General features: G+C 37.6%; 15 protein-coding genes and 1 pseudogene across 22 annotated transcripts; 6 read left to right on the top strand and 10 right to left on the bottom strand.

The window, feature by feature from the left end:
• Nucleotides 1-3,996, top strand: part of LOC109709816 — a 6,892-nt pseudogene extending 2,896 nt beyond the window's left edge.
• On the top strand, nt 21,645-26,900 carry LOC109710437 (YTH domain-containing family protein 1-like). Of its 2 annotated transcripts, none has more exons than XM_020232991.1 (9): nt 21,645-21,990; nt 22,567-22,631; nt 22,766-22,925; nt 23,032-23,108; nt 23,935-24,345; nt 24,435-24,965; nt 25,119-25,331; nt 25,631-25,786; nt 26,072-26,900. In XM_020232991.1, exons 1-9 carry the CDS (start codon nt 21,963-21,965, stop codon nt 26,204-26,206), a joined length of 1,776 nt encoding a protein of 591 aa, XP_020088580.1. In that variant the 5' UTR covers nt 21,645-21,962; the 3' UTR covers nt 26,207-26,900. The 2 variants fall into 2 exon arrangements, with proteins under 2 accessions (XP_020088580.1, XP_020088579.1); XM_020232990.1 differs by having other exon boundaries at nt 21,646-21,990; nt 23,935-24,354.
• LOC109710090 (serine/threonine-protein kinase RHS3-like) lies at nt 29,004-33,449 on the bottom strand. 2 transcript variants are annotated; one of them, XM_020232520.1, is made up of 3 exons: nt 33,361-33,449; nt 31,441-32,315; nt 29,004-30,227 (listed from the first exon to the last, which is right to left on the bottom strand). In XM_020232520.1, exons 2-3 carry the CDS (start codon nt 32,268-32,270, stop codon nt 29,363-29,365), a joined length of 1,695 nt encoding a protein of 564 aa, XP_020088109.1. In that variant the 5' UTR covers nt 32,271-32,315; nt 33,361-33,449; the 3' UTR covers nt 29,004-29,362. The 2 variants fall into 2 exon arrangements, with proteins under 2 accessions (XP_020088109.1, XP_020088108.1); XM_020232519.1 differs by lacking the exon at nt 33,361-33,449 and adding an exon at nt 33,015-33,351.
• On the top strand, nt 36,964-40,098 carry LOC109710091 (GDSL esterase/lipase At4g10955-like; the record flags this gene model as incomplete). Of its 2 annotated transcripts, none has more annotated exon segments than XM_020232522.1 (3): nt 36,964-37,291; nt 38,340-38,451; nt 39,159-40,098. In XM_020232522.1, coding segments are annotated over 2 exon segments (1,002 nt in total), but the record flags the coding sequence as incomplete, so codon positions are not given.
• On the top strand, nt 43,569-46,422 carry LOC109710799 (pectinesterase-like). The gene is made up of 2 exons (XM_020233561.1): nt 43,569-45,242; nt 45,582-46,422. The coding sequence occupies exons 1-2, from the start codon at nt 44,270-44,272 to the stop codon at nt 46,277-46,279; spliced, it is 1,671 nt and encodes a 556-aa protein (XP_020089150.1). The 5' UTR covers nt 43,569-44,269; the 3' UTR covers nt 46,280-46,422.
• LOC109710800 (translation initiation factor eIF-2B subunit gamma) lies at nt 47,100-51,926 on the bottom strand. Its single transcript, XM_020233562.1, has 13 exons — nt 51,696-51,926; nt 51,493-51,588; nt 51,332-51,409; nt 51,003-51,083; nt 50,690-50,909; nt 50,546-50,604; nt 49,686-49,735; nt 49,482-49,569; nt 49,150-49,404; nt 48,971-49,063; nt 48,286-48,390; nt 47,977-48,093; nt 47,100-47,388 (listed from the first exon to the last, which is right to left on the bottom strand). The coding sequence occupies exons 1-13, from the start codon at nt 51,759-51,761 to the stop codon at nt 47,323-47,325; spliced, it is 1,374 nt and encodes a 457-aa protein (XP_020089151.1). The 5' UTR covers nt 51,762-51,926; the 3' UTR covers nt 47,100-47,322.
• LOC109710282 (GDSL esterase/lipase 7-like) lies at nt 52,320-55,428 on the top strand. The gene is made up of 5 exons (XM_020232790.1): nt 52,320-52,680; nt 52,780-52,907; nt 53,371-53,610; nt 54,288-54,543; nt 54,821-55,428. The coding sequence occupies exons 1-5, from the start codon at nt 52,320-52,322 to the stop codon at nt 55,048-55,050; spliced, it is 1,215 nt and encodes a 404-aa protein (XP_020088379.1). The 3' UTR covers nt 55,051-55,428.
• On the bottom strand, nt 55,632-58,924 carry LOC109710657 (calcineurin B-like protein 7). Its single transcript, XM_020233380.1, has 9 exons — nt 58,910-58,924; nt 58,484-58,638; nt 57,983-58,065; nt 57,811-57,870; nt 57,467-57,575; nt 57,153-57,205; nt 56,827-56,907; nt 56,593-56,705; nt 55,632-56,170 (listed from the first exon to the last, which is right to left on the bottom strand). The coding sequence occupies exons 2-9, from the start codon at nt 58,560-58,562 to the stop codon at nt 56,107-56,109; spliced, it is 642 nt and encodes a 213-aa protein (XP_020088969.1). The 5' UTR covers nt 58,563-58,638; nt 58,910-58,924; the 3' UTR covers nt 55,632-56,106.
• Nucleotides 61,092-64,776, bottom strand: LOC109709875 (uncharacterized protein At4g37920, chloroplastic). 2 transcript variants are annotated; one of them, XM_020232241.1, is made up of 6 exons: nt 64,456-64,776; nt 63,614-63,975; nt 63,300-63,468; nt 62,691-62,935; nt 62,047-62,234; nt 61,092-61,926 (listed from the first exon to the last, which is right to left on the bottom strand). In XM_020232241.1, the coding sequence occupies exons 1-6, from the start codon at nt 64,637-64,639 to the stop codon at nt 61,767-61,769; spliced, it is 1,308 nt and encodes a 435-aa protein (XP_020087830.1). In that variant the 5' UTR covers nt 64,640-64,776; the 3' UTR covers nt 61,092-61,766. The 2 variants fall into 2 exon arrangements, with proteins under 2 accessions (XP_020087830.1, XP_020087829.1); XM_020232240.1 differs by having other exon boundaries at nt 63,614-64,023.
• On the bottom strand, nt 65,005-70,417 carry LOC109709874. Of its 3 annotated transcripts, none has more exons than XM_020232238.1 (5): nt 67,415-70,416; nt 66,602-67,200; nt 66,024-66,233; nt 65,588-65,802; nt 65,005-65,443 (listed from the first exon to the last, which is right to left on the bottom strand). In XM_020232238.1, exons 1-5 carry the CDS (start codon nt 70,272-70,274, stop codon nt 65,404-65,406), a joined length of 3,924 nt encoding a protein of 1,307 aa, XP_020087827.1. In that variant the 5' UTR covers nt 70,275-70,416; the 3' UTR covers nt 65,005-65,403. The 3 variants fall into 3 exon arrangements, with proteins under 3 accessions (XP_020087827.1, XP_020087826.1, XP_020087828.1); XM_020232237.1 differs by having other exon boundaries at nt 65,588-65,856; XM_020232239.1 differs by lacking the exon at nt 65,005-65,443 and adding an exon at nt 65,895-65,940 and having other exon boundaries at nt 65,641-65,802; nt 67,415-70,417.
• Nucleotides 75,152-78,478, bottom strand: LOC109710879 (E3 ubiquitin-protein ligase SINAT5-like). Its single transcript, XM_020233668.1, has 3 exons — nt 78,199-78,478; nt 76,301-76,687; nt 75,152-75,685 (listed from the first exon to the last, which is right to left on the bottom strand). Exons 1-3 carry the CDS (start codon nt 78,439-78,441, stop codon nt 75,323-75,325), a joined length of 993 nt encoding a protein of 330 aa, XP_020089257.1. The 5' UTR covers nt 78,442-78,478; the 3' UTR covers nt 75,152-75,322.
• LOC109710662 (CLP protease regulatory subunit CLPX1, mitochondrial) lies at nt 80,586-87,276 on the bottom strand. Its single transcript, XM_020233386.1, has 15 exons — nt 86,641-87,276; nt 86,433-86,491; nt 86,202-86,302; nt 85,864-85,943; nt 85,690-85,740; nt 83,964-84,038; nt 83,794-83,871; nt 83,163-83,219; nt 82,953-83,023; nt 82,767-82,866; nt 82,543-82,647; nt 82,154-82,216; nt 81,887-82,009; nt 81,248-81,406; nt 80,586-81,002 (listed from the first exon to the last, which is right to left on the bottom strand). Exons 1-15 carry the CDS (start codon nt 87,175-87,177, stop codon nt 80,931-80,933), a joined length of 1,731 nt encoding a protein of 576 aa, XP_020088975.1. The 5' UTR covers nt 87,178-87,276; the 3' UTR covers nt 80,586-80,930.
• Nucleotides 88,241-91,284, bottom strand: LOC109710635 (UV-stimulated scaffold protein A homolog). The gene is made up of 2 exons (XM_020233356.1): nt 90,968-91,284; nt 88,241-90,549 (listed from the first exon to the last, which is right to left on the bottom strand). The coding sequence occupies exons 1-2, from the start codon at nt 91,205-91,207 to the stop codon at nt 88,783-88,785; spliced, it is 2,007 nt and encodes a 668-aa protein (XP_020088945.1). The 5' UTR covers nt 91,208-91,284; the 3' UTR covers nt 88,241-88,782.
• LOC109710014 lies at nt 92,032-106,988 on the bottom strand. 2 transcript variants are annotated; one of them, XR_002216265.1, is made up of 14 exons: nt 106,631-106,988; nt 105,207-105,547; nt 104,711-105,083; nt 104,172-104,276; nt 102,619-102,817; nt 100,346-102,075; nt 99,644-99,856; nt 97,108-99,366; nt 96,792-96,901; nt 95,474-95,873; nt 94,647-94,964; nt 94,309-94,566; nt 92,477-93,602; nt 92,032-92,349 (listed from the first exon to the last, which is right to left on the bottom strand). XR_002216265.1 is itself a non-coding variant. In XM_020232427.1 (13 exons), the coding sequence occupies exons 1-13, from the start codon at nt 106,937-106,939 to the stop codon at nt 92,601-92,603; spliced, it is 7,617 nt and encodes a 2,538-aa protein (XP_020088016.1). In that variant the 5' UTR covers nt 106,940-106,988; the 3' UTR covers nt 92,032-92,600. The 2 variants fall into 2 exon arrangements, 1 of the variants encoding a protein (XP_020088016.1); XM_020232427.1 differs by having other exon boundaries at nt 92,032-93,602.
• On the top strand, nt 110,914-111,972 carry LOC109710283 (protein ELC-like). The gene has a single exon (XM_020232791.1). It carries the CDS (start codon nt 110,914-110,916, stop codon nt 111,898-111,900), a length of 987 nt encoding a protein of 328 aa, XP_020088380.1. The 3' UTR covers nt 111,901-111,972.
• On the bottom strand, nt 112,266-118,759 carry LOC109710405 (exportin-2). The gene is given in 3 exon segments (XM_020232945.1): nt 112,266-112,969; nt 115,588-118,350; nt 118,353-118,759. Coding segments are annotated over 2 exon segments (2,922 nt in total). The 5' UTR covers nt 118,513-118,759; the 3' UTR covers nt 112,266-112,969; nt 115,588.

Raw genomic sequence — 121,454 nt, forward strand, 5'->3', positions numbered from 1 at the left:
ATGAAGTGTTCTATCCTTTTGCAAATGCTGTCAAGCACATTATTCTCATCTTGGTTCTGATTATTGTTTATCAGATACGAAGCTGGCCTTGTTCCACGGTCTGTTTATACGTCAGGAAAATCCTCATCGGCTGCTGGTTTGACAGCAACAGTTGCTAAAGAGCCAGAAACAGGGGAGTTTTGTATTGAGGTAGTATTGTTTGCTATTGATTTCTTCGTCTTCTTTTCTTTTGGCACCTCTCTCTCCTAAACTCCAACATAGCAGTAGAAAACTGAAGTCATGTGTAGTGTTCAATTTTACATGGTTAAGGATGTGGTTTATACATTTTGACTATACCTGAATAATGGAGGAGTTAAATGGATTTTTTCAGTTTTATGTCCAATCAACATATACCTTAACACTTCTTGTGAAACTTATTTGGTTGGGTTTTTGTGTTTAGTGTTTGCTGTGAATACTGGTTCTTGATAATCATACTAATCATATTTGGCTTATAATTTATTCAACAAAATCCAACTTCTAATTTCTATCTAAATGGAAAGGAAAGCTTAAAATGTGATAGCTGTTGAACCAGTGCAGAGATCATTGCATTACATTGTCTTTTATTTCAAGCTTTTCCTTTTTAAATGATTGATTATTATGCCACTGATATACTTTTGCTTCATGCAGGCTGGCGCACTTATGCTGGCTGATAATGGTATATGTTGCATTGACGAATTTGATAAGATGGACATTAGGGATCAGGTATATCTTTTGTTATTTTACCAGTGTTTGGAAACTTAACATAGGATTTATTTTTCTTTCAAGATGACCTGTGGATTTCTTACTTGATCTGTCGATGTTAAGGTTGCCATACATGAAGCAATGGAACAACAGACCATTAGCATAACAAAAGCTAGCATACAAGCAACTCTAAATGCTAGAACTGCTATCTTAGCTGCAGCAAATCCAACATGAGGACTCTATGACAAGACCAAACCCCTCAAAGTAAGCCTCAATAAACTGCAATCGTCAGCTTCTGCTTCCGTGGTAAAAAACTTTAATATTTAACTTTTTCACGAGCTATTTGTGTAAAGCTTTGTTGACCGAGATAATGCTTGATTTGTGATGTTCATCTGTTTCTTCTGTACCAGTACAATGTGGCCCTTCCTCCTATTCTTTCAAGGTTTGATCTGGTGTACATCATGATCGATGAACCCGATGATAACACCGATTATCATATTGCTCACCACATTGTGAGGGTTCATCAGAAGCGCGAAGATGCACTTGCCCCTCCATTTACCACAGCAGAGTTGAAGCGATATTTTGCTTATGCCAAGTCTCTTAAGCCTCAGGTTTTCTTACTTCTTTAAGACCTTTTTCCTTAATTTTCCAAAATGATTGTTGTCTTGTCTTAACTTGTATGTTATTTCTAATGCAGCTGAGCTCTGAAGCTCGAAAAGTGTTGGTTGAATCATACGTGGCACTTCGCAGAGGTGACACTACTCCTGGCACTAGAGTTGCTTATAGAATGACAGTCAGGCAGCTAGAAGCATTAATCAGGCTGTCTGAAGCCATTGTAAGGAGTCATTTGGATAAAGTTGTAAGTGCCACTCCAATTACTTCTTCATTATTCATATTTTTACTTGTCTTTAGTAAATCAGGTTTACCATATTTGGTCATGTCATGAATTTTTTGCAGAAATTAAGTTTACTGTATGTTCTTAAATTTTTTGCAGGTGCTTCCGGCACATGTTCGAATGGCTGTAAGGCTGCTAAAGACATCTATAATCAGGCAAGAACCTTTACTATTTATCTAATGACTCTGTGCATGTCTTGGACAAAAGATTTTATGTATTTATTGCATGTGTAGTGTTGAGTCGAGCGAGATAGACCTCTCTGACTTTCAAGATAATGAAGATGCTGACGGGAATAGAGTTGCTGACCAAGAAACTGCAACTCCAACTGAAAATGCTCATCCAGCACCAGAAAATGAAGGTGGCTGTGTTTGCTGTAGTTAAAAACTGCCATCTTGTTATCCTCTTTGTTCAATTGCCCGAAACATCTTATTTCCCCCCCCTCTTTTGAAATGTCGGGCCACGGTTTTTTATCTCGAGGGACTTGAAAGAGCGTATGTATAATCTTTTACAGTTGATGCTCAAGGGAGTGAGGGCCAGCAGAAGAAAAAAATGGTTATAACTGAAGAGCATTTCCAGAGAGTTACTCAAGCATTGGTCATGCGCCTGCGGCAGCATGAAGAGACTGTCATGCGAGATGGTATTAGACTCTGATTTTTGCAGTATATATTTTTCATACTTCTAGCAAATCTTACATTTAGTTCTGCATCTGTAATAGCTCCTGTATCTCACATTGAATAAATGCATTTGTAATAATCACTTTAGGATGCTAGTCCTACATATGTGTGGACTATGATAGGCCTGTAATCACCTCATTAATTATGAAAAGTTCTGCATGGACTATGATCGGCCTAGTTGTCATTACCTCATTTAGTATGCCTATCCTATATCACCTTTTCATTATAATTGGTTCCCTTTCCGACCTAGAAGTAGTACTAGATCTAATGTCTCATACTAACTGCATTCAGCTGCTTTTGTCCTCCAGAAAACTGGCTCTAGCATTAGGGCACAAATTACCATCTGTACCTACTACAATGGGGCAAGCTATTTCATGTTATATGAATCTTTCTGTAACTAGTACTTGAAATAGTATACCTAATAAGCTATTTCAGATTTTTAAGATGAGTCTTATAGAAATTACGCTAGGACAGGGAAATCCTGCCTGAATTTTCACTGATATAAGCTTTGGGAATTCTAATCATTTAGGAATCCTACCAAGATATCCTAATACTTCAATATGAGATTATGCAGGATTTAGGATAAGTACAAGGCAGATTCAGTTCTGAATGTCTTAATCATTCCTAAGTTACTTTTGTTCTGGAAATTTCGCATGTTGTGCTAATTTATTGCTTTTTTTTTGGGTATTTGCGTTGTCAGAATTAGTAAACACCATTTTATAGATCGTGTCATGTTCATCCCTTCTTATGCATCTTCGCTGAATTCCCTTAGTTCGTAACGTTATTATGCAATTTATGTAGGAAGTGGATTGGCTGGCATGAAGCAAGGGGACTTGATTGTTTGGTATGTTGAGAAACAGAATGCTGAAGGTGCATACAGTTCCACTGATGAGGTGCGAGAAGAAGTTAAATGCATCAAGGCTATCATAGAGGTAAACATACTAGTGCATATAGTAGACAGTAATTTGTCTTAACAACGATGCCATTAAAAAAGACCTTGTTAAAGCTCACTGAGATAACATCAATGCAGAGGTTGATACAGAGGGAAGGTCATCTGATAGTGATAGACGACGGCTCAAGCTCAGCGGCACCTTCGGCAGATGGAGGGGAAACGAGAAGATCCACGGAGAATAGAATCTTAGCAGTGGCTCCAAATTATGTTATCGATTAACACATCAAGTTAACATAGAACTAACCTATTCAATTGACATGGAGAAACTATCAGATTGTGCCACCAATTGTTCCGTACATCAGGTTTCGTTGAACTGTAACGATACATACGGACTCTATGAAAGGTTTCGCAGTTCAGCGGTCCTGCTCAGAAGAAGAGGATTAACGAAGGCTTTAGTTTGGGACTTGCGAAGAGGAGTTTCATTTCCTAATGTTATTTGCTATCCTCAGTTGCAATACATTCTTCAGGATATAAGCTATGCTCGTGCTTCCGCATGACGAATCTATCACTCGCCCTGTTAAAGTTTGATATAAGCTGGCAACAACATTTTCCTTTCTTAGATTTTGCCCATTTGATTCTGTATGAAATGTCCTATTAAGAGGGTTGTACCGTGGTTAAAGGTTGTGACTACTTGGTAACTGATTTCCTTTTAAGGTTGTATTACAATTTGTTGCTGTAAAATCGCAACAGTTTTCAGCTGCCAGCAGGAAGCGGCCTTCTCTTTAAGTCGTCTAACACAGATCAGTCGGTCAGCACTTTTTCCCCAATTGCAGAGCTATTATTTTCATTCGCAAGACAGGAAGATAATGAATGGATCATGTACTTGTACTTTTGCAGCACAATGGCCTGGGTTCTTCTTTGGCTTAGCCTTTGAAGTGACTTTTTTACCTTTTTCAGATTCGGAGATCTAAAAAGAATTAGGGTGCAATACATTCTAGATGTAAATCCTAATATATCTTTAATTGTAATCAATCACCCAAACAAAACCTACGAGACTTCACTTCCCTCACGTTACAATTGGGTCCCACCCCAGCCGCATCACAAATTCACAATAACGCAACTCAGATGGAAAGTCTAAATTTAATTTGCAGGCGAAGAACATGGCCACCACATTTGTCTAAATCGGGAAAACGCCCATGGCATGTGAGCTGTTTCGAGCAATGGAACAGGTCATCCGCAAACACAATTAATATCCTGCACTTCTTCTTCTTCTTCTTCTTCTTCTTACATTATTATTTGATAATTTCTCAACGAGCAATCATCTCCCATCATTCATTTGGTTTGCTCGTGATTGATTGCCGCCGCAACTCTCGGGGCTACGAGGCCCATTTTGTCCTTTCAATCACCCTCCTCCAGTTAACCTGTACTCGTCCAACCACAAAACGGGAAAAAAAAAACCAACAAAAATCATATATATATATAGTCCAACCTCAAAACGGGAAAAAAAAAACCAACAAAAATCATATATATATATTGTCCAACCTCAAAACGGGAAAAAAAAAACCAACAAAAATCATATATATATATTGTCCAACCTCAAAACGGGAAAAAAAAAACCAACAAAAATCATATATATATATTGTCCAACCTCAAAACGGGAAAAAAAAAACCAACAAAAATCATATATATATATTGTCCAACCTCAAAACGGGAAAAAAAAAACCAACAAAAATCATATATATATATTGTCCAACCTCAAAACGGGAAAAAAAAAACCAACAAAAATCATATATATATATTGNTTGATTCATATTTTCAGTTAAATTTATTTCTAAATGAAATAAATGAAGCGGGTAGCGTGCTATCTATCTCTCTCAAAAAAAAAAAAAGTCTTCTGTACTTTTGAAAGTACGAAGACCTGCTTGTATGTTGTTTTCGATGATAGGAAATTCGATTCGACGATCGGCTCCGTTAAGTATAACCTACCTTATTGGAATTCTTTAGAAACCAAATTTTATAATTTTTTTACATCATTTACCAAACGATCAAAAGGTCTCAAAAATGACTATTTTAATAGCCGATGTGGCACGTTTTTAAGTTCAACGGTGTAGAAGTATCCAAATTAAATAAAAATTTAATAAAAAATTCTACTTAACATCAATAGTAAGACCAATACTTCCGATTTGAAATTTGAGTCATTTATCACTGTTTTTTATGATATTTTCATTTTCAGCCGTTCATTTTGAGGCTACTCGTTCACTAGACAAATGAAATCAAAAAATTATGAAATTTGGTTTCTAGATAGTTCCAACAGCGTAGATCATGTCTAACGGAACTGATCGCCGAATCGGATGTCCCATTATTGAAAACAACTTACAAGTACGGAGGCTCCTGTACTTTCGAAAGCATAGGAGCCTAGCTATCTCTCTCTCTCTCTCTCTCTCTCTCTCTCTCTCTCTCTATATATATATATATATATAGTGCATCTGGTATGCTTCTGGAAGAACGGAGCGCTCCGTGCTTCCAAGTTGTTTTAGATGTTCGGACTTTCGAATCGACGATCGGCTCCGTTAGACTTGATCTAGAGTATTTGAAATATCTAGAAAATAAATTTTGCGATTTTTCGATATCATTTGCCAAGTGATTGAAGTGGCTCAAAATCAACAGCTGAAAATAAAAATCTTACAAAATATGATGTTATGACATTAAAATTTTAAATCAAAGTTATTGATCTTGTTTTATATGGTATAAAAAATTTTCTATCAAAATTTTATATGATTTGAATATTTCTATCCCTTTAAACTTGCAAATGGCCCACTATGGCCATTAAAATTATTGATTTTGAGCCCCTTCGATTACTATGCAAATGATATCGAAAAATTACAAATTTATTTTCTAGGTACTTCAAATACTCTAAATCAACTCTAACGGAGCCGATCGTCGATTTGAAAGTCCGAATATCGAAAACAACTTGGAAGCACAGAGAGCTCCGTGCTTCCAGAAGCATACCAGCCCACTTTATATATATATATATATATATAGAGTGTGTGTGCGCGCGCGCGTGTGTGAAAAAATTAATACAACTCTTACGGTATAAATCTAGCTTTATATTATGATTTTGAAGCCTGTAGGTTTTGTTAAGGAGATCCACCATGCTGCATGTAATAATTTGTCATTAGATTGTTCCCCATCACTCTTGGTAGGCAAATTGTGCTATTTAGTATTTATGTATAGGCAGAGATTTTTTATTTATTTTTAACAAGACAGAGAGAGAGACATTGGGCAAAGAAGTCCAATTGTGGAAGTGGACTGTTCATTTCTACTCTCTCTCTCTCTCTCTCTCTCTCTCTCTCTCTCTCTATATATATATATAGTGCGTCTGGTATGCTTCTAGAAGAACGGAGCGCTCCGTGCTTCCAAGTTGTTTTCGATGTTCAGACTTTCGAATCGACGATCGGCTCCGTTAGACTTGATCTAGAGTATTTGAAATATCTAGAAAATAAATTTTGCGATTTTTCGATATCATTTGTCAAGTGATTGAAGTGGCTCAAAATCAACAGCTGAAAATAAAAATCTTACAAAATATGATGTTATGACATTACAATTTTAAATCAAAGTTATTGATCTTGTTTTATATGGTATAAAAAATTTTCTATCAATATTTCATATGATTTGAATATTTTTACCCCTTTAAACTTGCAAACGGCTCACTACGGCCATTAAAATTATTGATTTTGAGCCCCTTTGATTACTAGGCAAATGATATTGACAAATCACAAATTTATTTTCTAGGTACTTCAAATACTCTAAATCAACTCTAACGGAACCGATCGTCGATTCGAAAGTCCGAATATCGAAAACAACTTGGAAGCACAGAGAGCTCCGTGCTTCCAGAAGCATACCAGCCCACTTTATATATATATATATATATATATATATATATATATAGAGTGTGTGCGCGCGCGCGTGTGTGAAAAAATTAATACAACTCTTAGGATATAAATCTAGCTTTATATTATGATTTTGAAGCCTGTAGGTTTTGTTAAGGAGATCCACCATGCTGCATGTAATAATTTGTCATTAGATTGTTCCCCATCACTCTTGGTAGGCAAATTGTGCTATTTAGTATTTATGTATAGCCAGAGATTTTTTATTTATTTTTTACAAGACAGAGAGAGAGACATAGGGCAAAGAAGTCCAATTGTGGAAGTGGACTGTTCATTTCTACTCTCTCTCTCTCTCTCTCTCTCTCTCTCTCTATATATATATATTATATAATTGAATCCAATATCATTGAATCAAGCATCTGAGGATTAATTCCTTCTTTGGTGTATCCCTACTGAATTGATTTTTTTTTTAATGCGTTGCAAAGGTTATTATTACATGCGACATGTTAAATATAGCCTCTTTCTATATACCTGGAAGTGTAGTTTGTTGGCATGCATGTAGCATTTATAGCGAGGCCATAATATCAAATGGATTCACTTACAAACTTGCCCATTTTGAGAGTACCTCTACTCGAGGTGGAGTACCTCTACTCGAGGTGTAGAACAAGAACAAAATTGAGATGTAAACCATTTTAGATCAATTGCCACATGCATTTAGAAAGACTATATATAGGAGTAAGCCATGAACTTTGTAAACCAATTGGTTATTATACGCATTAATCGTAACCTTAAAACTTATGTACTGCTTATTTTGATACCACTCTGATCGAAAAGCTGCACCCAAGTACTGTTCATCAGTATAACAATCTTGTACTAAAGAACACTTTAAACAATAACTAGTGACGCTTTAAAGCACCTGCAAGAATAATCCGACACCTGTAAAAACGTAGAGCAAAGAGTTGTTAGGTAAACATGTTGGGATAAATATACCGATGCTTTTTAATATACCGTCAGAAAATTTTTATCAGTATTTGATAAAAATATATTTATTGGCGACGCTTAATTATGGTATCGATATATGCCAAATATTAAAAATGTTAGAATAGAGCGTCGTCTAAAAAACGTCGTCTAAAATATATTTACTATAGTGGATCCTGAATGCTTTTAAATTCTATAAAAATTATAAATAAATTTAACGCTTTAAAGTTTTTACTCATAGGCAACTATTGTATATCATCACTAGTTGGAACTACAACCAAAGTATAACTTGGTCACTAATTTGACTCCCAAGTTACAACTAATTAAATTGCATTTCAATCGTTAAGTCGAGTGTAGCTAAGTTGGAGAGCGCAATAAGAAAATAAAGATATATTAATGTGGCTCGATCTTAGCAAATAGCAATTCATTACTTATTTCATTTGCATTGTAATTGCGAAACTCTCCAATCATTCATTACCAAGGGTTTGCTATTTTTATTTTTCCTTTTAAAAAGTTATAAATTGCATAGATTGATCCATCATCAGATTTTATTTAATCCATTTTATCAGTGCGTGAATCTTTGACCATACAACCATATTTACTAAAACAAATGAGTAGCATGTTATCCGATTCGTTCATACTTTTTTTTAAAAAAAAAACCCAGGTAGTAATGTAGAGCAACTGACTTTAGAATTCAGAGCGTTTTTTCTATTTTTTGCTTAAAAATAGAAAAGAAGTTAGGATAAGGTGTAGTAAATGTTACAATTCCTTTTGGTCTTAGACTTATCATTTCTCAAAATAAATTCAATAGATGGTGACACCATGACCATAATTAAGATTGATCAGTACTACAGCCCTTCAGTACTACATCAAGATGTTGGTATCTCAACCAGCACACACAAATTTATCCCTATCCACCATACAAAACACCCAAACCTACCCAAAAAAAGAGAAATAAAAACATTTTTTTTTAAAAAAAAGAGAGATGTTGATCTCCCTCAGCTTGATTGGATCCACTCACCTTCCTCTCCCCATCATGGGCCCCACCACATTCAATTGCCACTTACATGTTCCCCTTCCTAACCCTAATAGTTTTTATTAATTAAAAATATCATTAATTACTCACAAATTAAGACTCTATATATATATATCACTACAAAACATGACTATCAAAGTCTCTCTTAGTGTTGCGTGTGGGAGTGTACCCAGCTCACTGATGATGAAGTTGATGCATGGAGCCCCCTCTTGACCCACACACACGCGCACCATGAGGTCTCATCACCTCCCCCCCGGTTATTGTACTCCTCCCCCTCACCAAGCTAAGCAACTTGTATGTGCACGAATATTAAAGCAAGGACAGCTGTATTAAAATAAGGGGCTATTATTATTTATATAGATATATATGGGCCTAAAATAACAATTATGACAACGAAAACATGGTAGACGCAATCAAATGATAGAGGACCCATTTGTGTAGACTTATCATTTCTCTTTACATTTATTATACATAATCTTAGTTTTTTTTTTAAAAAAAAAAAAAAGAGAAAAAAAAATTTACTAGGCATTAAAGAGTATAATTCGCAAGCATTAGTAATAACAACGTGAATAGTACAATGGAAAAGTAACATTGTCGGATGCAATTTTAAATGAAACTGATATTATTATAGGCGAAAAGATGACAAATTAAATAATAATAATAATAATAATAAGGTAGAAATGGAACAGTAACAACACCTCCCAAAACTGAGATAGATCAAATTACATACACCACACTGCACATGTCCTTAATAGCAAATAATAACGATAATAATAATACTAATTACACATCCTCCTCCTCCTCCTCCTCCTTCACAACGAAAACAAAAACAAAAACAAAAACAAAACCCAACATAGATACAGAATTAAAAATGACATACAATAAGAGAAGAAAAAGAAAGAATAACCAAATAATGCAAACGGTCGATGATCATGCATGGATACGTACGTACGTAGCACCAGTTGTACAAAGAGACCGCGAGAATTACATAACATATATATATATATATATATTATATATAGCATATGTATATATATTAGGCCTTGGCCGGTTCGGTCTCAGCCGGTTCGGCTGGGGCCGGTTCTCGATCTCCTCCTTCTTCTCCTCCGTTGTGGATTCCGCCACGGCGGCGGCCGAGGCCTCCGCGACTTCGGGCTCTGCTGCAGGGGCCTCCCGTGGGGCCTCGTCGGGGACGAAGGTCCCCACCTTCTCGAGGAGGAAGACGATCGGGCCGGCGACGAGTCCCGGGCCTGACTTTTCCACCACCTCGCTTACGGCCTTCGAGCCCGGAAAATCTGCATCACAATTCGCACGTAAAATTATTCTGATATCATGTGAAATAACCGTTTTTTTTTTCTTCTCTAAATCTTAAGCTACTAAAAACTATATTTCATGTAATATAAGGTGTGCATACATATATATATATATATATATATATATATATATATGTGTGTGTGTGTGTGTGTGTGTGTATTACCGATTTTAACTATTCATCGAGGAACTTAGTCATGCGGCGGCGTTTTTCTTAACTCACTCTCTTTGGGCGCTTTCACCAAAGCCTGTGAAAATCATATATAGCAAACATTTAATCTAGCATGTAATTAATTTGTAATTAATAGGAAAAAATATTTTTGGGGGCGGTAAAAAATAAGAGAAATATAAACCTGATCTCAGCAGGAGCAGCTTCATAGATCTCAAAACTTTGGGCCCGAGCTCACTCTTCTTCTCCCAACTCCTTGTTAACCTCCTCCTACATAAATATATGTACATATTTCATACACAATATTTATATCAAAATAACTAGAACATATAAAAATATAAAAATATATATGCATGCGTTAGAGAAATTAACCTACCTTATCGAAAGATTTGACGAACTCAGAAGCCGCGGCTTTTTTGCGCTCTTGTCGAAAACCTTCCTGAGCTGTGGAAGGACCTTAGTTTGCCAATAACCATCTTTCTCTGTCTCTCTCTCTCTTCTTTATATATCTATATATCTCTCCTCTCCACCTTAAATCACCTCTATATGTAGAGAGAGAGATCTCTCTCTCTTTAATATATTTATACAATCTCCCTCTTCTTAATCGTATGTATTAACACAAAACCTGGTTATGCATCAACAACAATCATCAATAATAATCATGAAAAAGTAAATCACAAAAATTAAAGGAGCAAAAAAGAGGGGAAAAAAAAAAAAAAAAAAGAGGAGAGAGATACGTACGAGAGGTTTAGTTTCTTTTTCGCTAATATGCGTTGTTCGTATATGTACAGAAACCGGAAGGTTTAGGGGCCGAGCGATGAGGCGCCTTTGGGGGATATAGAAGAGCGCGCCACGAAAAGGCCCTCGAGTTGCGGCGAAATTACGGGAATACCAGGGGTTTAATATAGAAAGGGGCGCGTACGTGGCGCGACTCTCGACGAACGCGTGGACGCGGACGATGCGAGCTGGAACGGGGCCGTATCAGCCGCGTGATGGGGGAGCGGACGGTGGGGATCGGATTGGTGTTGTGGGGCCCAATAAGGGGGGGGGTGTTCGGGAACGTAAAGGGTGTTTCGGTCATTTGGGGCGGGTGGGTGGCATGGGTTGTAATTTTGGGGAAGTTTTGGGGTGGAGATTGGGGGCGACAGCTGGCGATGGGCGCGCATGTTTGGGTGGCGATCTCGAGCGAGTGGGACCCACCCCGGCGAGGAATTTGTCTCGGTGCATTGGGGGGTTATTTGGTGAACCCGGTGCAGAATTTGAACGGTGGATCGCGAGAGGTTGTTGAGAATCGGACGGAAATAGGTTGCAAGTCCACGGTTGTAGCTGTGCACAGGGTTCACGAAATGTTATCAGCGGGCCAGGAGAGATACGGTGTGCGCCACCGGCCCAGGCCCGTTGGAGTGGAAGGGAAACGTGAAGCGATTAATATTGGATTTGCTACTTTTTTTTTATTTTTTTTCTTGGTAAAAATGCACGGAGGCCCCTCAACCTATAAGAAATACTTAAAAAGATCCCTCAAATATTGTTGTTCTTTTGGCTTTTTATTTGAGTTGTTTTGTTTTTAAATTAAGTTTCGACAATAATTTGAAATTATGGTACCTAAAAGTACATATTTTTATATTCTGAATGGTCTAAAAATATATAGTTTTTTTTTTAATTTTAGTATTTTTTTAATACTAGTAAATTATGATAAGAATTTCTACCTAAGAAATAAACAGCCATAGTTTGTCCCTTTCCTATAGCAATTTCTATCATAATTTTATAATATTAAAAATATACATTAATTTTTTATTTTTCAGTCTGTGAGAATATAAAAGTATATTTTTTGTTGCGCAATTTTAAAATATTTTGAAAGAAGTTTGAGGAGTCGATCCCAAAATAGATGATAGTTGAGGGGTTTCTTTTTTTTTCGTTCGAAATTTCGAACTTTTTTTTTTTAAAAAAAAATTTGGTGTGTTTCGGAGGGAACGAGTTGAGTGATTTAGTAAAACGGTCCGAGTTGGGGCCCAGTGAGGACCGAGTTGGTGTTGGACCGGACCACGTGGCTTCGCTGGCGCGGGGGGCGGTGGGACCCAAACGGCGCGGTGGCTCACTCCGTTTTGTTTTGTTCCCAATTTTGTCCCTCCCCCGTATCATCGCTACTTATTCTCTCCTCTCAACTAACGGCTCTATTTGTCATTTGCTGCTACCCAAAAATAATAAAATAAAATAAAATAAAATGAAAGAGAAATAGTTGGAATACTATTTGGCAATAAATAAGACCAAACGACAAAAAAAAAGAAAAGAAAAGCGAGTTTAGTCACAATTTTATAACTATTATTACTCCTAGCAGTAAAAATTACGTTAATTTTAATTCTATATGATTATGAAATGATTGTGAATTATCGGTTCAGACATAATACAGAGAAGTTGGTGGATGATATTGGTTACATTTTTGGAGCAGAATCATAGGAATTAGATAAATTATCTAACACTCCCTTAATTTTGGTTACTATGTTAATTATGATTTAACAATTATGTTAAGCTCTTAAAAAGATTGATAATGCTGGTAAAACTATATAGGGATGGAAATAGAAGTGAATTTTCTATATTATCCTGAGACATAACGTAAAGAGTAGGACGATTTTTAGCACTATAACTTAGAAATTTCAATTGGCAGTTAACACCGAATTCAACACATCTTTGTCATTTACACAAGAAGTTTATGATCAAATATCTAAAAAACCATATCATATCTGGCTTTGAAAAATAGTCCATATATATGTGACGTATGACCAACCTAGGGCCATTTTTTAACTTAATTTTTACCTATTTTGGGCTGCTTTTAGAGCAAGCTCTTCAAAAATATGGGGACCCTGGGGTTTAATAGTCCCACATCGCATAAGACCTAGTCTGAGATCGCAGTGTCTAAAAGCCAAGTCAGTGACAAATGAGCTTCGTGTTGGCTATGCCAAAAATGAAAACTAATTAAGGGTGTTTGCGCCTTCAAAGTATAAGTTTGATATGGAGCATCTCCACAATTTAAATCTAGTCAAATAATATTATAAAATAACTGGATTTTTTTTTTTTTTGAAAGAAAAGTATAATAGCAAAATATCCGCTTCGTTCATTTTTCATTAATGAGCGCAACTAAAAAATACAAAATAATTAAATTTAAATTTGAAATATCAGATATCAACCATCAAATTTTTAGGCACGCACGACTAAAACAACTACTGAAATAAGCACGAACAGATAATAACTCAATTAACAGACACAATTTGCTCCTACGCAAGTAAGTACAAACATAACAGCTAGCCCCCAAAATAAGGAGTAGGCCTAGTTGCAATATCTCGGCAAGAATAGGATTCATGGGCGCGCATTAGAAAGAGAAGTTGCGGTGTCAATCGCTTTTGGGAAAAGCCGAGAAAGGACAAGGCCGATTAATTTGAGTAGATTAAAAGCACTTGTGAAGAAGTGTGATTAGTACAAAAGGAGGCTGTCTTATTTGGTCTTCTCTTTCAAGTTTCAAGTATCCACCCCCCCTCACTTCAGATTCCTCCTCCTTGGATTCTCAAAATGTAGCTGCAGGTAAAATTTCTCCAGGGAAAGTGAGAGAGATAGACAGATAAAGAGAGCGACAGTGGCGTACACTGTTGTGGGTCTCACATTGTCTGATGAACAAAATAGTCCTACATCTATCTCTCTCTCTCTCTCTCTCTCTCTTTTCTAAGTAGAATTTCTATATATATTTATCCATGGTTAGTCGCAGCGCACGTAAGATGCACATCATATTAATGTTGTTGAACACATTTATTCCTGTATGTACTTTTATGTAATTTTGTTACTTGGTAGGATATTTATTTCTGATTAAGAAAGATAGAGGAAAAAAGAATAAATTTAGATTCGAATTGATATGTACAATAAAAATTGAGTTAATATTTAGAATTAAAATTAAGTTTTAATTTCGAACTAATGGTTCTTGGTGGCGTAGGTCTATTTTTTTTCAATTGATTTGTTCCCCAAAATGTTATCTCTTTCCGTTTTAGAAAAAAGAGAAATAGGGATGTAATTAAATTTGATTTTAAGTTTTAAATTTGGATTAGATTTGATCATACATTGATTGTCTTTTCTTTGAATTAAATTTTCGTGGATAACTTTTTAAATGTATAAAATTTAAATTAAATTTTGAAGAGAGAGGAGTAGGTATCTTTTTCTAATTAGTACCTTCCCATGTATGTTTAATTTCCTTTTTTAATGTAAAAGAAAAAAAATTTTAATTTCCTTTTAGCATTAATTTCCTCTATCAATCCTATTTAGATAGTACAAATATATATAAATATAGATTTTATACTGGGTGTAATTGCATGTGTATTCTTAGAAACTAATAGAATTTCGCATTTATCTCTACCAAATTTTAACTATAATATATATCCCTCCAAAATAGCATATTTTATAAGTACATTCCTCTCCATTAATTGATCGGTTAAAGTTATTTTTTTTTTGGTACAAATAACTATTCTATTTTTGGATAAATATCAATTTATATGTTTTTAAATTTTTTTATCAATTATAATGTTTTATTCCAACTTTTACGTAAACTATAAATAGTAAATTGTAAATAAACAAAAGTTATCCTTTTCCCAGGAATGGTCAAAATTTAATGGTCAATTAAAGACAACCAACCCATAGGAATATATTTGCATATTTCAAAACTTTTTTAAAAAATATGTATTTGGTAATTTAAAGACTCTGTAAATGCACATAAATTATCCCTAAATTTAGGTAAATTGTGTTTGCTCCTCAACTACGTTTTTGCCCGTGACAAACCACTCTCAAAGCCTCATAAAAAGACGCAAAAAAAATTTACGAAATAAGGAAAAAAGAATCCAATGCTTTTGCTCTTGGCCAATCACCTTTCATGCTTATATAAGAACATTCATGAAACCTCTGAAACATATCTAATACTTATCTTTAAGAATCTTTATTTATTCTCTAATGTTGATAAGGACAAAGTCCATCACGAATATACATGATGACATGTACCCAACATGTTTTTTCCTTCCAAGTAACCTCTTTGATTAATTGTGTGTGTGACATTTGATACACTGGAGGGGCTTTGTGGTCATGGTCAACTCGGCTCATCTATTGGAGGAGGTTAATTAAGTGCTGGTGACTTGTATTAGGGGGTTTCATGTTCAATATATTCACTTATAAATTGTATTATATTATTATATATGTCTCATGCAAGGTGAGATGTAATACAACAAGGCACAAATTTAAAGATGCTTACTGTATGCGGAATAGTGTTTTATTTATTGTTGGTGATTTTAAAAACAATCTTATGCACTTTCAAATTTGACATTTGAGTTTTCTAACTTTGATAAAATATTATAGTTCGTCTTATCGTATTATATATCTATCGGTATATTTGACTATCTAATCTGTATTCAGATTCATATGTTCCATTTCTAAAATATAACAAAGTATATAAGTATTAGTGTAATAGATTAAACTTATATAATATTATATATATATATATATATTATATATATATATATATTCTGTGGGTACGTACCCACGGGGATTCAGTGACTAAGAAGATGATTTTATTTATATGACCAAAAGAAGAGTTTTACAATTGCACGAAATAAATTTAGATATTCTAACCCGTGACTACATTGCAGAAGGAACCAGGGACAACTTAATAGGGGCAAAAAAAATAATAATAATAAAATAAAATAAAATCAGAGGAAATGAAAAGAAAAAAAAAACAAAAACAAAATCATCAGGTGTGTTGTTAGGTACATGTTTGGAGTTAACCAATAGAGGTTAATCACGTATTACTAGATTTTATAATTAGCATGTAGCTAATACTTTTTCATATGCTAAACATGTCCATGGATTGTTTTTAGCCCCTAATTAAGCATTTTGCTCTACACAGTTCTCGATTATATTATCTCAAATGTCACAATCATTAAAACCTTGCAATTAATGAACTATAATTTCTTCATACATCCAAACTGTTATCTAAAACATCCATCTAGAGTATATATTAACACAAATAAGTTCTTATGAAGAGATTTGACTATATATGAGTCCCCACCATTCCTTTTTGTAATGTGCAAAAAGGAAAAAAAAAAATGAAGGAAAAAAAGTAATTCTACCTAATTGAATAAATTAACTCTTGTGCATGTATATTTATTAAAACCTGTAGGGACAGGTATTTAAGAAACTAATTAATCCATCCAAATCTACCAAGTGCACCTCGCACCAATTCATGACCAAACGTGTTAACAATACTCAATTCTCTAATGATTAATTTGGTACATAGTGCTTAATTAACTAGTAATAATTGATTATTCCCATTAGTTTAATTAATATGTCCCTCTCTACTATGATTCCTTGCTATAAAAAACTTGTAAGCAATAATTACTTAGTACACTTCGTAGCTGGCTCCTTACATTTGCAATATTCCTCTTGTTGCTTGTTTAAGTGTTCCAGTTGTAATTTACTCTACAAGATGCTTACTTTTTTGAGTAATTGTAAGAAAATTTGGGCATTTTATTTGGTATTTTGAGGCGCGAAATGTCGCGAGGTTCAAATTTTTTGTGCGTGGAAAGTTTTGAACCTAATTGAAGTTGATCGGTGCAGCGCGGTTACGGACTAGTAATGGCTGGTAATTTCAAGCTTATTGTTCGGTTTCGACATTAACTTAAGAATTAGTGAGTCAAATTTAAACTTTTGCTTTATAAAAAAACTTTTGAAGTAGGAATCTCTTTTTAATAAAACCCCATAATATGCGACTGGTCGTAAATCCGAAATTTTGACTTGTACCAAATCATGCTTTTCTTGATTGTTGAATTATTATAAGTTTTTGGGGTTTCATATGTGAAATTTCTCTCTTAGATTTTTTTTAATTTTTTTTTTTAACATCTGTTTAATGCATAACCCCATATAATTAATTATATTAATTGGGAATTAAATGATGTGATTGTTAAGTCTCTTTTGGATCAGGTTGCGTTGGACCAATGGGCTTCATTAAAAGGCTTCATAATGGGCCTAAAAGCACAGCTTTTTCATGGGAATGGGCTTTAATGGGCCTAAAGAGTGACTTTGCAAACCTCGCGTAGCCCATAGCCCATAAAAGCCCACTGTTTTATCGAAAATAAAACTCAATTCAAGTTTATTGAATTTAATAAATTACGAACCACGCAATGATTTTTGAAGCTTCTTGGGAGATAAATGTGAATTCTAAACACAACACTTAAGGGGAAAAAAAAAAAGAAAAAAATAATTACATGTTTTGAGTATAACTCAAAAGGTAGTGAATTTTATGTTAATTAACACCTTTTTCAAGCGACTTGTTCAGCGTCCAAAGAATTAGATTCACTTGCAAAAGTAGCAAGTTGTTCTTTTGTGCTTTTGGATAAGATATTCAACAGTGTGCTTTTTTTATTCTATACGTATTTTGTTTCGCAGAAAACTAGCTTTCGATGGACATAAGTTAGATAACTCGAAACTTCGACACAAATCTCAAATTTTAATGCACGCAGACCCGAATTTACGACATTTTCGTCGTGTCCGTGTGTGCTCATGACCTAACTGCTAAGGTATTAGGTATTTTGTAAATTGATGATGTTGCTGTTACTAAGAATAACTTGATGGGATACAATATGGCCAAATTCATAGCATCAAGCATTACCCCTATTATTATATATTTTGTCTAAAGAAACAGGTTGTCTCCTGCTTGAGAATAATTTTTTTTTTTAATCTTTTTCTTTAAAAGAAAGAATATCTTTTATCTTAAGAACTAAAGTATTGCAGTTTATGAAGCACTATGATGGAATGAACGAAGGTGCACCGAAAAAGCATTTGAATTCCCCCAAAAGTTTTCCACTTAAAGATAAACTTCTTTATTAGTGACATATATATCCAATTGAATTTGGACATCAACTATAGTGACCTAATCTAACTCACCTACTTTTTTTTTGTTTTATTTTATTTCTTTTTTAATTCTGTCCATTGATTCCACATCCTAAAAATCTATCTAGAATCGACTGCCCTAGAGCAAGTGGCAAAGGGTTTGGTGGTTGGTATCCGAGACCCAAATTCGAATTCTAGTTGATTCACATTTTTAGCTAAGTTTATTTTTATATAAAATAAACGAAGCAGATAGCGTGCTACCTATCTCTAAAAAAGGAAAAAGAAAAAAGAACCTATCTAGAAACTTCGATATTTAACTTGCAATCAGAGACGAAGAGCAGCTAAAAAAATCACTATAATAAGGGCTCAGACGTAGGCCCACGCACATATATAAACAAAATCGAACTTGCGACCTGTCCCTCACATAAAAGGATGCCTCACTAACCCAACTATAAGTGGCTACATTTAATCAAACATAGATTGCTGGACCGCTCGAATCTCTTAAGTGGTTTAAAGAACTTATTGTAGATTCGTACAAGTTATATTTTTTGTGTAATTGATTATACAAACATTTAAGTGGTGGTCCTTTTATATCTCTCCAATCATCAACAACGATTTCTCAACATCTATCTTATTCTATCATTTTTGCATGAATACGATACGATACAGCTAAAGTTGTGAAAACTCTCTCACTTATGGTGTAAACAAAATAACTAAAATGAATAAAACTAATTTAGTTGCCTTGGAAAACAAAACTAAAAATGGTGCAACATCGATCGAACATGTGGTGTAAGTGGCGCCAGGAAATTCGGAGCATTCAAAGCGCAATTGGTCCCATCATGTTGCCACAAGGATAATGAGACTTTATTATTATTATTATACAACCATCCAATTTGCACCTGTAACGATTTTATTAATGAGTGATAGTGAAATATATTTATTTATCAATGAATTACACAATCACGAGTCTTTTATGATTCTGCAAGTACTATTATGTGCCTGTTTGGCTCAAAGTACTTTTATTAGAAGTTCTCTTTATATATAAAAAAAAAGTTGTTGTGAGAAAACGCCTCATCATTAAACTATGTTTAATATTTTCTCGTCAAATCTGGGAGTAGAAGTTTAAGTTTGAACTACTGCTGTTGAGAACCTTGGTTCGTTTTAGTTAAACACCTCAACCGACGTCTCAAAAAAATATATAGGGAGTTTGACTGCTATATATATTCATAAGAGTATGTTCGTTTTTATACTTATAAATAATTTTTAATAAGAAAAAATTTTGAATTAACAATTCATACCGTTAGACATAATTTAGAGCATTTGAAATTTTTAAAAATTAAATTTCATAATTTTTCAACATCATTCATCTTACGATCAAAATATCACAAAATTAATAATTTTTAACGGCCGGTATGGAATATTTGCTATTTTAACAGTGTAAAAGATTCGAAATAGATTGAATTTTTTTTAGATAATGATATTCACTATCTCGATGAAGATCAATAATTCCGATCTTAAATTGAAAAGTTCGATCATTCTTTTTTAGGACGTTGTTCGACTTTGACCGTTCATTTTGTGTCCGCTTGATGGACTTTATTATAATTTTAAAAAATTATAAATTTTATTTTCTACAAATTTCAAATGCTTTAGATTATGTTTAACGGCGTGAATCATCAATTTGAAAACTACGTCATCGAAAACAACTTATGAGTATAAAATACTCTATACTCATAAAAGCATAATAGCCCTACTATATACATATATGTATATATTTGAAGATGAAAGCCACCCACAGTATGTGACAAGCATGTTAAATTATTATATCTGGTTTTATATATAATAAGCTTATTTGGCATGGGAAAAGTGAATTAGATTCGAGAAACAAGTAAGCATTTCTTTTAAGAGAATTTTATTTTTTAAAAAATAAAAAAAGTTAAAAATGTGAATAAATTAGGATTCAAACTTGAAATCTTAGGTATCAATCATCAAGCTCTTTACTCAGGTCGGTGAAACAAATGTGTTGAGATGAGATTTAGCAACCCGAATGCGTCGGATGCTGCTTGAGGAACCTGATCTGATCAAATAGTTTAGCTTGAATACAAATCATGTGTCGAATTCCACTTAAGAGGTGAAACCTAAATGAGATTAGATTCAGAATAATATAAATCTCTACCAACACTTTTCTCTCGTCTTATACTATTCAATCCAAATTAAAAAAACAAAACCGAACTCACAATAAATATCTATGAAAAATTTTCACAACTTATATATAACCAATAATAGTAAGCCACGTAAGCTGGTCTAATACCAAAACCACTGTTGCAATCATGCCATATGTTTTGTCTTACTTTACACTCCAGTCCCTGCAGATTATTTTAATTATTTGAACTAATTCTAACAAGACAAAATTAATGATTTATCTTAGCCCTTAAGCCTCGCCTCTCTATGGAAAGCTTAATCGTGCTACGCTGTGCTTAAGGTACAGCACATATCTCCTCCATATCCTTCTAAAGAGAAATTATTGGGTGGACCATAGCTTACCGTGGACCGGTCTCTCATTATTATATGGGAAATGCTTGATTTACAATTGCTAACGAATATAAATAATAAATTTTAATGAAGTTTAATAAAATTTTGCTCATTTAAAAGATTATCACAGATGATTCAAATTTTACTGCATTGAAGGATTTAGAATTTGACTATAAAGTGTGAAACTCTGATTTCTAATTAAAAAATAAAATAAGGATACTCTTAGTATAATGTGATTTTTTCACAATAAATATTTAGAAACTGTTATATTTTAATTTTAGATTCTTTAGTGGTTGGTTCTATTATGCACTATTTAGAGTTGAATAAATATGAATATATTTAATTATATAAGAAAGTTAGGTAAAAGTATATTGTATAAATAAACACATGTATATCACCAACAAGTTGTTTCTGCACCGGGTCTAGGGATGTAGTGGACCCGGTCTAGGGAGTGGCTTCTCACGCTCTAGATTCTCGCAGCCGCGTTATTGGGCGCATCGGACGGCCCCGGAGCTTCCGCTTCTGCGGAGCGCGAAGCAGCGCACACCGTGGGATTCCCACCACGCAGGTGACGTGTCAGTCTCTCATCCGTCCAATTTGCCCCCCCACCTCTCCCCGCTCCCCTCTTTAGACCTTTCCCACCCCCTCTAACAATGCGAAAGGTTGTGTTGTGTTGCGTTGTGTTTTGTTTTGTTGTTATTCTCACCCACCACCTCCATTTCCCTCTCTCTCTCTCTCTCTCTCTCTCTCTCCGTCTCCTTTGAGCGATTTGCTTCGTATTTGAGCCTTTGGTGGCGATTTTTTTGAGGTTTTTGTGGGATTTTCTTTGATTTGGGGGATTGGGACGGGGAGGGGGTCGGGATTAGGGTTTTTGAAAAGAGAAGGGGGTTTATTCGGGAGGTGATCGAGCTGGAGGGAGGAGGGAAGCTAGGGTTTTTCTGCGGAGATTTGTGGTGCGATCTTATGGCGTCGGAGATCACGAAGGAGAAGGGTATCGTTTTCCGCTAAAATTTGATCTTATTTGGTTTATTTTTTGGGAGAGAAAGATCTTTTTTCCCCCTTTTTTATATGACAATTTCCTAATGAGGGATTTATAGTTGCTTCTTACGGAAAAAAGCTACTTTTTTTTCTCCGCACTTTTCGTGATGTCTGTGGGAGGATCCGTTTAATTTCGATTTCAAAAAGTAAACCGTGTCGGATTTGGGTTATTGGTTCACTTTGATCTTTGGTTATGTTTCTCCACTCATCTAGAGTGGATAAAAATTTGTAACAAATTTTTTTTTTTCCCCCCGGTCTAGTTGCGATCCGAGCTTATGTAGCTCTAATTTGCAAAAGAAGAAGGAAAAAGGAGAAATTTATGATTATAAGCTTGTTCGTGTTGTGTACGAATATGATGAGTTGGAGTTTTGACAAGTTGCTAAAATTATTGTAGAAAATAATTGCATGAGCTTTGAGAATATAGCATCTGATGCATGACTTAAGATGTATAAAGCATTTATTCTTTCTTAGGGTATGATATTTCATTGTTGGGTGCATTGACTTTTTCCCCCTTTTTTCTTTCATATAGATGTGCAAGATGTGGTGGAAAATTTGAAGTTGGATTCTAATTCTAAGACTGCGAGTGGTGAGATGGTATGATGATATTTAGTTTAGTTATGATTAAATCTTTTTTGATTGTACAGTATGTTGGATTAAATTATATTATAGTGCTTAAGTTTTGCCAAATTTGATTCATTGGCTCTATCTTTATCCATCTCTTTCTATAGGCTGGACAAAAAGATGGGAGCACATCGGATGCGATATCATGCATCTCTTCAGCTGATGCTAATAGTAGCATCAAAGAAAGTGAGGTCGAACAAGAGGCCTTGTTTTCTGAACCGAGCAGCTACTATACCGTGAACGGATTATCTGGTTATCCTTATTCAGGTAAATTCTATCATATGAACCATTTGGAAGTGAAATTATTATATGTCGACTCATCGTCGTGGTTTATTTTTGTCTGTTCTTATGGTGGTGATCTCTAATTGTATAGGCTTTGATGGTTCATTTGGGGGATGGGATAGCCAAACTTTTATTGGAGGAACTGAAGGCTTGGATGTTCAGCACTCTGTAAGTTCTTTCTTTTTCCTTTCCTTTTGATTTAATTACGGTGCTTTGTGAACCAAATATAGCTTTATTTCCCATCTTCCCCAATTTGGTATTGAGTCGGCAATTTCTTTTGCACCTTCGTTGAGATTTTCTTGTGATTATTCGATAGGATGGTTAAATGCTATAACATCCTTTTTGCTGGATGGCCATTTATGAAGAAAGGTGATAGCAACGTGATGACAACTTGTCGAATATGATGCTATGATTTCTTATTTCTCTAGTTAATGTCTTCCTGCATTTATCATTGTGGGCTCTACCTTTCTATTGGGAAATATTAAAGAGTTGAAGAGTAATTGCCATTAGCTGAGCTGTTCAGGTCAAGGACGTTGAGGGAGAAAACTGGGTTCTAAGTGCTGCCTGCTGCCTATTTGGGCTTATCCTTTTCTTCTACTTTCAGTTGTAGAATGTCCAATAGAAAAGTCTGGAGCTTTCTACTGTGGTGGGAAACAACAATGTAGTTTTGACTTGGGAGCAGAATCTCCAATTTGGATCTTCTAAATCTGCTTTAAAGAGAAGCTTTTGCTAGGGTTATCAATATAGTATTTTCTCTTAATACAATTAAAATACAACATCATTAAGCAACGCTACACCCTACGGCAAGAACAAACAGGCTCTAAGTAGTAAAGAAACATTGAAAAATCGGTTTGCTCTTATACTTTTGGAACTATACAATATTGAGCTGATCATTGATTATCTTATATAAACATGTCATTTGTTATGCTTTTCAGACGGCAGTTATTCTACCTATCAATTTGTTTTTAATTCTCTTTTTTAATTAATTTTTCAGGCTAATCAGGTGGACAATGGTTCTTTTGTTTACTACTTTCCTGGCTTTCATCCTGGATACTCTCCTTACAGTCCAGTTATTCATGGAGCTGTGACTAGTCCTGATGGACAGTATATGGGTCAGCAGCTCTTCTACCAAAGCCCAATCTATTCCCAACCACTTGCCTCTCCAGGGTTTGTTTCTCAGCCAGTTACTTATCCTCCGGAATTAATCCCTGCTTATTCTTGGGATTCATATGCTCTTTTTGTCGATGGGATCCATGGTAATGGATTTGGTGGAGATACAACATTTCCATTTTCAGGAAATAATTTGTCTCCCCAGGGTCATGCACGATCTCCTTCAAAACCTTCACCCCAATCAAAGTCGAACTCTCTTGAAAAGAAAGGAGCCTCAAATCAATATCTCAAGCCTGTGAGTAAGGTACTGCAATGTCTGCAATCTTTGTTTCCTTGTACATAACTAAATAATCCTTGTAATCTGTGTCTTTTCTTGGCTTTCAGCCCAATGGTTCTATCGCCAAAGATGTACCACCGACTAACAAGGTTTTGTCATATGCTGGCCAAGGGAAAATTCGGCTGCTGTATCCGAACAGCCCTAGCAATACCAAGGAAAGTGGAAGAAATGGTGCTGGGACTGAGAAGCTCAACGGAACTAATACTATAGCACCTGCAGATTTTGATTCATTGAATGATCAAAAAAGTGGCCCGAGAACCACTGTTAAAAACTCAGGGATACCCGAGGTTGGGTCGGGTCAACCAAAGGATCCCGCCAAGGAGAATGACAATAGCAGCACCATGAATTTAATAGTAAAGAAGGATGAATACAATCTGCCAGATTTTCCAACCAAGTATGATCATGCGTTGTTCTTCGTGATCAAATCATACAGTGAAGATGATATCCACAAAAGTATAAAATATAATGTTTGGTCGAGCACCCCAAATGGAAACAGGAGGCTTGACAATGCCTTTCAAGTCGGACAAGAGAAGTCCAGAGAGAAAGGCACCAAATGTCCTGTCTTTCTATTCTTTTCTGTAAGTCTGGGCTGACTATGTTAATTTGAATTTTGAAAACAGAGTACAAACAAAGAAAAGTTTTCACTATGTTGATCTAATGTTTTATCTCAACTATCTGTCCATTCTCCTCTGCTATAACATTCTAATTAGCTTCTGTTCTTTCTTTTACAGGTAAATGCAAGCGGACAGTTCTGTGGTCTAGCTGAGATGATTGGCCGAGTTGATTTCAGCAAGAACATGGACTTTTGGCAACAGGACAAGTGGAATGGTTATTTCCCTGTAAAGTGGCACATAATTAAAGACATCCCTAATCCACAGTTCCGTCATCTAATATTGGAGAACAATGACAACAAGCCTGTAACGAATAGCAGAGATACACAGGAGGTATGCTTCTTAAGCTTCTGCTTTGTCAGATAAATTCCAGTGCAAGTAATTATAAGCAGCGAATAATGGTTAAAACCATCTACGATTATCAAGCAAATTTAAGGGCTTTTAATAGATTTTCAGTTAGTTGTGCAAGTTATTTGTTTTCTGTCTCAAGCTTCTGCGTAGATTAAATCAGGTTGTTTGAAAACTTCCTCGAGTTATAACCTATTTTCAACTAGTATTTGTTTTCTCGGGAAGTAAATATCTATGCAGAACCTGTTCCTGTACTCAGCAGTATTTCTGTGTACATATCTCAGGTTAAATTTCCCCAAGGTACAGAGATGCTGAGCATTTTTAAGAGCTACTGTTCTAAAACTTCCATATTGGATGATTTTGCTTTTTATGAGAACCGGCAAAAGATACTCCAAGAGAAGAAGAACAAGACTTCTGCCTCAAAGTTGGAGCTTTTAGAGGTAATCTACATTCTTTTCAAATTTAATTGGCTTGAAATATCTCCTGTCATAGCTTTTTTGTTTCTTGTGTCGGCATCATGATAGAATAAAGGGATTGCTATTCTAGACACTTGAGTAATCTTTTTTATTATTGCTCACTTACTAGTTCAATCGCTGTGTACCAAAATTCAGTTTTCGTAGTTTCATCCATTGGTTTCCTTCGTTCCACAGTTTCATCTAAAGGGTTCTCTTCTTTGCCGTAGAAATGAATTTCTCTAATTTCTCTTCTTGGTTTGGTTTGGCCAGAAAAAAACTACTGAAGTAACTGAAGTTCCAAAGCCCGTTAGTGTCGACTACATAGTTTCAGGCGTACAAAAGATTGATTTAAATGCGACTAAGGCCAAGGAGGACCTCTCAGCTGTTGGTGTTGTTAAGAAATGATTATGACTTCTGAAACTCTCTGCGAAAGAACAGTAGTTTTTTGGGAACAACTTCAGAAAAGTAAATAAAATATTCTTCTTGAAGCCCGTTCAAGCAAAAGCGAAGATGGATGAAGCTTCATCGCAAGACCACCCATGAGCAGTGTCCCTTCGATGAATGGGTGGTCGGCCGTTCATCCGTCTGATGGGTCGAAGAAGAAAACTTAGGTGTACTGTCGAAGTTGATTGTGCAATTTTCTCTTTTCCTGTTCCTTTTTTTTAATTTGATGCCCCCTCTACTTGTTTTTGCCTTTGGGGGATCCTTTGTTTCTAATCTTTTGAGGGCATCTAATCTGGTGGGAGATCTTCTTTTTGGGTGGAGGGGAAGATGAGCTTTTGAAAGTGATGGTGCCCTTTTGATGCCTTTTTAATTTAATGACTGGTGGTTGGGTTAGGTTAGGTTCTCTTTTGTGGGTTGCGAAAGCCATTCCAGTGGCTTTCGCAAGATACAAGCTCTATAGCTTGTGGATTGTTGTGTTGTAAAGTATGACAAAGGGAGTTGGCAAAGAAAAAGCTCCCCAGAAAAACAAAAAAACAAAAAAAGGTGAAATGGATGTCTTCTTCTGCTTCATTCTTTTCCTGGGAAATTTGCTTTTGACCCCTGCTTGGTGCCAACACAGTTCTTGCACAAATATGATTTATGATTTCTTTGTTAATCTCTTTTTCAGTATAATTATGTGGGAAATTGCTCTGCAGGACAGGCTTAACAAACACTTATGTATTTTTGCTTCTTATTAGTATGTGATGCTTAAATGAAAGGTGGGTAATAAGATGATAGCTTTTTTTTTTTTTTTTTTTTTTTTTTTTTTTTTTTTTCTTTTTTAAACTATAATGTGTGTCTAAGAACCAGAGAATGCATCAATCATTGTGCAATTAGAATATCGTGAAGGGTTAGCTAATAATTCATGACTTGTATTATTATATGTTTCCACGCACTATCATGGGGAATCAGAGACTGTAAAGGAAATTTGTTCAATTAATATATATATATGCTGTACGAAGTGTAAATTGATATCTACATGTATTAGTCTCACCTTTTTAAAATTTTATCTCGGATTATGTTTGAACTTGCCCCATCTCTTAAAAGAGTGATTTTATGCATAGCTCAAATAAACTAGATGAGTAAGTTGTCTTTTATGTGCATTGGCAAAACCAGTTATTGAAATGGCCGAGCAATTATTATATAATAGAGAGCGATGTGTATATCATAAATAGAACTATAATCACAGTTGTCCTATTTAAATAAATGATAGATGCGTTACGATTTGATATATGTATTTTAGTCTTTTAGTCAATGAGAATAGAGTTTTCCTCAAAGCACAAATTAAGCCTACCTCTAGAGGTGAGCTTGAAGGATGTACTCTCTTTTCATTATTATATTACTATTATTTATTTTTTACGAACAAATTTTTTTTTCATTCGGAGTCTATGGCATTGAATTAGGAAAGGGGCTTCATGGAGCCCCTAATCAGGTACTCTAATTTTAAGTATTAACATATTAAGCATTGCTCCAAGTAATAGTACGGATAAAATTATTATCGACTAATTTAAGTACTCTAATTTAATGTACCTTCGAAAGTTTGTAATGGGCATAGCATATTACCCAGATTTTGAATACAAGTTTGCATGGCAAGCAATTGGCGACCTCCTATCATTTACAGCAAACTTGCTTCTTATTCTATCCCACTATTTTTATTCTTATTTATTTATTTATTTATTTATTTTTCTATGTGGAGCACAAGACAAAAACATGTCATTGTAACATCCACAGAGGTATCCCAAACTGCTGCTATTTAACGTGATCCTCAAACCACATACGTAATTACGTATACGAATTTGCTTTCGATTAAAAAGATTCCATTAAGATTCAGATATTTGGTACTTCTATATTGAAGCAAAAGGAAAATGAGTGGCTACTGCTTGTCTTTTGAATTATCTTGATGGCGATTTGCGAGAAACTGAGCTCATCACTCCCTGATTTGGCGTCGTTGCTTTGGCTTCTTTACTTTTTAAGCATTTTATTTGACTTCACTACGCGAGGTAACGAAAAGACAACAGATATGAATTTATGCAATTAACCACTTATTAGAAATTTACGATGTTATTACTGGAATAATTGCTCTCGCAAATAGTCTAAACATTAATTACTTAGATAGAGCACCATCAGCCTCTTCACTCGTGAGGTTTAAGTTATCCCTTTTGTTTACATTTCTCTCTATTTCCTAGTTTAAACTCTGTGAATTATGAATTGGATAAATAAAGCATGTGCAGGACCACTTTAGATCATAGAAGATGTTGAATCCTGTTATTACACACTATTCATCTTCTAAAATAAGTTTCGAATAATCAAAATTAGTTGCCGTACAACACGAAAAATAATGAGTCAGCAATGTTTTGTATTTATACTTCCGTTTACAACACTGATTCTGAGATTTAAGTACCACAAAATGGCTGTTTTAAATAGTAGGAGCAGGGCTTATTCTGATTTAGAAAATACCAACCAAATCAACAACATTGCTAAAAGTCGAATGAACATAAGCCCTGCTAGACACTCAGGTAAATTTTCTCAGTATGTGACCGAAAATACCATCTACTAACATGACATATTATTAGGATGTATTTCTCAAGTAATTCCACAAGTGAGCTTTACCTGTTATAAAAGATTCAGAAATTATTTTCTCCCTCCCTAGATGTTCAGTAGCATCAGAAAGAAACATTCATGAAATGTGCCCATACAAACTACATTAAGACAATATGAATTATAGAAAAAGAAAATTAACAAACAAAATTGTCATACAAGGTGGCGCACATCGCTTTGACATTTATCTTACCCCCCAAACAAAACACATATGATTCAAATAAGTGTTACACTTCTTACAAAATAAAAACATGACAGATGTGAAAAGGAGTGAGCAAATACAAACTTTGTTGCGTGCTAAGAGCAACAATCCGACAGTCCTGCGAGTACCCCGCACTTGAGAAGCAAAGTGTATGCATTTCACTTAATGATAATAACTCTATAATCGCAAAGATCAGAGCACTTATGACACTATTGCTCTCAAAGGGAAAATGGTAAAAGTTCCTGGCGCAGCTCTTCTTTAAATAAAACAGCGCCACTCTAAAAATACTCGAAATCAAGGTAAGAAGAACCACTAGAGTCGCACTTCCCTTCTGAGGTAGTAACCCCAGAGACGATAACAGCCTCTGCCGCCTTCTTCTCCTTACTAACAACAGCAAATTGTCCATAGTTCACGGGATCTGGAACATGTGGCGGGCTGGCGCTCCTCACCAACGCCCAATTCACGCCCTCAAAGAACGGATGCTGCTTAATCTCTGTCGCACCCTTCTGATATGCGAACCGTTTTCCCGGATCCTTCACAAGTAATCCGCGAATAAGATCCTGTGCAGCAGAGCTCACAGGTGGAGAATCCGGAAATCTTAGTGGCTGCCCTATAACATTGAAAAGCGTGGCGCGGTTACCCGACCCCTTGAAAGGGGTGTTCCCGTACAAGAGCTCATACAGGAAAATGCCGAACGTCCACCAATCAACTGCGCTGCCGTGCCCCTCTCCTTTGATGATTTCTGGTGCGAGGTACTCGTGGGTCCCGACAAATGACATTGACCGCGCGTTCGTGGGCTCTGCCATGAATTCCAAGGACGAGCGATGGCCCATCCCAAAGTTGGATCTTGATTTGCGGTGTTTCTTTGGGAAAATGCGGGGGAGGAATGCCGATGGTTGGATGCAGACCTGGATGATGCTCCCACCGTCAAGCATGCCTTTGCCACTGCTGTTGATGGCAGAGTGGACAGAAGAGGATTTGACAAGGGTCGGGCTAACGGAGCATTGCAGGGAGAGGTCAAAGTCAGAGAGCATGATGTGGCCCTCTTCCCGGACCAGCACGTTTTCCGGTTTCAGGTCACGATACACGACACCAAGCATGTGCAGGTACTCAAGCGCGAGCAGCACCTCGGATGCATAGAATCTACTTGGAACAAAGAATATGAAAGGAATAAGGATCTCCACAATTCGAGCTAACCATAAAGAATTTCTGAATAGAGGAGGATTGTAGTAAAGGGGTATCAACTATCAAGTTTGGATGGCCACCCAAATTAAAGTGGCAAAAGTTCACATATGAACACATTCTACATGTTTATATACATGCATGACATACTGAGTATTCCATAATAACAACTCCATGCGACAATTCTATCAGTTCATATATTGGATTTGGATCATATGAAATCAAATTGAGACATTGAATGCAACAAAGAAAATCATTTTCCTTCCATTCTTTTACTTCCAATCATGATTTACTATTAAATTTTTTTGATTAACTACAATATTAATACCTGATGTTCGACTTTGATTTCAATTTCATCCTCGTTTTTTCAATTGTAACAAATATAGTCCCTGAAATTTATTTTGCAGGAGAATTGTGTTGTTTGTTAGTCTGCCTTGTGGTAAAGGCACCACATCAGCAATATCTTTTTAGACTTGCTTTGCTAAAATCAGAACTGGAGAACCTAAAAGCTTATAATAAGTCCACTTCCTTTGCCCACAAGAACCTTCAATATAAACATCCATGCAACTATTCCTGTGTCTCTGTTATAGATATCCTAGCTCATTTATCTAGACCTATCAACAGTACTCTAGAAATAAACGTTTTATCAAGGCAACTGATAATTTCCCTTCTCATTACCTAGTTCAGAAAATGATTTCAAAACCACCACAAAGTTTTAGATCACAAAAGCAAGATTACCCAATCATTTTGCACTCAGAGAACGTGAAAGTTGTGACCTGAAGAATAAGTGTTAAAGAGAAGGCCAAAGTGCTGAAAAGATCAGAATTCCTTTTCCCAATTAAGATACATCGCAGCCTACAGACTCAGCAAGCTTGAAGTACACAAGATAATAGAGAAACATCTCTCTTACTCAATAAGCACCAAAATTCTAGCATTAGTATAGCACAAGAAAATTTAGCCATAATTAATCTGACAAAGTTGCTTATATATGCAGCAACAATTATATAGATATAGGAAAAGAAGATACAGAAAGAATAAGTACAATCACCAAACAAAAGGAAAAAAAGAAGTCTCAGCTTACCTTTCAAGAAAGAAAATAAAGGCTAACTCTCACAGAAGCAAACTATCTGCAGAGAAGATTATTTTTTAAAAAAGAAGAAGGAAAGAATCTCACCTAGCAGCTTGTTCAGTGAAATACTTATTAGGCTGCTTCTGTCGGAGAGAATGGAGGTTCCCACCATTGCAGTACTCCATGACCAAGCAATAAAACTTCTCCGACTCAAAGTGTGAGTATAACGTTGGCAAGAAGGGATGATCGAGAAGGCTCAGAATCTCTCTCTCTGTCTGTGCCCTAATAAGCTTATTTCTATTGACAAGGGATGCCTTATCCATCACTTTCATTGCAAAAAATGTACCGGTTCCCCTAAGTTCAACAAGATAGACACTACCAATATCCCCATATCCCAATCGCTTGAGGAGCCTAAAATGACCTAAACTAAGGGGTGGGTCTCTAGAATTAGCCAGTTGGACGGCCTCCCAACGGCAATCACCACCGGTGTGCCGTCTTATGTTTGGCATGGGAGTGTTACCATCTATGCTATCACTCCTATCGCTACTGACACTGGATCTGTTTAGTGTGGTGTTGGAATCAGTATAGTTTCCAGCGCTAGTCATTGTATATGCAGTAATTGTATGTACTTCTGTGGAGTTTGTGGTTGATAGTGAGGTAGAATTTGTTTCTGAGATTGTCAGCAATTTGGGACTTGGACATGCGGTTGGGTAGTGACTTGGCCCACTTGGGTATGTATCCAAATTCTTCAAATAAAAAGCACTGTCGTTGTCGATTGTTTCCAAATTTGTCTTGTTGCTTGATGGTCCCTCATATGTTGCTTCTGGGTTTGCAAATGATCGAGGGCTTGGGCACGGACTAGGGAAGACACGAGAGGTAATGTCATGTTGAGAGCATTTTGTAGATTCCAGGATGGTACTTGCAGTCATCTCCATTTAATTGTAATTTAATGATGTGTTGTTGCATGACATCAAATTCACCTGAAACATTGAGTGGACAAGTAATTAAATAGGCACACAGCATGTGCAGCTTGGTAAATAACTAAGACAAATTTAGGCTGAAAGGGTTTAATCGTTATATAAAGAGCGCAAAGAAGCGACCAACGAAGAGATGTTTGCTGCGCACAACACATCATATTGGAAGAGGAGAACCAAGTTGCACAGAGTACCATAAGAATATTAATAAGTTCTTGGCAATTAGATTATTAATTATTTCTCTTCAAAATTTGCTGTTAACCGACATCAAAACTATAGCATAAGGTCTGAAGATCAATTGAATATAGCATAGCAAGCCCCTATTAACTATAATTTTGGTGAAAATGATTGAAATCATTACGCGCCAACTACTGCCTACTAGAATAAAACTTCGAAAATGATAGATTATCATGAAATTGGGGTAAAAATGCATCCCAACAAACCATTTAATAGATAAAAGATGAAAGCACTGCACAATTTATTATGCTTAAAATCAACATTCATATTAAAACACGTCCGAATTAAAGGACATAAAAATGCTGAGCAAAACTAGAAGCAAGATATTGAAAGAAAATAGCAAATTTTGACAAAGTAGCATCCAAGCATACACACTTAACACCTCTGCAAATAGTATATGATCACGACGAACATACATAAAAAGCTAAGATCAAAAGTTACTACCAATCGCAATTCACAAAACATTACCGATTAAACAATATCTGCACAATCCGAAGCCTCACACTAACCCTAACCCTCCTCCACTAAAACCACAACGAGATCTCTCCGACGGAGAAGGTCGAATCGGAAACTCCCATAGCTCTCTCCCCGAATCCAAAAGGGGGGAAAGAGTGAAGACGAAGAGGAGAGAGACGCCCCGGATAAACCGATGTGCGTGATCGAATACATTGTTGCTAAATTTAAGGGGAGAAAAAAAAAATTAGATAGAGGAGAGACGTGGGAGGGTGAACGGAGAGATGAGGGAATTGGTCGTGGAAGAGCACAAAGAGAGAGAGAGAGAGAGAGAGAGAGAGACGAGGGGGAATGGGCGAACCAATTTTTGGTGGGGATGGTCCCCAACTCGAGACGATCAACTTCGCTTGCTTTCAGATTCGTGCCGGTTTTGTGATGGACGATGGATGTGGTGTCCGTGTCCCCCACGAATTAAGAGAGATTTGAACAAATAGGAATTTTAATAAGTGTAGTATATATAGATTGAGGAAGGATTAGAGAAAGAACCACGTGGAGGGCTAAATATTGGATGGTGCATGAGTGCGAGATGCACCGGGTTCTGAAAGAAAAAAAGGGCAAAAAGAAAAATAAAAAAAATTGATATAATGCAAGTGGGGATGTTAGTTGTAACCTCCTTGTATCTAATTAATTACTCGCAATAATCAGTGAACGAAAACGGATTCGGGCAAGAGGCGAGAAAAAAAAAAAAAATGATCTGCCCCACAAACGTTTTTTATCCGCTCCGAATCCGACTTTAATTTTCTCTATATATAACCTCTCAATAATGGCACATTTTTTTTTAAAAAAATTATATAATATAAATCTTAGGTATTTGTATATCCGAGATTCAAAATTTAAAATATAAATTATTTTATATTTTTAAATAAATATTTTTTTAAAATGAGGAAAATTAATAATTTACTTTTTTTTTTTTTTTTTTTTTTTTTTGAGAGATATCTGTTTTATTTATTTTATTTAAAAATAAGCTTAACTGAAAATATAAATCAACTAGAATTTAAATTTAAAATTTCGTCATCCAGCGATCCTTTTTGCCACTTGTTCGGTTCACATTAAAAAAAACACATTTATGACTCTATAAATAGAGGTCTAAAACCTAACCCTAAGTCAATCTGTTCCTCTCCGACTCCCACTCGGAGCCGACACATCTCTCCTCCCTCAAATCTCTTCCTCCTCTCCTCCGCCTTCTGCTGCAAGTCTCAAATCTGCTTTCTGCCCTCCCTCAACAAATTGATTTGCTTTCTGCTCTGAACAAATTGATTTGCTTTCTGCTCTGAACAAATTGATTTTGTTATTGAATGTAAAGGAAATGATGGCATGAAAGTAAAAGGTCTGAGTAGGAGAGCATTGCATTCTTAACCCAAGGTAGAGGGCCCTCGCCCTTGCTCGAGTCGTAGCACTGCGGCTCTCGCAACCTCTTCTACAACAACAACAAATATCTTCTTGTCTTTTCCATGCGTAAGCGTGGAATCGGGGTCGGAGTAAAAGGCGTGGGCCGCGTCCGGAGACGTGGACGCCGGCCTAGACCTCTCCCTACATTCCGATCAGAGTCCCTGCGATAATCCAATGACTATCAATGCTCTCCCTCGCTGATCAAATCCTTTAGTCTGATCCTTTCATCTGCATTCACTTATTATTGCCTAAATTGTTATATACTTATATTGGATTAGCCTATTTAGATTTCAAAGTTTTTCGCGTCAAATTGTCGACACCAAAAAGGAGAAAAGGTTTCTTTTGATAATCGAACACATAGAGCAGAGTCGCTGCCATTATGTGTTTGGTAGTACCCAGCTGATTTTGCTATTCTCTCTAAAATTTTTCTGAGAATACATAATCGCAGTAGTTACAATTACTGTAATTCATCTAAACACTGCTAGCTAGGGAATAAATTTCTCCCAGATGATTGAAACAAAATCCGAGTCAGGAATGGAAAACCTCCTTTATTATGCTTTCTCATGCAGGTGAAGTGCTTGACATTGAAGATGATTTCCCTTTCTCCGGGCTAGGAGTCCTCATCCTTTCTATGATGCAGTAGCGTTAATGCAGGTATGGTAAAGTTATTGGAACTGATACTGTCGGCCGAACAGATGCTGCTCGATGAAGTTGCCTTCCCCCAGCCCTGCTTTGCTGCACGTAGCGCAGCCGCTCTCCACCGCAAGGTCAAGGAGAGTCGCATTGCACTCCTCGCCCTACGAAACGCGACCAATAACCAGTATCCCCTTCTTGCTGCTGTGATCGCCAGCTGCTTCGTTTTCGGTATCAACGAACTTCACGGCGTTGGCTCCGTCATTTTGCTGTTCTTTTGTTTCAACTGATCAAGAAATTTGTATGATGGCTAGGAGTGTGCAATTGTGTGTATCATCTGTAGGCTAGTTTTGGTCTATTGCCGTGTACAAGACAAAGAATTAATCTGAAGTATTTAAATAGGAAAATAGATATATTTAAATGATGAAAGAGGTGTGTTATGTAATTGATAATTTTATGTTGTTGTATGTTTGAATTAAAGCTTCAAATAGATATGAATATTCAAGTTTGGTCACATAAAATAGTTTAGTGATATTTCCTGTAAAATGATTTAGTTATTGAGATAAAATTTTTGTTGGTTACTATGTCTGGAACATTATCTTAAGATAGTGTATATCCATGAAAACTTGTAGTGCAAAGACTGTGATAAAGGAACTTGTGAGTTTCATGAATTTGATTTCGACCCCCTCCAATCGACGTTGAAAAATCGATCTCCATGGAATTGTGAGTAAGATTTCAGGTAATCTTACGACTTCGGTGTCGAAATAAATGTCATCGACTATAGCTCTTACGACTTCGGTGTCGAAATAAATGTCAACGACTATAGCTTTTTCAAAGTTACCAGTTCAACCTCTGAGATCTATAAAAACAAATGCATTCTTACTTAACTAATGAACCTACTAATCATTTTTATGATTATATTTATACAAGAGTTTTGTCCTGTTTATGAATTTACGATAGAGGGATCGTGTACCACTTCAAAAGGGGTTTATTTTCGAAAATTCCCATGGATCCCAAAGGCTAGAGATGTCAATTGGCAGGGATGCCTGAGATTTTATCCGAACTTAAATTCGAATGGAGCGAATTTGTCTGATGCTAAACGGATATAGTTTTAGATATGAATATCAAAAAGAAAATCCGACGAATTTGGATTCGAGTACGGATTTTGAGTGTATCTTATCCGAATTCGAACTCAAATTGATTTTACATTTATATTATATTTCATATATATATATATATATAAGTGTTTGATGTTATATTTAAATTTTTATTATAAAATTTTAGTTTTAATGTAATATGTTTTGAAATATTGTAAAAAGAAATAATTGTTTGGGTTCGGATTTTTGGGTTTGGGTTCGGATTCGGATTCGGATTTGAGTTTCGAATTTTTAGTCGGGTTTGGATTTGGATATGAATTTTTAAAATTCATCAAATTTGAGTTTGAGTTTGAATTTTGAATTTGATAATTGAGTTCGGATTCGGACTTTTAAAAATTTGCTATCACTACCAAGGGCCAAGGGGAAGTTGGCCAGTAGGTTTCCAGCAATTATTGCACCAAACTTTTAAATGTTGTTAATTGGAACCAGGACTCCATATCATCTTTATGTGATTTAGCTATAGAGGACTTGACATCAAACAATAAATTATTAAATTTGATCTGTAACATTAAGTAGGCCAAACTTCTCAAAATCTACTGCCTTAGTATTCAATAATATGAAAACAATTGTTCTTTACAAAGGAACGAAAAAATTAAAATTGTTTCATATATTACTCTTTCGAGAATTGTATATTATTATTATTATATTATTATTATTTTTATATCTATTATAGTTCATATTTCGATTCCAAGGTTTTTACGACTACAATTAGAATAAGATTTTAGCTACACCACGTCCATGAGAGAAACTCTTATTCGAGGGTATATTTACCGAAATAGTAAATATCCGGTTCATCGCAGACCAGGTCCATGAAATATTTTCTCCACGGTTTTTTACTTTTTAACCCCTACGCCTCTTTTCTCTCTCTACGCTCAAACCTTTCGAAACGCTACTTTTTATTATTTGCTTTGCAAACGATTTATATTAATTTTTCGTACACAAATTTATGCTTAAATAAATCTCCTCCCAAAAAACCTTCTCGAAATCGAACCTACTTGTTCGACATTGTTTCGATCTAATCACATTCTCATGTTCCTTCGCTTGTGAACAAAGGTTAGTTCCCTTCTTTCTCAGATCTATTTTCACCCCATATTTCGTTGCCGAATCCTTCGTCTATATGTTTGAATTAACCAAAATTATTCCTATTTTTGGGGTTTAAAATGCTGCAATTTGATATTTTGGTGGGTCAGTTTTGATTTTTTCCCCCAATTTCTTTGCTTTTTTTGTTTCTTATTGATATTATTATTATTATCTTTGTAACATAATAATCCTTTTCTCTCTGAGATCTGTGATATCCATGAAGAACATGTAGGGTAACATGAATGCTGGGCTTTTATGTTATTTGGAAACTTTAGGTAATTACGAAGTATAATAATGAGAGAAAGATTTATAATTTTGGGGTTTACGAAGTATAATTTTAAGCAAAAGATGCTTTAGTGATGCTAGAGTTAGTGCATTGTATTTGACACATCATTATTCTATCTGTGTAATTTACAGTGTATTTTTCTCATATTTTAGCAGGCGAAATCAATAAAAGTAGACCCTATTAGACTTCAGGTAATGGAAACAGATCAAAATAGTTAACATTATTATACGGTCATTGGATTACATCGTGTTTCTTATATAGTATTGTAACTGAGGCTTAAGAAGAATTTGGCTAAAACTGAATGATCGGATTCTCTTCTACTGCAAAGTCATCTCGCATATTCCTTTCCGCATATTTGTTTCAAAAGTTGTCCTGCTACCCAACTCTACCTGTTACGAAGTTGGTTTCACGCGAAACTACTAAACATGGTTATAGAGTTGGGTATTCGAAGAATCGAGTAGTATAAACAATAAAGTAGTGTATTTCTCACCATCTAAAAAACCGGCTTTTTCACCTTTAAGTCTCCATTAATCCAAATTCTTTTACTTCTTAGACATTTGGTTTTTTTCTTATGTGAATATACGTTGATTTTGAAACCTGCATTTCTGAATATCTTCTGTTCAACATGGTTTAAGCAAAGTCGGGAATTGCTTCGAAAGATGTAGACGAGATCAATTCTGAAAATTTTGGGACGAGTTTACTTGCATTTTCTTTCTAGTTATATATTTGCTTTAGTTTCTTGCAGATCAACAATTTGGTACAAAATAAGGAGGTGATATGCTAAAATGGCCTCGGAAAAGGATATCTTTGACGTATCAGGACCGACACATCTTACGTCTGTTGATTGGTATGATGTTCTAACAAACTGCATGATGCCATTAGATTCCAATTCAGGATATCCAGTTTACTTTTAGCTTGATCTGAAAATAGTGTGGTTTCTGATTCTTTCAATGCTTCCTTACATACTGAATCGATGTAGTTTAATTTCTTCTGTATTTACCCTCAAATTTTTTGTGAACTTGCAAAGGATCAGGGTTAAATTTCATTTTTATAAACTTGCATACAAAGAAACTTTTTATCTATAACATCTTTGTTTCAATGTAAATTTATCACTTAGGATGTGCTTTATGACAGGCGTCAGAGTAATGGAACAGCTCAAAAGTCGTATTATTATGAAGGGGCTTTTTTTTTTTCTTCCATACGCATATGCTCTAGAAGGCAGAATATTTTGGGGTATAACACAGGAAAAAGTAGGGCCTAGGCGGCTTGCTAGTAGATTTGCTCAAGGAGATCGAGACCCAATTATAATGCTCATTGTTCTAACTAGGTTTATTATGCAATAATCAGTATATTCTTCTAGTAATGTGGTTTAAATTTGCTTAAGACTAAAACAGCTAGTCTTAGAATTACTTTGATATTAACAATGGCACACAGATTGCAAGAACAGAAAACAAACTATATTGTTACATTGTTTTGATAGCATTTGCTCTTTGCCTAACTTGCATTAGTTTGGTTGAAAATTCATCGTTTCTCTTGCTTCCGTATATTAAATAGGAATTGTCAACACCACCGTCGATCTGTCGCTGCGAGCCTAGTTCAAGGTGTGTACGTTCTAGAACGTGACAGGCAACTAAATCGGCAGGGTCCAGAAGTCCTTGCGCCTCCTTGGTGGGAATTCTTCCACTTCGAGCTAATCCGTAAGCTTGTCGATGATGCGGACTTCTCTATCTTTGGTGCTATTTTTGAATTAAAGCCATTGGCTTCGAACGCCCCAAGATTCGTCATTGCCTTTAGAGGCACGGTCACAACGAAAGAATCCGTTTCCCGCGACCTGACCCTCGACCTCCATCTTATTCAAAACGGCCTCCATCGCACTTCGCGGTCTGCTATCGCCATGCAAGCTGTTCAAAACATAGCCTCGGCTTTTCGTGATTCAGTCATCTGGCTAGCTGGCCATTCTTTGGGTTCGGCCATGGCGATGCTAGCAGGAAAGAACATGGTGAAAAATGGTATCTTCTTGGAAACCTTTCTCTTCAATCCGCCATACGTCTCTGCCCCGATCGAAAGGATCAAAGACAAGAACGTGAAGCGCGGGATCCGTTTTGCTACCAGCATAATCACCGCAGGATTAGCCATTGCATTAAAACCTCAGCAAGAGAGGCCTCACTCTGATGATCCCTTTGCCATTTTAGCAAATTGGATTCCCCATCTCTATGTGAATCCGGCCGATCATATCTGTTCGGAGTACATTGGGTATTTCGAGCATCGAGAGAATATGGAGGAGATGGGAGTTGGGAGTATTGAGAAGCTGGCAACCCAGAATTCGATCAGCGATATATTCTTAAGGGCAATGGGGAGGGAGTCAGAGCCGTTGCACCTTCTCCCATCGGCGAATTTGACTGTTAACTTGAGCCCTTCTCCGGACTTCAAATGGGCTCATGGGATACACCAGTGGTGGAAACCTGACTTGAACTTGCAATGTAAGCCATACATTTACACATAACAAGAGTATTGGATCATTGAAGGATTTGGGATTTGTGCGCAGAATGATGGAGGGGATGTTTCTTTATTTAAGTAGTTATTCTCGATGTAATTTTTTGCCTTTGTTTCGAACTCATAACTAAGAGAATCAGGATAAGTTCTTGGTTTACAGGTCATTCTCATGTGATTATTGTACAGTTTCAGTGAAAATGTTTATTTTTCCATTTTTGTCATCGGATTTTGTTTTTCAGTGATTGTCATTGACATATGTAAGGTTGGACTGGGCTGAGCTCAAGCCTGTTTTGGGTCTGCGATCAAGCCTCCGTTCTAGGTCGGCCTGGCCTGAGAAAAGCCCGTTCGAGATCGAGCCTCAGCCTATTACATCTTACATAGTGGTCTGGGCCAAAAATCTTTTGGAATAACTTACCTATTCGTAGATGCGGCGGCAAAGCAATTTACAAACAAAAAGCAAAAGCTATTGCCATTGCATGAAGCCAAAATAAGCTTCCAAACACCAAGAAGCCAAAAAAACCTCACATAGTGAAAGAATTGTTAGTATTTGAGCTCTGCTCGATCAGCACTTCAGCAGAAACACGAATCGAACCCCTGAAATGATCCAATAATGTATCTTTCGATGATGTTTCTTTGGGTACAAAACGATCAATGATTCTCCGAGTGGGGGCAATGATGGATAAGCACAAATAGGACTAAGAAATATGTACTACTACTACTACAACATACAACGAATACAAAGCACCAACGATGCATCTGAGGCCCCAACAAAAGAGCATCAGTGCTTCTGCTTTGGGTGTCATCGAAGGTACCAAGAGTAAACAGCTAAAAAAAAAAAAAAAAAATTTACTTTAAGTTAATTATACCAGATATTTTTATCCTTGTCTCTTTTCCAGAAGTAAAAGATACCAATCAACTGATTTAAGCATATATGTAAAAGTTTAAAGTATTGTTTAAACTAGGAGATGTACACCTAACTTTTAACCTTGGTTTTTGGCGTCTCCCCCGTTCACCTAATTCTTGTATGCTCATTCATATCATCCCTCTCACCACGTGTTATGTCTCTACTTATATTTCTGCTGTTTCCTTCATTTACTTTGTTTTCTCCTTAAATTCTCTCTCTCTCTCTCTCATATACTAGTTTTCTGTAAGTTGTGCCATCCACGGATTTGTATAACTAAAATTAACACATTTGCCATCCACCGACCGTCCCTAGAGCAAGTGGCAAAGGACTTGGTGATTGATACTCGAGATCCAAATTTGAATTTCAGTTGATTCACATTTCCAACTAAGTTTATTTCTAAATAAAATAAACGAAGCGGGTAGTGTGCTACTTATCTCTCTCAAAAAAAAATATTTCAATCGACTGTCTCAAACGCAAGTGGCGAAGAGTTTGATGATTGATACATGAGGTCTCAAATTCGAATCCTAGTTGATTCATATTTTCAGTTTAGTTTATTTCTAAAAAAAAAAATGAAGCATATAACATGCTACCTTTATCTTAAAAAAAAAACACATTTTCTCAAATTACAAAGAACTTTTGAGAGAATATTATTATAAAAAACTATGAAGCACACCATTTATACAGCCAATCACATTTTAGATTTTTTTTTTCCCAATTTTGTATAAAGAGACGTCACGGGACCTAAAAACAAATAACATTTTGGTCTAAATTTGGGTAGCAAGTGTACTCTTGAAGCATGTATTTTTCCCAGGTACTGCATCATAAAAAACAAAAAGAACATCTTATCAAAAAGTAGCAAGCCAAAATCATGTCCTAAATTCAGAAGGGACAATTTCTGGTATCGTATATAGTAAGCAACTCGCTATGTTTATTTTAAAAATGCATTCAGCCAAAATATGAAGCAACTAAATTTCGAACTAGATACCTCTAAGTACCAATCATCAAACCATCAACCGACTACACTAATGATTGTTTGGTAGAATGTAATTGTACATACAGTATTGTTGGTGTTGGAAGCGTGATTTTCTCTGATATCAATTATTGGAACCGGTATTTATACTGATACCGATTATATAAAACGGAATCTAAAATAGAACAAAATATAATATAGAGAAAAAATATTGAAGGGGGAAGAAGAAAATTAAACTAATACTTTATTAATAAAAAGCATTTAATTACATCCTGAGCGATAACCTCGGTCATTATACAGCCATGTCTAATGTGGCTTGTTCATCTATTTTATTTAGTTTATATAATAGAAAGCAATGCAAGCAAAAAGAATGGTTTAGTTTAGTGTAGTTAACAAGTGCATATATAAAATTTTATCACGATATATATATATANNNATATATATATATATATATATATAGAGTGCGTCTGGGGTGCTTTCGGAAGCACGGAGCGCTCCGTGCTTCCACTTTGTTTTCGATGTTGGGACTTTCAAATCGACGATCGGCTCCGTTAGACTTGATCTAGAGTATTTGAAGTATCTAGAAAATAAATTTTGCGATTTTTTGATATCATTTACCTAGTGATCGAAATGACTCAAAATCAACGGCTGAAAATAAAAATCTTATAAAATATGATGATATGACATTAAAATTTTAGATCAAAGTTATTAATCTTGTTTTTATATGGTATAAAAAATTTTCTATCAAAATTTAATGTGATTTGAATATTTCTACACCGTTAAACTTGCAACCGGCTCACCACGGCCGTTAAAATTATTGATTTTGAGCCCCTTCGATCACTAGGCAAATGATATCAAAAAATTGCAAAATTTATTTTCTAGGTATTTCAAATACTCTAGATCAAATCTAACGGAGCCGATCGTCGATTCGAAAGTCCGAACATCGAAAACGACTTGGAAGCACGGAGGCCTCCGTACTTCCATAAGCATACCAGCACAACTATATATATATATATATATAGATATATATATATAGTGAGATTACGCCAACATAGAATAAAAGTATTTTTTTGTTTAAAGGTAATTAACCATACCTTTTGTTTGAAATTGGTCTTTTCAACTATCGTAATTAAAACCACAACTAAGTTAGGGGAAATTTTCGCTACTGCAGTTAAGTCTTCTCGTGCCGATCCAATTTTAGCAAATGAATTCAAATGCATCGAATTAAAAATTCGATATGAATTGCACACATTTAAAATTACAGTACAATTATAATTAAATACAACCAAACCGCCCCCAAGTATATGGTTGGTAGCGCTATGTAAGTTAATGACCTGCAGTTGGGACATATACAAATATTTAAATGGAAGCTTTAAATAACTTCCCAATGTTTTAAAAACTTCCCTCAAAGAAAGGTCAGAAATAGCATGTAGCTAGGCTACATATTAACTGAAAATTTTTGCAGGTACGAAATAGAGTCATGATCTTACTGGTAATGAGCTAGATTCTTATGGCGTAATATAGTTGTAACCATCAAAGTGCAATAAATAAAACCATAAGATAATTAAGTATAGATACACAGTACCACACAAGGCTTATTGAAGTTCTTTTATTAGATATCAAGAAACACTTTCACATCATTTTTATGTTTGCTCATGCCGATAAGCAACCATCACGCACCCCAAATTAAAGCATAAGGTTCTAAACTCGACCTTACAGGAGAAGTGGCCATCCCAAACACGATCTGAAACACGTTAAAGAACTTTTAAGACAACACAACAAGAGTCGAAATTACGATGCGACCCCAGGCAACTAGCAAAGTTTTCGTAGAAGGTGATCCTGCTGACCATCTGCGGTAGAATGCGTTAGTTTACATAATTCGTTTTTGCTGTGTGCATGCATGCATTATGAGAATGCGGGGAATTAAACAGCGCCGGCGCGAAATGCCCTGTTTATCAACTTGAGCGGAATGCATTACTGTTGAAAAAATTTCTGCACAGTGAATTACATAGAAACCATATAAATCAGTGGCGAATTGGGAGGTGCTGCAGGACAAGCAGTGGGTGGAGGGCGAAGCAGTAGTTTCTGTCTTAATGGGCCTTGTCTGAGAGCGCGCAGATAAGACTGGCCGTGTCAGAACCAGCTCATCATCCAGTAACTCTTTTCGTATTTATTTCCCTCGACCACTGTACTACAACATTGCGTATATATGTATATTTGTCCTCCTCTTATAAACCAACATTCAAACACTTATTAAATTTATCTTCCCCTTCTGGTCCTCCCAAGTAACCCAAGACAATGGCCTGCTGCCGCTTCCTCGTCGTCGTCGTCGTCGTCGATGTCTTCGTCCTTCTCCTCCTCGCCCCAAACTCCTCCACCTCTCTCCCGTCGCCGCGCGCGGGGCCGGGCCTCGAGTGCCTCCCGGGCGCGCCCTCCTCCGGCGAGGGCGAGCTCGTCCGCGCGGCGCTCAACGCCACGGCGCGCCGCGTTGGCCACGCGCTGTACGGCGCCGCCTCCGCGCTCGTCGGCGGCGGAGCCGGGCCCGCCGACGCTCTCGCCCGCGCGGCCGCCGAGGACTGCGTGGAGCTCCTGGGCGACTCCCTCGCCCTCCTCTCCCGCTCCCTCCTCTCCCTCTCCCTCTCCCGCTCCCGCTCCCGCTCCCGCCCCGCCTCCGACGACGTCCGCACGTGGCTCAGCGCCGCGCTCACCAACCAGGACACGTGCGAGGAGGGCCTCGACGCGATCCGAGACCGCCGCACCAGGATCCAGCTCCAAGCCCACTTCATCGACCTCCGCACTCTGCTCAGCAGCGCGCTCGCCGTCTTCGCCGCCGCCGGCGACAGCGGCGAATTCTCGGGAATTCCCATCCAAGACAAGAAGAAGGCGAAGCGAGTGCTACTACGAGCAGCAAACACCGACGACGACGGTCGTAAATCCCGATTCCGATTCCCGGAGTGGGTGACAAGGAAGGACCGCCGGCTGCTCCAGTCGCCGGGGGCGGACATAAAGGCGGACATGGTGGTGGACAGCAGCGGCGGCGGGGGCGGGAACGGGACGTTCGCGAGGATCTCGGACGCGGTGGAGGCGGCGCCGGAGAACAGCGAGCAGCGAATCGTGATCTACGTGAAGGCCGGAACCTACTACGAGAACGTGAAGGTCGGGAGGAAGAAGACGAATCTCATGTTTGTCGGCGATGGCAAGGGCGAGACCATCGTCGCCGCCGGCCGCAGCTTCGCCGACAACTACACCACCTACCGCACCGCCACCTTTGGTACGTACGTAACGCTTCCATAATAAGATTAATTCATGCTATTTTTGTTGCGCTCCAACGAAACGTTAAATGTTTTAAAGATCGTCTCGAATCGGTTTTCTAATTAATAATTTAGTTAAAATTGTATTATCTGTCGTTTTATTATGGATAATAAACAAATCGGAACAAGCAAATGGTCCTGAACTAGTGAATAATGAATAATTTATTAAGCGTCGCTTTCTTTTCTCAGCCTTGTACACATAAGTAATATATATATATATATATATATATATATATATATATATATATACTTGCTTGCATGTATTCAATTAGTAGCAAAATCTTTGCTGAAATGTGCAGCTGCGACGGGAGCAGGGTTTATAATGAAGGACATGACGGTCGAGAACTGGGCGGGACCGGAGAAGCACCAGGCAGTGGCGCTCCGCGTCGGCGCCGACCAAGCGGTAGTATACCGCTGCAATATCATCGGGTACCAGGACACGCTATACGTCCACTCCCAGCGGCAGTTCTTTCGCGAGTGCGACATATACGGCACCGTCGACTTCATCTTCGGCAACGCCGCTGTAGTTCTTCAGAACTGTAGTATATGGGCTCGCAAACCCTTACCGATGCAGAAGAACACAGTCACGGCGCAAAACCGAAAGGACCCGAATCAGAACACCGGCATCTCAATCCACGCCTGCCGCGTCGAGGCCACGCCGGACCTCGAACCTGTGAAATCGTCTTATCCGACCTACTTGGGCCGGCCGTGGAAGCTGTATTCGAGGACGGTGTACATGCAGTCCTACATGGGGGATCACATCCACCCGGCCGGGTGGCTCGAATGGAACGCGACGTTCGCGCTGGATACGCTGTACTACGGCGAGTACATGAACTACGGGCCCGGCGCGGCGCTCGCGAACAGAGTGACATGGCCCGGGTACAGAGTGATCACGTCGCCGGAGGAAGCGAATAAGTTCACGGTGGCGCAGTTCATCTACGGCTCCTCTTGGTTGCCCTCCACAGGGGTGTCGTTCTTGGCTGGGCTGTCCGAGTGAAAGCACTATGTTGGATCTTTTGTAATTACTTTTACCTGTCTTTTGTAATTTGTACTCTTTCAATTTTTATTTATTTCATTTACTTTAGTTAACCTTATTAGTTATATAAATCAATACAACTTTGAATGATATATGGCATTTCTCACTTAATGTCCGGTATATACTACGTGCTAACTTTAACTTTGTTTTATGCAACTCTCTTCTTCTTTTTTCAAGAGAATATTCAACTTTCTTTCTAAATCCGAATCAATGACTAATATCATACGCCTTTATTCAGTTTCTGAGCCTACTACGGTCAACAAAGAGTCAACTCTGGTCAACAAAAAGGACAGAGGAATTTACCTTTCCCATTGAAGGCCAAAGAGAAGGGAAAGAGCAAACACCGCAAAAAGTGTAAAGTAGAGAGTGAACGAACTGTGGCAGTGGGGGGATGTGGGATCACGTGTGGTTGTTCTTTCTCTCATCCCGAGCTGCTCACATGTTTCAAGTCAATTTAGCTGGGCTTATTCACTTATTACTACCATTCAAGAGGATTTACGTGGACTTGAAAGTTGAAATACATGTGCGGTGTCGGTGGAAAATAAATGCCACGTGGCCACTTTGTGTGGTGGAATTAATGCAGTGCGCCCGTTTACTGAACTTTGCAGCTTAAAATTGGACGCTGTAAATTGATAATTGATAATATACCTCCTTTTTTTTTCGTCTTTTGTTATCTTCTTAACAGTTAATATCTGTTTCGATTCGCTTTATTATTTCAATTTGACTTATTTCTCATGAAATTTTTGACAAGCCAAAAGACAAAATCTAGCGAAAACAAAAAAAAAAAACTTACATAATCGAGATTAAATCGATCTCAATAAAAGAAGACCCAATAAAAATCCGCAAACACTCTTTTCTAATTCCAGTCCATTTGCGAAAGCAACCATACATTCAATATAGCGCATGGATAGATTTAAAGATCTATAAATGTGGCAGAAAAACTTACAAAACTCGGTTATTCTATTTTATATGAGAGCGAGAAAAACTCACAAAACTGGTTTACTCTACTTTTTAGAGAGAGCCTCTGATTTGTGCTCGCTCCCAGAAGTAACAACGTAGCCTGCTCCAACCTGGAAAGTACAATGACTAAATAGATAACGAACCAAAAGAAATAAGGTAAGCATCCATGCATGCACGACTAAGAATACTAACATTGTCGATGAAATCACTAACAGATCATTTTGAACCGTCGAGAATATACAAACCAAGATGTCACGAGAACGCTTTATGATGAGAACTTAATTGTGGGGGATTTGGTATCCGCATCCACAGTTTGTTGAAGTTGCAAAGGATAACATGGTTTCTCAAGCCGTCAAAGATATACTCAAGTGGATCAACTCATTCTTAAGAATCATGCCTATCTTTAGACCTGACATTTGCCTAAGCTCAAAATTTTTTTATTCTGACCAACTGTTAATGCCACATTCCAAGTTAAATATAGTCTATCATAGTCTGTCACACTGAAAGGTTTCTTAATCAAATATTTATGCTACCACATAGGCAGAAATGAACAATTTCGACAATATGGCTGAGAGCTTGGAGGAGCAATGCGCAAGTTTAACCACCCTTTATATAGTGTAGCGAAGAGAATGCCAAAAAGAGAAAAAAGATTAAAAAAAAAAGGCAAAAAAAAGGAGCACAGGGCAAAAAGTAATCACCTGACAATCTTTCAAAACAGCGCGCTCTTGAAGCTGCACGTTACTGCATATAACGGACCCTTGAATGAAACATCCATCTTCAATAGTCACATGATCCATCACAACAGAGTTCACAATCTGCAACATAGAAAGGAATAGACACGCTAGTACCTTTACTATCACATCAGTATGCCAATTTCCGAAAACTATTTATAATCTGATACAAATAGCTATTAATGGCTAACATTAGATTAACCATACTAAAATACAAAGCAGGTGATGAAGGCTTGATAAGAAAAACAATACAAAGGTAAAGGTTTCTCTCATTACCTTTACATTGGAACCGATTCTGCAGTGGCGACCAATTACAGATCGCTTCACACTACACTTGTCACCTAATTGTGAGCCTTCAGCTACCATGCATTGAGGACCAACCTAAACCATTTACTAAAAGGATTAATCACATGGAAGGTAAGGGCATGAAGGCCCAACAAATGAAAATTATATTTCTGGGAGACCAAGATCTGAAAAAGGAAAAAGTAACACCACAGTGGCAAAAATTACCAACTGGAACTTTAAAACTAACAAAAATCATAACTTACCAGAGTTTCATATCAATAAAAACTATGGATGTTAATAGATAATTAAAGATTGCACTATTCAAAACCATGGGAAAATTGAAATGATCTAGCCTAATGCATCAGACAGGAAAAAGGCACACTTTTAGAGGGAATACCAATAAGAACAATTAAAGCAATTTTGACATTTCATTCTTTTTTGTATTCTCCCTGAGGAAATCTATCTCAATAAACCGATAATTTCCAACAGTTATCTAGTTCATGGTGAACCCAGAATGTAGGAAAAAAAATCAGCACCACATTAATGAATTAATGTTCCAACCAGAAACAGAAGAGTTTCCCCTACTCATAACCAAAAGTAAACATGCAGCAGTGACACTTCTTTGTTTGTATGGGCTGCAAATCTGCAATGATTCAAAGGGAAGATATCAGCTTACCGTAGTTTTAGATCCAAGAACAGCAGATGGATGGATGATGTTGTTTTGTGCGGAGAAATAATAACCAGATAGGTGACTAGCCTCTCCTACCACCTATAAAGGAAATAAGTAACTTCAAATCCCAACCAAAACTTGAGCATAAGAAAATTATACACAATTATTATGCACAAGATTCTTACCTCTCGGTTTATGTCATTAAACGCCTGAACAGAGTTCAATCGGGCACAATACTTGCTTTTGCTAGATATGTAAGCACAACATTTATGTGATTTTGGAGATTCCAATTGAGCACTGGAAGGTGAAACATAGCATTCTTGGAAAGAAGAAGGAGCAATTTCTCGATGTTGAGAGAGCCAGTTCAAATTTTTATTGGAAGGAACTGCACCATTCCCAGTTTCATACTTAGATACTTCGTTTGTTGATATTTCTGACCTCTGATCAACAAAGTAGTAACAAGAATGAAGAATAAATCCAATAAAAGGGAAATGGAGGAAAATGTAGAAAAGCATACCAGTTGGGTTCTAATAAGATACGGTAGCACATCCTGCCTAATGCTGTGAAATGTTTCCTTGCGATCCAAAACATCCTGCAGAACAGTCCTGACGAACAATGTTTATGAAAGTAAAACAGCTTTACTATGACAGTCATGAAAAGGGAAAGAGAAATGAAAAATAAAATTACAAAAGAAAGAAGTCAAGATATGGAAAAGACAAACCTCTTAAATGCATACATATGAGCATCCATGAGATCAGCTCTGATTTCCATCTGTTGGCAAGAAAATATTTGGACATATTTACTCATTTTGCAACAAAACAGGGAAATGAACCCGCAATATTGAGAAATCAAGAGTTCATCAAAATCAGATGCAGCAGCTAGTATTTCTTTCTTAACGTCAAAGAGAAAAAAAAAAAAACTAAATAAATGGTGAAATTTCATATTAATCAGCATAAAGCTGATATATATGGAATGACAATCCTTATCAAACAGATGAGTTGATATGGGATAGCCTAGAATGTAGAAGAAACACTAGGATTTAGTAAAAACGCGATATCATTTCCAAGGCATAACTTCAATTAGGAAAAGTTCCCTTGGAATAAATTCATCATACCCCATTATAACCCCTAGATCTCTTTTCGCTCTGTGAGTTGATATGGGAAACCTTCAAACCAACCAAAAACCTACGCAGATGTGAAGCTCCCAACACTGTCAACAGATATTTCTTTTGACTCTTCCTTATGAGATAGCAAAAAAGTTCGACAAAATCTGTAAGTTTAGGACTACCGAAGGGGGTGAAAAAAGCTAACAAGTCCAATATAAAATATAATTAGCAAAGACTGAACTTCCAAAACAGCGATGCCCTTACCCCAAATTTAAGTCTAATGCAGTATTCTCTCGCCTAAACATTAATTACAGTTTTCTTCTGTGGCCTGAATATAGAATTTAAACCTATGCCCAGCTGATAAACACCGAGAGTGCAGTCTTGCTAAATGAAGCAAACGAGTAGAATAATGAAATCAGCTATTATCTTGATTCTTGTTTCATCAAATATGTATCAGAAAAATTTTGCAACCAGACCTGACCTACAGCACGAAGAATACTTTTCTGAACCCGAATATCTTTTTCAACCTCAGCCCCTGTAAAGATTTACCTAATAATTAGATGAGTCACAATGCAACAGCTCAAAATACAGACTTGACTTCTCATGACAAAGGAGCATGCCTGATGCAATATGTAACAAAAATTGCCTTGTAGAATCCAACCCGACAATGTTGCAGCGAATTGGTTTTTTAGCTTTATCTTTTCCTCCAGAAGATCCAGTATCTGAAGGTCCACTGACAGGAACTGGACACAGCAGTGCAGTTACTGCTGCACCATGTCTTCTGTGAGTAGCAGCCACAGCTCCAGGAGGTACATCGGAAACAAGGTCACCACTGACAACCTACAAAAAGAAATTTGATGAGAAAAAAGGGTTCAGACTTTAGAATACCCCAAACAACTTTCACTTGGAATCATTGAAATAGTGCAATTCTACCAGAACATCATTTGCGGTAAGATGGTGCGCAACAGCTCGTAATGCACCAGCAGTTCCAATATCTTCGGGGACTGCAGCTACCTACATGAGAGATAATATCCTTCTATCATTAGGAATTAAGAAATCCACAGGACTAAAACATGCCAAGTTATTGTTCAATAGTTGCTCTCACAAATTAAATTACAATAAATAACAACCAACTCCTCCGGCCCATTTATTCCATGAGTGATGCTAAGTGTTTTCTTAAACTAAAGCAGTAATGAAATGGATACTAAAAAGTAAGATTACTTAAATATCTATGTTTCAAACACTGTAATTCAAGAGCTCACCTCTACGTGAAGGCGATCTACATAAGCACTTGATATCCATCCGCCGACGCGAAGGGCGGCTTCTTCCCCCTCAACTACCTACACAACATTACTCTATCCATCAAAAATAGAAAAAAACCAATTTGTGATCAATAAGAGAGATACTGAATTCCAAAGCGCACCACAATGGCGTCCTTAAGATTGCTAGCCTCGAGGAGCTCGAGGACGTAGGAGAGCACGGGGCGATTGGCTACTGGGAGAAGCGCTTTTGGGGCCTCCTGAGTACGAGAAAGCACAAGATCGGAGCTATAACGAATCAAGAGAGAAAGAAGATGTAGAGATGTAGAGATGTAGGGAGGGAGTTGGAGAGGAGAAACCGGAGAACCTTGGAGACGAGGGGGGCGAGCTTCTCCGAAGCTCCCCCGGCGAGGACGACGACCTGGAAATCCATGGGACGGATTCACCGTCCGGTGAAGCTCCCGGCGCCGGAGACGGAGGAGATGGACGGAGTGGGAACGAGGGAATTGTTTACTAGGGTTTTATTTGAGAACAGGATCGGCGTTGGATTCGATCCAGGGGAAAGTTAAAAAAAACAAAAAAAAAAATAAAAATGCAACTCGTTAGTCTCTCACTCGGGAGTTGGGACTTAGGACTAGAGGTTCATGGGCCGTGGGGCCCAACTGGCTCTCGTTAGTCCGAAGCTGAATAATCGGGCTTGGACTCAAATTATGCAGTTACAAGGCCCAGCCCGGATCGCAAAGCCCAAGGCTCGGACATGCAGTGGACTCGTTGAAAATATTGTGTGCTCCTGGTGTACAGGAAGACTCCACGCATCACTCCTAACATTTGATGATCAATGTTTCGTGATACATCTAACATGGGATTTTAGGATTGTAGTTATTTGATAAATGTACTCATACACCCGGTGCAGGCAATTATTTCTTCGTGTATATGCATATAATATATAACCTCGCGCCATTTCCAAACAATTCAAACCAAAAGGCTAAAAATGGCGCCTTCCTCTTCCCTCCCTCCACTCTTCTCCCTCCTCTTCCTCTTCCTCTTCCTCTCGCCTCTCCCATCCCTCTCCCTTCCACAACCCCACCCCGGCTCCGCGTCTCACCTCCTCATCGACGCCGCCTTCTCCGCCGCCCCTCCACCGCCGCCGCCCCCTTTCCCCTCCCCGGCCGCCGCCGCCTCCCCCCTCGCCCCGGCCCTCTTCGTCCTCGGCGATTCCACCGTCGACTGCGGCACCAACAACTTCCTCGGCACCCTCGCCCGCGCCGACCGGGCCCCCTATGGCCGCGACTTCGACACTCACCGCCCCACCGGCCGCTTCTCCAACGGCCGCATCATCGTCGACTACCTCGGTCCAATAACCCCCCACTTCATATCTCCCCAATTTTCCTCCCAAAGAACCCTAATATTGCTCCCAATCTGATCTGATTATGTATGGTTTGTCGTAACAGCTCTGCGATTGGGGCTCCCGTTCGTGCCCCCCTACCTCGGCCAGAGTGGGAAGGTCGAGGACATGATCTACGGCGTGAACTATGCGTCAGCCGCCGCCGGGATCCTCTTTGCTAGTGGATCCGATCTGGTTTGTAACTACTAGTATACTGCCAATTTATTGAAAATGCATTGTTTCTTCGCACAAAAAGATGACATTTTGATGTGAAATGGGTAAATTGTTCGATCTCATGACTTTGACTGTAAGGTCGAACAGTTTCAATTTAGGCAGAAATTTGGAGATTTGGCAATACTTTATAATAAGATACAACACTAAAAGTATGTGGAAATGCAAAATTCTTTTCTAATCATCCTATCTTTCATTAACTGTAAGATAGCAAAAGTTAAAAAGGATAGCAAATTATTCATTTTACAATGAGTTATATATAAATCGTTGTATTAGTTGATTGACTGATGGTTTATCCATAGTTTTTTGGTATGATTTTTTTGGTTTATATTTGCAGTCAATAGTTTAATGAAATATTCAACCAACTGAAAATATGTGATCTGTTTGGGAAAAAAAATCTGAGAAAATTGACTTTGCTTGGTTGCAGGGTATGCATGTTTCGCTGACGCAGCAGATCCAGCAGGTCACCGACACGTCTGAGCAGCTCGCACTGAGCCTCGGGGAGGAGGCCGCTGCCGACCTTTTTAGGAGGTCGGTGTTCTACGTCTCGATCGGGAGCAACGATTTCATTCATTACTACCTCAGAAACACTTCCAGTGTACAGTCTTTGTACTTGCCGTGGGAGTTCAACCAGCTCCTGGTTAACACTGTGAAGCAGGAACTCAAGGTTTCCTTTAATCCCTCCCAATTAGATTACCGATTCTCGTTGTCGTATTTGAAGTTCACTAACCCTACTACTTAAATTTGAGGATGTGATTACCTTGTCAACATCTTTTTACTTTGTATTTAGATAATGGCATGTTGAGTCATCTTGATGTGGTAGAAACAATCAAGTGATATGGTTTTGCTGAATCCCATAACTTGTACTCGCCTGTTTATTTCCAAGAGAATGAATTGAAACACAGGCCTATGTTACTTAAAACACGAAGAAAAAAAAATGAAAAAATGGTACCCTCCTTTCATAATGGTGTGCTTATGGTCTTTTTGCCATCTCAGTGATCACTTTTCGTTCTCTCTCTCTCTCTCTCTCTCTCTCTCTCTCTCTCTCTCTGGTCTGACTGCTGATATTTCAGTAATCGTGTTAATTGCTTTACGAATCTTCGGTTTTGAGATGGAATATATGCTATCTAAGCTTTATGAATCTTCGGTTTTGAGCTGGAATATATGCTGCTACTCAGATATTTTTATGACTTGTGCATGTTATGTACTATGTTAATATTACTCAAATTGCTTTCCTGATCCTTTTTTAGTTTCTGTTTATGTGAATCAAGAAAGGTATTGCTTACTTAATATTGCACGTGTTAGCATCTCTTTCCTCCTCCTGATACACACATCTGAGTGCAGAACTTGTACAACACTAATGTCCGGAAGTTCATAGTCATGGGCCTAGCACCGATCGGCTGCACCCCTCACTACCTGTGGCAGTACGGAAGCATAAATGGCGAATGCATCAATGAGATAAACAATTTGGTGGTCGAGTTCAACTATGCCATGAGATACATGGTACAACAACTCAGCAGCGAGCTCCCGGATGCCATGGTCACCTTCTGCGATGCCTTCGAAGGGTCCATGGATATACTAAAGAACCGTGATCGCTATGGTAAGCACTGGTAATTGAATTAAGAACAACCGGGCAAATGCAATTCTTCTTTTTTGAAATCTTTGCCAAGACAAACTTTTATAGTGTTTTATAGTCAGGTGGATACTTCCATGAAAGCAGCATCACACTTATTTTGTACCTGAGGAATGCTTTAATCAAGGCCGAAGACTACAGCAGCTCTTCTTAGAGATTTTAAGGACTATAGGCGCAATTTACCTAGGAACAATTTGAAAATGCCCTGCCTTAAAGTAGGTCTTACATTGCTTAGTTTGTGCAGGTTTTCAAACGACAACAGATGCTTGCTGTGGGCTGGGCAAATACGGAGGATTGATCATGTGCCTGGTACCTGAAATGGCCTGCAGTAATGCATCAAATCATGTGTGGTGGGACGAATTCCACCCCACAGATGCAGTGAACCGGATCATAGCAGATAATGTGTGGTCAGGGGAACACGCCACCATGTGCTATCCCATGAATTTGCAGGAGATGACCAAACCCAAGCTCTAGTGTTTCTCTTGTGGTTAAGTTTTTGATGGACATTCATTCACCTGTACTGTTTTCAACTCTGATGCAGCCATGTAGGTTGCTATGGCAAAGGTGAAGTTCAAGAATACTTATTCTGAGAAAAGTTAAACAAAGTACATATATTGCAAAGAATAGTATACAAGCAAATTCCAGTTTACAATGTGCAATACAAGTAAATACCTTCTTTTCTTGTTCTTAGTAAACAGGATAAAAGGGGCATGCCAAACTTGCCTAGTTTTGTAATTAGAGACAATGCATATGTAATACATGAAAGGGAGACTTTATCACATCTTATGCAACATGTTGTTGTTGTTTTTTCTTTCTTCCTACCCTTTTCCTATTTGAAAGATGAATTTCTTGATTATTGTGGCGATTATAAATAATAATTATTTGTTCAGTGTTTGCTTTTATTGATCCATTCTTTTCTGTTTTGTTTTTTTTTTCCAAAAAAAAAAAATTCTGCTTACTAATTGCTATAGTATGGTACTAGCATGATAATATTTGTTAATACATTTATACACAAATTATTATGCAAAATACAAGTTACAATATTTGTACTCAAATGCCACAAATCAGATCAAAGCCTTTAAAGTAGCTCCAACTTTATCACAAAATATCACAACTCTAAAAGAATAGAAAAACAACTATCAGCAGATTCAGCACTTTTTAGGGAACCACTCCAAAGTAAGTCTTAATTTGTTTCCAACTGCTTTTTCCTTCGCAATACAAACTCACCGCAATCTTTCTAGTCTCTGTTCAGTGGTATCTAACAAGTCGCAGAATTGGTGTTCATCTCGTACTAGTTGATGAGCTCAATGCGTATCCTTGAAGTCGGCCTCCTTTGGATTGTACTGTTACTGAATGCATAGCATCACTGCCGTTATGAAGTTAATTTTGAGTACTGAGTTTACATGGAATTGCCAGTTCTCTGAGCTTAATAAAGTGAAAAGAATTTTTCTCTGTGCAAGAAGTAGAAATTCACCGTTCTTGCATAAGAAATGTAGAAAAAGTTCCATGACTTTTCAGTCAAGTAGGTAACTATAGATCTTCTTCATCAAGTTCAGAGTTCACAACAAAGCTGGGAAATACCATCGTCATATCCCTGAAATTTCATGTTGTTTGTGTCAGAAAAGAGTGAAACTTGGCAATTTGTGACGGCATTGAGTGTGGCGACAAATCAAGTATTATCAAGCATGAAGATGTACTCTGAATATAGTCGCAAATTTTTTTCCTTAAAATATCATACAAGTTGATCCAGAGATAATTAATGAGCTCCCAGTAAAATAACGGTGAGAACGATAGTCATTTAGGGTGTTATAGACAACAAAATTCTGTTTCTGATAATAAGAGATGCATCCACTTAGATATATTATTTTAAATTGCAGCTCTTTGTTCATGTTGCACTTTAATCTTCAAAAAGATTCAGTTACCATGAATTTCCGCCTTTAACGAACTTATCGGGGGCTACAAAGTAAGAGATAAAAGAAGTACAAAACATAAAAAGGAAAAAAATTTGAAACTTACTTTAGGTATGGAAGAGTCATATTCTTCAGCAAAGCCGGGTTTTGACTAACAAATTCTTTCCATTCGTCAGGATCGATCCTTCCATCACCTTTTGAATCAGCTTGGGAAAATGTCTATCACCATACAAATTAACATAAACGAATCAATCAACAAAAAAACTTAGAGATGCATACAAAAAATATCGTATGAGAGTTTGAAAAAAGATGTAGCAATTTGAAAGCAAGTATTGTTTACCTTCTCAACAATTACTTCAACGACGTCATCTGAAAGGTGTAAACCAGATTCATCTAGGAGAGCAAGAACCATCTCCTTCAACTGAAAAATAGTCAAATATCAACAAATCCACATCCAAATGGCTTCATAAATCTCCAACAATGTAAATAGTGTCAGAATTTAACTTAGAAAATGAATATTTTCATGACAGCTTTTGAGCTATGATCTAGATTGATGTTAACCATGGGGCAAGGTTAATCTGAATAATGGTACACCACTAATGCTATTATGCTCCTAAACAGTGTTAGAATGATCCAGAAGAAGAGTAAAAGAAAATATATACATACCTCATCGCGCTCAATGTAGCCAGTGTGTCTCAAATCATACAATTTAAATGCAACTGAAAAAAGGAACATCCACCTCCTATTAGGAGAGTTGTATGAGATAACAAGTCGAAATTCCGTAGCTACTAAATAAGATAGAGCTCATTTTATGAATTTAATATGTATAAAGATCCAATAAACAACCACAGGAAACTCGGTCCTTGAACTTCTAAAGGCGACAAACAGCAAATCAAGAACTCCAGATAAATTTTAAAACTTTGAGAAGCGTAGGTATAGCAAAAAATATTAGGAAAATGGAAGAGTGAGCAGTTTCTTACAAGCAATTTTCTCTTCCGTCGGTGTGTCTGGGTGGAAGACGTTGAGGGATCGAACAAATTCTCCAAATTCTATAACCCCATTTCTTTTGATATCAAACAAGTCAAATATCTGCAATCAAAGTATCAGCCATTAATTATTTCCTATAACCATACTTGTCAAAATTTTCACAGAAAGTTAAATTGATTTTGACAAAATGTAAATTTAAATGATATAAATAGATTGTGTTGCGCTTTAGAATTTGCGACTTTCGCACTGTAAATTTCAAGGTCTTTTTGAACATCCCAAGTTTACCGTCCATTAGCAAATGCACCAAACTCTAACCAAATGCGAAAAGATAACTGACCCTGTCTGCGAAGAGATTCTTTCTCTTGCTATTCTTGAAGAGAGCGAGTTGGAATTCTTCCTGACAAGGAATAAGTCGTTACAATTTACCTTTTATTAGCAATCGGAAACCATGAGCTAAAATTGAGCATGGCTTGTAACATTTAAATTTGACAGCAAAGCTGAGGATGTACCTTGTGAATCAGACCATCTTTAAATATTGAATGGCTTAGCTTTTTGAATAGCTCATACAAAGCTTCTACTTCGCACACAGAAACTGCAAAAGTTGCGAGCTTGTTTAGCGGTTATGCTGATGCTTGCTCAAGTGAAAGAGGTAGTAAAATATCCCTTATATTATACTCAAACAGTGACTACCATTTCAATTTACACACCATGTATTCAAGAAAATCTCTGCCAACCTAAATTCGTAAAGCTTCAGTCTCAACAGTTTCAGTTAAAATGATAGTTTCAGGTTTCGGTTTGAGATGCCGTTGATAAGTCATTGCATTTTAAAACATATCAAAAATAGATATAGAGTAATTGGACTATCAGAATAAAACTTGATTCATAATATTCTTCATGCCGAAGTGATACATTATGCCACTTTAATGATATATATCAAAGAGATCAAACTTGTCTCAAACCTAAGCTTTTCAACTTCAAAAGCCATGTTAGGAGGAAGCAGAGAGACTCACAAGAAGTTTCCGAAGCCAGAACAGTAGGATCCTCATATCCGGGTGTATGTTTCGCTAGTTTCGTAGGTATGCAGCCCATAAACTACTCAAAGATTTTACAAACTCAAAACATTGAAGAACTGTTAACGTAAAGGTTCAGATGCTAACTTTTCAACCTGCATAGCAGAAAAGGAATGGTGAAAGATATGTAAGCACGGAAAATATGTACTATTTATTGTATATGTGCTAAACTCTTGAACTACATCATCTGGAACCTGAGAAAGTGCGCAATGACAAATAATAATAGAAATGACACTACTCTAAAGAACAATTGCAAGCACAGAGCAGAAAACATTAAAAAGAAACAAAAAAAAGAAGGTATATATCTTACAACTAAAAAGGAAATCATAGCAAAGTAGATTTGGAAACCTAAGGGACTAAACCTACCTTAGATTTTGTACAAATGATATCCCTCTTCTCTCAAATTTTCTCAGACACAAACCCCTTTTCCTTTATATAAAGAGAGAAAGAAACAAGGAAGGAATCTCCTAAAACCTTTGACTATTATTTTATGTGGCAATGATTGTAGCAAAAACAATACACTATTGTTCTTTGAGGTATTTTAAATTAGTTAGAACATAGAGATAAACAAGTTGAATTATTTGACAAGTGATGTGGGTATGTATATTTTATGAGGGTAGGGCCTATAAAACCATGTAGTTTTGCTAATGATTTTTTATGCTTAAAATTTGAAACTGCTAAGTTGCTCTTGTGGCAGACCTTTCCAGAAGATGTAGTCTGTCTGATAAGCCCTCTCTGCTATTCTATTGAATACAAATTCCCAAGAAACCTTTTTCACTCAATCTGATATACAAAGCAAGTTACCATTTTGAGATATGTTATTGCTGTTATTACTATCATTTTAAAGGAACTTGCTTTTGATTGGTGTCGGAACCAATGCCGTAAAAACCGGTTCAAGTCAAGCCGCTTTGAATCGGTCGAACCGTGAACCAGTATCTGGAATGGTCTGACTGACATGTAAAACCTTAGAACTTAAGATATCTGCATTAACTGTTCGAATCGGTAATATAACCTGTAACCAGACTAACTCTTCAAGTTTTGATTAGACCAAACAGCTTTCTAACTTATGCTCAATACTAAATCAGAAGGTTGAAAAACACTAGAATGATAGATTAGGTTTTCAAGAGCAAAGGTCAAATATTTTGCTTAGTTTATAACCAAATAGAATTACATGTTTTACTACTTCACTAATAGACACTTCTACGTTGATAATTAAAACTAATAACATTATGCTAGTTTTATTGATTTAACTAGCGGTCGAATCACTGAAACTTGAACTAGTAACTTTATCCTCTTAATCCAAGAGTTACAAACCTACAAACACCAATGACTTTGTACTTTTAAAAGCACAAGAGCTTAATTCTTTATATATATATATATATATATATATATAATTTCAAAATGTTTGGTTTGAAGCATGAAAAATTGTTAATTCACCGAGAAATATGCAGTAGAAATTGAGAAATTCAAGGGGAAAAACCAAAACAGAGTATAAAAAATGGAGAATTTAAGAAGTTAAAACTTACATAAACCAAGTTGTTAGGAGGTGATATCAGCTTTGATCGTTTCAACAATTTGAATTTTGGAGCGTCGGCACGCCTCTTACGTTAATTTGACTTCATCTAATTATTTTAATTTATTTTACTGCAATAATTTCACTAACAAATTCTATACCCAATGAAATCTACGTAATATACTATAAGATTGTGTTTCTCAACATGCTGGCCATATGCATACTTGTACCACGTGAATAAATTTTAAAATGTTACGTGGGCAATTGTAACATTCTATATGCAATAATCTATATTATTATCACAAAGAGAAACCATGTAAATTATTTTATATCTTATTTTAAAACTTTACAAAACCCCCACCGTATAAATCAATTTCATCCCACCAACTCGTGGTACAAAATAAAACATTCTACTAGTGTATTCGGTGCTTCGGGTTTACAATAAAACGTTGTAATTAAAGATTTGAGCCTTAATAATGATTCAGGAGTCACGTGATTACTGCATGATTAGTCTAAATGACATTTGAGGACCATATCACTACTGCATACTAAAATAAAAGTAATACGCGAGAAAATATTATGATCTTAGTTGCAGAATGGTAAAGTGGGAACATTGCTTAGAAAATCTTATGACTATCTATCATAAAAATCTCATTAATAGGTTATATCTAACCCAACTACAAAAATGTACCACCCATGTCATATTTATGATTTTTCTGTGCATTATTCCCACCTGTCATCTTTGTCATAAAAATAATGTGTAGATTAATTAACGAGCAGCCTATATATAATGGCAATAATTGCACATAAGTCAACATTTAAATGCATATAAAGTACGCAAACCACGTCTAATCATCACAATATACTAGCCCAATCAGAGTCTACATGTTTTGATAATAACTTAGCATTTTGACCACATCTGAAATTTGATATGTATAAATCTATGTACAATCTTCTATGGAACAAAAGAAAAGAACATAATAAAAATGGGAGCACACTGTAGCCACCACTAGGAGCTTAATAGCATGTGGAATGGGAAATTAATGCTTGTTGTCTCAGGATGGTGCCCTGGTACTCTGATGGGTACCGTCGCCACCATGTTGGTAGGATTTATAACTCAATGCACAAAAAACTTCATATAATGACTCGAATACAGTCCAATACTGATGAACAATATGATAATACCATATGCAAAAAAAAAGCCCTAACTTAATCGTCTCCATAGTAGCTATAACTTGATGTGCACGATATTTGATGTGACGACTCAAATGCAGCTGGACACTAATGAGCCACATATTAATAATGCTCCAGGCATGGTCAGTGAATAGCCTTCCTCGGAATTGAACTGTCCCAAAATTGCACCATAGAACCCCATACTAGGACCTAGAAGATAATGGAAATTCTCAGGTACGTCATAAATGATCCCCTTTACGTACACTGAATTGCATATGTAAATTTCCCTCATCTGAAAATCTCATATAGGGCATACGAAGCACCAAAGGAATTATTCAACCGGAAAAGGAAAAAAAAACAGAGAAATATACATTTTACAACTGTGCTGTAAAAGCTGCAAATTCTCTATCTGAGCAATATCTAAGTTGCACTACTACATTTCAGGCAACTGGGAAGCAAAAGTTGGCGTTCGGTGGCTTGGATCTTTAATGAAACCACCAGAAGATTTAGCTACTGTGATTTTTATGGTATTGCAAACTAGAGAAAATTGTTTTGGATTAGTGTTTTCAACTCTTCCAGTTTCTTAATGATCTTTGGATTCATCAAATCCCGTGCTTCCTTTATAAGAGAGCCTTCTCTGCTGAAGTTGTATGCATCCACTACAGTTCTTATCCAAGTGTGCAATGCTTCTGGTGTTCTGCAAACCAGAGAAATATCTTCAGCTAACTGTTCTTTTTTATAAAAAAAATAAGAAGTCAAATTACAGAGGACTTCAGAGAGCATAAAAAATCTGCATATGAAATTCACCACAGCTTACGTGTATAAGTAGTCCACATTCTTTTCTTGTAATTCATCGCCAGGAATAAATGCATCTCTTAGCGCACTCAATCGTTCCTCAGGATCCTCAATTGTAAGGAGATACTTGAGTATTCTGATCTCTTTCGGCATAAGCCTTTGAAGGTTGCCAACTGCAGTCTTGTACAGATGATACAATACATCCTTTACCTGCAAAATTTTTGTATCGAATAAAGCCAAACAGGTTTATTTTCTCGTACCAGCGAACTGGAAGAAATGCTACTAAGTAGCAATGGATCAATCAAAATTCTCACAAATAATCTCCACATTTCACTATTCTCAAGTAGCCAGGTTATAGTTGATGTATCTGCACTCTGTCAAAAATGTTTTGCACACCAATGGTCCTTAACATTTTGACGTAAATTGCAGTTTAAAACCTAACCGTTCAATCATTACAATGAGATCCCTAACATCTGCATTTCATCGCAATCAAAGCTTTGTCTAACTGCCATGTAAGTGATTTTTGGACTACAAAGAAATGCAAAGATTAGGAACTCGCCTGCAATAAACAAATATTGGGTACCCAATAAGCCATGATGGGAATTTGCAGCTAACTATGCCATCAATACTCTCTAACAATTGAGTTGTCCCCGGTCATTATTTTACCTCATCTTTCATCATATTGGATTCTTTGGCAGCCGACCAAGCTTTAGTAAGCATCAACATTAGTGCAGAATCAAGTTCCTTCTTCTCGGCTAAATCGTCTATCTTTCTACAAGCAGCATCTAAAGAAGGTGAATTGACAATATCCTGGAGCTTCAACTCAGCAGCATTCAAGGCCTCAATGCTTTCTGATGCATTGTCGTATGCTTGTACAGCGGCTAGACAAACATTCCCGAGATTTGCCAACTCTGAGAGGAACGAATAAATAGTCGAGTATTAACTCCCATCAAACTAGAAAAAATAAAATATTGAAAATACCGAAGAGCTAAGAGGCATCTAAAAGACAAATTTATGGTTTATTGTCAATGTGAAATTTGATTTAGTAGTTGACACTCTATATTGGTTTGTAAAGAACTTTAGTGCCAAAAAACTTGATAATTCACAGTGTTCACATGTAGTAACAACAAGCTTACAATAATCTACAATCTGGATTTGCATGGTCATAAGACTCATAACTAGCGGTGTATTTTCCTCAGAATAGAGATAACTATATCACAAGAAGTCATAAATTGAAAGTTTCATGAACGAAGCATGAAGTTAAGCATCTCTTACCATTTTGCTTTTCTGGATTTTCATAATAAGATTCTGCAACAGTATGGAGATGCACAAAGAATTCCTTTGTGAAATCTTTACAGCGCTTAGCAACAATAGAATTAATTTCTGACGGTGCCCCCTTGACTACTGCAAGAAGTTCATTATGCCTTTGCACATCTTCATCTATCTGACATTAGTAAATAAAAATCAAATGACCTACCACTAATACACTACAAATATAAAAGTAAGGATGAATAAGAAAAACACTATTCATCCATTCACCAAAAATAAGTGAACTAGGCTTTACAAAATTCTTAGAAAAGAATGGATACCTCTTTGAGTTTCCTACCAAGTCGGAGAAGCTTATGCCTCATTTCTGGATCAACCTCAGCATCAGCTCTTTCCTGGCAGCGTTTAAAGAAGTGTGGTCTGATGTTGTCCCATTCTCTGCTGAAAGCCAATAATCTTCTCCAGTCAGTTGTTGTTGGCTTGTCAACCATGAATACTTCAATTAGTTTGTCGCAAATCCTTATCATTTTAGAGTCGTCCATATATCTTTCGTCAGCTTCCACATCTATTTTTTCCTGATTATCTTCAGATGAATTTTGATTTGGAGTCGCATTTCCAGAGAACATTGAGCTTGACAGCAAGTCTTCACCAATGTCACTAGGAACTGCCGTCGCATCACCAACCGCTGCAAGAGATGAGGAATTCGACCGGGAAAAACTAAGAGATGCATGACCTAACATCCAATATCAGTTACATCTATTATGTTACAAATGGATTGTTCTTAACTTCATAAATGGAAAAAAATAAATAAGTAAATAAATAAACAAGTAGTGCTGAAGCACTAATAACCAAGTTCATATACAAACTTTGATTTCCTCTTTTCAAATATTACCACACAAGTATTAAATTACTCGACCTCCATTTATAACTTCGAAGACCTTTCAAAACACTCTTATTCACGATCAATCTTGCTCCCAATAGATCAAAATTCATGTAGCAAAGAAAAGTTTCGCATCAAAATCACAATTACACATCAAACCCTCAAATTAAGAAGGAAGTAGCGAATCAAAGCAGCCATATATACAAAGCGAGTACGGAGCTAAAGATAACCACGCATCAATCATCTTCAACCATCAAATCAGAGGATGAAGAGTGTTGGTATTACCTCCAGGATCGAAGGAGGAAGAACAAGCTCCGCCGCAGCTGCGCAGAAGCACTTTTCGGGGGGAGCTTCTTGTAGAAGGGAATCGACACGAAAGGGTTCGCGAGAAAAGGGGGTTTCGGAGTGGAGGGGGGCAGAATCGTAGGGGAAGAGAGGGTCGGAGAGCGGAGGACGACGCCATTGCCATGGCCGACTCCGTTGGAGCTTCCTAGGGTTTTACGTACGGGCTCCTCTTCGGAGCTTCGAGAAAGTAAAATCCCGCCGCCATTGCGCTCTCACTATTTTCTTCTTTTTTTTTCTTTTTTGTGGGACTTTTTGCATGTTAGTCCCTCAATCTTTTACCATTAAGACTAAGTGACGATTTTTTCTTTCGGGCAATAAAAATTATAAAAAAAAATTACAAAATTTCGAGATATTTACATGCAACAAATAAAGATTCTTGTTGAGCACAATACGTACTACTTATTTAGCTGCAATTTTGGCTACCATTACTGTACAAATACCAATGCCCTTGAAAATTGCTCTGCGAGTCCCCTCAAATCCACAAAAATATGTGAAGCCACACGAAACCAATCCAAAATAATGCATGTTACATGTACATTCTCATCCAACATTACAGAACAACTACATGAATACATGACACAACTATTGAAATTGAAGTCCCCTATTTTCTCGTATTAAATTTCACAATGTTGAGGAACCTCAAATCATGTATCACTTCATCCTGTGCATAAGCAGTCTCCTTTTCCAACAGATATTGACCATTTCTTTGCTTATCTAATTGCTACTCATCAGCTTCCATAATCATTTGTAAGAAAAATAAATCAAAATCAAAATCAAAACAAAAAAACCATTCATTAAGTTGCAGCCTTGAAAGTGGAATAATTCCTTCCCGATAATCTTATGTAGCAACAAGTGCAGTTCGGGTTAGACGAAGAGCTCATAATGTACTCAGGATTTAGTTGACTTTATTAGTACTGCTCTTGATCTTCTGCAAAGTGTCAAACACAGTTCAGTACAGCTTCGAAGGATAAGCACGGCTATTGCCCACTTGAGCGAAAAAAAAAGGAGGAAAAAGGAGAAGGAAAAAGATTAACAAAAGATGCAGTACGAAAAACGAAAGCAAAAACATTACCCTTTGGCAGATCTGTCAGCAGTGATAACACCCTTCAGTAATGTACGTGCATCGACTGATCTCTCATGCATGATCTTGTCATGGTATATCTTGCTTCCGATTTCTGTTATTTCCTCCTCTACCTCTTCCAATGTTTGGTCCACATTGAGTGTTATCTCCCCTTTTCTTATCACCGTAACACTAAATCCGCCGGCTTTAGCATCCCTGAAAGCATCCTGCATGGCGCGCTCGTGACGGTTAGTCTCAGGTGTAAGCCATGTCAAAGTGTACTACATTGAAATTTACAATATATACAGTCAAAACTTACTGGCAAAAAAGCAGTTAAATTTGAGAAGTTTGAGAGGCCCTAAATTCTGAATTAAAAGGAATCAAACAAGCCATCAATATATCTCTAGTTAACTGCATCATTTGAAAACAACAGGTTATGAGTAATTACCTTTGGTGGTCTAGCAACTACGAAAGCTTTCCCACTTCCAAGCATATCCATATGCGCCTGAACAATGTAGCAGAAGTTCTTAGAATCTCCCGGATCTTCAAAAGCAATCACATGATACTGCTTTGGATCCAATTCAAGATCGGCAGCCATCTCTAGAGAATAAAACCCCACTCTCGGAACATCTTCCTCAACTGTGTACAGTTCTATACACTGTAGAATAACAAATTGTGAAATAATCATATCAAGAGTCCAAATGCCGAATAGCAAAAACAGAAAAAAGAGAGACGGAAAAAAAAATGTACATACACCTAAACTTAGTTTGATTTCACTGTATCTTCATCAGAACTCAATTTTGTTCATAAATAGTTTTGAGGAAATATTCTATAATCTAGTACTACTTGAAAGAACAGGATGAAGAGGTACTAAAGACAAAATTAAGAAAAGGATAGGTTCCGAAAAAGTTTAGGTCAGTTGTTCAGGTGCCGATTTCAATTTGATTTATACATTTTTAACCAAAACAAAGAAAAGCTAGAATGACAAAAAGAATACGATATTAAAGGATCAATTAAACCATTTACCAGTACAAATGGAAGATCTAACCACGATAGATAATCTTCTTCTTTCTCATCAGAATATTCTTTGTATTTGCTAACCACCGCTTGGGCACCATACTTTTCCACCTCTCTTTTTAGCTTGTTCATCTTTTTCTCTATATATCTCCGCTTCCTTTTGGGAATTTTTGTCAGTAAATCCGTGGCATCCTGTATTTCTTTCTCTGTGATCCATCTATCTAAATCCTTTCCCATATTTCTCATGATGGATTTGACCTCTGGATCAGTCTCAGCATTATAAACTTCTAAGAAACCTTGAGACCATTTCTTCGTATGTTCCCAATGCTCCTTTCCTCCTTTTTTACCTGGTCTAGTACTACCATCACTGCACTCTATAAGTGTCTTGGTTTTCTTCGAAGATTCGCCAACGGACTTCTTTAAACTATTATCAACTGAAGCATTAGGAGAAGGGATGCTAGATTTTGCTAAACCCTCCACTTTGGAAAGACTGCTTTCGGTTTCCTTTTGCTTAAGCTTTTTACTAAGAAATTCAGGATCCTTATCAAAAGATGGTCCTTTCCAATAGGGAATTATTTTTTCAGGTGGATCGTCCAAGCTAATGCCATCTGTTAAACAGAAAATAAAAAGAACGAGCCTTGTAATTCTACTAAATGATAATGATTTTTGTCAAAAACAGTGATGAAATGTTAGCTATTTGCTCTAAAATATATTAAACAGACCAATGAGACGAACAGCTAGAAGATAATGCTAGAAATATAATTATTAGGCCACTGTATGCAAGATAACAAATTATACAGCAAATCAGAATCAACAATATACCTGCTCCATAGTCAAGATTTTCGATCCTGGAATGGTAATACTCATGCAGTGGCAATAGCCTTTCATTGACCATCTCAACTTTTCTTTCTAAGCCTTCAAAGAAGGCACGCTTATCAGTAGCATCCATCATATGAAAAGGATCCCGCCCAGCCAATTCGTTCTCTCGAACTTGAAATACAATTTCTCGAAGACTCTCATCATTCATCCATTCAAGTTCCTCACTCTCCAAAGCTGATCCCATTTCATTTACAACAGCACTTAAAGATAACTCCTCTTGTGCCTTATCTTTTGCCAGCACGTAATTTTCCTTGAACCCAACGCGCATTTTTTGGATAATAGGGTTGAATTCCTGGAAATTCTTTTCAATCCAACTCTCTTCACTCATTAAACTTTTCCCTGTTTTAACATTAGGACCATTCAGTTCATGCTTGTCCTGAGAGCCATTTATCACAGTGCTAACAGAATCTGATTTTCCTGTTTCCCCAGATACATCAACCTCATCTGGGTGACTGTTATTTTCCTTCTTCTCCATGTTGCACACCCTTGAAGAATCAACAGATGATAAAGAAAAATCATTAGTCTTGTCAAACTCAAAGGATGGGCCCACTTCATTCTCTATACACGCTGCCCAGTCCTTTCTAGCAAATTTATTGCCATTGATTTCAAGTTCACGATAATCAACTGGATTTTGGAGGCTTTTCTCTTGTTTTTCCTGGTCAGATTGCCTTTCAACTATTAAATCATCCAAGTCTTGAGAACTACTAATAGATGAGGATTCATTGGTAGTGACATTATGAATGGAACTTCTGTGTTTACCATTCATAGTCTTTGTTGGTGAAGAGTTCGACATAGATTGAGGATCCCAAGATGAGGATGTACTATTTTCCTCGGTAAGAAAGGAATTAGTCGATTTCCGATCAGATGTATCATTTAGGAAGTCATATTTCTTCCTTTCGACTTGAGAAGAATCATTTGCAGTCGATAAATCATTGAAACAAGAACCTTCCCTTAACTTCGTTTCAGCAGTATAATCACAACTAGGCTTTTTTGGAAGAAAAGCAGCTTTATCATCAAATGAATCTGACCCGAGTGTTGTTTTCTTGGCCCCAAGTACATCGGTCGTAGACCCAATCATGTCAGCACTCTGTACAAGCTCATCACTTACCTGTGATTTATTCAATTTAGTCCTACGCTTCGTAGCTAGATATTCCCTCGCTTCCTTGACGGAGCTTATGATTCTCGGCTTAATTTTCACAGATTTTTTGCTAGAAGTACCAGATGAGCTTTTAGATTTTCTATTTTTTGATTTGGAACTTCTCATTTCATTCTTTCTAATTTTTTCTTCATTTGTTTGAACAATGAAAGACGAGGTGCCAGCATCCTTATAATCAGTGGAATGTTCTACATCAAACCCACTATTTGCTTTCTCTTTGGTATCAATCTCTTCATCCGTTTTTCGATCATCCACTTTTGTATCGATAATAACTCTCTTGTCACAAAATGTGTTCGATAGTTCTCCTTCAGGAATAATACTGCGGTTATTCAAAGATTCTTCTTCAAGCATTCCTTTGTTATTCATATCCACCGAAGACTTCATATCCTTCTCTATTCGGCCCTTGTGCAAAATGGTTCGAGACATGCTAACATCATCAGATGCTTCTTTAAGAGCTTCAACTTGATTATCATTTTGGTTTTGATTTTCTCTTTCTAATTCATGAACCTTTTTAACCATCTCTCTTATTTCCTTTATCTTATCATCATTCTGAAAACTCGCATTGGAATGACTAGGGATCAAATTCTCTCTTAATACCTCGGTTTGCTTAATGCTTTTTATTAGCTCACTCCTATCTAACTCTGGCCTTCTTAGGGAAGCCACTGCCAACTCCGGCACATCCTGGAGTACTTTGACACTTCCCTTCTCTAACTCCTCTCGTTTCATCCTTGACATTTTCTTTCTCCTCAGCATCTCAACCTCTTCTCTACTCAACTCCACCTTATCGTTCCCCACAATCAATTTTTTCATGACCCAGAACACGCAGCAACCACATAACAGAGCGAACCCAACTTGAGGGGTAATCTTCAAAATTGACTCGCCTTTTTTAGCGATAAATACCAACCCCTCTGCAAAAGACGAGTTTTTTCCCTCAACTACATACTTAAAAATTGAGCTACTTTTCGGGAGCATGTATTTCCCGCTCTCAATATCTTTCGCGATAACTTTTGCACAAGATAACTTAGAATTCACACCTGCGAACTCTTCCCCAGCTCGCTTCGATTCAAAAGACCATGCTCCGATTCGGCTCCTTTTAACGATTTCTTCCTCATTCACGACAACACGCGTAACATTCGCGTCCGAATCTTTATATACAGTAAAAATAGGACCAGTTCCAATTCCCCAGTACTCAGAATCGTCCTTATACTGATTGATCCAATTCTCCAATTTATCCCACAAAACTGAATCTTTATAACTATTTCCATTTCCCAACCTATCATTTTCCACAATGTCCTTCTCTGTACCCAAACCCAAAGTAGGCCCAACCTTTTCCGCTAACTTAAAATCAGGATTAAACAGTTCAGGAGCTCTACGAACCTGGTCCTCATTTGAAGGAACGATCTTCTCCCTCAACGTGTTCCGACGCCGAAGGGGCCTCCGGAATCGCGCCGAAACAGGTCCGATCCCTCGCCGAGAAGCGGCCAAAGGGGTCCAAGATCGGTTTTTTAAGAGGAAAATGGAGTCATTTGGGGATTTCCTTAGTGGGTTGTTCTTATGGAAGCTCGAGAAGGGGGAACTGATCGTTGGAGAGGAGATTTTGCAGAAAAAATTGGTGCTTTCGAGCACAGGCGAGGTGGAGATATCCATGGATTGGAGAAACAACAGAGAAAAGATATTGGGAGAGAGGATTTTATATAGGGATTTAGGGAACGAGAGGAGTGGGAATTGGATTAGGAGTCGCCATGGCGAAGGGGAGTAGAGGGGAAATGGGGAAAAGAACAAAACCTAAAGAGGCGCTTAAACCCCGGATAAATCCTCTTCGAGGACGAAGGAGATTGGACCGGACGAAGCACTGACGGAGATTCCGACCCGGGAAAGCCCGGTCTAGTTGAACCAGTCCCATCATTTTATTTTATTTTATTTTATTTTTTTTTGTTGGAAGAATCACCTTTCTCATTTATATAATCTTTTCACAAAGCTAAACTGTTTTTTTTTTTTAATACATAAATACGGAAATATTCTTGGACTTTCAGTTCCTCAGATTTTAATTTTTTAAACTAAACTTATCAAATTTATTTTTAAATTAAAATATCAAAATTTTAATTTAAATTATTTTAAAATTAAATTTAGTAAAACTACTATTATATGCAAATATTAAATTTTTTTTGTCAGACAAGCTTTACAAAATTACTTTAAAAAAATCGTCTTTATCTAAACTGAGCTAAACACTTTACAGTTTTTAACTAAAATCAATTCTCAGATCAAGTCTGATCAGGGCTGCTAAATTAGAGAGCTGTTTAGAAGATGAACCAGGAGAGTTAGTTGCGATGATATGTAGATCAGATAGAACTGACAAGCTGATTCTTGGAGATTTTTAGTTAAATGGATTTGGGCGCAACAAGTCAAACCACATTGGTCGAGTACAAAGCAGGAAAAAAGAATGCCCACAAGGCCCATCAAAGGCCCATCAACCCCGCCAAAAAGCCCAGAAGGCTCTCCCACGACAACCGTTTCTTCAAATCCGCGGGTAATTAGATTTTGGCGCGCTCTCCCTCTCTCTCTCTCTCTCTCTCTCTCTCTCTCTCTCTCTCTCTCTCTCTCGATTAACCATTACATCTTCTTGATGATGGCGCCAACGGTGAAGGAGAAGGAGATTAAGAACAAGAACAAAGAGAAAGAACAACGGGATTGAATAGATCATTTAATTCGAACAGTCAAAGATTTTAACGGTTGTCCAAATCCGGGCTAAAATTGATGTAAAAAAATTTATAATTATTTGTAAAAAAAAATCTATAACAATAAGATTTTTTATAGAGATTTCCTTAATCTATTACATTTAAATAATCGTAGAGATTAAGCTTCAAGATAATTAAGTATTGATATTTGATTATTACAACCTTAAGATTGTTATAAAGTTTTAAAGTTCAAATATATATATATATATGCTATACCATGATGGATTGGAAAATTAATTAATTTGGACGGCAAAAGATTTTAACGGTTGTCCAAATCCGGGCTAAAATTGATGTCAAACAAAGATAATTATTTGAAAGAAAACATCACAATAAAATTGTTATAGAGATTTGCTTAATCTATTACATTTAAATTATAGAGATAAAGTTTTCAGATAAGTATCGATATTTGACTATTACAACCATAAGATTCTAACAAAGTTGTAAAGATCAAATATATAAATAAACTTTATATACGTAATCTATATTTTAAATTCTAGAGTTTAATTTCGTAAACCATATATTATTATTATTATTAAATTTTTTTTGGATACCCGATAATATATTTTGCTCTCTTACTTGGACTCGGACAAGCTTTACAGCAATTCCATCCATCTCAATCTATAAATATATCCAGGAGTTATATTTAAATTTGATCCCATAGTTCTCGTAGTAGGGAACTAACTGCATGTAAATATCGCCTCAACGTACGTATATTTATTAGCACCTTCCTTCACGTTGTAGTGCAAAAATTTCGTCGTCGTCGTCGTCGTCTCAAATAATCATCATGCTACACCACATGCGCATGAGGTGGAGAGAGGAGGAGGCGAAGAAGATGGAGACGTCCACAGCCCTGTCAAGCTCTCATCAAGAAGAGCCCCTTCCTGCGGAGGAGCCGCCGGCGAGTGAAGTTGCGGGGGTCGACGAGACCGCGCCGCGTTCGGAAGCAGCGAGAGCAGAAAATCAAGAAACAACCCGCCGTCGCAAACGGAGTCGGAGGAGGAAGCGAAAGCAGAAGGCTCAGGAAGTAGAAGAACGCAACAAAAAGAAGGCGCCGAAAAGGAAGAAGGTGAAGCAAATGACACCCGAAGAAGAGGTAATTTTTTATTTTTTTTAGAAAAAGAATTGTATGCTACTACTTTATTCGTTTAGACCGTTTGATATGAGAACTAAACTTTGGTGCATAATTTTGGTTGTTCTAATTAATAGAGAATAGAAGATATTTTAGTATATATTAGAACAATGGTAAATTGTGTTGGATGTAGGGATGTTAACGGGTCAAGTTTGGATCGGATTTTCAAAAATTCGAATTCAAACCCGAAAATCAAATTAAAATTCGAATCCAGATCCGAATTCGGCGGATTTTAAAAATTCATACCGTTGAAAGAAGAATTAAGAAATAAAAATTATTAAATATTTTATATATTATATATTATATATTATATAAATAAATAAAAATAAATTATGTGTATATATAAGGGGCAATTGCTTATATAACTTTGAAAAGTTCCCGACTTTCCGATTTACCCCTCTTAGAAGGCTAATATTAAAAATATCCTTTATATGTTCCAACCTATTTCTAATGTACCCTTAGAGTTAAAATCTGTTATAAAATTACTATTTTGCCCTTTCAATTATATCTTTCCACTATCACTGACTTTCTTATTTGCCCTTAAAGTAAGAGGCACAAAAAGTATTTTTACTTTTGTCTTTTCCAATATAACTCTCTGCCGTCACCAACATTTCTTATTTGCTCTTAAGTTAAGGGCAAAATTGATATTTTATTTTTTTTTAACTGTGATAGATGTTTAACTCACATTTAACCCAAGTTAACTTAGCAGGAGATAACTGTGGGGTACTTTACAATAACGGTGGAACATATGAGGAGTATTTTAGAAATAAAAAAAAAGTATGAGTAAATCGGATATTTTCAAACATATGAGGGGTATATAGGCAATTATCCTTGTATAATTTATTCGGGTTCGAGTTCAAGCCAGGTAAATACAAAATCCATATCCATATACATATCCGTCGGGTTTTTATTTTCTATACCTATAACCGAACCCATATACGTTTAGCTCGGATAAATCCGAGCCATTCGGGTTCGGATTCGAATAATATTTCGGATATCCATACCCATTGACATCTCTAGCTGAAAGCATTTGGGCAAAAAGTTGAAAATAATATCTAAATATATTTTAAAATAAAATGATTTAGTTATAACAGTATTTTTATATTTTATATAGCATTCATAATATAATAATTTATGTTACAATTTATTTTACATTATCCATAATATATGTGTAACGAATAAAATATAATACTAATAATTTCCTTATGCTTTTAATTAATAATGCTGTAAATTTCAATACAAATTAAAATATATATATATATAATATATAAAAATATCTTATTCAGTAACTTGTAATTTTGCAATCCACCAAAAAATACTCTATCTTCTCGAGTTCCTCCGTATAGAAATCTCGCCAACCCCTTTTTAAGAAGGTTATTCACTGTTGTCACCTTTCTTTTCAAAACTAGTCACATAAAAATTTTAATTTTCGAGGAATTCTGACCTTTTACAGTTGAATAAAATTTCTGTCTTTGACTTTACTATCCTGTAGGAAGTTATACAGCTATTTGACCAAAAACTTTTCAAACTGAGGCCATCTACAAAGTCATTACTAAAGTTATGTGTTATGTGGGAAACAGTTGGTTATTTTACATTAGACAAGCTAAGATTTTGGAGTAATTGATTGTCTTGCATGCCGACGCAGCAAGCGCAGCAGCGCAGGCTGAAGGCACGGGAGATGATGGCATTGAAGATCGGCGTAGAGAATCCGGCCTGGGCAGTGCAGAAGACACTCTTTGTCAGCGACGTCAACGGGCACCAGCACCGCCTGCAGCTACCACGGTTGGAGGTGGAGGGGTCGCCGCTGCTGGAGGTGATGAGCCCCGCTGAGACGGAGGACATGTACGGAAAGGGCGCGAAGATCGTGGTTCTCGATGGGCTCCAGAATGAGTACAGCATGTTATTCAGGGATGTCGGCGACAACAACGGCTTTCGCATCCTGGGCGCGGATTGGATGAACTACGTGCGACGGAACAAGTTGATGACAGGAGATTCTCTCGATTTGTGGGCGTTCCGCCGCCCGTGTAAAGATGAAGAGAAGACTGAACTGGTGTTTGTGTTGTTGCACCATCAGAACCAGAATCAAAGGGAGTCAGAAAAGAAGGCAAAAATAGTAGAAGCAAAGAAAGTGTCTTCTTCTTCTTCTTCTTCCAGTTCTCCTCGTCCGGTCCAGAGTTCTTCGGGAATTACAGCACAAGATGAAGCAGACGCAGCTCTTGGGCTGCTGAAACTTGGTGAAGGGTACCAAGAAATTCAAGAACACAAATCGCAATCGACTGATCGAAAGTAAAGCGATTTAAGTTTGTCAAGCAACTCCGCCAGAAACTAGCGGAGTTTTACACATGAAAAATACGGCCATGTACAATTTCATTTACACAGATTCTTCGCCAGCTCTTTAAGCTTTTCATAATATATTTCTTTGAATCGTCCTAATTGCAAAAAAACCTCCAAATTCCTTGATAGTCTTCAGATTGATACTCCACAACTCAGATTTTTGGGTTGATTTGGCCACCGGTTTAATCATGTAAAATACCACTTTTCATGTCGAGTTTTTGCAATTTTGAACCATTTTGAAACATTTATAATTGGAATAAGAGAACTTGGATCATCACTTCTTACTATCAATGTCGCGGAGGCATCAATCAGTTTGCACAGAGAGAGAGAGAGAGTATATATTAGTTAATTTAATATGAGCTCGAATCCCAAATTCACAAGATGTAAGAATAATTTAGAATGTTACAATAGCATCAGCATCGGATGGTTTGGCATAAACAATGACAGAGACCCAACCCAAACAAACCCAGATTCCAAAGTTTTTAACTTCATGTGCTTCAGCTACAGAGATTGGGTATGCAGACTCCGTTGTCCGGGTTCGGCTGCTCCTTCCAGATCCGCCCCGTCACCCGGAGCTTCAGCTCCTTGCGGTCGCCGCCTGAGAAGAAGAGGGCCATGTTCCGCTGTATTATGAGGCCGTCGTGGCTGTCACGGACCTTGCGGTGGCTATCGCGGATGCTGCGGGGGGTCCCTTCCCATATCATCTTGCGGCCGTTGGCACCGACCTCGAGACTGTAGCTGTAGTTCCTCGCCTCCGCCTCATCGCCCATGAAGCGGAGGAACGCCATGTAGACTGGTGCCATCCCTAGCTGAAAGGCCTCAAAGTGCAGGCAGAAGTACTGCCCGAAGCAGTGGAAAACCTGAAGAAACGGGAGAGAGAAAGGAATCGATCAGTATTAGCACGCCGAGGAGAGATGAAACTAAACTTTACCGGAATATGGTGATTCATTGTATGCTTAATAAAGATGCTCCTAACAGCTAAAATCAGTATAAAGACTTAGATTGCAACCACATGGGTAAAAAGTTTTGAGTCTTAAACTAAGCAACTTCATGTGAAATTGCTGAAGGTTAGCAGTAATTTAAAACACCTAGGATCTCACTGCGGTGCAACCATCAATGGGTAATTACCGTTACCACACAAAATTCCGTCCATGTATCACATGTGCCCTCTGGCAAGAGCATTTATGACACTAAAAATGCAATTTTAAAGGAGTGTATGATTTTTTTTTTTTATGATTTCGAAGGATACACCGGAAATCAACCCTTTCATAACACGGTTCAAGGCATTGTAAAAGAGAGAAACTTAGCGTTCTAGGTACAAACGCTCCATAAAGACAATCTCAGAAATGTAGAATGCAAAACTAGAGTAGGTTTGACTCGAGCAAGATGTGTGTATAATTTAGTTTCTCACTAAAGTTACATCTAGTTGTAAATACAGTTGTGAATTGAGTTGAAACCGAAGTCTGGGTACTTACAGTCAGCATCCAAGTTGCATTTTCAACCTCTCGGGGGTTGGACTTCACGTACCGATGGTTAAACGTGCACCCTGTATGCATGTCGACCTTGTGGTCATCCCTTAAGTGAGTAACAAGGACAGGAATGTCCCCAACAGCAGAACATTCAGATCCTGCGTAAGGGCAGTTGTAGGGCCTGAAACTACATTGGGCTTCATGCTTGAGCTTGCTGTAATATGGGAAGATCTCAGGGCAACCGAGGGTGTAGTATTTGCAAGGGAGCTCAAGCGATTCAGCCACCTTTTCCAACGCTAAACACCGGATGTCTCCAAGCTCTTGTCGACAAGTGGGGCACCGGTTATTCACCCTCGACTTGCAGGTGGAACATAGAGTATGCCCATTTTGGCACTGCAAAATAGATGGGAGTACGTTAAAACTCATTTCATCATAAAAAAGAGTTCTATTAGCATTTTGATAAATCCAGTAAATACAAAGTATACATATTTTATGACAACAATATCTGCAGTGTAATGTAGGAGGAATTCCATCCTTGTAGTTCTGCCTAATTTGATACCTCTCCCAACTATAAATTATTGGAGAGAAAAAAATAATGAAAATCAGTTTTGAAGAATGAAGATACATCCAAGGATCACGAAAAGAAAAATTAAATGATAGTACTAACAGCTGATAGATAGGAGGCATATTGGAGGATCTACCAACTATTAAGCACTGTTACAAGAAGCGGAAAGTGCTCTTTTTTTTTTCTTTTTTTCCTTTGAGGTTTCACATAGCATGTAACGCAGAAGGCAGACGCATATGTGGGTGCACATGCAGAAGCCTAGGTTACGATTTCATGGTGCATGCGATCTCCATGTTTCCGAGGCAACGGCATTTCTAATTGTTAAGTCCTTAACGGCATAACAAAAAAGTACTGCAGGAAACGTATGTGCAACTTTTCAAACTCTACAGGGTGGCAAAACATAATAAGCAAACTGGTCAAACCATAGGGCGCAAAGTTGTTCCCTTTCTATATATAACTGCATAACTAAACCAGAAAAAAAAAAAACAATTAATCCAACTTTTAGTGCAGTGTCTCATGAAAAGGTATAACATTACATATGCAGAATCACCTATTGAAATAACTGAGTCATTAGAAGCTTGCATACAAGATAAGAAACCCATGACTAAAATCCAATTAATAATAATTATTTATCAAGAAAGTTCTATTCAGATGCACATGATGCAACCATCAAACCATATTTCTGAAGCTGCTACTGATCAAGCTCAGATAAAATATTGATATTATCAAATGTAATAAAGAGACAAATGAATCATTCATTTTATTACTCACTCACGTAACATCTAAACAACAAAACAAAATTGAAAAATGAAACAAAGGAAATAAATGAGAAAGGCTAAAATTCCATCTCACTGCGTAATCACATTCAACTGCTACAAAAACAAACATTGGAATACTCTCGAATTACATATCCAAATTGGTACAAAAACACATAAATTTAGACATTCTAATTGCTACAAAACATCATTGGTAGCCTAAAAAGACCTGCACACGTAAAAAATCACGTATTTACATCATCAAATTGATTCATCCCCTGCTAATTTCAATAGCAGCAAATCAAATCCCCAATTTCTCTCCTAGAAAAATTCCAAACCCCAAAATCTCAATCATGGATAAAACTGAAAATAAAAAAGGAGACGGTTTGAGATGACATTAGAAATTTTTTTTAAAAAAAAAGCAAAAAAATCACATCTTTATACCACCAAATTGATTCATTCCCTTCCAATTTCAAACCCCACAAAACAAATCCCATTTCTCCCTTAAAAAGAAAACCCTCACAACTCGAATCATGAAATTAAGCAACAAGAACATCAAAGAAGAGATCAGGAGGGCTGATCACCTGGTGGATGGGAGGGTACATGGAGTTGGTGCAAACGGGGCACTCGAGGAGCTCGTGGACGCTGTTCGCCGGGTGGATCGCCGGGCCGGCGCCTCCCCCACCATTCCCGCTGCCTCCACCGCCGCCCCCTACTGCGGCGGCGCTAACCCCTTGCTTCACGAAGGAGTGGGCGAGGTGCGCGGAAGCATCGTCGTCGTCGATCCCATCGGAGGAGGAGACGCACTCGATGCTATCCAACTCCATCACCGTTCTCAGCTCCTCCTCCCCCCCCCCCCCCTCCCCTTCCCCTCCTCCCTCTTCGCCCGAACCCCCTCTCTCTCTCTCTCTCTCTCTCTCCCTTTGGGAGAGGTGGAGGGATCGAAAGGAGGGAGAGAGAGAGAGGGGGAATGAACACCGGAAAAGCTTTTTTTCTTTTTTCTTTTTCTTTTTTTTTCCTTTTCCTTTTTTTAGTTTATATATATATATATTATATATAATATATATATATATATATATATATATTTTTTTTTTTTTTTTTTGGGTGGGGGGTTTCGGTTTTGCCTTTCTTGGTGCGTGGTGGGGTTGAGTTAAAGGAGAGAGAGAATGCCACCGAGTTATATTAAGGACGTGATATTTTTAATTAATTAAATAATTTTTTATTTATTTATTAAATCATAATTATAAAGAATATTATTATTCTATATTTTTTAAAAAAATATTATTGATTTGTTATTGCTGATGTCGTGTAAGTATAGGATAGTAAATTTTTATTTAGATCGAGAAAATATATTAAAAAAATAAAATTAAATACCTATATTTTTTTATTTAGATGAGTGGCAAAGATAATTTTTTAACTTTTAAATTTTTAAATTTGAATAGAAAAGAGTTAATACTATGAGGGACTAGTTTTTTTTTTTCTCTGTTTCAATCTAATTTAGTGAAAATAATTTTTTCTTCCATTTTTTTTTTGGTCTGTCTAGTCAAATAAAGTAAGAGATGAAATTATTGAACAATTCTTCTCAGGTTAAAAAAAATAATAATAATAACAGAGCTTTTCTTAAATTTGATTATAGGTGGTCAATAAATAACAAGCAGATTTGATGTAACTATCTATTATTATCTATATCCCAGAGTGTTGCTATTTAGTTGTTTCTGAACTTACTTTTTTCAAATTTAGTATCTAAACTTTTTCACATACTGCAGTTCCATTCCTCCTTGCTAAACTAAGGAAAAAAAAAATGTTTGCCTATAACTAAATTTGCTATTTTATAAAAAGTAGTGTTTTTTGCTAATAATAAAATTGTAACGTATGGAAAAAAGTTTATAAATTAAAGTATTATTAGGTAAGAACAGTTTAAGGACCCATACATTTTAGGAAATATGCATTTTTATGGGGGAAAAGAATTTTTAAAAAAAAATGGTCAAAGGAGAGGGCAAAGATGTAGATGGTTTTTTTCTTTTTTTGTGCTTATGCATGATCTGATAAAAATTGGTGACAGTAAAGGTGGTTAGGGCAAAAATATGCAGGGCATTCTCTTTCTAATAAATTTGGTGAAATGTTTGTCAACTTGTGGAGAAATTAGCAATTAAATATAATAATTACAGAAAAGCATTAGTTTAGAGTTCTTTCACTTTGAACTTTTTAAGTCAACTGCAGAAAACCACAAATAAGGGGAATGTAATTTTTACTTGTATTATTAATCATGGATGAGCATGTTTTTGGCACGACTGCAAAACATGTTATATTAATTCCAAGTGCTTAAATTTGACTATGGAGTGGGTACCGATTAAAGTGTTTTGAGAACTTTTTATTCCGGATAGTATTTGAATCCGACATAAGCAATTAATTTTAATAAATGTTACTCTGTTGTGTAATTTACTCCCATTTTGAAGGTATCCATGCACACGGTAACATTTATGTGGTCAATCAAAAAATCAGTTTGTACGGTCAATGAAAGATTCAAATTCACTGAATTAGCTGCAGGTTTGGTGCAGAGACTCGGCTCTGCTTTTGGATGCCTAAACACCGCTTTTGTGCTCAAAATAATAGGTATGATTTTCTACGCGCCAGTGTGTAGAAATTTCTATGCACGGAGTTGCTTTATTGCTAACGGAGGATAAATTTTCATTATTCACCGTCAGATATGGATGGTGCAGATTCATTCCACCACCAACCACGCCACCGAAGGACTTGCTCTAACCAAAAGAAAAACATGGTTGTAAACATAGATTATATTTTCTTATCTAGACCCTGGAGATGGATTGAGTACTCTGTTCACAATTCCAAAGCTCCTAAAAACAGAGGGAGGTAAAACATAGATATACAGAACAGTAAGAAAAATGAATGTTACAAACAAAGAGACAGGATTTCTTCTGAGAAATAGAAGAGCCTCATTGTAAGAAAGATAAACTAATAAATTGACATTTATGCATCCAAACTGCATAAAAAATACTTTCATAAAAATAGGCCTATTTTCCATTGTCAGTAGGCCTCCAATTTCCTGTGTTTTCACAATTACCCTAAAACATATTGTAGGAGCAAAGTATTAATGCAGGTGATTAGCATGCATTTTTTTTCCCACGGTAATGTACAAATTCCTATGTAGCTATGATGGTGGATCGCCATAGATATTGTTTTTGTACCAGCTCAATTTTACAGTTGAATTGACCACCAATTGCCCAATGAAAATAATATATCACAGCACATTAATAAATTATTATTTTATGTACATTGATTATTGTTGTGGAAAGATCTACATGCTGGCCACCCGCGAAGGAAGCTCCGGCTCCACCTCGGATTCTGCATCTGACCTCTCAACCACATTCTGCAAGGAGAGCAAGTACAGTTGCATTACATCGTGTGATATGTTCGGGATATGAATCATGATAAATAAACAGCAGAGCTGCGACAATTAGGGTTTTGGGTATCAAGGTGAAGATATAATCAACAACTCTTTTATAGACAACAGAAATGGCGAAAAGAATTGCATGACACTAAGATCTTAGCAGATAACCAGACAATAGCAAGCAAAAACTACAATGCAACTAAATTTGAGCTGCCAAACCATACCATCGGCCCTTTTTTGTTTTGTTGAGAGAGATACAGGTCCAAAGCCCCTTCTCCGCAAAGAATTTTGGCACCACTTCCGCGCTTCTCCGCAGTTCCAACAGATTCCTCATCAACTACGACAGCATCTATCTTCTCTTTCCCTGTTCTTGTGTCTGGAATCTACAAAAGGAGGGATTCTTAAGACCGTACGAAGATGGGACTTAAATGTAAAACTAATAACAGCAAAATGATTACAAGAAAAGAGTAGCAAACTACACAAAAGTAACAATTATAAGTCAAACACATATTCACAACAGCAATTGATGTGTTCATTTTTGCGCGGACAAGAAGAAAAGGAGAGCTCGAGAACAGAAAATCAGGCATGTTAACACTTGTACAGTACCTTTTATGAGCAGAATGCATTGAAATGAATGCATTTGTAAGATAGATAAATTGACAGATCATGCTTCCATAGGGGATTGTGCTATTCAGTATCATGACTAGACTACTATTGTGTGCCGTTTCAATCCAAGTCCTACTTAAATCTTTATAAAGACAAATAGCAGAGCTAGAAAAGAGCATAAAAGGCATGAAAAAGCATTAATCACTGAAGCAATTTTATTTGGTTTGAGCTGAGACTAGAAAGAATAGATTTGCTACCTCATACATAGCTTCTGTCAAAATGTTCTCCAAGATTGACCGCAAGCCTCGGGCCCCAGTATTTTTGTACATAGCTTTCTTTGCAATCAGCTGCAATGCCTTTTGGGTAAAATGCAACTTGACCTGGTACAGTGTAATTAAGTGCAGGTATATAAGATTTCTAATGGCTATATAAGATTTCTAATGGCAATATGATGTTAAAAACAGAGGACTAAACAGCAGTGCATTTCTCCAAGATTTCAAGCAAGGTGTAAAACCAGGGCTTACATCATTCATTTGAAACAACTTGATGTACTGCTTCCCAAGGGCATTCTTTGGTTTTGTAAGAACCTGCCAAAAATAAATAATTGTTCGAAACAATCATCCAATATAAATCAATGAATCTCTGGACTTAATCACACTTTGAATCTTTATTTATGGCTTATTAAAGGAAGCCATAATTTGACTCGTTAGACTTTATTACAAATTAATGAAAAACAGAGAAGAAGACATATTATAAAAAGATAGCCAGGGAATAGAATCACATAATGGAGGGAGCTTATTGTACATGATGAACATATGCCACACTTACCTTAGTTTTGCATTAAAAGATTGATAAAGTGACACTACTGGGTATCGATAAAGAAATAAAGAATAAAAAGCAGCAAATATGTCACCTCAACAAGTTGATCTTCGTTTAGGGCAGACAAACTAACAAGAACTGGAAATCTTCCAACAAATTCTGGAATTAGACCATAGGCAATGAGATCAGCACTTTCAGCCTGAATGAGAAAATTCCTCATCAGCAAGAATTGCCAGAATTTTAGCTAAGATTTACAATTTGAATGGAACAACAAATTTAAGAGACGTCAATAATCATTGAAAGTTTTATAGCTCTTACCGTCTCCAATAAAGAAGATGCAACTGAAGCACTAGTCACAGCACCAGTTCGCATATTTGCACGTATTGGAGCTCCAAAACCAATTGAAGAATCATGTCGTCTGGATGAAAATAGAACGGAATTAAATCTAGAGAAAATTTTAGAGAAGTGTTTTAGTGTATAAAACAATGTTTATATCTAAAAGACCTCTCTGAAATTGTTTTCTCCAAGTCCACAAAGGCCCCCCCACAAATGAAGAGAATGTTTTTTGTATCAATCTGCAGAAAAGAAAGGCCCGTGATGGAGACTAATATATTGAGAAAAATGGCTACACCATGGATTAAGTGAAACATAAGAAAGCAGTAATCTCTCTTTAAAAAAAAAAAAAAAAAAAAAAGAATGACGTGAAAAAAATACCTGTATATTGTCACCTCTTGGATGCTTCCTTGCTCCTTTTTCAGGCACATTAACAACCTAGTTCAACAGACAATATTAAACTCTAAGAAAGAGAACAATAAATGTAATGCACACAAAGCTAAAAACATCAGTCTTAAAAAATGCTATGCTCTGGACTTGAACATGGGCCAAAGAGACAGAATTTTGGGTGTAAAGGTATTACAAAAATAGTCCTAGTTACTAGGGCATAAGTATTAGTTAAAAGGCATAATTAATACTACTGGGCAGGTCGGGTGTTATAGCTGATGCCCTGCTGAAAAATTAGAATGATGATGGCAAGTCAAATGCCCGACAAGTTGGCAAATAGTCCAGTCTAGTAGCTTAATAGCTTGTTACATGTTCATCATTCACATATTGGACAGCCATATTTTTGACAACATGATCAAAACTTCTGTGGGTGTGCACCTGGGCTAGAACTTCCAAATCCCTCAAACTGTGATCAGGTAAGTATGTAACTGCAGTTTCATTAAACATCCAAGATACATGCAAGTTTTACAAATTAAGTTTGAAAATCCTGGACAAAACTAGTAAGCAGAAGAACAAGTTATATATATATATATATACATAGTAAATCATGGTTGCAAGTTCTCACTGTTCCCTCCAGCATTTTTAGTAATGCCTGCTGAACACCTTCACCAGAAACATCCCTACTGATGTTTACGCTCTCAGCCTGCCATTAAAAAAAAAAAAAGAAAAAAAAAGACCTCAGTCGCAAAAATGATAAAAAAATGGTAAATATTATCACATTGTAAAATTCATCACCTTCTTTGTAATTTTATCAACTTCGTCAATATATATAATGCCCTGCTGTGCAGCCGCTATATCGTAGTCGGCAGCCTTGGAGTCAAAGTAAGGAAGAAAATATATAATCATTGATGAGCACATCATAAAACACATAAGATGCTTCTCCACAAACAACAATTTGCACATGAAAAATCACTTGCTTAGTTTAGAAAGAGAACTAATGAGAAGACTTGATAAATAAAAGATTGAAAAAGCATCGCCCTTGCCAACAAGCAAACAACAATTCCTAAACTACATTGGCCTGATGGAGTTTACATCCTTACTAATTCCACCAATCTCTTCTTCTAATAGCACTTGGCCACAACAATAACCTCATGGAGATTAATAAGGCCGGTGATCCAGAAATATCTTACTACACACACAAGTATGCAGATTACTACGAGCAGAAAGTATGCCATTTCCCATTTCCAGATTTCTTTTTTATATGATCAAGCCCTTGGACTCAATCATTTTTGCTAAAGATGCTTGCCAGACCCTCATCGTAGAAACACCTCGACTTTCTAGCTTCGTAAGGCCAGGGTGTGTCCAGTACCCATGCTTTCAAAATTTAGTTGGATCAAAATTGAGAAAGATTACCATTGAAAAGAAAACCCTTTCAAAATTGAGAAAGATTGACTCTGCCAATCTGTAAACTTGTTCTCTAGAAATTCTAATAATTTTATGAAATTGTGATGAAACTAGTAGCCCAAACATAGTTTTATGCATTGTAAGCACAGTTTCCCTTTTAAATTAAAGATCTCAATAAAAAAAAGTAAGAGTTAATTTTGGGAAATTTTGGTTTTACACAAACTTTAATCCCTAATCTAATTGGATCATGCAGTAATTTTACAATTTTTCTTTTTCTGAAATTAGCAAGTAAATTTCATTCAATGGTACAAGGTATTAGATAAGAACACACATTAAACAACAGTGCGAATAGATGATTGCCAATAAAAACAGATCCAAAGTGTTGGCAGTTGGCACAAGAGTTCTGTGCTAATAAAACAGTGATGCATGCTGTATGTTAGCATTGCCTTAAATTCCAACCAATAGTCAGAGGGTTATGACCAGGACACTTAAAACCACGAGGCAGATTATTCAACCTCGAACTCATAGCACTAAAGTAGTAGTTCTCATAGGTTGACTATTTAGTTCAGTGAAAAATATCAACCAATATTGTACAAAACCAATAATGTTCTGTATATTTGCATACCTCTTTGACTAGACCAACATTTGGTTAAAACAAGGTTTGTCAAAGGCATGAGCCATGAGGTTCCTCCAACTAGGGGTCTGGGGAGAAAAAAGCTAGCCTAACCTGCATTAGCAAAAGAGCCTTTTTTTTTTAATTCATCACTCAATGCCCTAAGACACATGAAGTAAGACTTGACCACCACCCTCTGGATAAATCTTAAAAGCATCATTAAACCCAAGCTAACATTAAAAATTTTAGTAAATCAGTTAGGATTGATTCAAAATACCAATATTCATATACACTGAGTAGGGTCAGAATAATTCAGTCTTATGTGCCAGTTTTTGGACCTCATCAATGCAAAACCCAATACCTCTAGTACAAAATATGTACTGAAAAAACTAAATCTAACAGCAATGAACAATCATTCATATATAGACTTTGCCAAGAACCGAAAAATGCTCATAGAGAAGATGAACACATATCACAATCTCATAAATAAGGCTTGACGAGTACCACTAGAAGCTTGTATAATATAGACTCTACATCTTCACCAACATATCCTGCCTGCACACAGCAACAAACTAGTTTAACCAATGATCTCTAAAAAAGTCAAATATGAGGGGCAGCAGTATCAAAATTTTTATGCTTATAAACTGAACACTTTGTCATGTATGAGAAACTACTGACCTGAGTTAGAGTCGTTGCATCAGCTATAACAAAGGGTACATTCACAAATCGAGCCAGCGTTTTCGCCAGTAATGTTTTTCCTGTCTTGAAGAAATGTTATAAGGATACATAAAAGGTTGCAGCAATAACCAAATCAGTTCATAGATTATAATGTAAAGCAAGTTGCAGTGAAATATTAAGAACACGCACTTCAATCTCACGAATCAAGAACTCAGCGTGTTAACATGTTGTAAGTAATTGGAACAGACAACTGGTGTAATATTACCATCATGTAGATATATAAACAAGAATAAGCATGAGATAAAAAGGAAACACCAATAACAGGCTGAAGCAACTACCTGAGCCTGTTGGGCCCGTTAGAAGAATGTTGCTCTTTTCCAGTTCTACTGCATCAGCATCATTATTAGTATCTCGGTGTTCCCCCGAATCACCTGCTGACCTATAATTTAAACATAGTGAATAAATCGTAGTTTTAGCACCACAATGCTAAGCTCTATGAGAGTTAGCTCCTTTGTAACAAAAGGTGCTGTTCTAAGATACATTGTGTGAAAACTGTGAGATTCTACCACCTCGAGAGCGTGTCGTCGTAAATTCTTTTGTAATGATTGTACACTGCTACGGAGAGTACCTGCCAGGAACAAAATATGAATTATTTGAACTACTCAGATTGGAATCCATAAATTATCTAACAAAACTGAGCAATTGAACCTAAAAAAAAACAATTTTCATGCAAAAATCATCAACTAATGAGAATTTCAAACCAGAAGGGTTGGTTACCTTCTTTGCCCTTTCCTGCCCTATCACAAACTTATCCAAACCCTTGGAAATCTCCTTCGGAGTCGGGAATTTGTTCCCGAGATTGGATCCGCCCCACGGGCTCTCCCCCAAATCAAAGCTCCCTCCGCCGCCTCCGGCCCCAGGGCCGCCTCCCCCGCCTCCGGCGACCCTGATCACATTGATCCGCCCGGGGAAGCTCGACGCTGATGCGGCGATCGAGTCCGCGGGCTGCTGCCAGATCTCCGGAGGCTCCCCTCCCCCGCCGCCGCCGCCGCCGCCGCCGGAGGGCTTCGCCGGCGATCGCGGCGGGGGGAGGGCGGCGCCGCGGTCTACGAGGTGGCCCTGGAGGGAGACGAGCTCGAGGGGGCCGGAGCGGCGCGGGCGCGGGAACTCGTCGCGCCACCGCCGCCGGTGCCGGCCATGTGCGTCGGGGATCCTCCCGGCGTGCATCCGGTGGGAGGACGAGAAGTACGCCGACCGGACCGCTGCGGCGGCGGCGGCGGCGGAGGTCGCTCTCGATCGCACAGCCGCGGACATGGCGATGATGGATCGATGGAGACGAACAGGACGAAGAAGACGAAGAAGAGGCGTTTCGTCGACGAGAAAAAAAAAAAAAAAAAAAAATTTTCTACTTTGAATCTTTGATTTCCTAATATTAATTATTACTTTATTATTATTATTATTTTTATTGTTTGCTCGAATTTGATAAAATTGTGCAGGGAAGAAGATGCAAAAGGGTTTGGGAAGGAAAATTTATAGGCATAGAGAAACGAGGAGGGGGTAGGAGAGGAGAAATTATAGCCTGGACCGGGTGTACAACTATTTATTTTATTTATTTATTTTTATAAATCTCAAAAATCATAGCCTATTAAATACAATAATAATATGTTTAAAATTATTAGCGCATCAAAAATCAAAAATAAGAAATTATGGATATTCATTTCTAACAAATTAGATAAGGATCTATTCTTTAACGCTTGGTCTTTAAAATGTATGGTTATCGTGCACAAGATCCACCGAATAATAATTTAATTAATTTTTTTAAGAAATATACTAATTATATCAAATATGAGATGTGGAGCATGGAGTTACTAGTACACCAGGCGTAGGCAAACTCTGACGTAGGAGAGGAGGCGTGCGGGTTTGAACGGACGGTGGAGATTGTTTGGGCGTTCATCTAACTGCTAAACTGCCCCGCGCGGTGCATGGTCGGTTCTTCTGGAATTTGCGTAATTCACAGAAATAGGTAGGTATCTGTAATCTGTGTTGAATGCATGAATATTTTACTTTGACTATATCTTTAATTTATTTAAAAAGTTACAATATTCGATTAGACAAGAAATGTGAACATAAGCACGGAACAACACATATCACTAATCATTGATATCTGACATGAATATCAAATCATTAGTAATTTGTTATAGGCTTTCTGACAAACTGAATTATTCTATGCACGACCCGTTCCAATGTTACTTGGATGTAATATGCATCATAAAATTTGCTTAGACTCATTTTGATGTTGGTAAATCAATATTTTCATGTTGATGTTAGTAAATCAATGTATCTAATTAATGAAAAACGAATCAATATTTTTACACAATTAATAAAGAACAGGTTTGCAAAAGAAGGTCAAATCCGAAATACAACACCCCTCACAAGCAAGAGCAGTATTCAGTCGAAGAGGACAGTAAGCATGCTCTGAATCTGACAGCTTATTGGGAGCAAAATACAATCTCCATAACATTAGATCACTAAATAAATAAAAAAAACAAATTTGTTCTCCAGTAAAACAAAAAAATATACAAGGGGAAAGTTTAAAAAATGGACCACTAAAAACTAATACGTTTTTTATGAGTTTTTATTTCCATATCACACTACAGGAACATCTAATCTGGGAATCAGATGCAGTTCTAGCACTATCTTCCTCGACTATTGGAACCATGTAGCTCAATATCTTTATGCACTTCGTGATACCATATAATGCTTCTGCTAGTTGTGGATTATAGAGAAAAGCACTTCTCCATAGAGTACTTCTTCCTGCGCTGCCAGAAAGTCGATGATTAACAATTGTTGAGTGAGACCACATACGCAACAATTCAGGTGTCTGCTTCACGTCAATCCGGCTTTGCCTTATTTTCTCATTCACCACTGATTTGGGAATGCTTCTCTATACTTCAAATCCTCCCCCTGAGAAAGCTCTTGTACCGCAGCATCCCTCACACGTGAATTCAAAAGCCTCTGTGCTAACCTATCTTTTGCTGTCACTTTCTTCTTCAGCATTGACGCCAATGTTGGCTTCTTCACCTTGACCCCAACCGCATTTCGCACTGATCCCTCTGTAGGGTGCCCAAAAGCGTCAGAATACGAAGTTGAGGCTATAGCAGCTTCCCTTAGAACTTCTTCATTGTGCTCACGAACCTTTGCAAGTTTCGCTTTCTTCATCAACTTCACATCTCTATCTCTTTCGCGCAAATTCTTCACTGCTTGTTTAGCCAACATTCCAAACATTTCCTCACCTAAGTCAAAAGACTTATCGACATCATTATACTCATTCTTTGTATCTGTCATCAAAGTAGAGTCCTCCTTTACACTTTGTTCCTCACTTACTGCATTCTGCTTAATTGGATTTCCCTCGGCATCACGCAGAACTATCGGTCCATGAAAAGGGCAAATCCTAAGATCCCTTCTCTGACATAGCCCCCCCTTCTTCAAAGGTGCGAGGCAAGGTCGAATCTCAATAGGCTCTTCCTTATATATCGTTCGATGAACATTGAGCTCTGCAATCTTCTCTGCAGGTATAACGGCATCGTAATCTACCCTGCCCCAATGGCCATCAAGCTCGAGCCCCCTCTGGTTTGCCAATGCATCCCGGTTTGCACCCCAGTTGTCCAAGAATGGGCCCCACGTCATCACCGGGGCTTCAGCCAAAAGCTTTGACCTTTCTAAATTTGAACTAGAAGCTCTTCCATCCAAGGGCTTAGTTTTATCATTGCTAGTACTCTGAACATCCATATCATTCACAACTGAACTATCATTAATGCTAGAGGGCCCCGAATTATAAATTTCTACCTTCCCCTCTTCCCATAAATCCTCTTCCTCCTCATCTACCTTCATGGCCTTTTGCTCATGAGCATCATCAAGAACGCAGCCAAGCAGCTTGCATCTATTTCGGACTGATTGGATATTATTACGGATGTCAATCATCTCCTTCAATGCCATATCCCTAAACTTGTTATCAGCGAGCTCAACTCTAATGAGAACAGAAATCCACTCTTGCACTGATGCCAAATGCTTTGAGACTAATAGCTTGTGCAATTCCCTTAAAGCATCAAACACGGCCGTGTTCTCGTTGTTTTCGCAAACCTTCTCCCCTTCCTTCAAAGAGCCCAGTCGAATTTGCTGCAACTCGAACGACTTAAACTCCTCCACTTCATCCTCATTAGAAGTGAACTCCTCCCGTTGGGAATTGATAATCTCAAAGCATTCTCCAATCTCGTCAACCGTAGATTGAATCTCAGCTTTGATGGATGAATAGTTCTCCTTGAGATTCTCAAGCTTGCTAAGAAGAATCTCCTGCGTCCTTCTTTCCCTTTCCCTCCTCTCTTGTTGAAGCCGAGCAGCATTCTCTAACCGGTTCGGGAATTGGAATTTAAGTGTGTTCTTCAAGTAGTCAAAGCCCAGGCGAACCTGCCTATAGTGGATGCCGAATGAGGCATTCCATTTCTCCAACAGCTCGATGGTCTTCTTGCGGAGATTGGACGCGATCGAAGATGGAGGAGGAAGCGGCATGTTTCGCCTGAAACCTACGCTTAAGGTCAAGAACTGGTCGAGATTGACCACAAAGAGAGATCTGAAGAGCTTCGAACGCATAAACAGTTCGTCGATTATAAGCACAGTAAGGTATCGCACCTGCGATTCATCATAACTGAAGGAGTTAACTTACTTGAAATCATTCACCAAAAAAAATCAGTCGAATTCACTAAAATTGATCATTTTGTTTGAACAAATTAAAATTTAATCAAATTTAATCCCATTGTGTTGCTTGGAAAAGATGGGAAATCATTCCGACACTCTTGCTTTTCTTAGTGTAATGGGAAATACAATACAACTCCATCTTCAAAAAGGGTATCTTATTGTTAGTGCCAAAGTTATCTATTCTCACCGAATTTCACTAACTAATAATTCCAAACAACAAGGAATTGGACCTCTAGGTTTTCTCCGCATTACGAATAGGTCAAAACGGTATCTTGAAGCCCTAATTCTCGAATCCAACAGAGAGAACACCAATTCCGGTTAGGGGAAACCAGGGTTAGGGTTAGGGAACGACCTGGGAGTGGGGCTTCTTCATGTGGTCCATGAGGGAATCGACGGCGACGCGGATCTCGGCGTCGGAGGATCGCACGGTGGATTTGATGGCCTTGAGGAGGCGGGGGTCGACCTCCCCCGCGGTCGAGGTGGTGGCGCGCTCGATTAGGCGCGGCACCGCCGCCTCCCCGCTATCGCCGCCGCACTGCTCCGCCGCCGCCGTGCTCCGCCGCGGCTCGTCCTCCGCTCCGGTTTCTCCCATTCGATTTCAGAGTTCGGTTCCCGGGATTGGGGAAGAGTCAAAGCGACAGAGGCGAGGGTTTGTTTGTTAAGTACGCACGGTGGTGTATAGAGACACCCCCGCCAATCACCGTCCAATGAAAGGGCTAGCTTTCGCGTGACGGAAATAGGTGCTTGGACCTGGTCCGCCATATCATCCGTGGACCAGAAATTCTTATCCAATCTAGGCTTGAAACCTTCATTTTTTTGGGGAATGGGATGAAATGCACAGGAAGCACTCAAACCTTCGTCCATTTATTTAAGCATTTATTGTTGCAACGTAAAAATTAATTTTTACAAATTAAATGTGATAATAATCATAAATTTTATCCACGAAATAATTTTTGATATAAGACGACTCATCTATACTGCTTGCATGCACTCTTCATTATTTTCTTGACTAATTGACTAAAATATTAATCTCTTTTAATTGATAAAATAAAATATAAATGGTTAATTATTAAAATTTTGAAAAAACTCGACGACAAATATAAATTTTTAAAGTTTAGATAACTATCAAAAGTTTAGATAGTTGCGGTGATATTAGCCCCTTTAAAAAGTAGCGAAATACTAAGCCTACAAGTAAGAGGGGTTTATGTATTCCTGAAAAAACATATTTGCACCGACCGTCCCTGGAGCAAGTGATAAAGGACTTGGTGATTGGTACCCAAGACCCAAGTTCGAATCCTAATTGATTCACATTTCCAGCTAAGTTTATTTCTAAATGAAATAAACGAAACAGGTAACATGCTACCTTTCTCTCAAAAAGAAAAAAAAGAAAAAACATATTTGCATGCAAATCTCACGAAAGTTAGAACCTGTGGACAAGTCATATTTATTTGCCAACAAATGTACGAGACACGTTAATTTTGCGAAATTTAAATAGCATAAACCAAATATCTACAACAACACTATAGTCTTGATTTACATTCTTCTGACAACCAAGTTCTTTTCTCAAACACACTTAAAAACATTTATCTACAGGGAAAGATAAAGCAACCAACGATATAATTCACATTAACAACTATACTACAATAAACTGTAATCCTTAAGTGCCAGTTCTTCAGTGCTTTTCCCAAAAGCATCTTCACCTTGTGATCGGAGGCCCCCAAAGATACATTTGCTCTGCCCCCAACAGAATAAGTTAAACAAACTTCAATCTATACATATAAATATAAAATATCCAAGTTCTGTAGTGAATTGAAAAATAAACATTATCGACACATTGGGCATTCTAGGGATGGAATCTTACCTTTTCTATTTTTTGAAATTTGATTTCTCATTTCTGTTATTTGTCCATTCAGCAGACTCCTGTTTCTTTGAAAAATAAAGAAAAGAGATTGTCGCAGTATTGGAATTACCGGGGAAGCCAGAAATTACTGAGCAGGTGAATTAACGGACTTCTCCGAGCCTTGCGGCATAAGTAGTGCAAGCTGCAAGACACGTTGCTGACAGAGCTTCACTGGATTCTTCAAGATTAATATATTTGAATTCGTCGCCTCAGACAAGAAGACCCAAGCAATGCTGTATAAATCGCCTTTCTCAATCGCAAAATTCCACTCCATCGTCGAGATAGAAAACCAATCTTTGCTTGAGGATGTCGTAGCTTTTACCTCGACATATTCCTTCTTGTTCTCTTTCTCAACGATAAGGTCGTATGGCAAACCCGTTTCTGACTCTTCATTTACCCATTTTACAGCTTCAGAACCAAGTTTCTTCGTGAAATACTTGTAGGCTGTAATCTCTCCTGCCCGACCTGTGCTGTAAGATTGGTGCAGATCTTGAGGTCCCATGCATAACCTATCCTGCTCAAGATCAGCTTCGAGATCTGAAGCTGATTGCTCAAGTACAGACTTGGGAATTGAAACTATCCCCTTCTCGACTAAACAACTTGCGTTTGATTCTTGACCGTCATCTGTACTTTCAGGAAGATCATGCGAGCAAGTAACAGCTGCAGATCCAGTTTGTTCTTTTACAAGATCGGCAACTGTTGCATAATGTTCTGGCGCAGAATTTGTGGGGCCCCAAGATGTTGGAGGCCAGTTGGATGCCCTTGCTTGGTTCTTGGTTATATTCAAACTTTTTTGTAGGAAAGTTTTGGGTAAATTAAAAGCTGGAGCACAAACTTCATTCTCATCAAGTGCAGAACCGCGGGAAAGCGACCAGACAGTTTCCCCAGCAGGAAGTTCAGGAAGATGTTGGTTTGTCATGACGTACTCTTCTAACTGCTCTTTCGTGGAGCCCAACTTGACCATATATGCAATTGTGTGAAGGAAATTCGTGATATGTAATTCAGGAATCCCATGAAAGAAAAGGCGAGAAAGCTCCAAAAATAGCGAATGTGTATCCACTCCATCTGTAGCATACAAGGTATTTCCCTACAAGATAACCGATAGTGGAACGAGAATAAACATGTGGAGAGAAGCGTTACAAAGAAAAATATTATACTTAAAGAATCTTGAATAAGCAGTTCCTTTCAGGCCCCAAAAAAAAAAAACAATGACGGTTTTTAAGTTCCGCATGACCTCAGGCGCACTTTGTTTTGCTAGATGCAGTTTGTTCAAAATCTGGTCTAAGCAGTTTAAAAAAGAAAATCACACTACTCAGATTCTCGATATTAACGTTCCTTTCGTTTTCTTAGTATGTGGGCTTTTGAGCAACGCTAAATAAAAGATATCAAAGCAAAATGACAGTATGAACATCACTCTTTAAGTCCACCATGCTAAACATTCTTGTCTACACTCTTCCACATACTGGATCAGCATATCGCCTACTTAATTCTTCGAAATAAGTGATTTACTCTAAAAATGATTTAAATTCCAGTGCCTTTTTCTTTTTTTGAAAGTTAAATTCCATTACTCTAATAGTTCTCTTCCATACCTACTTTCACTCAAACAAGTAACAGTACTCGTGTTTTTCTTAAGGTTAAGAAATGATTCTGAAATTTGTGAGTGTCCTTTCGAGTATCCTCTATTAGAAAGAATTATTTGTAACACTCCCACAGAAGCATGTTTAAGAAACTCAGTATATTTTAAATAAACCTGTATAATCCAGTAATCCAGGGGAGGGTGAAAGTAAACCAACCTGCAAAAGACAACTGCACTCTGATCGTTTATTGCTGCTACTGTTATTACCCTTTAGAGTATGCTTATAGAAGAGTTTCTCAACCACTATAACTTGTAGCTGGCCAATCTTTTCATTTTCAAACCTTTTCAAGTCAAGGTATATCTCTGGATGCTTCTTGTATATATAGCGCTGTGCATAAGGAAGAGCCCAATCGACCATATCTACTTGCTCAGAGTTATCCATCAGACCATAGAATATGGCTTCACGAGAGACCACCTAAGGGAAACCATAAAAAAACAAAATCACCAACTATTTTGGATGCAAGGACCGCATTTCATAGATACACAATAACATACCTCTGATAGGTTAGGAACACCAATATCTCGCAGCAAAGCAGCAACTACTCCAGAAAGTGTTGCCTTTTCAGCATCACTAAGCTCACCGAATTGTAGAAGATAAACATCAGGGACATCTTTGAACTGTTCCATTAGTTCTTTACTGTCAGTCCAACAGACGGGGCCGAAGTGGGGATGGAGAGATACCCATTTGTCCTGCATGGTGGGAAGCACAGTGTTTTCCTGTTTAAGAAGACTTTCTTTCAAGTGCGGTAATTTTTCAAGCTTCGTTGGTCCAGAGTAGAAATCATCAGCCCATTTTGAGAGAATCCGAAATACCTGGAAAAAGGGTAGTGGACGGGAAAACTTTTTACGGTCCAGACAATCAATAGAAAATACTAATGGAAATAGCCAACTTAACTATCCGAAAACGGGGGGAATTTTTATGTTTTGCAACTTTAGTACGGTTTCCACTTTTTAGGACCAAACTGATCCTCCACTTTTTAGTGTTTTCACAACTTTAGCTCCGAGTGATCAGCACAATTGTTGGTGATCCATTGACAATTCCAAAAACAATTTTAAATAACCAATGGACAATCCCGTAATTTTATAAAAAAACCCATAGACAATACTAGAAGTGTGCAGACGTGGTTATAATTGTGCATCAACCATTCAATGTACATCATGTTCATGTACCGTTGCGGCCGTTAGTTCGGCCAAAAGGTTGAACAGTGTACTAAAGTAGCAAAAATAGAAAGAGTGGATTTTTCACAGATTCCCTGAGGGCAAAAGGTTTAAACCACCGTGATTAGCACATCCATAAGTTTCCAGAGTAAAAGAGTGCTTACTTTATGAGCAGCCCTTGAAGGTGATGTAATTTGTGACAACTGAACTAACACCAGAAAATATATATCAGTAGAAGGAGCCTCTGGCACACCACAATCATTTACAAAAAAATCACGCAGGTCTGGATAAAGACTAGAAACTGTCAAGTGTTTGGAACTTTTACTTTCATAATCTGTGCCACACTCAAGATTTATCTCTCTTATCAGATCAAGACAACCAGTGGGGTCATGCCAGAAAACTTCACTGGGAGACGTAAAGTTACCAGGCACGATGTCCGCGTAATTAGAGGTGTACGCAGATGGCATAAATACGTAGAGACCTGATCTGAGCTCCGCTGTTTTTTCCCTTGATGAAGATAGTTCATCCCGAACAAAAGCATATAACTTGGACATTTGAGAAATACTGGAATGAAGTACCAAAGCTTTTTAGTAAAGGTGCACTTAATGAAATAAATATAAGAGAAATTTTCATTTGGATTTCTTACCACTTGCTAATCCACTTGCTAATTCATTTCACGCATTAAAATTATTTAGAAACACCTTACAATAGTAAATAAATGTACAAGTGAAAAAGAATCCCAACCTCACATTGATAAATACTGCCCCAAATACAGAATGTCTAAACCAATAGAAAAACTGCCATCAACTAATTTGCTATAAGAGAAAAGACAAGACATTTCATAAATTATTAAATTGTAATAATTCTATAAACAGAATCAACCAAGATTTGGACCTATAAATACGCATCATAAATTGGGATTGTAAGATGACTTTTAGTAGTACCCCACCCAATTTGAGACAAACATGAAAGTCATTTCAACTTGGAAATGAACACGATGGTTATAAGTACCTCAACCTATGGGCCAAGGAAGGCAACTAATTGAAGGAAATGTAGCCTTCGACTATTACCCTTGTTTAGAGGTACTACATGTGCTGTATACTTATCCTCAAGAATAAGCGGTGTTGTAGTTAATAATCAATTAGGCTTGTCTTCAATATGGAGACGATAGTTGATTTTTACAGAAAAAAAATCAAACCCGCCCACCTCAAACAGCAAAAAAAAAATAATAATAATAATAATAATAATATTTGTCCCTTTGTGCAAAACTGTACTGCACCAATATATGTCAACACACGTACATATTGCCCGTGTCATATGAAAATATAAGAATAAAAGCTATAGACGATAGAATAAGCATTTGTACAAAAGAATTAGAAATCTCATGTAGTTACAATTACAGTGCTATTCGAGATAATATGGAAAAGAGAAAACTTAGAAACAAGTATGAACCTTTTTTAAGTAGCATTATAGGTATATTACCTGGCTTTAAAAGATGTAGATTCTTTCCAGTGCTGAAGTACTTTCATGACATCGCCGAATGTAACTTGGACCTTAAAACCAATTTGCTCCAAAAGTTTTTTGTTATTTATCTGCTTCGACAATAATAATGGCGAATCAGGGTAAATTCTATGATAGAAACTCAAATATTTACTTGTGAGCAGCTACTCAAGTAAACAGAGGGAGTTACAGATAAATCTTTATATGCTTCGTCTCAATGCTGACTGGAGGATAAATTTAAACTTCGGTCTGAGAACATAATAAAGCTTGAAAAAAGAAAGCGATGGAATTGACTTACCCTTGGAACAGCATATGGGGCAACTGGTCCCAGAATAGAGCTCACAGGCTCGCAATCATAGAAAAGATTTCCAGGATAGTGAAGTTCGTTGTCCATGCTTGAGGCTACCCATCTGACATTGCAGATGCTTTTCATGAATGTAGATGTAAATGTTTTTGGCCCATCTTGATGTTGATAAAGAGTGTGCCCGTTTGCTTTTGAACTGAAATAATCGTCCCACATATCATCTAAGACTTTAAGGAGATATTTACACCTACCCAGTTGTCTATTTGATGAAAGTTCTGATACCAAACTGTCCAATTCTGGCGAAACCCAATCCTTCACAAACAGTTCACTAAAATGTGACATCGTACTCCCAAATTCAGTAGGAAAAACATCTGCAGAATTCTTCTGGACCTCCACTACTTGAACAAAGTCAGTAACACCAATATCTTTAAAGAATTCCCTCCACTTGGCAAGTCCATTAGATAACAACTTGGTATTTGTGTGCTTTAAATAGACAACATCTATTTCATTCCACACAATGGTTGAATCACCAATTAACTTTTGTACAGAAATGGGGTTACCAAACTCTTTGCTAAAGTGGACTGGCTCCTCAGAGGGGCATTTAAATCCATGATTAGTAAGTATAATTCGTTTCCGCCGTAAGCTAGAGATTATGCCCGCCTTCTCCATAATGCAATCCCCGCAAGCTGATTGAAAGTGATTAAATACAAAGGATATGTATTCAATCAGTAACCTCTTACTGGTCTCTGTGTTTGTTTCGCAAGGCGTAAGTGGGAGGATATGCGTTCTAATAATATCATGTGCAGACAGCTGATGAACACCAATTTTACGTAGTGCGCTTACGATGTTATGTATTCTTGCTTCTTCTTCATCGCAACCATTTGGTAAAGTAGAGAAGATAGACGGAGTCACAGTCCTAAGATTGACATACAAATTAGGGAAATGCCCAAGCAAATTTTGATCTCCAGACCTCAAAGTAATATCATCACAAGGCAACCAGATCGGCCCGTCAGACACAGAGACATATGAACCATCCGAAAGTGGAATAAATGGGACCTTTCTTAGATCGTTCAAAAGATCTAACTCTGTCTCCGTACTTCCATAGAACACAGGTGTAGATGAGTTGATACACAAGGCCTTGTTGAAAGCATTTAGCCAAGAAGATAGCCAGTCAAGACCCAGTGTTTCGATACCATCTTTTTCCTCACATATAGATGACAAAACATGAATTAGAAGTTTTGGGCCGTTGTCTTGAACAGCTAATGCCTTAGCTAATGAATCTGATAAGATTATATCTTTATGCAAATAACCAAGGCCGACATATTTTTGAAGCAAAGTCTCAGGTATAAGAGTACGGACCTGCTCATCCCAACCTCTAAGCACCTTGCATGGCGGGACCCACTGTGAATTGGCGCCTTCGAGGAGCACACAATCCGCCATGCGCAGCTTAGTCAGTATCATATGTGGGAGATGAGAAAAAAAGCCATGAACTTCCCCTAAAGGAGGAACAAAACTCATGAAAGAAGAGATAGCTTTTCCTGGATTCTCTTTAAAGCAAGAAAGCTCGCAGAATGATTTCAGAGCACTAATGAACAAATCAGGAAGTTCCGATAGCAACCACTGGTTCCAAGCACTATCTTGATCAATTTCTTCTCTTGATGAAGGCAAAGAAAAATCACCTTGAACGATAAATTTGAGACCATATTTTCTCAGCGGGAGAAATGCAAAGGCAGGTTGTTGATCCAGATGTGGTTCATAATTTCCATCGCTAGACGTCTGAAGCGTGAAAGCGATGGCAACCTTGGTGATTTTTATTTCAGGACGAATGATGGAAGCTTGCAAATCTTTGCTGACAACCAACCAGCTCATCTTCTCTTTACCATGGGAAATCGCAACAATGCCATCACTGCTTGTCTCTTTTTTCATGACGACAAGTTTATCATCAAGCATGTTCTTGAACTTTATGCATTGAAGCCGATGAAGAAAGAGTAACAATGAAGGATGTAACTCAGAAAACATGGAAATGATGGATGTCATGCCCATTCCTTGTTTAAGCTTTGACTTGAATGGAAGCACAATACAAGTTCCCGAGGAGCTGATGCCAGGTTGATCAGGATCACATAACAATTTACTATTTATGTACTGGATATCGCATGGAAGAATATTTGTTGGCAAAACAAAACCAATCTCACCATCGCTGACATCAAACTTTACATGAAAACCGTTTGAATGTATTTCCGGAGCATCTGTGACCTGAATACAAGCAAAACAATGTCTTTAGATGAAAATATTAGCGATTATTTGGCAAACAGAGGACAATAATCATGAATGAACAATTTCTGTCATAGCTGATGGAGGAATTTTCAAGACATGGAAAAGTACATCAATACAAAACTAATTCTCGCTATGATAAAATATTAATCACAGCAGCATCATGAAGAACTATAACATCCTAATTTCAGTTATATGGAAGATGTAAATCCTCTTATACTTTATAAATAAGAACACCTACTGATCTTATTAAACTTACACGAAACACAGATTTAAAGCCGATGCCTTTCTGACCTATATACCCAGCACTAGATCCCTTCTTGGTTGAAGATCCAACATCACAAAGCGCTCTAATATTATGACCCGAAAATCCTGTTTCATTGTTCAGAACAATGATTCCAGTGGGTTGAAGAATGAAAATTAGTGTCGGTACCACATTATCTGGATAAGCATTATCATCAGCATTCTGCACCTGTAGCATTTCAAGTAATGTTTAAACTTCAAAAAATTTCGCAGGCAGAAAAATATGAAACGAAATATGAATCTTATTCTTTTCTAAAGTGTCTCATGAAGTTCAAGAGGCAAAACATAAAATATATGCTTAGATTTGCATATGTCTATATTTGAATGTAAGGCATGGAAATAAATAGACAATAGAAAGTTAAGAGACTGTAAATCCAAAAATATATATTCTTAAAGTGATCTACAGGTCTAGGGGGCCTCTATACAACTCTCGTAAGATTATTCTCATAAGATTATGCACTTTAATTTTGCAGCAAAAGGTGGCAAATTTAGTCCTCTTGATTATTTCCATGAGGCTTAGACAATTTCATACATAAGATATAGAGAAAGAATCAACATATAACAACACATAGCTACTGCTAAAACAATTAGGACTCAAAGCATAGTACCCACAGAGCAATCCAACAACAATAACTATCATATTTGTTTGATGATTTACCAGCTCAAGTAAGAAATGAGAGTCATGCGAATACAGCTCACGTGAAAGACAATGAATCGCTCTCCCAAGGCGAGCATGTTGCTTCTTCAGAAAACTACTTGCAGCAATTGGGGCATCCGGGTCTATGCCAAATTCCTCACGCCTTATTGTTTCAATAAGAATCCTTGCATCCTTGATTCTTTTATCATCTGATATGTTGGAATGGAGATCGTCAACAATTTCCCCACCAAGTTTTTCTGTACAAACTATCATTTTGGTATCCTGTTTAAGTGTTTTCTCATGCTGATCTAAACTTTTCAAATTATTTTCATAGTTAAGTAGCATTTTGCTGCCAGTATGAGATAAATTCCCAGATACATTGGATGTATCATGTAACTCTTTTTTAAGGTCGGATACTCCATCTGTAGTTCTGGATGATGTGAACAAGTCAGCAGCAGCTCCTAAATTAAAATCTCTGTAATCATTTATCCATTCATCTATGTGAAGGGTCAGACCAATGTCATGAAGCATAATACGTTCATCAATCTGCTTACATTCATTTAAGACAATTGAAGCAGCATCTTTGGCGAAAGCACGAAAGATCGAAACCATTATCTCTGCCATAAAACTGCGAAACTCTGAAGGGAGAAGCCAAAGGCAGTCAATAATACACCTTGACACAAGAGAATACGAATTGCTTTCCATACTGAAGTCCTCAAATAGTTCACCTACTTTTCTATTTCCCTCGATCTCTTTGGTAAGTTTTGCTTCCGAAGGGTATGAAAAATTCTTTAGTTTTATGGTAATTGCACGCTCAACATAACATTTGAGAAGGGACTGAGGAACCTGATGCAAGCCCCCATACGATCCAAACAATGATAACAACTGTAGCACCACTTTGGCTGCTGAACCTTGTATAAAAGCTTCAAGAAGTTCATCGAAAGAAGCTGAATTATTGATCCTAATGAGTCGACCGTCTCGTGTCAGAATGCACAATAATCCATCAATATAACCTTCATTTATCAACCACTCTACAAGAGGACCAAGTGAAGGAGCAAATAAGTGATCCCAATGCGACCAAGATTGTAGATCTGAGAGCAATGGCGCTTTCAGTAAAATTTCCTTTGCATCTTTAGTAGAAACAGGCCCCAGAGAACCAATACAGTGACATGGGTTAAGAGTGACATCAGAAGATTTAGCTGAGCTTTCTGAAACTCTCTCAATGTTTGATAATAAGTTTGCACTGTAGCACCTCCCTGATAATGTACCAGAAAAAAGAAGCGAACTCAGAGTGCCACAGTTGCGGTGGCTTTTAGTAGCATCACAGAAAGCCTCTTCAGATTCATCCGCCATTATCTGAAAACTTATAGTGGGAAATTGGTTTTTTAAAAGCATGGCAAGACACTGCTTATTAAGAACACATTTATCTCTCATGTTCCTTGCAGCTTGATCTAGCATAACAAGGAGCTGTTGCTCAAGCATTGAAACTTCCAGAGGATTTCTACAGGTGCCATTAGTTAAGAGCGCGTGTAATCCTTTAGAGAGCATAGAGATATGTTTTTCTAAAAACTCGGAGAAGTTCCCAAAACCAAGATCTTTAAATTCCTTGACAGAAAATTTTTGAATTAACCATCTCTCGCAATCATGAAATACAAATTTCTTTTCAAGTGGAACTTCCTTCTGGTCAGAGACACAGTAATTTAATCCAAAGTAGGTGGCAATCTGTCTTAGAACATCATCAACGTCAGCACCTGCAAATCGAATTTACCACAAAAGTGAGTACAATCACAACATCATATATAGATCAACAGCCTTTAGCTTCCAAGTACATTAGTCATATAATACATTTTACTAATGAATGAAGTTTAGGAAATAGTTATGCCATGTGAAGCAATTCTCGGTTGTCTTAGTGGAACTTAAGATCCATTTATTCTTGTTACGAAGTCAGTTGAATCATATTTTAACAAACATTAATCTCACCATGAGTTATAAAATTTTCACAACCATTCTTAATCCACGGAACCCAGATGGAGAGCTTGACCATGCTGAAGCATGAAGCAAAATCTTACTTCCAGTCAATTTGACGTCTCATATTGAAATTATTGTAAGTAACATAAACTCTGATTAAATTATTTGACACACACATAAACTGCACATTCACATATTAATTTATTATATAGACTAATCTTCCTTTTCAAAATTAACATAAAGAAGAGCAAAATCCAGAATCAAATTTGCCATAAAAGATGTCTTATTACTCTCCAACAGATTAGTGCTTAGAAGAAATTACTCACTTCTCCCAAATTTATCTGCGCCTTCGCATTCATTTGATGATGTGTTTTGTCCTGATGCAGGCTGATTATCAACCATATTGATAGAAGTGCTGGTTGTGCCATGAACACAAGCATCTTCTGCAACGGTGTTGCTAATGGACTCGCGAACTGAAGTGCCTTCCACAAGGCTATCCAGTAGTCCATCTTTTATACATTGAATCTGCACAATAACATGTGTAACAAATATAGGAGTGGGCTGTTCAGTTTTGTCCAGAAAGCAAGCAAAATTAAACAAGTATTAATTATCTGAATATCCCTGATTATTAACGAGCTTCAAATTATTGAATTGATTATGACTGTGCAGAAGGTATTTCTGAATTTGTAATAGTTCTACCTATTAATTGAATCGTAAAATTGGCGTCACACAGAAAACAAAAGCCACAGAAACACCTCGCATCAGTTGCAATTGAGAGAGTTCAAGCAGAAAATGGAGAAGTCCATCAGCTTAGTCAGATGGCATTAGCATAAGGAACCCAATAGACATAATTTTCTACAACAGCAAAAGAATTTTTTGTTCACACATGGTCCCAAAAGCAGTCATCCATATTTAATTTGTCCCACTACATTACACAACAAAACAGCCAAAATGAAATTGGACATGACAAAAATCCTTTTACTGAAGCTGAAACATTGTGTGTTTGTAGCAATGATTTAAAACCCGGTCAAACTGGCCGGTTCGACCGGTCCGACCGTGATCCAATCTATAAAACAGTTCAATTCAACCCCTTGGACTGGAAAAGTCAAAAAATCATTTTGAACCATCCGAACCAGTGGTTCAACCATCAAACTGGTAAACTGGTCCCATTTTAATCAAACTGGCCAGGTCTTTTTGTTCAATTTATATTAAAATCTAATGGCTAAAAATCAACTTAGTTGATTTTATTTTCTATTAGCACAGATTAATTTTATAAAAAGTAAAACTTGAAAACTTATGTCTACATAATTTAGTCTAAAATCAGTATTTTATTTTATAATTAAGTATGATACTAGAAAAAAAAGATATGCATTTTTTCTATATAATAAAATTTAAAATAATAATTAAATATTTATGATGTCATGCTGACCCGGTAACATTTTCAGTTGCTGTTCGACCCGATTTTTAAAACATTAGTTTGTAGTTGATGAGTTGCACAGATTCTCAACAGAGAATATCAAGAGCAAGGATGCTTACACCAAAGAATACATAGAAAGAGAATATAGCATGCATACAAACAAGCAAGAAGCAAGAAAACTAGCAAAGCGGCAAATTGGCAGCATACAGAAGAAAAATACATGAAAAAAAAATCCAAAAGCACTCTTCTATATTGTGAACTTTTTACGTACAAGACAACAGCAGCACAAACACCAACTAAAATGTAGAACGAGAAGAGAAGGGATGATTTATCTTAGCAAAATGAGGATTATTACCTCCAAAAATGGCTGAAAAATTTGGAAAAATATGTGTAAATATTATCAAAAAACAGAAAACTTAAATGGAAAGATCATTTCTAAGTTAACGGGAGCTAGTAACTCACAGCAACATTCAGCAAACCAACGCCAGGATAAGATAGAAACAATCTTTGCATCTTCCTCTTCCGTTTTTCAGATACCCCATAAACATGGAACATCAATCCAGCAACCTGCACTCAATTGATATTTGAATAGGCACAAAATGTCTACAAATGAAAGGCAATCAAACTAATTATAATCCCTCTGTGTTTAATGAGGTAGATTGTCTCATGTAGGAGCTTGAGTTGGGTTTTCCACGTTAAGGGGATAATGAATGGTATTAATCCTCTTTTTTTTTTAAGTTCCTTCTTGAGTTCTATTGGACATAATTAAGAGCTTTTAGGACCTTTGCATCCTAAATCATTTCTTTATTGCCAAAAAAAAAAAAAAATCCTATCCATCAGTCTAATCAAAATTGGCGCATTTTTGCCATTCTAATTGAGAAGGATTTGGTTTCATTTTTTCTTTTTTTCCACCGAAGGAGAGTTTCAGACTGATTCTATCTTGGATGAAACCAGATGAAAAGCATATGAACCATGGCATCAGGCTTTGGAGACGAATGTACCTCGGCTGGAGAGTGTTTCTGGCATACCTCCTTCCAGCTTGCAACAAACCTCATAAGTTCTTCATTTGTCAATGCAAGTTTCTGTACCTTTTGCGGATCTACATGACCTTGTTTTTCAAGTTTCTTTTTCTTTTTCTGATCGACTACTACATTTCGAGTTTTAGAACTACGAATGTCCATGATGTTATCCAAAGAAAAGAGTCCCTGTAATGAGTCACTGAAATCATCAGATGGTGCTGAGAAAGAGTCCACGTGAACCAGAGGGGCATCCGATGAACTTTCCATCTGTTCTTTCCATAATCCACTTTCCCTGAGAGATTTAAGAGCAGCACTCTCCGCTCTTCTTGCTCCCTTTATAAACTTGATATACAACCTGCAGTTGACAGAAAATATAAATGTGATTTAACACACTTGGCTATCGCAAATATTTAGGCCAATAGTGCAGGCAAAATTATCTAAATATACATTTAGTACAGGAAAAACTTGAATAATGTACCCGAAGCTCTGAACTCGCACGCCTAGATGTTCTCTCCCAGCAACTGCATACCTCTTGACTAGAGAATCTAGAAATTCCTCCACAGGAACAGTCTCATTGTATCTGTATCTATAAATGAATGTGGAGAGGTGAGAAACCAAATTTTCCGTAGTTATCTGGCATATTTCAGTTGCATCGCGAGAGATCGAAAAGTAACTCTGAACAAGCGGATGACGAAGGAGACTTCCAAGTCCAAGATCTTCGAATTTCTCAACTCCCTCACTCTTGCATATTTCAACATTCAAATCATGCACCGATGTCATTCTCCGCACGCTGACAAAGCAATGTATAAATGCATTCACCTGACTCAAAAGAGAGAAAGTAAGTAAACAGCAACCATGTGCTCTGTGATTGGAAAATTTTTGAAACTGCGTTACGTTTCACTTCTGAGCAAAAATTACAAACATAATATTATTATGTTTATAAATTAATAAATTTATATAAATAAAATGATATATATATATATATATATATATATATATATATATGAGTCCGGCTACTATACTTTTATAAGTATAGAGCCTATTGTACTCATAAGTTTTTGGCCATTAGATCTACCCTTTAATTATTTTCACCCGTTGGATTATACTATTCAACGAACCACCCACTCAACCCTAGGGGGCCCACTATCAATCTAACCGTAACCACTTTCATCCTAACGGCACATTTTTTCATCTGAACAGTCAAAAATTTATGAGTACAAAGGGCTCTATACTCATATGAGTATAGTANTAGCCCCAGCCTATATATATATATATATATATATATAAAATATCATTTATTTATAAATTTATGTTTTATAATTATATATATAATATTTTATTTTTATATAGATATTATTATGTAAATTTGTATTTATAAAAATTTATTTATTTATTTATCTATTTATTATATAGCATTAAATATAAACCAGCAGATATTATATTACATACTTATTACATAATATAATTTTGAATACATTTAATTTACAAATATAAATTATAATAATAGTATACATAGACAGGTAATTATTATATATAAATAATATATAATACATAAAATAATATATATATATATATAACAGTGTTTCATTTACGTTTTTTTTCCGACAAATTAACCAAACAACTTTAGCTGCAAAACAATTTTTTTTTTCCAACGAACCAAACACTAAAGTGCGTAAATTTTTTTTCACCGAAAACTATTTTTCACAATTTTACATTGAACGAATGAAGACTCTTAGCTAAAAAGCGAAATATGTAGTACTAAAACAGCTCCTCAAACTTTTTGTAAGGGCATTACTTAACCAACACTCCACCTTAATTACAACAGCAGCAGTAATCAAATTAACAACAACACTAAAGAGAGAGAGAGAGAGAGAGAGAGAGAGAGAGAGAGAGGGAGCGAACCTTCCCTTCGACGAATTGGATGTGGCGCAAGGTAGGGACGTCGTGGTAGCCGTAGCCGAGAGCTCCCCAGGAGTGGAGCTGGAGGGACAGCGCCGCCGCATGCGACACCCGCCACGCCGACACGCCCTCGCCCGCGGCAACGAGCTCCGCGTAGGCCCTCGCGGCGGCGGCCTCCGCGCGGTCGACGCCGATCGCCGTCCGCCCTCGCTGGGGGATTTGGATTTGCGCCGCGCCGCTCAGCTGCGGGCCGCGCCCGCGCGCCGGCGAGCTCCCGTGGTTGGGTCGGAATCCGCTCGAATTGCCCCGCATTGCAGGACTGGGAAAAAAAAAAAAAGTAGTAGCTGGCTGGACTCGGGAGCGGTCTTCTTCATACTTTTTATAAAGAGGAGGGGAGGGAAGGGAAAGGAAAGGAAGGAAGGCGGAAAGTCAGTGTGGAATCGCGCGCCCGTACGGACTTTGCATAGAATTACTGTGCTAGCACGAGACCAACTGTCCTTAGAGCAATTGGGCAAAAAATTTGATGATTGGTATTTCAGATTTTAAGTTTGAATTCTTGTTGATTCATATTTTTAGCTAAGTTTATTTTTAAATAAAATAAATAAAACAGATAGCGTGCTACTTATTTCTCAAAAAAAAAAAAAGCACGAGAAAAGAGTTGGCTGTCTTCAATTTTTCAGTCCTAATATCGAAATGGTAGTGATTCTTTTTTAGATTGAGTAGTTTTTTTCGAAATAATATTATCGATTCAAAGATCAGAAACATCAAGAAAATTGATCCAACTGCCAAAGAATTAAAAAAAAACAATCCTTTTATATTTTCAAAAATATAGTAGCTTTACTTAACAATTTTTATTAAAAAAAACAATTTTTATTAAAAAAATACTTTATGTACGCCTTCTATGGTATTACACTTTCTTTTAATTATTAATTGATTATATTTAAACTATGATTAGTTATAACAAATATGTTCCGACAATATTTAAATAACTTGGGTAATATTAATTTTCTTTTATAGAAAGAGTGCTACATCAGCTTTATAAATATTGATCTTATTTTAAATATTAATAATATATAAAATAAAATTGCGAAGGATTTGTATAGTACTCAGTATAAAAATGTAATAAATTTTAAAGTAAGAATAATCTAATGAAAATTATTATTTTCTCTAATAAGTGTAATTCTATTGAGAAGCTACGCAATGAGTTTTTATTAAGATAATTTGATAAATTATATAATTTATCCCGCATCTAAATTTTAAAGACATGCCTCTATTTTACAGCAGTCGGCAGAATTTAGTACCTAATTGAGCGATAATTTTAGAAAAAAAAAAATCTAATAAAATTGAATGAGAAGCTGCTTTTTTTTTTTTATAGGTTCTCCTTTGGTTTTGATTCTTGGGTAGGAAGAAGTAGGGACGCCAACGGGTCAGATTCGGGGCGGATTTTTAAAAATCCGAACCCGAACCCGAAATCTGAATACAAATCTGAATCCGGCGATTTTAAAAATTCATATCCAAATCCGAATCCGACCAAAAATTCGAACCCGAACCCGAACCCAAAATAATTATTTCTCTTTTCAATATTTCAAAATATATTACTATTCATATCTAAAATTATATTCATTTAGTATCAAACAAATTTATTTTATTTGAATTCAAATTCGAATAAAATTTTTAAATATCCGTATCCATTCACATTCCTAGCCAGAAAGCAGGTGAGACCGTGAGAGGCAGAAAAAGAAGGATGGATGCTGAAGACTAGAATAGCCATGGGCCCATTTCCTTTGTTTGTTTATGTCTGCTTCTAACCACTTCTCCCCATTCACTTTCCCAGAATGCCCCTCAAGCAACCTTCTCGCATTGGCTCGTACTCGAATCCGTTTAGCTCCTTTTGATTTTAAAAGTCGCCTCCATTGACCAAGGTCAATGGATGTTTGTTTTTTTTTTTTTTTTTCGCTTTATTTATTTTATTTATAAATAAATTTAACTGAAAATATAAATTAATTAGAATTCGAATTTGGATCTCGGATACCAACCACCAAATTTTTTGTCATTTGCTCTAGGAACGATCGGTGTCTGTTAATACTTTTCATTACACGCAATTGTACGAAGATTATCCTGAGTTGGTACTTTTTGTAATTCACTTGTAACTTTTAATTTACTAATTTTTAAAACTTTATCAAGTAGTTTGTATGCACGATTGTATTGTCCTAATTGCTTGTATTGTATATAATTTTATAAAACTTTAAAACGCAAAGAAATACATTTTAACTCTTCAAAAATATTTGTTCGGCTTTTCAAAGTTGGCTTCTCAAAAATGATAAAGTTTACTCTTCTGAAATCTCAATTTTGTTTTTGTAACCTATAGTTAATGCAAATTCAGCCAATAAGAAAAATAGATTTTATTATTTTAAATTTTTAAAGTTAAATATAAAATCGAATGTTTTTGAACGATATGTCCGTGATCATTCCTTTCCTTATAAGACCTTGAAACCACTTCGGTTTCATATTAGGATAGACTTATTGCACTCAACCAAAGTTCCACGGATTGTATGTTTCACCAGTTTACAATAATATTTCAAAAATCTTCGTATATTTCACATTTGAAATGACAAATTTATTGAGAACTAACCATATCATTTGAATTGGGAGTTTTTTAGGAACTTGCATATTATTGTTTATGAACTAATCATGATTTTTATTAAAAATGAAAATGACATAACCTCCTGACCTATGCTATTGTAATATTGCTTAGGTAATAGAAACTAATCAATCTCACCTTTCAGATGCGCATTATCAGATGAATAAAATACATGAAATTTTCAGCACTAGAGGTTTGTAATTGCTGCAGTTGGAACGGCAGAGAATTCGCTCTTCTGAGAACCGCGGCATGAAACCAAGAGAAACAAGTACTATCAATTTTTATGCAATGTTGATGTATTAGTATAGATAACATAAAAGAGTTTAATTAATTTATTAAGATAAAACTTCAAATACTATTCTTGTAGTTTCGTGCTTTCTCATTTTAATACCTTATAGTTTAAAGTGTATCACTTTAATATTCTGTGATTTTATTTTTCTCTTTTCGTCAGCATTTTCGTAAACTTTTCGTTAAATCATATAGAAAAAATTTCAAATACCCCACCTATGGTTTATGAAATATTCACTATAGTACCTTGTGGTTTATCGAATTTTCACTTTAACATTCTATAGTTTTAACTTTCCCACTAATGTAACGAAAAAAATTAACGGACGGAATAATAAAAAAATAAAATAAAACCGATACATCTTAAATCACAGGGCACCGAAATGAGAAAACATAAAATTACAGAAATAGCATTTGAGGTTTTTTTTCTATTAATTTATTAATTGATAACTCTTTGTGTGTGAATGGTAGTTTAAAATAAAAAGCTCTTACCTGAAACATGGAGACAAAAATGTCTAGGACTTGTGTCCCCAAACTATTAGTTTGGAAATGATGTGGATGGGCGCTGCCTGGCCCATCTGACGGTCACCCTTCTCTCTTTCTCTACTGCTTCTGCTGTTCTCTCTCTCTCTCTCTTTCTCTAAAAACATGGGGCACCATTTCTCTTTTTTCCTTTCCATGGGCGCCTGTCGGATTGGACACGTGGTGCCCATCCGCATCGTCTCCAAACTAGATAGTTTGGGGATGATGCCCGCCGAATTTTTGTCCAAAAAACATGGAGATGACTTCTTGAACCCAAATAGCAGGCCGAAGCCAGTCATAAACTCACACAATGAGCCTCACAATAAATAAAATCTAATTTTCAAATAGCCCCTTTAACTTGAGTTTGTTTCTGACACTCTTGAACTTTTATTTTTCAGTATTAAGTTTTCCTAATTAGTTAGGTTGCGAATTTCCATAAATTTGATGACTCTATTAGCTACTTGTAAAATTGATTGAAATGTAGTATGTTAACTGTTTTGTTTAGTTTCTAAAATATAAATCGGTTACAAATTGAGGGGACCATTTTGGGATGGGCGAGCTTCTCTATACATTTTAGTTAACATATATATATTAATGGAAGTGTCCTCATTAATAATCCAAAATCCTACTTACCTCAGCATATTAATCCAACCAAGCAACAAAAAACATACATAATCCAAAGTCAGAGAAAGCAACTTAAAACACTTATTAATTAAGCACACACAATGAATGAAAAATAAAAGCCAATTCAATTAACAGTAGTACTTATTCCTAAGCCAAAAGCTAATAATAACTCAGTCCACCCGGTGGTGCAACGGAGTATTTCTCCTTCCCACCAATGGCTCCGTCGCCGGAGATGGCGGCGGTCGCCGACCAGCTGGTGGACGCCGCGAGGATGCAGTTCGGGCCGTCTCCGCTGCCGTACGCCGATGCCGCCCGCTGGATGATCCGCCACCACCTCCTCTCCCTCTCCGACATCTTCCCCGCCTTCCGCGCCGCCCTCTCCCCCTTCGTCCACAACGACGGCCGCTCCGCTGTCCTCCTCCACGTCCACGGCCCCATCCCCACGTATATCCCGATCTCCGTGTGGCTTGTCGAGGCTTATCCTTACGTCCCCCCCTTAGTTTACCTCTCCCCGCCCTCCGGGACCGCCGTCGCTGATAAACATCCTTTCGTCGACCCCTCCGGCACCGTGTTCAGCCACTACAATCTCTCATGGACGTTCCCGAGCTCCAACCTCGTCGACTTGGTCCGAGACCTCTCCGTTCTCTTCGCGGTGCACCCTCCGTTGGTCGCGTCCTACGACCTGAAGGACGACGTCGTAGCAAAGATCCTCCGCGACCTCGATGCGGGGAAAGCCGACACCGAGCGGCTTTTAACGACGCAGACCGAGATGAGGCGACGGCACGAAGTGTTAGAATGTTTGATAAAACAGATGATAGGTGAGGTTGAGGAGGCGGAGGAGCAGCTGCAGACGGCGGCGACGAACGTCGACGTGATGGAGAGCTGGGTGAGGGAGAGCAGGAGGAAGAACGACGTGTTAAACGGAGAGGTCGATGCGGATGACGTGTTTGGGGCGTGCGATGAGCCGTCGCAGCGGCTCATGGAGAGCACGGCGGCCGACATGGCGGCGGAGGACGCGATGTACGCGCTGGACTGCGCGCTGAGGGAGCGGCGCGTGCCGGTGGACGGGTACCTGAGGAGCGTCAGGGAGCTGGCGAGGGAGCAGTTCTTCTTCCGGTTCGCGTCGCGGAGGGTTTGCGAGGCGAGAGAGGTGGAGAGGCCGGGTGTTGGAAGCGCTCGGCCGGCCGTAGTGGCGAAATAGTAAATTTATGGGATGGTTGCGTGGAGAGGGCAATCAGCTGTTTTGCAAGTGGTAACAGAATCAACAGTTAAATATTTCAGACCAATAAATATTTCAATTTTAAATTTATATCCTGCCGGTTAGTTTTTATTTTTATTTTTGAAGTCTCAGATGACTCTCTGAGCAGTGGATGGATGAGCTAAAAAGAGACCAATGCGAAGTGCTACCACATTAACAACATTTAATAACAACAATGTGAGAACCCTCAAGTATTACTCTCTAACACAATTATACAAGCTGTATCACTGCACAAAACTTGTCTAATTAGACAAACGTTTAAGCCTTCTGCTGGGAAATAAACATCGTCAAACAAAATTCCGATAACGTCAAAACAACAATTTAGGCTAATTTGCTCCAGCAATAATAAAAATTGTTTGTTTTACAAACATCAATATCCCGGGTGTGATGCTTCTCAGAGGATTGTAAACCCATGCTCTCACAAGTCCATTATAGATAAACAACAGAAACGCAGGAAAGAAAAAAAAAACTGCGAGATGTAAACCGAGCCAAGATACCAAGATCCAACAAGACATCAGCACTATCTTTTTCCCTCAAGAGATTCATTTCAATCATAAACTCTTGATCTCCAGTTCCAAAATGGCAAAGAAAAGCAAAAGAAAAAAAATATATATCAAAAGTGCCGTGACTAAGGGCTTAACAACCATTCTTAACTTAACAAAAACAAGAACGAACCCACTGGAATGGATGAACCGTTGGCGAAAAATAATGCCGAAAAGTTACTCCACAACCACACAATCTCCCTTTCAAGCCTCGAAGACAACGCTTTTGCTTTACGACTCAATCTTCTAAGTAAAACCTCGCCAAAGAAAAACAAAAATGCAACAGTATCATGCGAATAATGCAGTAAATCTTCCGGGAAAATCCCATACCCCTCACTGTATCATGGATCCTCGTTTTTACACCTATCCGTTGAGGGTGGGAAGGAACAACAAACAAAAGTGTATGAGAACAGCCTCGGAAGGACCAACAAACAAAAGTGTATGAGAACAGCCTCCAACTCCACTGCTAACTAGAAAAAGAAAACAATACAGTTAGTCACTAGTTAATATTGATATGCAGTGGTAGGAAGATGAAACTTGAAAGAAATACACCTATTCATTCTTCAAAGGGACGGCATGATGTACATGGTAAGTTGAAAAAAGAAAAAGAAAGAAAACTTGCCATAGGTTCTATCTAGTTATATAACAAGAACATTAATGCAAGTTTTCAATGTTTTGACGTGCGGTGCAGTGTCACATGCAGTAAGTAAACCAAAAAGAGCTCATAAACATAAGATATTTGTCTATAAAATAACCATCTAACTACATATTTCGAGCATCCGTTACGAATGAAACAATGTGAGGAACAACAAGATTGTATCTTTCTTCTTCATTCATTTTCAAACATATACATATAGAAAGAATTGTAACAGAAGAAGTTTATAGATCCTTGATAAGCATGCAAGTGCAATCTTCCAGAAACCCACTAGAAATAAACTTTTACAACAAATCAACTTTTAAGCATGCCATGTTCTAAACAAATTGCAGTGCTTCTTTTGCATCCTCTCATTTGACCAGGACAGAGAATCTGTGCAAGTTGAGGGGTATCTCATCTTTTGCAAGCCTACAATGTACCCATGACCTTATAAGTAAAATCATCTTTTCATTTACTTGATTTTAGATCTCAAACCATGTAAATTTTCAAGATGAATCAAATCATCTACATAGAAGTGAAAATTAAGTGAATGTCCACTGTTATCAAGTAATGCATGTTATCACTTTCAAGACAAAAAATATTACTGTTCTTGTCTATCCTTCTGCACTGAAGCAACAGACTGACATAAAACTACAAAACTCAACCTCACCCCCCCCCCCTCTTCTTCTTCTTCTTCTTCTTCTTCTTCCAATGGAGCAGATTAATAGCCGAAGCCCAAAATTTCTGAGAAAGACAACCACAGTATGCGGGAATTAAGATACACTGCAGGTGCATGTGCACATGCAACACATAATCAGGTACCCAATACGCATTAACATTACTAAAGAGGATACTAACATGACAGAAGAAGGATCATGTTGCAGTGTCGGATGTGCTAATTCAACAAACAAATATAACAACTATGATACATCAAAGAACAACAAACAAAATATATTTCTGTTTTTCTATGTGTTTAGGAAGCAAATCATCTACATATAATGCCTAACTTGTTTATATCTACCTATACAGTGGTACCAATAGGAAAATCAGTAAATTCCTAATTCCTATATGACCTCACTGCAAAGTTTGTACATCAGGCCAATTTGGAGACGTTACAGTACTGTATGGGAGTATTCTGGTGCACATATCACATTTCGATATGTTAGTGGTTTTTGCCTTCAATTTAATTAACAATCTTGTACAAATAGAATCAAAACAATACTCAGTTCCTATATTACCAGCAACCCCACATTATCTAGGTTCAAATTGCAACTGGTTCAGGGGGGCGAAAAAAGAGATATGACTCCCAGGCAACTGACTGATATTTAAAGATGCACAGCAGATCTCTTATGGATGCAAATGTAGAAGAGATGTTCGCTCCAACAGTAACATGTAGAAAATTCATCTTAAAGTCTAAGGAAAATTACCAGAAAAGCTAAATGTTGTGATCAAGTGAAGTCAATCCAAACTAATTACTATGACCAGGTTGTTTCCGTTGTTTTATCATACACACCATAATTTACAACCACACTATGATAAATGTTCATAAGCAATTTAGCAACATCAAATGATAATATATACTTTTATAAAAAAAAGTGATAATATAAACTACATGGAAATTGAATGTTGTTAAAGTTAACAGGAAGAAGATGTTACAACTCCAAGCATTGTCAAATCCTTCAAGGGAGATAACTATAGCTATAAATTTTAAACTTGAATGTTTCACCAAAAGCTATGTGAAGTAATATCTAAAGAGATAAGGCTAACTAAAATGTAGTCCCTAAAGGTTGGCCTTGATTTCAATTGTCCTCATAGTGTAACAATTTAGCTGTGTGTTATGCACAACAATTAAGTCCTTTTGTAATCCACTGTCTGAAAAAAAAGCACCATGTAAGCAATATTGTTCGCATATACTTTTTTTCAAGAAAAAATCCAATAAAAAGCAAATGTTACAAGGCCTAGCGGTCCACTACAACAAAAAAAAGGAAAAAATAACAAAATATAGCATATGCCAAGATTTTGTGAATTACAAGCCCTGGGGAAAGATGTAGTTTCTAAAACAAATGTTGGCTAAAGTAAGAGCATAAAGTACCAATAGGTGATAAAATTCTATTAATTTCCTCAATGAATGAATTCCTCTAGCATGGACAATGAGAAATCCAGAGTCACAATATTTCAACATACTCTCATAGTATTTGCCATTTCAGATATACAAATTCATTTAAACTTAGATATGATAGGAACACGTAAATTGCGAGAACAATACTTTGCCTGCAATTCTATTATATCTCCGTAGGACATTAAGCAAGATAAATTAAGTTAATTAACGCATTCAGATAATAGTGAAAGATTGAATAGCCAACAAAATAATAAATTCCTAAAATAAGCAATGAAACAAGCATGGATTACCCTCAAAACAGGGAAGACCACAAGCATTCAGATATAGCTGCTTACCCTAGACAATTGTACTATTATAAGTGGCACAAAGCTGAAGAAGTGTGTTCTGATTAGCCGGGTCAACATACTTCTCAATGACAGCCGGAAATCTCCCTGGAGACTGTGCAGAAAGCCTGGCCAAAGATGTAACCAAAAAATGCTTCGGATCCCTAATTTCCTTGAGAGGATCATCCTCCCTCTTCCCAGCATAGTGTAGGCGGGCAAAAGAGACAGAATAGCCTACAGTTTCATGAATATCTAGCACATCATCTTCTACTTCTGCTCCAAACTTGTCCGATTTGGTCAGCAGAGTAATAATACCATCTAGCATTTTACCCCAAAGCTCAGCTGCTGAAGCCTCTAACAGGCTCGGAGACTCACAAATCAATCTTGTCGAAGCAACAGCCGTCAGCTTCACTTCAACTGAACCAGAAATCAGCTTCAGATTAGGAATCCAGAATTGTAGAAGGATCACAGGAAATATATTAGGTTGAACCGCATTAACAGAGTCCACAAGAACGTCTGGCCTGTGCTTGACCAAAACCAGCGACATGAAAATCACCAACGAATTCACAAACTTCACAGTTCGCCGATTCTGCAGACGAGTGAAGAGCGCAGCCCAAATGTTTTTAATGTGAGGTGTGATCATATCATAGTTAAGATTCTCAACCACCGTGTTAAGCACAAAGAAACCCAATTCTTCTGTACTCGGGACAGAGACCAGCCGGCTGAATATATCAAGGACTTGAAGCAGCCGCCCCTCGTTGTTCAGCTCATTGGGGACCTTTTGCAGGTAGGCCTGCAGCAAGCGAACTAATGCAGGAGCACTTGCCGACCTCTTCCACGAATCTGGTGAAAGAAGCACTTGGAAAAGCTGCATGTAGTTACCCGAGATAGGTGGCTTGCTCAATTCGATAAGCTGAGCGAATATCTGAAAGGCATATGGCCAGAACTCCGCAATGTCCTCAACTAAAATCTTTTGAAGAACTGGGAAAAGGCTCATCTCAAACATCGGGAGCAACGATGGGTCCTGCTCGCCAGACCGTCCAACGACGGCAGCGATCGCCTCGAACAAGTAGTGGTTAAAGGTGGGATTCTTCGGGTTCTTGCATACTTCAACCAGGACCGATGCTAGGCTTGAAACACAGCTCGCGGCAACCTCGCCGCCAAGATTAGCTACCCCAAGGACCCTCATCATGCACTTCATAATATACGGGTTTTCCTGAGATTCTGGGAACTGCAGAGCATTAAATAGGCCAGTAATTACCTGAGGGACAACAGGGTTAATATCTGAGGCGGTGTACCGTGGGGCGGTGGGGACGGCATTCGATCCGGGCACAACAGCGGGTGCTCTGTCCTTCACCAGAAGCAGCTTTTCGATGCAATTCGCAGCATAGGAGTGGACCACATTGGATTCCGAGGCGAGGAACCTTATAACACTCGGCAGCAAGGCCAGTGCTGCGCTCTTCGGGATCTTGTCCCGGAACACGGTAAAGAATTTGAGCGCCCCGGCCTTCAGCATGGGAGTTGCATTTGGGTCCGGCCCCTGCAGCTCGGGCACGATCACAGATGTGAAGAAGCTCTCCACATCGACGAGGTAGGCCGGAGCGCCGCCCGACCCGGTCTGCTTGGGGGTGAGCGTGACCGCTAGGTAAATAGCTGCGTCCTTCTCCTTCCAGTTCTCGGTAGGGTTGGCCGCAAACGAGGCCAGCATTGCCTGAATCTGTGCGGAGACGAGCGCAGTCACCTGCTCCCTGTAGTTCGACGCAATCCCTTTCAAAAGCTCGCAAGCAATCCGCCGCAAGGTGTCGACATCGCTGCCCTCGATATCACGCCGGATGTACTCGACGTAGTTCATCTCGAAGAGCTCCTCGTCCTCATCGCGGAGCCGGATGTTCGGGAAGACGATGCTGGTGCAGATCTGCTGCAGCACGTCGGGGCTCCCGAACAGCGAGTGGTGGACGCTGGTGCTGACGGTGGTCAGGAACTTGATGGCGGTGACGGTGAGGTGGTCGCGGGAGGGGGAGGCGGACGACGTCATCAGCAGTCCCCAGACGGCGGAGGCGAAGTCCTTGAGGTAGTCCTTGAACTCCTCCTCGTTCTTCTCCATGTAGAGCTGGAGGTTCTCGCAGATGGCGGCGCGGAGGGCGTCGACGGTGCCGTCGGCCTCGACGGCGGGGGGGTAGGCGGCGGTGAGGTAGGCGCGGAACTCGGTCATCCACTCGCGCATGTGGTCCTCGAAGAACTCGGGGAGCTCGATGGCGTTGAGGGAGTGGAAGATCTCGCAGCAGAGGCGCTGGGACTCGAAGAGCGGGCGGAGGGCGGCGGGGGAGGAGGGGAGGGAGGAGGAGATGAGGCGGGAGGTGCGGAGGAAGGCGTCGAGGAGGGGGGCGGCGAAGAGGTCGAGGCAGTACTTGAGGTCGAGGCGGAGGGCGGGGGTGTCGAAGGAGTGGCGGAACTTGAGGAAGAGGGAGTGGGCGGCGGAGAGGACGGCGTTGGCGCGGGGGAAGTCGGCGTCGGCGGAGGCGGCGGAGAGGGCGGAGACAAGGTTGGGGAGGAGGGAGGGCCAGCGGGCGGGGAAGTCGGCGGCGGAGGCGAGGGCGAGGGAGTCGGAGAGGAGGGGGCGGAGGCGGTCGGGGGAGTCGAGGAGGAGGGGGAGGAGGAGGGACTTGATCAGCTCCCGGTCGGGGCCGGGGAGCGGGTTGTCGGCGTCCGGGGACCAGCGGGACCGGAGGAGGTTCTTGAAGTGACGCGCGGCCGCCAGCGGGCACCTGCGGTCGCGGACGGGAGGGACGCCAGCCGCAGCAGCGCCAGCGGGAACCCCGGGGCCGACGCCGCCGCCGCCAGCGACGACTCCGCCGCCCGCCGCACCGACGCGTCCGGGGACAGGGACTGCAGGAACCACCCCGACAGCGCGTCTAGGGTTTCCGCCGGCACGTCCATTATTTCCCTCCCGCTAGGGTTTTTTTTCTCTGTCGGAACTACACTACACTACACCACAATCGGGGAAATGGCAGTGAAAGTGGACGGGAGAGAGAAGAGGAACTCTCCGACTTAGAGAACGCGAGTTTTCCCTACCGGGTAGGGTTTCCTTTCCTTCAAACGAGAGAGAGAGAGAAGGGAGAGAGAGGAGGAGGGGGGAGTGAAAGGGTTTTTTCCCACAGCTTCGAACGGTAAATAGAAAAATGAAAAAGTTGTGAAAGCTCATCTCGGGCACGGTACTGGAGTATCATTTAAAAATAATTTTTTTAAAAAAATTAAGGAACAAAGAAGGGGGGTTTTGCATATTGATGCTTTTCAAATTTTAGAGGCACATTTTTAATCAAAAAGTTTCGGTTTGATTATTAAACTTTTAGATTTTAGATATTCAATAGTTTTGCTTTTAAAAGCTTTGTGTTTTAGTCTTTGTTTTGTTTAGAAAAAATATTATTGCTTTCCAATGATGTTTTTGTATATCGTATACTGAATATATATTAATCTGAATCATTATTAAAGTATAATTTTTTTAAAAATTAAACAGTTGGACTAGACAAATGAGGTGAATGAACATTCAATATATAGATTTGTGAAACTCAAATATGTCAATGCATCGCGTACAAATAATACATTTATTCTAATAAGATAGAAAGTCAAACAAAATAATCTTGAAAATCTTTAAATTTTTTTATAGTTTTTGTTGCCTTTTTTCTTACTGCCAAACTATCTTTTTATGGTTTATCGACTTTTATCTTCTTTCTTTTGCTCCCTTGTCTCTCCCCTCAAATTCTCTCTTCTTCTCTTTCCCTCATTTTTTTTATTTTCATATTTTCCTTTGACGAGATACTATCATGCGAGAAGTCCTCTCCTCTTTCTCAATTTTTTTTAGCGCAAATGACAGTAACATACGCTGATTGACTTAATTTGAAGTGTTGAATACAATATAAATTCATCTTACTCTTTATTTTCTATAAAAAAAAATTATGATGACGCGTAAAAGATAATCATAAGGAAGAGAAAATATTTGTATCTCTTTTTCTTTGTCAGGTTCGGTTAACAATTTCAGTGGGATGCATAGAGAAACTTACCAACATGATTATAATGTTTTTAATTTTTTTCATTGACAATAGATGGTGACAGAATGTTCATGGTTACAAAGACGACCTGGATTTCAAATATGTTGCCATATGATTTGTCCACATTGGCGGGTTATGATTAAACCCGATCCACATAAGATGTGGATCATGATTTATCCTAATAAATTTAGGATAAGTATAAATTATATGTTTTTTATCGGTTAAGAAACATATCTTATAATGAATATTTATTATATGTTAATAAATATCCCAATCCTAATCCTAGTGAGATTCAGGATATTTAGGGGTTCCGTTATTCTATATATACGCCCCCATTTTCTCCCGTAGGAACGACGAAAAAAAAATACGATCTAATTCGATAATCCACAAAATCTTCCTTCTTCTCTCTCCTCTTCCTCTCTGGGATTTCCACCTATATTCCCGGGGTTTTAGAGCGTGGGTATAGGAGAGGACTCTGGTAGCCCTCTCCGATTCACATCCGTGACGTAAGGCGTACGCGTGGAAGAAGACGAGAAACGTGGGAGATCCAGAAGCATCAAGACAAGGACGATCCAAGAAGGCTTGTAAAACGAGCAACTCGATCTGATTCCAGTTTCCGGATACGTTTGCTATCCGGTTTGTAAGTTTTCGCTGCCTATTATTTCCAACAAAATAGATTTCAAATGGTCTTTATTGTCTTATTCTTATTTTTCAAGAAGGATAATTAAGTGGAATAAATATAAAATAAATAATTTATGCTGACATGAAAAAATGCGTATCTTAGATAAAAATTTGTGAACCGTAGCATATAAAATTTATTGAACATTGATCTAGCAACTGAGAAACGGAGTGTTAAGCCTCTTTGACAGTGACAACCTGTGATGAGGCTCAATTAGCAAACACCATTTCGGTCCATATTTGATATCTAATAGTTCGAGTGCGGTAATTTGAAATTTCTTTGTTTAGGGACTATGGGGGCGTTACAAACTCACCCTGTTTAGACCCTAACGTTCTCGTCGGATCCAAACCAAATCACAGACAGACAGATCAGAACCATTACCAGGCGATGTGAGATTCTAGAGGTGGCTCCCACCAAACCCATTGGTGTAGCACTTTGTCCCGCACAGCACTTAGTTCTCACACTTTCGGCTGGTATTTGCCTCTGATACCAATTACAACGACCGGATCCGCTAGCAACAATAACTCGTTGGGCCCAAACCACCGGCCCAAAATGCTTAAGCCCAGTTATTATTACTAGCGTGTAGGCCTCATATAAACTGATCGGAATCAGTATCCCATCCGATGTGAGACTATTGGGGGCGTTACATGTTGAAGTAATTAATTTAACATCAAAAATTAGAAGGTTGCCGGTCAAAATGAAAAATTTGTAAAGATTTAAAAAACTAGTGGTGTAAATTATCCTAAACAAATTTTAAAATATGGGAAAAAAATCCTTGCGTTCAAGTGCTTTTGTATGCGAATGATTGTGCAATGGTGCTATACCCTCTTTCACTCTATTTTTATTTTTCCTGTAAAAACCTGCAATTGTAAAAGATAATAAAGTGCTATCTTTTTGTAAAATGTTTATATAGTAAAATATAGTATTTTTACCATCTATACCTTCTTCATGCCAGATTTTTTTGAAAACAAATTTAGTGAATAATAAGATTGTTTCATAATTCTTTTTCCTAGAATAATAAAATGCTGCAGATGAATAATAATAATAAAAAAACACCCTTCCAAATGGTATGCACTAGGAGTGTCAACAAGCCGAACACGCATGAGTTGAGGTCGACTCGTTTTATAAATGAGCCGAACACGAATTGATTCATT

Source organism: Ananas comosus, linkage group 5, assembly GCF_001540865.1.
Source record: "Ananas comosus cultivar F153 linkage group 5, ASM154086v1, whole genome shotgun sequence".
Classification (NCBI taxonomy): domain Eukaryota; kingdom Viridiplantae; phylum Streptophyta; class Magnoliopsida; order Poales; family Bromeliaceae; genus Ananas; species Ananas comosus.

Bases quoted from the DNA above. Each gene is read 5' to 3' on its own strand.
- LOC109710437 (XM_020232990.1), top strand. From the start codon at position 21,963: ATGGCGTCGGAGATCACGAAGGAGAAGG. The intron at 24,355-24,434 runs GTACTGCAATGT...CTTGGCTTTCAG, and splicing joins ATCTCAAGCCTGTGAGTAAG to CCCAATGGTTCTATCGCCAA. The intron at 25,787-26,071 runs GTAATCTACATT...TGGTTTGGCCAG, and splicing joins CAAAGTTGGAGCTTTTAGAG to AAAAAAACTACTGAAGTAAC.
- LOC109710090 (XM_020232520.1), bottom strand. From the start codon at position 32,270: ATGGAGATGACTGCAAGTACCATCCTGGAATCTACAAAATGCTCTCAA. The intron at 30,228-31,440 runs GTGAGATTCTTT...TGTTCCAAGTAG, and splicing joins TTCACTGAACAAGCTGCTAG to ATTCTATGCATCCGAGGTGC.
- LOC109710799 (XM_020233561.1), top strand. From the start codon at position 44,270: ATGGCCTGCTGCCGCTTCCTCGTCGTCGTCGTCGTCGTCGATGTCTTC. The intron at 45,243-45,581 runs GTACGTACGTAA...TGAAATGTGCAG, and splicing joins CTACCGCACCGCCACCTTTG to CTGCGACGGGAGCAGGGTTT.
- LOC109710800 (XM_020233562.1), bottom strand. From the start codon at position 51,761: ATGGATTTCCAGGTCGTCGTCCTCGCCGGGGGAGCTTCGGAGAAGCTC. The intron at 51,410-51,492 runs GTGCGCTTTGGA...AATGTTGTGTAG, and splicing joins ATCTTAAGGACGCCATTGTG to GTAGTTGAGGGGGAAGAAGC. The intron at 48,094-48,285 runs GTAATGAGAGAA...TCTATGTTGCAG, and splicing joins GAATCGGTTCCAATGTAAAG to ATTGTGAACTCTGTTGTGAT.
- LOC109710282 (XM_020232790.1), top strand. From the start codon at position 52,320: ATGGCGCCTTCCTCTTCCCTCCCTCCACTCTTCTCCCTCCTCTTCCTC. The intron at 52,681-52,779 runs GTCCAATAACCC...TTGTCGTAACAG, and splicing joins CATCATCGTCGACTACCTCG to CTCTGCGATTGGGGCTCCCG. The intron at 54,544-54,820 runs GTAAGCACTGGT...TAGTTTGTGCAG, and splicing joins AAAGAACCGTGATCGCTATG to GTTTTCAAACGACAACAGAT.
- LOC109710657 (XM_020233380.1), bottom strand. From the start codon at position 58,562: ATGGGCTGCATACCTACGAAACTAGCGAAACATACACCCGGATATGAG. The intron at 57,576-57,810 runs GTCAGTTATCTT...CTTTGATTGCAG, and splicing joins AGAATCTCTTCGCAGACAGG to ATATTTGACTTGTTTGATAT. The intron at 56,706-56,826 runs GTAAACAATACT...GTATGGTGATAG, and splicing joins TTGAAGTAATTGTTGAGAAG to ACATTTTCCCAAGCTGATTC.
- LOC109709875 (XM_020232240.1), bottom strand. From the start codon at position 64,639: ATGGCAATGGCGTCGTCCTCCGCTCTCCGACCCTCTCTTCCCCTACGA. The intron at 64,024-64,455 runs GTAATACCAACA...ATTGGATGTTAG, and splicing joins TTCCTCCTTCGATCCTGGAG to GTCATGCATCTCTTAGTTTT. The intron at 62,936-63,299 runs GTAAGAGATGCT...CGTTCCTCTCAG, and splicing joins AAATCCAGAAAAGCAAAATG to AGTTGGCAAATCTCGGGAAT.
- LOC109709874 (XM_020232237.1), bottom strand. From the start codon at position 70,274: ATGGATATCTCCACCTCGCCTGTGCTCGAAAGCACCAATTTTTTCTGC. The intron at 65,857-66,023 runs GTAATTACTCAT...ATTTCAATGTAG, and splicing joins TAGTTGCTAGACCACCAAAG to TACACTTTGACATGGCTTAC. The intron at 65,444-65,587 runs GTAATGTTTTTG...GACACTTTGCAG, and splicing joins GCTGACAGATCTGCCAAAGG to AAGATCAAGAGCAGTACTAA.
- LOC109710879 (XM_020233668.1), bottom strand. From the start codon at position 78,441: ATGGAGTTGGATAGCATCGAGTGCGTCTCCTCCTCCGATGGGATCGAC. The intron at 76,688-78,198 runs GTGATCAGCCCT...TCTATTTTGCAG, and splicing joins TGTACCCTCCCATCCACCAG to TGCCAAAATGGGCATACTCT. The intron at 75,686-76,300 runs GTAAGTACCCAG...CCGTTTCTTCAG, and splicing joins ATGCAACTTGGATGCTGACT to GTTTTCCACTGCTTCGGGCA.
- LOC109710662 (XM_020233386.1), bottom strand. From the start codon at position 87,177: ATGTCCGCGGCTGTGCGATCGAGAGCGACCTCCGCCGCCGCCGCCGCC. The intron at 83,872-83,963 runs GTGATGAATTTT...TTTTAATGGCAG, and splicing joins TTGATAAAATTACAAAGAAG to GCTGAGAGCGTAAACATCAG. The intron at 82,867-82,952 runs GTCTTTTAGATA...ATTTTCATCCAG, and splicing joins GAGAAAACAATTTCAGAGAG to ACGACATGATTCTTCAATTG.
- LOC109710635 (XM_020233356.1), bottom strand. From the start codon at position 91,207: ATGGGAGAAACCGGAGCGGAGGACGAGCCGCGGCGGAGCACGGCGGCG. The intron at 90,550-90,967 runs GTCGTTCCCTAA...GATGAATCGCAG, and splicing joins TGAAGAAGCCCCACTCCCAG to GTGCGATACCTTACTGTGCT.
- LOC109710014 (XM_020232427.1), bottom strand. From the start codon at position 106,939: ATGCGGGGCAATTCGAGCGGATTCCGACCCAACCACGGGAGCTCGCCG. The intron at 99,857-100,345 runs GTAAATCATCAA...GAAATGCTACAG, and splicing joins CTCATTTCTTACTTGAGCTG to GTGCAGAATGCTGATGATAA. The intron at 94,567-94,646 runs GTATGTTATTGT...GGTTTCCCTTAG, and splicing joins GTGTTCCTAACCTATCAGAG to GTGGTCTCTCGTGAAGCCAT.
- LOC109710283 (XM_020232791.1), top strand. From the start codon at position 110,914: ATGGCTCCGTCGCCGGAGATGGCGGCGGTCGCCGACCAGCTGGTGGAC.